Source organism: Vigna umbellata, chromosome 3 (genome assembly GCF_029865625.1).
Source record: "Vigna umbellata cultivar VRB3 chromosome 3, Vumbellata_1.0, whole genome shotgun sequence".
NCBI lineage: Eukaryota > Viridiplantae > Streptophyta > Magnoliopsida > Fabales > Fabaceae > Vigna > Vigna umbellata.
Genome location: NC_142167.1, coordinates 29,903,967 through 30,048,145, shown reverse-complemented (window position 1 = coordinate 30,048,145; position 144,179 = coordinate 29,903,967). Strand labels below are relative to the sequence as shown.

General features: G+C 36.4%; 9 protein-coding genes, 1 long non-coding RNA gene and 1 pseudogene across 16 annotated transcripts; 6 read left to right on the top strand and 5 right to left on the bottom strand.

The window, feature by feature from the left end:
- Positions 1–27,995: 27,995 nt before the first annotated feature.
- Positions 27,996–29,306, top strand: LOC148202223 (protein LURP-one-related 15-like). Its single transcript, XM_088110194.1, has 3 exons — positions 27,996–28,243; positions 28,421–28,654; positions 29,029–29,306. Exons 1-3 carry the CDS (start codon positions 28,043–28,045, stop codon positions 29,206–29,208), a joined length of 615 nt encoding a protein of 204 aa, XP_087966320.1. The 5' UTR covers positions 27,996–28,042; the 3' UTR covers positions 29,209–29,306.
- Positions 29,307–32,798: 3,492 nt separating this feature from the next.
- LOC148202222 (uncharacterized) lies at positions 32,799–46,003 on the bottom strand. Of its 3 annotated transcripts, XR_015785181.1 has the most exons (3): positions 45,862–46,003; positions 33,048–33,217; positions 32,800–32,936 (listed from the first exon to the last, which is right to left on the bottom strand). XR_015785181.1 is itself a non-coding variant. In XM_088110575.1 (2 exons), the coding sequence occupies exon 2, from the start codon at positions 37,257–37,259 to the stop codon at positions 34,740–34,742; it is 2,520 nt and encodes an 839-aa protein (XP_087966701.1). In that variant the 5' UTR covers positions 37,260–39,563; positions 45,862–45,987; the 3' UTR covers positions 34,732–34,739. The 3 variants fall into 3 exon arrangements, 1 of the variants encoding a protein (XP_087966701.1); XR_015785182.1 differs by lacking the exon at positions 33,048–33,217 and having other exon boundaries at positions 32,799–32,936; positions 45,862–46,002; XM_088110575.1 differs by lacking the exons at positions 32,800–32,936; positions 33,048–33,217 and adding an exon at positions 34,732–39,563 and having other exon boundaries at positions 45,862–45,987.
- Positions 46,004–55,220: 9,217 nt separating this feature from the next.
- On the top strand, positions 55,221–79,002 carry LOC148202220 (uncharacterized). Of its 2 annotated transcripts, none has more exons than XR_015784631.1 (4): positions 55,221–55,422; positions 56,371–56,463; positions 78,690–78,829; positions 78,909–79,002. It is a non-coding gene; the product is annotated as an uncharacterized LOC148202220 (long non-coding RNA). The 2 variants fall into 2 exon arrangements; XR_015784630.1 differs by having other exon boundaries at positions 78,587–78,829.
- Positions 60,743–62,054, top strand: LOC124845847 (protein LURP-one-related 15-like). Its single transcript, XM_047323033.2, has 3 exons — positions 60,743–60,991; positions 61,169–61,402; positions 61,777–62,054. The coding sequence occupies exons 1-3, from the start codon at positions 60,791–60,793 to the stop codon at positions 61,954–61,956; spliced, it is 615 nt and encodes a 204-aa protein (XP_047178989.1). The 5' UTR covers positions 60,743–60,790; the 3' UTR covers positions 61,957–62,054.
- On the top strand, positions 67,610–68,554 carry LOC148202221 (protein LURP-one-related 15-like). The gene is made up of 2 exons (XM_088110592.1): positions 67,610–67,864; positions 68,240–68,554. The coding sequence occupies exons 1-2, from the start codon at positions 67,625–67,627 to the stop codon at positions 68,417–68,419; spliced, it is 420 nt and encodes a 139-aa protein (XP_087966718.1). The 5' UTR covers positions 67,610–67,624; the 3' UTR covers positions 68,420–68,554.
- A 16,401-nt stretch (positions 79,003–95,403) lies between the features above and the next one.
- On the top strand, positions 95,404–97,821 carry LOC148202219 (uncharacterized). The gene is made up of 4 exons (XM_088110962.1): positions 95,404–96,386; positions 96,464–96,769; positions 96,865–96,952; positions 97,045–97,821. The coding sequence occupies exons 1-4, from the start codon at positions 95,419–95,421 to the stop codon at positions 97,777–97,779; spliced, it is 2,097 nt and encodes a 698-aa protein (XP_087967088.1). The 5' UTR covers positions 95,404–95,418; the 3' UTR covers positions 97,780–97,821.
- Positions 97,822–102,069: 4,248 nt separating this feature from the next.
- LOC148202218 (uncharacterized) lies at positions 102,070–102,807 on the top strand. The gene is made up of 3 exons (XM_088109561.1): positions 102,070–102,267; positions 102,350–102,458; positions 102,614–102,807. The coding sequence occupies exons 1-3, from the start codon at positions 102,070–102,072 to the stop codon at positions 102,805–102,807; spliced, it is 501 nt and encodes a 166-aa protein (XP_087965687.1).
- A 630-nt stretch (positions 102,808–103,437) lies between these two features.
- Positions 103,438–106,602, bottom strand: LOC148202217 (BAG family molecular chaperone regulator 1-like; annotated as a pseudogene).
- Positions 106,603–120,209: 13,607 nt separating this feature from the next.
- LOC148202216 (uncharacterized) lies at positions 120,210–122,139 on the bottom strand. The gene is made up of 5 exons (XM_088110015.1): positions 121,759–122,139; positions 121,560–121,686; positions 121,203–121,481; positions 121,007–121,111; positions 120,210–120,923 (listed from the first exon to the last, which is right to left on the bottom strand). The coding sequence occupies exons 3-5, from the start codon at positions 121,479–121,481 to the stop codon at positions 120,729–120,731; spliced, it is 579 nt and encodes a 192-aa protein (XP_087966141.1). The 5' UTR covers positions 121,560–121,686; positions 121,759–122,139; the 3' UTR covers positions 120,210–120,728.
- A 264-nt stretch (positions 122,140–122,403) lies between these two features.
- LOC148202215 (aspartic proteinase A1-like) lies at positions 122,404–126,608 on the bottom strand. 4 transcript variants are annotated; one of them, XM_088110017.1, is made up of 12 exons: positions 126,147–126,606; positions 125,781–126,056; positions 125,612–125,651; positions 125,324–125,388; positions 125,048–125,181; positions 124,855–124,927; positions 124,702–124,779; positions 124,214–124,267; positions 123,887–123,976; positions 123,268–123,335; positions 123,030–123,156; positions 122,404–122,799 (listed from the first exon to the last, which is right to left on the bottom strand). In XM_088110017.1, the coding sequence occupies exons 2-5, from the start codon at positions 125,961–125,963 to the stop codon at positions 125,050–125,052; spliced, it is 420 nt and encodes a 139-aa protein (XP_087966143.1). In that variant the 5' UTR covers positions 125,964–126,056; positions 126,147–126,606; the 3' UTR covers positions 122,404–122,799; positions 123,030–123,156; positions 123,268–123,335; positions 123,887–123,976; positions 124,214–124,267; positions 124,702–124,779; positions 124,855–124,927; positions 125,048–125,049. The 4 variants fall into 4 exon arrangements, with proteins under 4 accessions (XP_087966143.1, XP_087966142.1, XP_087966145.1 ...); XM_088110016.1 differs by having other exon boundaries at positions 125,781–126,605; XM_088110019.1 differs by lacking the exon at positions 124,214–124,267 and having other exon boundaries at positions 123,902–123,976; positions 125,781–126,608.
- A 15,645-nt stretch (positions 126,609–142,253) lies between these two features.
- LOC148202214 (protein FAR1-RELATED SEQUENCE 5-like) lies at positions 142,254–143,021 on the bottom strand. The gene has a single exon (XM_088109560.1). The coding sequence runs from the start codon at positions 143,019–143,021 to the stop codon at positions 142,254–142,256; it is 768 nt and encodes a 255-aa protein (XP_087965686.1).
- Between the last annotated feature and the right edge of the window lie 1,158 nt (positions 143,022–144,179).

Below are 144,179 nucleotides of genomic sequence, written 5' to 3'. Positions count from 1 at the left end.
CGATAGCGGTGGTGCTCTCCAATGGCAGCTGTGGCGCTCTCCAACGGCATCGATGGCGCTCTCCAACGGCAGCGGTGGCAGTATGGGAAGATGGTTGCACGAGAGTGAAAAATGGTGGCAGAGAAGGTGAGAAATGCTCTTGAAAGAAGAAATGACGATTTGTGAGAGATGAAAATGTAGTCTTCTTCGCGTAGTGAGAGAGGAAAAATGGGCGGGAGTTTTGCCGCTCTTTTTAGAATGGATTTTATTCGTCGGTAATTATCGAAGGCTTTACCGACGGATTTGGTCCTTCGGTAATTACCGAAGGTCAAAATCCATCGATAATCACTTTTTTTTACATTCGTCGATAAATTCCGTCGGTAATACATCCTTTACCGACGGAAATGATTTCGTCGTTAAAGTTTCATCGGTAACTCCATGTATTTTTGTAGTGGTTGTTGTGCCTCCTCTGCCAAAGATACAAAACCTAGGGCGTCTAGGTCCTTTAAATAGAATGGAATCAAAATAGAAACGAAGCTCAAGCCCATATCGCTGGCGCTCAGCGCCCCACTTAGGGCGCCCGGGTGTGCTGCGATACTAAAACTTGTGCTCAGCTTCACTTGGAGGGCAAGAAGGAGTGGTTCAAGAAAAGTGGCGCTCAGCGCCCCAGAAAGGGTGCCCAAGTGTGTTGCGATACTAAAACTGGCGCTCAACTTCACTTGGACGACAAGTAGGCGTGGTTCTTCAGGAAAAGTGGCCTTCAACGCCCTAGAAAGGGCGCCCAGGCGGTGTGCAATAGGCTTTGGCATTGTGGGCTCCAAAAAGGGCACTCAAGCTTCGAGCCTTCCTACTTTCTCGTGCTTTTTCAGCTCTTTCTAAGCTCCATCTCCTTGACAGGTCAGCTCTGCTTCCATATTATCTCAATTCTTGCCAAAACAAGGGAATTTAGTCATAAAATCATCAAGTTTAACCTTAACTCTCTTATTCACACAATTCAACAGAAAAACATGATTTCAAGCAAGTTTCTAAGTAGAAAAGAATTCATTTAGTATCAAAATTACGTCACAGATAACGATATTTTCAACCGTTATCATGTTTACCGGGGGGTCAGATACAACACCAACCGAATGTCTAGGCTAGGCGGCGAAGGACTGAAATGCCTATGCCATAGTGAAAAACTTTTTTATAGGCACAGGAAGAACGACATCTGGTACAACAACTTCATCCACCATGACCTTGACCTCATCTTTTGTTAGCTCTACACCATGCACTATAGTGGCTACCTCATAGACTGTGCCACGAGCCACTAGCATGGTCCCGGTAGGAGAGAGAATATATAGCTGACATGGACGAGCCCTAAACAAGTATCGTCCATGTTGTCCCCTAGTGCACCGGCAGTTGAGCAAATTCCTTTGCCGCTTCTACCTGTCAAATTGAATGTTAGGTTACACAAAAAGTAAAGCAATAAACAAAAATGATTATTAAGTTTACCTGTAGGGTGCACAACACCTTCCGCTATAGGAGATGGTGCGCAACCATTTCAGCAACTTCATCATACAACTCTGCTCGGACCTTCTTTGTGATGTCCTGCATCATCTCTTTTCTGATTTCTTCCTTAAGCTTTTGTTCATACCCTTTAGTTAATCCATATGAAAATGGACGCGAGAAAGACCCAAAGAACACGTTAAAAGCCTTTTTTTTTACTAGTGTATGAAATCGTCTTAGTTGAAGTAGAATTTTGAATCCTTAAAATAATTATTATATTTACACATTAAGATATTTTCCTAACAGTGTAAACTTAATTTATAGGTATTAATGATTTAAGTTACATTATATTGTATATTTTCCTTTTTAAAAATATATAATATAAAAAAAATATTTTTTAAAAATGTTTTTATTTGAAAAATAAAAACCCATATACTTTTTCAAATAATCGAAACAAGCTACAGTACTGCTACAGTGAATAGTAGTACAACTACAGTACTGCTACAGTAACCCCTAACTTCAACTGTAAAAAGGGGTGAGAAATGAAGTTTTAGGGGAGGAGAGTGAAATTGAGTAATACTTTTGTCAAAAATAAGGAGATATTAGGAATGGAATCTGAGTTGTAGAGAAGGTAGCGAGAGCTTCTGAAGAAGTGCTCTTCATTCAGAAAGGAGCGAGAATCAGGCAAGGGAAGCTACTCTTGAATCTTGAGTATACAATACTTTGCTTTTGTCTAATCCTAAATCTTGAATATGGAGTATTTTGTTTCTGGATGATCTTGAATTTTGAATGAGAACATGCTTCTGTGATGAGACCCAAGTTTGATGGTTGTAAAACGTGTATTGATTCTGTTATGCTAATTGTACGTTATTATTACTTAGAACATTTAGTTATTCCTTTTGCAATTTTGGAAGGATGAGAAGTTGTCTAACCGGCTCTGCCAGATTCAACTTCTTGTTTCCCTAGACTTTTTATTGTTTCTTATCCCTTTATATTGTATTTTTGGAAGGACGAGAAGTTGTCTAACCGACTCTGCCAGATTCAACTTCTTATTTCCCCAGACCTTTTATTTCTTATTTATTTATATTGTATTTTTAGAAGGATGAGAAGTTGTCTAACCGGTTCTGCCAGATTGAACTTCTTGTTTCCCCAGAAATTTTATTGTTTTATCAATATACTTTTTATTGCATCTTTCTGGAAGGATGAGAAGTTGTCTAACCGGCTCTACCAGATTCAACTTCTTGTTTTCCCTGAATTTTTATATTAAGATTATTTTGATGGTAGGGGAGCTAATCCTTTCTTACATATGATATTTATACATGTTATGATCATGAATATGAGTTATGAACATGTTAAAATTTTGGTAATGGTAGTTATCTATTCACTTGTGAAAATTTAGTTTTCTTGATTATATTTTTTATTTATTTTTGAGTTACTGTGGTAAAACATTCCTTTTAATTGTTTTTACCGTTGGATTTAGCTAAAATTTTAATCCTAAGACCTATTTCTTCACTTTGACCGTTCGGATCATTAATTAAGAGTCTGTACTTGGAGAAATAAGTTCTGCATGTTTGAGTAAATTAATTACCCCTGTTATTGTGTTACTGAGTCCTCTCGGTAAAATATAGATTCTGTTCTATTTGACCGTTAGATCAACCTGAAAATTTGATATATGATTCCTAAGATATATTACTATAATTTGACCGTTCGGATTTGTAATTAGAAGTCTATGTGTTAAGAAATAAATTTTGACATTTTGAAAAGTATGAAGAACACTATATTTTTGTTCTTAAGTTATCATGGTAAAAGCTTCATATATATTTCATTTACCGTTACATTGAGCCCAAACTTTAATATGTAGTTCCTAAGATATGTTGATGTATTTTGGCTGATATATGACCTTTGATTGGTGAAAATATGTTGAGTTATACTCGTTATGGGAAAAATGAGTTTGTAATATGAGGTATGATGTCTGGCAATATGTTTAATTGATTGACACCAAAACGGGTTATTGTCAATTTATGATTAAAGAATGAACATGATTGAGTTAGGTGGATAATAGGGTATGAATTGTTGATTTTATGAAATGTTGGAGTGGATATAAGACATCATTACTTATGAAATGATGTTTACTATTGGGAGTAGTATGTTCGGTTTATACCATGAGAGCTTGATATGAGCAAAGTAACACCCGAGGTTTATGAAAGCAGGCAGAAAGTGGTCTGACCATAAGGCTTTGACATAAGCATATGATTCGTAAGTTTTATGAAAGTAGGCAGAAAGTGGTCTGACCATAAGGCTTTGACATAAACATATGATTCATAAGTTTTATAGAAGCAGGCAGAGAGAGGTCTGACCATAAGGCTTCAGAAACTAAGACATAGTATACAGGTAAGGCTTAAGGAAGCAGGCAGAGAGAGGTCTGACTATAAGGCTTCAGAAAGTAAGACATAATATACAGGTAAGGCTTAAGGAAGCAGGCAGAGGGCGGTCTGACCATAAGGCTTCGTGAGTAAGCATGGTATACTTGTAAGGTTTATGAAAATGAGAAAGATGATTTTGAAGAAGTTAAGAAAAAAAAATATGAATTAATGACATCGGGATAATGGTATTTATAAATTGTAGAAATACATGATTGAAACATTTATATTATAAGTAAGTTTAATGAATGTATGATATGGTTGGCTTACCCTTTTTTGTTTGTGCTATGATCATATAACTCATGTTATATGTGAGCAGATAATGTTGCAGATGCGGTTGAAAAAGCTTAGAGATGATGAGAGAGATGCGGGGAAAAACTTTCAGGGATTTTTGTAAAAAGAATAAATTTGCATTGGAAAAATATGTTGTGTAAGACTTATAAGTTTAATTTCGAATTTATGTTAAGTGGTGAAGACTATATTGTTTAAAGTTTGTAAGTTTGGAATTGTACTTTGGAAGAATTGAAATAAAGTTTTATTGTTTATATCAGATATCAAATTAATTTAGTCTTTACTACCAGTAATACCCTTTAAATTATTTAGGGTGTTACATTGTGGTATCAGAGCAATGATTTTCGAAAATCTTTTGGGGCTGTGGGAAGTGAACTTGTTTTATTGTTTATGGTGAGAATGACTATTTTAAGAAGTTCATATCATATGCCAAATTTTTTTTTTATTATTTTTTTAAGAAATCACTTGAATCTTGACAAAAATGCAACAACAACAAGTTGATCAAGTTCCTCAAAATCATTCTAGCTTGAATGACTTCTTAAGGCATGATCCTACTAAGTTTAATGGGGAGGCTACTAAGCTAGGTACATTAATCTTACACACCTGTATGTTGTTAGGAGAATGTGTATATGTTTTGTTTGATTCTGGAGCCAGACACTCCTGATATCCCTAGCATGTTTAAAAAGACTCGGATTACCAATGCGTGATCTAGGGTGTGAATAGTAGTTTCTATACCAGCATCGGGACCAATTACGACCAGTTCAGTCTGTGTCGGATGCCCCATCCAAATTGCAGGACGCAAGTTCAAAGTGAACTTGATCTGCTTACCCTTTTAAAATCTAGACATTATTTTAGGAATGGATTGGTTGACTGCAAATCACGTTCTTATTGACTGCGGGAAACAAAAGATAGAGTTTCTAAATTTTAATGATTTAGAACTAAGCCCAACTCGAGTCGTTTCGAGGGATATCAAAGATGGAGCTACCTGTTATGTAATGTTAGCTTAGGAGAAAAGAGAGACTACTGAAGAACAAATCATCGGGATACCAGTAGTAGAAGAATTTGTTAATGTTTTTCCAGAAGAAGTACCAGGCTTACCACCTAGTCGAGAGATGGATTTCACAATAGATCTAATGCCAGGAGCTGGTCCAGTGTCTATGGCTCCATACAGAATGGCTCCTGCCGAACTAATGGAGTTGAAAAAGCAAATGTGGTGGCAGATGCATTGAGTAGGAGACAAGCTCAGATAACAACACTGATGGTGAAGGAATTAGAACTGTTAGAAAATTTACGTAATATGAACTTGGGGTTGCAGTTAACCCCAGATCATATATGGTGTGGTCATTTGGCAATCACTAGTGACTTCTTAGAACAAGTGAAGGTTGAGCAGTCAATGGATCAAGAGTTGTAGCAAAAGATCAGGTTGTTGGACACCAATCAAGCCAAGGAGTTCGTTCTAAGTAAAGATGGCATTCTTCGATTTAAGAACAGAGTGTGTATACCTGCAAAGACTAAATTGAAACATTTAATGAAGGTCATAAAAGTTGTCTTAGCATACATCCAGGTATGACTAAGATGTATAAAGATCTGAAGGAGTCATTTTGGTGGAATGGTATGAAGAGGGATGTGGCCGAGTTTGTAGCAGCCTGCTTGGTGTGTCAAAAGGCAAAAGTGGATCATAAAAAACCGGGAGGGATGTTACGACAGTTAGACATTCCCCAATGGAAGTGGGACAGTATCTCGATGGACTTTGTAACACATTTACCAGAATCATTAAAAGGTCACGATTCTATCTGGGTTATCGTTGATAGACTAACCAAGAGCGCTCACTTTTTGCCCATTAATCAACGTATGTCACGAGAAAAGCTGACGGAGTTATACATCGGGGAAGTGGTGAGGTTGCATGGCATACCAACAAGCATTGTGTCAGACAGAGATCAAAGGTTTTCTTCAAGGTTTTGGTAGACGCTATAGAAGGCTCTAGGAACACAGTTGATGGACGAACACCGAGGAGAGATCGATTGAAGATGCGTGAACACGAACCGGACCTCCTCGAAGCTCTCTCCGACGAGTGAAGACGCAGCGGAATGTTGAGGAACTCGAAATCGAAGAATGACTCTCAGGAGAACTACTAAACTATGAAGAGAATCAAGAAAACCCTAAGATCTAAGGTTCAAACGGTGGAGATGAAGGAAAATAGATAAGGTCGAGGAAACCCTAACGAAGGCCATAGATCGAAGAACTGTTCGGTGAAGATGAAGTTCTATGGCCGAAAAGGATGAAGACGAGGTAGAATGTGGCTTACAATCGGTTAAAATGGGGAAAACGGCAGATCTGAGGTTGGAGACAATGGACTCTCGAGAGCGAGAGTGAGACGCGAAGAAGTGGTGCGGTTCTGGGCGAGAGTGAAGGAACGAGAAAGAGAATGTGGATGTGCGTGTCTGAGGCGCGAGGGAAAAGAGGACGCGTGTGCTGACGCCAATGACGCGGATTGGAGCAATGGTGATGTTGCGTGATGAGAGAAGCACGGTGGCAGTGGAAAATGAAAGTGAGAGAGGTGCTTGAAAGGTGGCTAGAGGGAGTCTTTGGACTCTCTAGCCTGACTTTCAAGAGAGAATTGTTTCTATTTCAGAAAACTTAATTCTCATTAATCTCAAAAGTAACAATACAATAGAGGAGCTGGGTATTTATAGTAACCCATGCTCCTTAAGAGCTAAACTATAAAAAGTAAAAATACAAAAGGAGGACTACGTCAAGTACGATTCCATCATACCCTCCCTCTTAAAAAAAAGATTTGTCCTCAAATCTGGCAATCGCCTTATGAAGAAGCTCCACACAATCTTTGGGAGCATGGCCATCTTGGAGTGGCCTTATTCTTTTAGATCTAGTTTTCTTCCTCCTGGATCAAACACGAATCTGCAATACACATCAAATATATCTTCGATTAATATCAATCCAAGAAAGAATTTTTCTTTAAAAACAAGAGAATAAGAACTTCTAATACTTTGATTAGTAATCTTTGAAAATTTTAGAAGTTCAAATTCAGTTTTATCTTGAGTTAATTGTTTTCTTAAAGATAACAATAACTCAAGATTTGAATTGTCATATTTTGAAAATGTTTTCATGACAATTGGTTTGAAAGAAAAGTCAAAAATTGAAAAGTAATCAATTATTGGAAAAGAAGTAAAGATTTGGAAACCTTCCCTTTTAGGTTCCACCGTCTTTGAAAGAATAGGATTTGTCATCAGTAACAATTTCTCCTTTTCTTTCTTCTCTTTTTCTTGCCTTTCTTTCTTTTCTTCTTCTTTTCTCTCTTCTCTTCTTAATTCCTCTCTTCTTCTCTCTTCTCTTTTCTCTATTTCTTCTCTCTCTCTTCTCTTCTTCTTTCCTTTCTTCCTTTTCTTTTCTCTCAATCTCTCTTTCTCTTTTCTTATCCTTGATCTCCTTTAGTCTTGCCCCAAATTCTAATTCTCTACGAAGAAACCCATGATCCTTTAAACTCTCAAGAAATAGTTTTCCATCATCAATGCAATCCCTAATTAATTCTAGGTTTCTTTTAATGCTTGAAGGCACAAACTTTCTTCTCATGCAAGCTTTTAAATCATGCCAATCACGTATGGAAGACTTCCTACCTTTCCTAACATGATATTGTCTTTCATCCCACCACTCACTTGCATTTTCTTCTAACTTAGAGAGATATATGCGAAGGACATAATATTCACTCTCTTCATAAAACCAAGGATTTATTTTATCAATTTCTTTTTCCCAAGCTAGGTATGTTAATGCACCTATGTCTTTACCAAATGATGGAAGATTCCTAGCTTGTTTAAACATTTCATCAACTTTATCTAATCTAGAAGACCTATATGAACCATAAGAAGACATCTTTGTTTTTAAAAGTTTTCTTAATCTAAAGGGTTCAAAACTTTCACTTTAGACAAGTCCCAGGTAAGAGAGGTGAGCTAAAGAGCTGCTTAAGTACCAAGTCTTGCCTTGCCAGAAATGTCTTAGGCTACTAACTAATTACCCCTTAAACTAAAATCACCTTTAGAAACAAAGTACACAACTCAAACAATCACAAACAATTAAACACTAAAAGACTAGACTCTTCGGACTCTAGTGTGAAAAGGCTTAGAGTTTAATACCTTTTAGCCTAAGTCACCCCAAACCGTGAACACAAAATTAAACAAACACAACACTTAAGAATCCAGCGGACTCTAATGACCCCTACGAGAAACACAAATCAAATCACACATTCATTTGTCTAGCTATGCTAAAAATAAAAGCAAATAAAGTTGCCAAGAGTTTGAAAGAGCACCAAGGACTCTTCCTAAACACTTGGACTTTATAAAAGGCCTTTTACAAACAAAAAAAATGAAACTAAAAGAAAGCTAGCCTATCAACCTATTACACATCAAATGGAACAAAAGAAATACAAAACATGCCCCCTGCCACGGTCCTGTCCACTTCATGCAGCTTTGTTGTTCCACTTTGTGCTTCTGGAATCTTCTCTCTTGAATCTGATTCACCACTCCTGCAAAACAGTATATAACATGTGGATTAAGGAACCTGATGCAAACAAATTACAAGAAGAGATACACAACAATTTAAAATCTTCCCTTTAGTTCAGAAGACAGCTGCTAGCCTGCTCCAGCTACACTTTTGCTCAATTTTGTTGCTTCTTGACAGCTTCTGCAATCAATGCTTTGGAATCTCCTGGCCAGTATAATCCTACAATCACAATTCACAATTGGAATCAATGTACCTTATCTACACACAGATATCAAGAGGATTAACTTCACACAATATAAAAGATTCTTCCCTTTTCTCCTAGTCTCGTGCACTTGATGCAGCTATATAAATTTCTTTTTGCTCTCAAATGACAAACTGCAATCAAATATTCCCACTCAATTCAGCAAAGCAACCATCAATGCTATCACCAGCTAAGACAGAAACACTTAAGCAATCCAGAGGTAAGAAAGTTAAGCAACTCCCCTAATTAAATGGTTGGTCTATCCTGCTGTAAACTCTACTGAGATTCTGTTGCTGCTTAAAATTCTTGACATCAAATGTTTATCAACTCTGCACACAACTCTCCTAGTCTACACTTTATCCCTGCACTGATTTAGTTCAAATATGCACACTGAAATTACACCAATTCCAGAAAAATACACATAAACATGGATATTAAACCAGATGCAAATGGGTGTAATTCAAGGCTGAAACCAAACTGATTAAACAATAATTCCAAATTAATCAAACCTGATCAAACCAATGGACAAAGAGTGATATGATGTAATGCAGAAAATTCAGTTAACATTAAACAATGAATTTAAACAGAATGGAAATCTGCACCAATAAATCTCAGCTGTTTAAGCTCTCAAATCATTTCATTGAAATTCTGATATGCACACATAGGTCAATGTACTCAATTTTCATCAGATTCAGATATATGAAGTTCAAACCTTAGTCCAACTGATTAGACAACCACCACAAGCTAATCAAATCAATGGAGAAAGATTAACATGATGCAATACAAAAATTGGCAGTTAAAACAATGTTGATGCACTTCCAGAAACGCTCATAAAACAATTAGCACATTATTTGAAAATCCTATGCCTCTACCAAGTTCCCATAGGTATTATCAAATCAGAATCAACATTCAACATGCCCAATTAAACCATGAAATCACAATTCATTTTCAAAACAGTGAATACATCATGAATTCAGCAAGCAATGTTTTAACTAAAATGAATGCAATGACAATTTAAAGATTCACAAGCACAAATAACAGTTCCAGGAAATCAATAATCAATTAAAACAACAGTGATTGCAGTTCCAGTTGCAACAAATCACAGTTGCTCTAGTTTACTCACTAAACTCCTTTTCCCTGCACAATGAACAATTACAAACAGTTATATTAACAAGGAATTCTCTATTTCAAAGTGCCAAGGAATTAGGCCAAATTAGCCTCACGAAACTCACTACACTCAGGCTTCACTTTGAAAACTTAAAGCACTCAAAATGGAAAGGTTTGGAAGGGAGATTCTCCCTTGGCAGTACACAGCTAGAGAATCTTTCAGACCACCACCACCTAAGATACTACCAAGCACACAAACCTTCTTTCAAATTCCAGAAACCAAAGTATCACAGCTTCTCAAACAAGAATGGCTAGGCTAAGGCAAAAATCAGAAACCAGAACAGAACAGGACATCCACAAAACAATGACAGCATAGCAGGTCTATTGCTTAAGAAAACTCTAGATCAGATGAATAAAGCAATTAAAAGCTTCAAATTAAGATCAGTAGAATAGATTGAACATGTATGTGATAGACAAAACCAGAGTTATCAACCAAGACAAGCAAGAAACAAAGCTTTGAAGAAAGTGAGCACTCAAACTGAACCTAATAATAGCTCTAGAAAAGATTTTAAAAACAAATAAAAAAAACCCAAACAAGTTGCATTTGCACCAAATTCAAATTCAGTTCAGAATTGGTTGAAACTGTTCCATAAAATGCCTAAGAGAAAAGGCTTTTCTAATGCATCAGCTTTCATAAAAGTCAATTGCACTGGTCTGTCAGCTTTTTAGAACTATATAAATGTTTCTTTTGAATTGTTTCACATGTAAACAGAATGACCAAGCTTTTGCTGCAATGACAACTCAATTTCAAATGCACCAATTCCACAAATTTCAGAAAAGGCAAACAACTAGCAACTTGTGACTGAAAAATGCCAAAAGTTTTGTGGTTTAAAGAGTTAAAAGTCTTAGGGCAGCTATTAACTCATGGTTTCTTTACATTATCAGTTTCAAACAACCAAAACAAACTTGTTTATAAAGCAAATAGATGCAGAAACACACTATATCAAAATTTGATTTAGTCAGCCCCAAAATACTCAAATTAAGCAACTCTTCCACTCAAATTTTGACTTAATGAATCAAATGACCTTTGAACACTTAAATTGAACCAGAAACAGCAACTCAAACTTGAACAAGACACTAAATCAACAGTGAGAGATAAATGATCTATGTGCTAAACCAGATTTGAAACAAAAATAACTAGACTCAAGCAAAGCAATGCAGATCGGTCAACTGCAAATGAGACTCTACTGGAGTTTTCTCAGTGCAACCAAGCTTTGCCAAAGCAATTCATTGCTTATATAGTATGCACATGGTACTGGCTCAATCAATCAGATGCATCTCAATGCTAAATTCAAAACAGATTATACTTCAATCAGCCAGTCAGATCTGAGATTAATGTCACTTTTGCATGCACCCGAGCTCACAATGATGTATCATAGCTCATATGGTGTGCATCAACTGAACAATTAATTCAACATCTCAGATAAAAAAAAAAAATTAAACAGCAAATTCAACAAAGAATTAAACACAAAAGAAGCAACTGAACATGACTTTGACAGAAACAGAAATAGATTTCAAAACATAAAAGACTCAAACAAAAACTTGCACCGAATTAAAATGATAATAAGACTCAAAAATAATGACTCAAGCACAGGACACGCAACTTGGAAACCTAAACAGATATGAAGAGAATCAAAACACGAAACTCATAACAGTGAACATATCAACTTGAAAACCTAAACGCAAAAATTGAACAAACGCGAAATCAACACAAGACATTCAATGAAGATAATGAACAATGCGAAAAATTGAAGAACAAACTCAGAATCAAAATAGAATCAAGACATAACTAGAAACAAAGACAGAGACGCGAATCAAACGCAAGAACAGAAGAATTGAAACAACTCAAAAATGGAAGAAAACTCAGAACAGAGACGAACCGAGATACTTACCTTCGAAGCGTGTTCAACCTGGCTCTGATACCACTTGATGGATGAACACCGAGGAGAGATCGATTGAAGATGCGTGAACACGAACCGGACCTCGTCGAAGCTCTCTCCGACGAGTGAAGACGCAGCGGAATGTTGAGGAACTCGAAATCGAAGAATGACTCTCAGGAGAACTACTAAACTATGAAGAGAATCAAGAAAACCCTAAGATCTAAGGCTCAAACGGTGGAGATGAAGGAAAATAGATAAGGTCGAGGAAACCCTAACGAAGGCCATAGATCGAAGAACTGTTCGGTGAAGATGAAGTTCTATGGCCGAAAAGGATGAAGACGAGGTAGAATGTGGCTTACAATCGGTTAAAATGGGGAAAACGGCAGATCTGAGGTTGGAGACAATGGACTCTCGAGAGCGAGAGTGAGACGCGAAGAAGTGGTGCGGTTCTGGGCAAGAGTGAAGGAACGAGAAAGAGAATGTGGATGTGTGTGTCTGAGGCGCGAGGGAAAAGAGGACGCGTGTGCTGACGCCAATGACGCGGATTGGAGCAATGGTGATGTTGCGTGATGAGAGAAGCATGGTGACAGTGGAAAATGAAAGTGAGAGAGGTGCTTGGAAGGTGGCTAGAGGGAGTCTTTGGACTCTCTAGCCTGACTTTCAAGAGAGAATTGTTTCTATTTCAGAAAACTTAATTCTCATTAATCTCAAAAGTAACAATACAATAGAGGAGCTGGGTATTTATAGTAACCCATGCTCCTTAAGAGCTAAACTATAAAAAGTAAAAATACAAAAGGAGGACTACGTCAAGTACGATTCCATCAACAGTTGAGGATGAGTTCAGCTTATCACCCTCAGACTGATGGTCAAACAGAAAGAACTATTCAGTCTTTGGAGGATTTGCTAAGAACTTGTGTATTAGATCATCTCGGAAGTTGGAATGAGATACTACCATTAGTAGAATTTACTTACAACAACAGTTATCATTCCAGTATTGGTATGCCTCCATATGAAGCTTTATATGGAAGAAGATGTAGAACACCGTTATGTTGGTTTCAAGATGGGGAAGCACTGACAGTAGGACCTGAGCTATTACAGCGAACCACAGAAAAGATAAAATTAGTCCAAGATCAGATGAAAGCAACTCAAAGTAGACAAAAGTCATATGCCGACAAAAGGAGAAGACCGTTAGAATTTGAGGCAGGAGATCATGTATTCTTACGAGTAATACCTACTACAGGAGTCGGGAGAGCTATCAAGATGAGGAAATGACACCAAAATTTCTCAGACCATATCAAATTCTTAAAAAGATTGGGCCAGTGGCTTATAAGATAGCATTACCACCTCGATTGGCAAATTTGCATAACGTTTTTCATGTATCCCAACTGAGAAGGTATATTCTAGATCCAAAACATGTGTTGGAAGTTGATTAAATTCAGGTCAAAGAGAACTTAACAATGGAAGTTGGAGCAGTAAGAATACTAGATGTTCAAATGAAGAAGCTATGAGGAAAGGATATTCGCACAGTAAAGGTACTTTGGAATGAAGACACACAAGAAATGACTTGGGAATTAGAAGAATTTATGATAAAAGAATATCCATACCTCTTTTGTTAAAATAGCTAATTTTCGAGGGCGAAAATTTTTTGTTGATAGGGAGATTGTAAGACCTTGAAACTTGTTGTAATTAAGATACTAGATATTTTTGAAATAAAAAATAATTTTATGTATAAATGCAACAGTAAAATACGTATAGTGCTACAGTAAAATATGTACAGTGCTACAGTAAAAATACCTCGTGAATCATGTGTTGCTATAGTACTGCTACAGGAAAAATGTAGTACAAGCTACAGTACTGCTACAGTGAATAGTAGTACAGCTACAGTATTGCTACAGTAACCCCTAACTTCAACTATAAAAAGGGGTGAGAAATGAAGTTTTAGGGGAGGAGAGTGAAATTGAGTAAGACTTTTGTCAAAAATAAGGAGATATTAGGAATGGAATCTGAGTTGTAGAGAAGGTAGCGAGAGCTTCTGAAGAAGTGCTCTTCATTCAGAAAGGAGGGAGAATCAGGTAAGGGAAGCTACTCTTGAATCTTGAGTATACAATACTTTGCTTTTGTCTAATCCTAAATCTTGAATATGGAGTATTTTGTTTCTGGATGATCTTGAATTTTGAATGAGAACATGCTTTTGTGATGAGACCCAAGTTTGATGGTTGTAAAACGTGATATTGATTCTGTTATGCTAATTGTACGTTATTATTACTTAGAACATTTAGTTATTCCTTTTGCAATTTTGGAAGAATGAGAAGTTGTCTAACTGGCTCTGCCAGATTCAACTTCTTGTTTCCCCAGACCTTTTATTGTTTCTTATCTCTTTATATTGTATTTTTGGAAGGACGAGAAGTTGTCTAACTGGCTCTGCCAGATTCAACTTCTTGTTTCCCCTGAATTTTTATATTAAGATTATTTTGATGGTAGGGTAGTTAATCCTTTCTTACATGTTATGATCATGAATATGAGTTATAAACATGTTAAAATTTTGGTAATGGTAGTTATCTATTCACTTGTGAAAATTTAGTTTTCTTGATTATATTTTTTTTTATTTTCGACTTACTGTGGTAAAACATTCCTTTTAATTGTTTTTACCGTTGGATTTAGCTAAAATTTTAATCCTAAGACCTATTTCTTCACTTTGACCGTTCGGATCATTAATTAAGAGTCTGTACTTGGAGAAATAAGTTCTGCATGTTTGAGTAAATTAATTACCCCTGTTATTGTGTTACTGAGTCCTCTTGGTAAAATATAGATTATGTTCTATTTGACCGTTAGATCAACCTGAAAATTTGATATATGATTCCTAAGATATATTACTATAATTTGACAGTTCAGATTTGTAATTAGAAGTCTATGTGTTGAGAAATAAATTTCGAAATTTTGAAAAGTATGATGAACACTATATTTTTGTTCTTAACTTATCATGGTAAAAACTTCATATATATTTCATTTACCGTTACATTGAGCCCAAACTTTAATATGTAGTACCCAAGATATGTTGATGTATTTTGGCTGATCTATGACCTTTGATTAGTGAAAATATGTTGAGTTATACTCGTTATGGGAAAAATGAGTTTATAATATGAAGTATGATATCTGGCAATATGTTTAATTGATTGACACCAAAACGGGTTATTGTCAATTTATGATTAAAGAATGAACATGATTGAGTTAGGTGGATAAGAGGGTATGAATTGTTGATTTTATGAAATGTTGGAGTGGATATAAGAAATCATTACTTATGAAATGATGTTTACTACTGGGAGTACTATGTTCGGTTTATACCATGAGAGCTTGATATGAGCAAAGTAACACCCGAGGTTTATGAAAGCAGGCAGAAAGTGGTCTGCCATAAGGCTTTGACATAAACATATGATTCGTAAGTTTTATGAAAGCAGACAGAAAGTGGTCTGACCATAAGGCTTTGACATAAACATATGATTCGTAAGTTTTATAGAAGCACGCAGAGAGAGGTCTGACCATAAGGCTTCAGAAAGTAAGACATAGTGTACAGGTAAGGCTTAAGGAAGCAGGCAAAGAGAGGTCTGACTATAAGGCTTCAGAAAGTAAGGCATAGTATACAGGTAAGGCTTAAGGAAGCAGGGAGAGAGCGGTTTGACCATAAGGCTTCGTGAGTAAGCATGGTATACTTGTAAGGTTTATGAAAATGAGAAAGATGATTTTGAAGAAGTTAAGAAAAAAAAATGAATTAATGACATCGGGATAATGGTATTTATAAATTGCAGAAATACATGATTGAAACATTTATATTATAAGTAAGTTTAATGAATGTATGATATGGTTGGCTTACCCTTTTTTGTTTGTGCTATGATCATATAACTCATGTTATATGTGAGCAGATAATGTTGCAGATGTGGTTGAAAAAGCTTAGAGATGATGAGAGAGATGCGGGGAAAAACTTTCAGGGATTTTTGTAAAAAGAATAAATTTGCATTGGAAAAATATGTTGTGTAAGACTTATAAGTTTAATTTCAAATTTATGTTAAGTGGTGAAGACTATATTGTTTAAAGTTTGTAAGTTTGGAATTAACTTTGGAAGAATTAAAATAAAGTTTGATTGTTTATATTAGATATCAAATTAATTTAGTCTTTACTACCAGTAATACCCTTTAAATTATTTGGGGTGTTACATTCAACATCTAACAACCAAGCACATAAGTTAAAAATTATTGGTGGGAAAAAATTACTATTAGCAATATCATAAATAAAAGGGTTAAATATGCTTTTAGTCCCTCAAGTATGAGGCATTTTTGGATTTCGTCCCTCTCTCAAAGTTTGGTACACTTTGATCCTTTACCTTTAAGAAACTATAATTTTTAGTCCCTCAAAAGCAACGACATTAAATTTTGGCTGAGCTAGCTAACGGTGTGCCACTTCTCCTTTTTCTGAAACGTGTTGATACTTTCCCTTATTCATCTCCATCATCCTCCAAAACTCTCTTCATTATCGGGCCGCCCCCTCTCCCTCCGTCTTCGATCTGTGGCAAATCCCTCACCACTGACCAGACCGACGCCAACATCCTCAACTTCGCCACCGGAACACGCGTCAATCCCTCCCCATCCTCTGTCTCATCCTACTCCTCATCACTCCTACGTTCCTCACCCTCTCTTTCCCCGCCATGCGTAGTGCTGAGAAGGAGGATCTCATAGAGGAGCTCGACGTTGCCGGTCTCGAAGGCGGCGAGAAGTTTGGGGTTAGCGTTGGACTCAACGAGGGACTCGCGAACTTGCGCGACAACTATGAGGCGATTCTGCTCTACGCCGGAGATGTCGATGGTTTCGCCGATGATGGGAGGGGAGAAGCCTTCTCGGATGAGGGAAGATATGAGGGGCACGTACTGGTACTAGAGGTCGACGCGGTTGGCGAGGATGTCGAGGCGGTTGCCGAGGCGGAGGGCAATTTGTTTATGTATGCAGAGATTAGCACAATGGGGACTAATTCATAGTGTGCCAGAGATTCAAAATAAAAATGCTTGCCAAGTTTGTTATTTTGGGGGAGGGGGAAATTCTTTTTTATATAACTTGTAAGCTAACTTCTTTGGAACTATCTCCAATTCTCTTCATTTTTTCATTTTCGTAGAGACATGTATGTGTTAGGTGTGCTAACTCTGGGACTCTCGACCACCTTGCAAAGAAATTGGTTGCTCTCTTAAGCGAGACAAAAGGATAGAAACATGTTTTGTTGCAATATCTAACAGTTCCTTAGATTTAGTAGATTATGGCATCACCAGCGCGTGTGATTCCACAAGGGCCCTGTTTTGAGGCAAACATTTTGGAGATTATGCTGCATGGTTTGTTGTTCTCCAGTTTGATCTTTAAAATCCACATCAACAACTACCTGATTGTGGCAAAAAAATAACAAGTTAACAGATATAGATCTTTCATTATAAAACATTGGATAAAACCAAATCTGCAAATACATGAACCCTAAGAAAGCCTTCCAAGAAGGTGATTTATAAAAAACAAAAACAAATACAAAAGAAACAAGCAATGTAAATTAAAAAGATGTGTAACTTCTCATAAATTTAGATTCCACAAGTAAAAAGTGAAAAAAATAAAAAATAAAAAATTAATGATGTTAACTTCATCATAGTACCTTTAGTGCCCAGGAAAATGACCTCACGGTTTCATCCTGTAAAAGTGTGCAGCCACGAAATCGTACAACATAAGCTTCTGAGATTTGCTTGAATTTGGATTCAACATCTTTTCTATTGTTAGGGTTCTTATCAGGGTTCCACTTCATAGCAATCCTTCGATAAGCTTTCTCGAGATCTCATCGTTGACACTTCGATCTACGTGAAGAAGTTTGTAGTAGTTCACTCCCATTTTCCAATTTCCCTCAGCCGGAAGAACAACGTGTGCGTAGTTTAGAGTCACGGGTGGAAGAAAGAGACGAAGCAGGAACCAAAGATGACACATTTCAGAAAAGAGGAGAAGTGATGTGGCGTACCATTAGCCAGCTCAGGCAAAATTTAACGCCGTTACTTTTAGAGGACTAAAAATTATAGTTTCTTAAAAGTAAAGGATCAAAGTGTACCAAACTTTTGGAGAGGGACGAAATCCAAAATCGCCTCATAGTTGAAGGACTAAAAACATATTTAACCGTAAATAAACTTACACAATTGACATTTGTTGATTAGAGGTAATTGGTCAAAGGACAAACGTGTGTTAGTCAAAGAACATACATCTGTTGGTCAAAGAATAAACGTCTATCGGTATTCAAAGTCATAAAAAATTGAGGGTAAAAATATTTTAAAAGCGCGAGAAAGAGCACTTGGTTCACTATTTATGTGCCCACTTTCTTCATTGTAGGTCGAACACCTCTAGGGAAACTTTCGGTGACCACCAAAGGTAATGTTTCTTTCACTTAATACAAATGTCCATTGATTAATGACTTTATGTATGATTTTCTTTCATTTTAATCGATTGGTTTCGTGCATAAATACCATTTGGAACACTGTTGAGTTCTCTTTTGTCCCTTTCTGGTGGTTGTTGTCTTCTCCTCACCGTCACAACACCGATCTACTGTTAATATGTCGGCAAGTGTACTGAATCGTATCAAGTAATAATAAAATGGTAAGACCAAGTATCGTTTCCCAAACGACTCACAACACTAAACAATTATGTGATGACTCAACTAATTAAGACTTAAGAAGAACAATTTTTGGGTTTTTGAATGCAAAACAAGAAAGTAAATATGAATGCAAATTGATCAATTGAGGCTAAACACTACAATGAATGGATGAAGTTGAAAATATGAGATGAATATTGTTTTAGGGTTCAAATTTCACCAAGTTTCCTCTCATGCATGTATGAATTCATCTTCTTTATTAATGTTAATATCACTTTCTAATTTACTTAAAACCCGATGTCTCGGCGAAGAAAGCCTATCCTTAATTACTAGTTTACAATGTCTTGTCTCCCTAGCAATTAATTCTACATTACATACGCACATAAGCTTAAGATAACCAAAACTCATATCCCTATGTCTAGGCAATACTGCTTTTGGGAGCAATTCTCCAGATCTAGGTTTCCCCTATGTGTCCATATCATGAAAGCCAATAATCATGCCATGAATGAGTTAAACATAACAAGCATTGAGAAAAGAAGAATAGCCCTAATAATTAATGAAAGAAGCATAAATAAAGAAGAATCAATTCAAATACATGAGAGTTTAGAGGTTACATCTTCCCCAACAACAAATTGAATTTAGTTCCCCCTTGTGTTGATTCTGTTATTGCTGTAATTCACTGTGTTTTACATGAGATCTTATCTGTGAATGCATAACATATGTTTTAGAAAAGGAAAACCACATGCACTTTTTGTTGAACTTATAATATGTGGCAAAACAACAGTTAAGTCGACTTCATTATGAAGTAAGTCGATTAAAACTCGTGGCTTTGCACAAACATTTTCAAAGTGTGCTGTGTGTATTTTTGGAAAGAAAGTTTTTCAAAACTGCATTGAAGTGTTACAAAGTCGACTGTATGCGCAAGCTACTCGACTTAGTTAGTTATGTTTTGAAATTCTGTTAGTGCTTGTGATGTCTAACGACTACATTTTATATCTTTCACCAAGCATTGATTGTGAGTCAACTGTATTAAATGCGAAATCAATTAAGTTTGTTTGACTACTACTAACTGTTATAACTGTCTGAGTATAATTGACTCTATTAGTAGCATAGTCGACTTAGGAGCGTTAGTTTTGTAAAAAAAACTATATATAGACGCGAATTTGATTTCTACAGAGACTTTTGTGAATCTAACGTTTTGATTGAATTGTTTCATATTATTGATCTCTGGTAGAACATGTTAAAGCTCCAAGAATCCATCAAGAAAGACCGAGATGTTCATTCTTTGGTGATTGCTTGACGAGAAAGAATCTGTGTGCAGTGACTAATTGATCAATTTGCACTTGAGGTGTCTGATACGTGATCAACTTCTTCTCTCAATCTTGTTAAGATTGTGGTTGCCCTGTTATGGCTACAGGAAGAGAACGTGCGGCATTCTAGACTTTGAGGATTGTTCAAAGTGATTAAAGACTATAGGAGAGGGGACATCTTGCTGTTGTTCTTTGTTTGTATATGCCTATATTTTGGTTATAGGGTTACAGAAGTGTTTTATATTTTGACGTGGAGGTCGCTGTAAAAGCGTTGTTGTAAAAACCTTGATCATTATAGTGCATTTGCTTCCTGGGATTGGAAGGACACTGAATGTAGGCAGTTTCGCCGAACCAATATAAAAACCTACATTTGAATTCTCTATCCTTGCACTTTTAATTTTCTAAGTCAACTTTACTTTTCACGTAGTCAACTATTTTGGTTGCACTTAAAAAAATCTTATTTCAAGAAACTTTTGAAAGACCATCCTTTTGTGAAAAAGATTTTTAAAAGACTCTGATTTTTGTGTTTCACCAATTCATCGCCCTCTTGGTATTGAAACTAAGCCATTCTACTTCAACATCCTTGATACTTTTGCTCTTCTTCCAAATCATACCAATAACCTACAAAATCAAGGGAATTTAGTGATAAAATCATCAAGTATACCCTCCACTCACTTATTAACAAAACTATACTAAAAACATGAGTTCAAGCAATCTTCTAAGTCCAAAAAGGATTGATTTAATATCAAAATTATATCACATATAACGATATATTTAACCGTTATCACAACCCCAAACTTGAAACTTTGCTTGTCCTCAAGCAAAATATAACTTGGCTTAAACAAAATACTCATACTACAATGATCTAGCACAACAAAAAGCATTTTCTTTTTAGACAAGTAACTCACTTGTGAATGCTCATCATAGAAAGATTAGTCAAGATATAATGAGGCTTTAGCCAATCAAGCTTCAATTGTGGTGCTCACATAATCAAGACATATAACAGATGCAAACTCATGAAAGATCAATAGCCAAGCAAGAATGTTATTGTAAAGTACATGGAACAATTCCTCACCAAAGACAGTGTTTCACTCAAGCACTCAAAAATATTTCACTCAAGTACTTAAAAGTGTTTCACTCAAACTCAAAGGTGTATAGTGAGGTGCCACTCTTACACTCTACCATCACAATGTCACATGAATCAACTTTGCCTTTCATTTAACCACATATCAAACACACTCACAAGCAAGTTATCATCACAAGGACTTTTTGAGGTTTGTAACATGCCCAGGCTCAGAAGAAAATTAGTTTTTTTAGACAACAAAATCCTTGAGTTAAGAGAGTGCACAATTCATTTATTCACATTAACAATCACCTCTCTTTCTCCTTTTATGTGAGAAACCAATCTTGAACTTATTCCCAACTTTACATGCATTGAGCTTAACCTTTTCTTCTTTTCTCTTTTCCTCTCTTTTCTTTTTCTTTTGCTCTTTCTTTTGCCCAATGCTCTTTAATGAATTTCACAAAGTTCTTTATGGTTTCTCACCACCCCAAACTTGAACCATTCTCCATTACCACAAAAGCATACTCTACTTAACTCAAGGTCAGGATTTCAAAAAGGGCTTTTCCACTTTCAACTTTAAGCTCAAGGTTCAAAGGGTAAAGAGAAACATTGTTCTTTGTTGGATTCACCTATTAGCATTGGCTCTAAGGAAGAAGAAAACATGGCCTTGATCATATGTAACAAGCAAGCAAGTGGTTCAATCATAAAAATTTAGGCAAAATCAATCATGCTTCCAAAGTAATAGCATTCAATCAATCTAAAACTCTGCATTCCAATTTGATAAACATCCTGCTTAGCATATTAATCACAATTGAAATCGTGCATCTGTGTTTAACAATTATGAGCAACCAAAATCTATGCTTAAAAGCCTCACCAATCATTAACTCAACATGCATCATAGAACAATAGAGCAAACACAAGAATATTACTCATCACAAACAACAGTTTATCACATCATACCAAACCATTGCAGCACAATTCAATAAACCAAGTACATAAACAAGCTAACATAAAAACAAAATAAACAAAATTCAAATAAGCATAAAAATAAAATAAAAACATAAAAATCCTGATCCAGCAGCATCCATCAGTAGATGCTTTCATCTAAATCTTCCAGCATCCATCTGTAGATGCAAATCCTTCACATCAGCATCCATCAATAGATGCTCTCACTAACATCCATCAGTAGATGTCTAGTAGCATAACATCCATCAGTAGATGCTCTCAGTAACATCCCTCAATAGATGTCTAATCTTTCTAATCAGCATCCATCAGTAAATGTTGATCTTTCTCATCTTCATCGGCATCCATCAGTAGATGTCGTTAGTAGCATCCATCAGTAGATGCTTAATCACATAACATCCATCAGTAGATGCTTAATAACATAGCCTCCATCAGTAGACGCTATCATTCATCACCCTCATCATAACAGCATCCATCAGTAGATGTTGTCATCTGAGTCCTCCTAGCATCCCTCAGTAGATGTTGTCCAGCATCCAATAGTAGATGTTGTCATTACTGCAACACAAAATCAAATCCAAACTACACAAATAATCAATTAAAAAGAAAAAGTCAAAAACTAGGTTGCCTCCCAATAAGCAATTTTTTAACGTCACGAGCTTGACAAGCACAATCCGCATCTATGATGTTAGTGTTCCTTTTGCTTTCATCACACCAACTTATTTGCAGCATCTTCCTGTTCACCATCTTTCCCTCCTTTAATAAGGAGCCTCAATCTTAATAACTTCATTCTCTTTGATATCTTTAACCACTTCATGCATAGAGTCTCCTCAATCTTAATAGCTCTATTCTCTTTGATATCTTTAACCACTTCATGCACAGAGTCTTGGTGAACTAGTTTCTCTTCATTATCTGCCTTCTTCATCTACAATTGGTAGTTTTCTCTACTTTTAGACCTAAATACAAAAATTCTAATGGCACTTGAAGGCTGGCTCAGCGCCCTCATTAAGGCGCCTAAGCGGTGATGCGTGACATCTTGCAGTGAGGGCCCTTAAAGGGGCAGTCAGGCGCCCTGCGACCTTCTTCAACCTTCTTCTCTTGATGATCGTGTGCTCCTGGTACAGATTTTCGGATTTTATCCTGCAGACACTAAAGAACACTGCACTAGAACACCCAATTAGCACTAAAAGATAAAAAGATAAAAAGTTAAAAAAGATAAAAAGATAAAAGGATAAAAGGATAAAAAGATAAAAGGATAAAAGGATAAAAGGATAAAAAGATAAAAAGATAAAAAGATAAAAAGATAAAACGATAAAAAGATAAAAAGATAAAAAGATAAAAAGATAAAAAGATAAAAAGATAAAAAGATAAAAAGATAAAAAGATAAAAAGATAAAAAGATAAAAAGATAAAAAGATAAAAAGATAAAAAGATAAAAAGATAAAAAGATAAAAAGATAAAAAGATAAAAAGATAAAAAGATAAAAAGATAAAAAGATAAAAAGATAAAAAGATAAAAAGATAAAAAGATAAAAAGGTAAAAAGATAAAAAGTTAAAAAGATAAAAAGATAAAAGATAAAAAGATAAAAAGATAAAAAGATAAAAAGATAAAAAGATAAAAAGATAAAAAGATAAAAAGATAAAAAGATAAAAAGATAAAGTCTAATCGGTTAAGAATCACACAAAAGTATAGTTTAAACCACGAGTCCCCGGCAACGGCGCTAAAAACTTGTTAAGATGTCAGCAAGTGTACCAAATCGTATCAAGTAATAATAAAATGGTAAGACCAAATATCATTTCCCAAAGGACTCACGAACAATTTGTGGGTTTTTGAATGCAAAACAAGAAAGTAAATATGAATGCAAATTGATCAATTGAGGCTAAACACTAGAATGAATGGACGAAGTTGAAAATATGAGATGAATATGTTGTTGGGGTTCAGGTTTCACAAAGTATCCTGTCATGCATGTATGAATTCATCTTCTTCATTAATGTTAATATAACTTTCTAAATTACTTAAAACCCGATGTCTCGGCGAAGAAAGCCTATCCTTGATAACTAGTTTACAATGTCTTGTCTCCCTAACAATTAATTCTGCATTATATACGCAAAGAAGGTTAAGATAACCAAAACTGATATCCCTATGTGTAGGCAATACTTCTTTTGGGAGCAATTCTCTAGATCTAGGTTTTTCCATATGTGTCCATATCACGAAAACAATAATCATGCCATGAATGAGTTAAACATAACAAGCATTTAGCAAAGAAGAATAACCCTAACAATTAATGAAAGAAGCATAAATAAATACGAATCAATTCAAATACATGAGAGTTTAGAGGTTACATCTTCCCCAACAACAAATTGAATTTATTTCCCCCTTGTCATGGAAAAACTAGATGAACAATGAAATGAAAGAGATATAAAAACCCTAGAAAAGTCCATGTCATTGGCGCTTAGCACCCCACACTTAGGGCACCCAGGCGTTTTGCGGGAGAAAACTAGGGCGCTCAGGCGCCCTTCTGGGCGCTCAGGCGCCCTTCTGGGCGCTCAGGCACCCTTCTGGGCGCTCAGGCGCCCCATAGTACAAAGTTGGCGCTCAGGCACCCTTTTGGAGCGGCCAGGCGCCCTACACTACACAAACTGATGCTCAAGCCCCCAGAATGTGGCGTCCAAGCACCCTGCGTGACCTCTTGTGCTCCTTTTTTATGCTTTGACTGTCTCTCTTGAATTCTAACTCTTTTGTTCAAAATAGAATGACTTAATTTCTCACACCAAGAGGGGGGGGGGATTGGTGAAATGTAAAAACAACGTTTTCTTTACATCTTTTTTGCAAAGTGGATGCCTTTAAAAGCTTTTTTGAAACACAAGGAAAAAGATTTGTTTATGCAGCGGAAATTAAATCGATTTAGTACAGTATGAAGTCGACTGCAAAAGAGTGCAGGGATAGAAAGATCAAACACTCAGTTTTGATACTGGTTCGTCCAAGCCTACATTCAGTGTCCTTCCAACCATAGGAAGCCAATGCACTATAATGATCAAGATTTTTACAACAAGGTTCTTATAGCGACCTCACGTCAAAAATATAAAACACCTATCTAACCCTCTAATCAAAATATAGGCATATACAAACAAACTAGCAGCAAGAATCTCCTCTCCTGCAATCTAAACCCTTTGAGCCACCCTCAAAGTTAAGAATGCAACACGCTCTTCTTCCTGTAATCACAACAGGGAACCTCAATCCAATCTTCACAAGATTGTAGCCTCTAATCTCTTAGTTACACCCAATGTGCAGATATGATCAGCCTTTGTACGTGCAGTTAACTTGTTCTTCAAGAATCCACAAATAGATGATCACCATGGTCACTTCTTGTTTCTTGGAGCTCTTTCTCTCTTTCTGTAAAAATGCACTTTCTGCAAAAGATATCACAAACTGTTAGATTCACAAAATTTCTTACAGAAATCAAGTTCGCGTCAATTTATAGATTTTCACAATTCAAACGCATTTTAATCGACTTAGCTATGATGCAGTCGAATATAACAATTCTGTTATAGTAGTTAGCAGCAACCAATGCAATTAATTGAATGTACAATTAATGCAGTCGAATCTCATTTAATGTTTGGTCAACATATTTAAAAATATAGCCGTTGTAACATTTAATTCAAGCATTAACAGAATTTCAAAATTGTAACAAACTTAGTCGAATGCAGGTTGCATGTAATCCTATGTAACATAGTTAAACAAAGTTTTGAAAAACTATCGCTTTGAAAATCCTCACAGCACACTTTGAAAATGGTTTGTGCAAAGCCACGAGTTTTAATCGACTCACTTCATAATGAAGTCGACTTAAAATTGTTGTTTTGCCACACAATTAAAAGTTCAACATAAGTGTTTGTGGTTTTCCTTCTATAAAACATCAAACATGAATTCACCAATAAAATCAATTATATAGCATAGTGAAATGCAATGTATTAACACAATCATGTTCTCAATGCTTTAAACAGATGTACACATTGATTAAAACATATAGCATGTAAGCAATAAAACATGTAACACATAAACAGTACATGTTATTAATTATGTTGTCATCATAAAAAACCAGAAGCTTTGAGATTGTAGGTTCAGCTAAACCAGTGCTCCCCTATCAACAATCTCAACATCCTTGATACTTTTGTTCTTCTTCCAAATCATACCAATAACCTACAAAATAAAGGGAATTTAGTGATAAAATTATCAAGTATACCCTCTACTCATTTATTCATAAAACTATACTAAAAACATGAATTCAAGCAAGCTTCTAAGTCCAAAAAGAGTTGATTTAATATCAAAACTATCTCATAGATAACGGTATATTTAACTGTTATCATGTACTCCCTCACATTAGTTCATTTTTTATTTTATATATAAATATAGTGGTTGTTGTATTTTCATTGGTTGTTGCACTTTTTTTTGTTGATGGTTACTATTTCTAAAATTCTGAAAATTTTTGTAATGTATTCTTGTATGTATGGTATATTAATTCTCTATGGTTTCTAATATTGGCAAAAAAAAAGTTCATAAATTGACAAAGAGACATCTATTAACATTTTTCATTATGACGTTAGACATTTAACAAAAGTCTAAAATAACATAGGTTAAAAGTTATTTTTAAAAATGAATATAATTTTATAACCGACTTGTATGTGTTTGAACCTAGCACGGATTGTGGAAATATTCACCTCTCACATATCAATGGCACAAGCTGCTTTAATTTTTTATTATTATTAATTTTTTTAACCATCAACAACACTGATCAGATTGCGTTATCTATAGTTTTATTTTAAAAAAATAAAATAATTAATAGACTAGATCCACGCCCACATTATCTTTAATTTGTTTTAGAAAATTAAATAAGCTTTGGTAAAGCAGAGGAACTTTCATTTGTGTTTTTTAAAAATATAAATAAACGTGTGTTAGGTAAATGTTATTATTAATAATGTTTTTTAAAATATAAATAATAGTGTTCCGATGTTACTACTAAAAATATAAATTAGCAATGACATATCAATACTATGATTAATAAATAATTTTATTTATATTATTTGTGTTGGTTTTGCCTACGTTATTGTCAAAAAGCCATATTTTTATTCCTAGTGTGGATCAAGTGGATGATAAACTTGTATAGCTTCCAGGAATAGAGGGTGTACGTTTAGGCCGGCAGGGAACCCTAATTAATACCGTTGCTTGAATGTAGATACAAGTTACGTAGCAAATGACTTAATCAACCTAGGTTTAATGTAGTTGAATTCCTAATCACGGACAATTACATATATTTTTCTTTTGGATAAGCAGGACTTTATTAAGTGAAGAGACTGAAAATAGCAATAGTTAGAACAAAACTGTATTAAGGTTAAGTCTTCTTCGTTCTCCTCGGTTTTTTCCACTTACGTAACGAAAATTCACGTTACTTTAAAAATTTATTGAGTAATTATCGTTGATTTGATAAAATGCACATAATCAACTATTAATTTCGATTTAAACCATTTGTTTTGTTCTAACCAAATGCATACTTAACTATTGTCGCGTCTTATTTGTCACCACTTTTTATTTAGTAAAATCTTGAGTCATCGTGTGTATATCTGACAGTGTATAAATTTGATAGATACCATACACTTACAACTGGTAGATGAATTCTTGAATACATGAGAGTGGATAGGATGAATTGAAAATCCAACAATATAATCATTCCATAATTTACATCAATCACTTTTGCTTCTTTTGATCCAATTGATCAATACATGCATTCATATTTTTCACTTTCTTTTTTTACTCAAATTCATTCACTTTCTTCCATATTTACTCTCTTTCTCTTTCTTTTTCTTTCACTTTTCACCTCCAATTCTATCCAGACAAATTATTAATGTCTTATCTATAACCTCCCAATTAGTATCGTGGAGAGACTGAAAGTAGCAAAGTTGAAACAAGTTAATAACCTCTTAAGGTCAAGTCTTCTCCGCGTTCTGTTTTTTCCACTAAGTTGCTCTATAAATTGGCATATACAACACATAAATAAAGACACTTTTGTCCCATCAGATACCTTCCTCTCTCCAATGGCAGATCAAGTCTCAGTTATCAACCCTTTCTACTGTTCTCCTCACTCTATAACTCTACAGATTAATACTGAGACAGGAATCACTTACAATGAAAACGGTGATCGTCTCTTTTATATGGAGAATGCTTTTTGCACACTTCATAACCGTCGTGTCTTATTTGATGATAAACAAAAACCCATCGTCACTTTATACAAAAAGGTTTGCTTTCTCATGCATCTATCTATACTCATACTCAACTTAATTACTTTTAGGTAGTTCATATTCGTCCACCACACAGATAATCTATACTTTAATTTTGCATAAGGTGGGTCGGTATTATGTGTATCGCTACACTATCCATGTTATTCTTATTCTTATTTAATTTCCATTATGCAGGCCGTGACGATTCATGAGCGATGCAAAGTTTTCAAGGGTGAAAGCACCGATTCATCTAAATTGCTGTTTTCTGTGAGAAAACCCAATAAATCGATTCCACCTGGGATTGCTAAATTGAATGTGTTCCTCGCAAACAATCAAGACCAAAAAGAAAGCGACTTTAGAGTCATCATTTATGGAAGTAAAAATTCTTGCACAGTTTATGCCGGTGAATCTCCTACCATTGTAGCCAAAGTATGGGTTACTAATTTAGTATATCCTTTTACATATGTATTAGTAGTTCTTTGTTTTTTTTTTCAGAAGTAAACTTTAAATATGTTATTAATAAAATTAATCTTAACTCAATCTCTTTAGACAAGATTGTTAAAATGATATTTGTTCTTATTTGTATAAATTAATTTTATTTTTATATTAAAGTAAATATAAGTCTAATTAAACTTCACATACTTATATATACATACTTATAGTATATTTTGTTTATATAATCCGATATGAAATCTATACTATAATAACTTCGCGACTTAGATACCTATATACTGTTGATATTTATGATATCTCTAAGAATTATACAAATAACATTTACATGTTTCTGTCTTAAACTAATGTAGGTTGAGAATAATGGTGGCTTCAAAGTCTCGGTCTGTCCCAACGTGGACTACGCATTCATAGTAGCACTACTTATGATTGTTAAGGATATGAAATGCTCTAATGGGTCCACAGATAGTACACAAGACACTAGTACTGCCATGAAATTGATTAAAGCATCGTTGATCCTCGGAAACCAATAAATAAATGTATTGTATGTCTGCTCTATTATGTTGTCTGTGACAATTTCTATTATCTTTCATTATATCAAATATAGCAATGTTATTGAGACCTTATAATAGATCCGAAATGTGGGGGACAAGGTTGTTTTTTTAACATATATATCTTGTAATAACGAAACCAACGACACAATTTTGTAGGTAAGAAAAAAGAAAATTACTCACGGGTAGAAAACTTATCATAAAGTTAGTCATATCAACAAATAAAATGTTTATATCTGAACAACTTTACTCACGAATTATTCTTTAAATAACTTAGTTATAGGCAAGTTATTCTTTTATAACATGATCACGAACTTATTTATGCATAATTTATTTAAATTGGTTGATAACTTATTAATGGATAAATGTCTCACTAGTAAAAAAAGTGGCTTTTGACGCGTCATATACGCTTCGGTTACGCAAAACCCGAAGCGTATAAAGCTATATACCTCGGTTACACCTTGTCCTGAGACGGAATCGTGATATTGCCTCGGTTAGTAGAAGACCCGAGACCTATAACTCTATACATAGCACTGCAAATTAGACTTTTCTGTCTGACAACTTTTTGAAAAGCGTTATTGCCTCGGTTTGCTAGGCAACCGATGCCTATACACCTGCGCTCAAGGAACCGAGGTCGTTGAGTGGCACTTTATACCTCGGGTTCTGCTTTTAACCGGTGCCATATGGTTGTATTACCTCGGGTTTCGTTAGTAACCGAGGTAGTAGCTCCATTCATCTTCTGAAAATCCTACACAGGTTTCATTTCCGCCCAACAACTTCTTCCTCTCGTGCTCTCTCATTCCTCTGTGTAGCTTCTTCTTCCTCGTGCTCTCCCATTCTTCATTTGCGTCCACGACTGCCACTCCTTGGCTCGTCGCGCTGCCCCCTGTGCTGCTCGCCTGCGTCCTTGTTGCCCATGGTTCCACCACCACCGCACTTGTGTCACCCTTCCCCTCCTCCTCCACCACCACCACGACCACAACCACCTTCTTTCTCCTCCACCACCTCACCCCAGTACATCTAAAAATCGCATATCTCTCACCGCTTCTCGTTTGCCACGCTCGCTTCGTCTCGTCCAAAACTTCGAACACCCAACTCTCCACTATCATCCACCTCTGACGCGGATCTCGAGGCCAAGATGAGCCGGAACGAGCTGAATCGAGAAGCCAAGCGCGCTGTCAAGTGGGGGATGGACTTGGCTTCCTTCTCTGCTCCACAAATCAAACGCATCCTTAGGTTTTCGATCACTCTTTTCATTTCTCGTTATACCCTCTACCTTTTCCTTAATGCCCGCTTCGCAAAGTTCCCACCTTTGCCCAAAACCTGTGTGCTTTATGTTGGGTTGATGCAGGGTCGCTTCCTTGGACCAAGTTGTATGTCTCGAAGAGCACGTTCGAGAAGGTTCTCCTGTTGCAGGCGATGCAGGCGATTGAGGCTGCCATGAAGAGGTTCTTCTAACGGCAACCGAGTTGGGCTGAGTTAGGGATGGGGATGGGGATTTTGGGACTGTTATGGATGATTTGGGTTGAGTTTCGAAAAAGTTTGTTGTACAGGTTTATGTCTGAAACCTTTTGTCCCAAATAATTTCCTCTTCAACTGAGTGCTGAGTGGTTTAAATATGATGTAGAACTTTGCAAAGAGTTTACTAGATCTTGCGGACAATTTGGGAAGAGCTTCTTTAGTTGTAAAGGAAAGTTTTTCAAAAATTGATACACCTACTGACTCTGCTGAAGTGGTAAAACTTCTGAAAACACTCTATTGGCTGGCGGAGGAAGGGGAAATGAATTAGAATGGAGTGGTCGGGAGAGGGAAGATGCGGCGGGGAAAGGCTGGCGCAAAAGAAAAGAACACTCTATTGCCTCGGTTGAGGTCCAAACCGAGGCAGTAGACTCCATAATACTACCTCTGTCCACAACCGAGGCAAAAAGGGGTAGACTTTTTGTCTCGCCTGTATATGCCTCGCTTCAGGAATCGTTGTTTATGAGCTAAAATAACCGATGCCATTTCCCTTAACTGTACTAGTGTCTATTGAATTTCTTTTAGTTAAATTATGCATGTACCTTTTTACGAAATGGAATATATAGTCTGTTATGTCATGCCTATTTATACTTATCATTAGGTTAAAACAACATTTTTATACCAACGACATTTTATACCTGTATACAAGCAGGAGGTAGAAAAGAAATTCAACTTTTATATTGGATCCAAATTCGATATAAAAGTCAAAATTTTTATACCGGTCTCGTGTTAACGAGAGAAGAATAGTCAGGGGAGGGATATGCCCTTCAGACTTTTAAACCGGCACTAGTAAAAAAATTGTTTACGAACGTGCCCTATAGGCAGCGGTTTTACCAAAACCGAAACATATAAAAACACGGTAGCATTTTTGCAATTTCAGTGAATTTATAGACATCGGTTCAACATGAACCGAAGCATAACATCTGTATTACCTCGGTTCAAACGCCCAACCGATGCTGAATGGTCTGAAACTTCCTGCCTCTAATTGATATTTGGAATGATAGCTAATTTAAAATAAGCCTACTGCCTCGGTTGTTGAGATAACCGAGGTAGAATGCTCTATAACTTCTGACATGCAAAACAGGCTTTCTGAAATTAATATACTGCCTCAGTTCCACTGACAACCGAGGCAGAAAGCTTCCACGTGGACTGACTCTTGTGTTGTTAATAAAGTGAAATGACTAGTGAAGGTATTATGCTTCGGTTTCTCGGAGACCCGAGGCGTATATGTTCAGTTTAGGCATCGGTTGGTATGAATAACCGAGGTAGTACTTATGTTATTACCTTAAATTCTAATTCACAAATAAATTGTATATTTTTATTAATATTAGACACTGTTTTAAGTACTATTTTTAATTTATAACATAGTTTCTAATTTGACAAATATATTGACTAATTATTTTTTAATTTCTATATTAGTTGTTATTTAAAATTTTTCTTATAATAGAGGAATATATATTCATAAAACAATTAAAAATAATTTTACGTTTTTAACCCTATTTAAAATTTAACATTTTACTTTACATTAAAACTGACTAAATCAATTTTAATAACATTACTTTATGATGAATATTAATATTTGAAAGTTAATCCGATATATTTGAAAGAGAAAGATGATAATAAGATAAATTTCACACTGAAATTATATTGTCATGTATGTCTAATTCGCTAAAGAAGAATATCTTAAATCAGTACAGACTATATGTTAAGAAATAATTTTGTGTGATGTAATATGGATATAAAATTTAAAAATTGAAAGAAAAAGAGAGTATGTTGGAACCTACCATACTTTATTTATAGTTTAAATCTAAGCAATTTAACATAAAATAAAAAATTACATGACTAAAGTTACTGATTTGGTAACTTAAAAAACTAAAAACAGTAAAACCTAATTTCATACACTTTGGAAACACGCATTAACATGAAAATGGTCGAAAACCAAACCCAATGTGTTCTACATGAAAACTTGAATCAAGCCAATCTTTGTTTTCTTTCCACAATCCGAGTAAAATTAATAGGGAAGTCCTTTAGTTCATCATGATGCCCAATGCCACTGGCGTTATTGCCTTTGCAAAATTCCACGTTCCATCGTAAAAGAAGTTGATGTCTTTAACGATCATAAGTAGTGCCACTATGAATGCATAGTCCACGTTGCGATAGACAATGACATTGAAGTCACCATTATTCTGCATCTGCATTATAGTGACAGAAACACTGTATAATTAACCTCATACAACACTGTTTCTATGTTGTTTGAAGACGTAACAGAGTACATACCGAGGCAACAACTGTGGGAGATTCACCTGCATATACATGGCATGATCTTTTGCCACTCACAACATCTACCCTAAAGTCACACTCACTTTCTTTTTTGTTGTATGCAAGGAATCATTGCTTTCACTGAAAACAGCAATCTGGAGGAATCATTGCTTTCACCCATGAAAACTTGGCATCGCCGATGCATTGTCATGATCTACATAAGAACATTCGTTCATAATTCAGTAACTGAGATGGATTTGCTGGCGTATTGAATTTGTTAGAATATCATGCGTGAATATACTATAAGAGGGAATTGATGCATGAATACAGTATGACCGATTATCCAATCAATCCTTAGAGGAAATGGAAAAACTATAAAACCATGCCTAATACGGATAATAAGAAAACAACAACTTCCATGAAATACAAAAAGAAACTAACCTCATATATTTCAATAATACAATATTGACTTTTGTTCGGAATCTATTGTCATTTTCTTTTACATTGAATAAAAATAAAATAAAAAATATCATAATACATACAGAAAAAAATATTCATAAAGGTGGGTAATTGTAAGGACCACGTAGGAAAGTGGGGGGGGGGGGGGGGGGGGGGGGGGGGTGTAGCACTCATTATGTTTGGAGGCACCAGCCGCCCCAATATCAAAGGTGGGTTTATTTTTTTATTGCTAATGGAGAGCAGCACTCAGAGGTCCCTTTCTTTCTTTCTGCATCTCCCAGCATCACGGGCAAATCCAGCATCTCCCAGTTGTCGAGTCGTGCATCCGGGGAGCAGGCCCACACGCAACTGGAGCCTTCCGATCCATCTTCATCTCCCACAGCTGCTATGTGACCAGCGTTAACCCAACCAGCACTGCGAAAGCTCTCCTTGAGGTCACAGATACGAATTCTTCCCACTTTGGGCTCCCGTCTTTCCATCCGAGCCAGACTACGCTCCCTCCTTTCTTCTATCAACCTTCTCCTATCCTCCTTGGTGGGCTTGTATCCCAGGCCATACCTATTCTTGTTCTCGACGACCTCCAGAGGGAATGCTCGCCCCTGTCCATACCTACCCAAACCTTTCCCATGCATGTAACCTTCTTTTAACATGACTTTGGCCATCATGATAGAAGCACGCGACAGATGTGGGCTGATCTCGAATGGCTCCACGTAGGTGTTTCCCACGATCTCCAGAGATTGGAAAGTTGCCTCGAGAGCTTCCTCGGCTACTTCAATATAACGGGAGGATGATGGTCCGCTCACAAGGAGGTCCTCCTCTCCTGATACTATCACCAGCTTATCTCCCATAACATATTTCAGCTTTTGGTGTAGTGTGGAAGGCACAACTCCTGCAGAATGGATCCACGGGCGACCCAACAAACAGCAATAAGCCGGGAGGATGTCCATGACTTGGAATGTCACTTGAAAGACACAAGGACCGACTTGAACGGGCAATTCAATTTCTCCCATCACTACCCTTTTACTGCCGTCAAATGCCCTCACAATCATAGAGCTCGGCTTCATATGCATTCCATCACAAGGGAGCTTCTCCAATGTCGATTTTGGCATGACGTTCAGAGAGGAGCCGTTGTCCACCAAGACACGCGCTATAACGTGATCCAGGCATTTCACAGAGACATGAAGGGCTTTGTTATGACCTCTCCCCTCAACAGGTATCTCTTCATCAGTGAAGGTGAGGTAATTATTAGCAACGATGTTGCCAACAATGCCCTCGAACTAGTTCAGATAAATACCTTGTTCTACATGAGCCTCACTGAGTATCTTCATCAACAACTTTCGGTGCGAGGCAGAGTGCATGAGTAATTCTAGCAAGGAGATCCGGGCAGGCATGCGATTCAACTGTTCCACCACTTTGTACTCACTCTGTTGTATGAACTTTAGGAATTCACCAACTTCTTCTTCAGATATTTCCCTCTTCTCCTCTGTGTCGGGGGTCTCCTCGGCCTCCACGTTCTTCCCCCTCAAGAACTCCTTTGCTTTTGCAGCCATTGTTGCTTCCCTGTCATTGGTTCTTTTTCTCGCCAATTCTGGTGGTGTAAAGATTCGACCACTTCTGGTCATCCCACCAATGCCTGATATGTTTTCCACAGTCGGATTTGCATATTCTCCCTCATCTAATGCAGTTGCCCCATATCTCCATGGGACGGCTTTCTCGTTCTTATAAGGGAAAGGAGTTGGCACTCGGATGACCACAGACGGATTTCCTTCAGTTACCAGTGCAGGGGTGGTCCTAGTAAAATGGATCACCAAAGGTTCGGGTAGAGTCACATCAGATTCTCCACCAATTTGTGCAAATACTTCTTCCTCTCTGACCTTGCGGCACACTTGCATCAGATTTCTATCAAGTAAGTCTTGTAGAAAAATCTCAAATTCCATACATTCCTCAATAGAGTGCCCGGCCTCCGGATGGAGTGCGCACGCTATACCCAGATCATAATCGCCCTTCACTAGGCCCTTCTTCAACAAAGCTTCAAAGATAAACCTCCTAGAACTTCGGATTTCGCCCACATCCCTTATCAGATCATGGTTTCCAACCTCGACGGCGTTCGTCGAGGAACTCCCGTGCCCGGACAATGGATTAGTATTGACGTTGGGCTGGTCCTCTTGAAACTTTAACCAACCCGAATCTATCAAAGCCTGAACTTTGTATTTGAGAGCCATACATCCTTCGGTCGAGTGGCCAACGCCTCCTGCATGATAACTACACCTGGCATTCGCGTCATAACCCCTAGGATACGGCGGCTGTACAGGCTTCATCGGACAAATGGCGACCAGACCCTTTTTGACTAGGTTAGGTAACAATTCAGTGTAGGTCATAGGGATTGGGGTGAACCTAACAAATTGATTTCCCCTTGGGTTGTTGTTGTGACCCACATTCAGATTTGGGCCCATGTTTGCGACCGGTCTTGCAGCTTCGGTTGGGATACGCTGCGGTGGATAATACGCTTGTTGTTGTTGAGGCCTAGCTTGGTGAACAAACGTGGTGTTAGCAGCATAAGGAGGTGGGTTTAAGTATGGTCGATAATTAGGATTGGGAGCTCGTCCTCTCCACGCAGGCATTACCGACGCAGCATGTACCTCCCCCTCTTTTTTCTTCCCCTGATTGAAACTGGGCTTTTTGTAGTTTGTAGCTGTAGGTGGGCCATAGGCTATCTTCCCGTTTTTCAATCCAATTTCTATCCTCTCACCAATGATGATGGTGTCAGCAAAATTGACAGATACATTCCCAACCATATGCTCATAAAATGGCGGCTGAAGTGTGTTTACGAACATCGACACCATCTCCTTATCAAACAACGGCGGCTCAACTTGCGCAGCCAACTCTCTCCATCGCTGGGCGTACTCTTTGAAAGTTTCATTGTCCTTTTTTGTCATATTCTGCAGCTGCAGACGGTCCGGAGCAACATGAGTATTGTATACATATTGTTTTACGAAGGCGTCAGCTAGATCCGCCCAACAACGAATTCGGTATGGCTCTAGGTGGGTGTACCAGTTCAATGCCACCCCAGCCAAACTTTCCTGGAAAACGTGGATGAGTAGCTGCTCATCATGAGCATACGCAGCCATCTTTCTGCAGTACATGGTCACATGGCTTTTAGGGCAAGTGTTACCCCTATATTTTTCAAACTCCGGCGCCTTGAACTTAGGTGGGATTTTCAAGCCCGGAACCAAACTTAATCTGGCCGCATCTCCAAACCCGTAGTTCTCAACTCCCTCAACAGCTCTCAACCTCGCCTCCAGACTTTCCAACCTACCTGTAGCTCCAACGAGGCTTCCGAATCCCCCAACCATTGTGGCGTGCTGTGCAGCTTCGGCTGAAGAATCCTCCCTAGCAACCACACGCGGTATTGGGGTCACCCGAATTCCATCAGTTGTGTTGGTCTCATTCATTCCCGTGCCCACCATGGGAGCCGACACTAAGACAGGTCCCTGAGTGCCGGTGGTTGGTGGTATATTGACAGTCGCGGGGAACGAGAATGAAGCGTGCTCAACTTCTGAGTACTCTCCTACAGGAGGGGTGTAACCCGGAGGTAAACCATACAGTGGGAAAGGAACAGATTGGCTCGTAGCGTTGAACATTGGAGGATAAGGGTGAGCATTCCCCCCAACATGCGTAGATGAAGACTCTCCAGCAGTCTTCATGGATTCAAGCGTCGCCAAGATCTGGCCGATCTGGTCCTTCAACTGGCCAACATCCGTTTTGAGAGACTCCTGTGACTCCTCCCAGCTCGCCATGGCTTTTGAGTTTGCCCGGGTCCGGTAGGGATGTCGTGGAAATTTGGTCGTCGTTTTTTCTCACGCGTACTGCTTTATTATTTTAATTAATTAGATGGAAATGAAACATGCTGAACAAAAGAAAAGATGATGCATGCTAGTAATAAGGGGAAATCACAAGATTGTAATGACATCACTGATGGAAATTAACACAAGCGGATGCTAAACAACATCCCACACCTTTCATTTAAAGGGAAACAAGTTCATTACATTTCTTAAAGGAAACAAACCATAAAGATCCCTAAATACATCAATTCCTATCCCGAGTGATGAGGGATTTCATCTCGTCTATCAACTGTTTACAGTGATTAATAAAAAGCTCTATCTCTACTGGTGGGCTATAAAAGTGGGTACTCACTTCAGCTTCCGACACCATTCTGGGAATGTCTTCAATTGCCCCATTTGCCAAAGCAGCCAGCTGAGAGAAGCTTTCTTTCCAATGCTTTACAGTCGTTTCTTGCTCTGCGATGTGCTCTTTCAAGGCCTGATGCCTTTCTTCAAATTCCATCGACCTCCATCGCTCCTCCTGCTCCTCGATGTAATCCTCCATCTGCTTTAACATGGCTCGATATTCCCCTTCAGCCTCTGCCAGCTTCCAGCGCTCCTGATTCAACTCCGCTTCAAATGATGTAGCCATTTCCTTCATTTGATGCCCCGATTCTTGTACTTGGACTTGCGCTTCCCTTAGTCTTTTTAGGGCTTCCCTCTTATCCCTCTTGGCTTCTTCATAGAGTTGTTTCCACTTTCTGCCCTCTTCTAGAGCCACATTCTTCTCATTCACCCTCATGGATAACTCCTTACCTGCGGCCGCAAGATCCTGTTTTACTCGGAATGTATAATCTCTCTCTGCCTTCTGGCTTTTGACAATGTTTTCATAAGCCTGTGACTTTTCTTCGTTATCATTCCTCATATCCACAAAATCATTGCGAGCTTTCTGTAATTCATTTTCCAACCTAGCATTCCTCACCCTCAATTTCTCCACCTCGACCTTCAACTGTTTCACCTCTTCACTTTCTGGGGCTTGGGATGTTTCTTCACTTGCCGATTGATCATTGATGGGCTTAAAAGGCAACTTGACTTCTCTTACCCTCTCCAGAATCCAGGTATGGTAACTAACTCTACTATCAATCACTCCACTCCTCAGGTCCTTCTCTGCTCGCACCACATTTTCCCAGGCACTTCTGACTCTCCTCAACATTTCAGTACAATGTCCATCCTCATAGTAGATGAAGAAGGCTGTGAGATAATCTGGTGAAGGCGCTCCCTTCATAGGATATCCGAACTATCTTTGGACCAAAACAGGGTTGTAGTTAATACAATACCTAGCGCCTATGAGAGGTATGTTAGGGAAGTTGCCACAATGATGGATAGATGGTTTAGTCTCAAGCCAAGGAAGGCGCCATTTTACGTTTCCCTCTCTCAAACCGGCAAAGAAAAGAGCCCACCCATTACCTCCTTGATGCGACAGATTCTCAGGTGAACTTCTAACATCGACTACCCCCTTAAATACTCGTGCCGTCATCCACGCATATAACGCCGGCAAACAACAAAGAATCCTCTTCCCTTTTCTCTCCTGGCAAAAACTCATAGTCCCATACACATTTGCGAGGACTGCTGTTACGGGGTTTTCTGATCTCGTCTTTTTTGCCACGAAGACATCAATAGCAGTGTAATCTACAAAGTCTTCCAGCTTGGGGAACAGGACAATGCCAAACACAGTGAGGGCTAGTACATCCATGAAGGTCTCCCATTCTTCCCTATCGCCCAGGTCGTGCAAATATTGTTCAAGGTAACCTTGTGTCAGCCCCCGAATTTGATGTCTCGTTATCAACCGGTTTTCCAATTCATTGGGCTGTAATTTCATTATAACAGCAAGGGTAGAAACAGAGGCATGATGCTCCAAGTGCTGATATGGCTTGGTACCCTCTAATGGCAAGCCCAGAATATGCTCAAATTCTTCTACAGTTGGTGCCAGCTGGAAGTCCTGGAAGGTAAAACATCTCAGGAGAGAATCATAATACTGAGCTAGAGCTGTAATAGCGGGCAACTGTACTTTCACCTCCATTAAACTCAACAAATTCCCATATTTCCTCCCGAAGGCTTCTCTCTGTATGGTCTTGAGTCTTCGGCCTAAATTTATCAACCCGGTCAAATTTCCAACATGTGTCCTTAGGCTAGACTTCTTTCTTAAAATGGCGGAGTTGGTATGCAGTGTAGCATCAGATCTGGTGTCAACATCCATCTCGTGTGAAGTCAAGTGTATACCTGTGATTTCCCCTAAAACCAACATGTTACTAAATGATGCATGAATATGATGCATGATAATAAAACAACACGATGAATCAAATGCATGCATGGTATGAAAATGCAATAACATAATTTTCGAAAGAGAACGAACAGCGTGAGGATTACAAGAATACACGTTTCTCCCTTTGTGCCCTAATAAAGGTTCAATGGCTTGGATTCGAGGTCAAGTACATGCAATTTCACAAGGATGGTCTCCTGAACCTAGAGGTCAATGGTCACTAGAGCTATGGCCCCCTTCATAGCATCTCCACAACAGTCGAGTAATCAACTAGATGAGGGGACACAAGTGAAGAGAACAAACTCTAGCTGGAGTTCTCACGATAGCCAGACAGGAAGTACATCCCAGAATGACACCGCTACACAACTCCTCTAATTCTAAGTTGCGCTCAGACCCGGGTATAGGGCCCCACTCATGATATGCACAAAGTGTGTGTGTGAAGGGAGAATGCAATGCATACCCAAACCCTCACCTGCAAAACAACCAGAAAAATTCCCAGGCATATATAAACATGTTTTCTACCCTAGGGTTCCATATTCAACAATTCACATGCAGTTATTCCAACTATCAAACACAAATAAAGAAAAAAAATGGGGGAAGAAAAACACAAAGAAAAATCATGTCAAATTCGCGCATCTAATTAAATGGCCTGACTCTCGCCGTCCCCAGTGGAGTCGCCATCTGTCGCAACCGGAATCGCGACGGGACGACGATCCAAAAAAGGAAACGCGAGTTTTGAAAAGAGACTTTGGAGTCGCCACCATAGTTTATTATGGAAAACTACGGGAAAACCATAAAACGATAAAGCATGGTCCACGAAAACCAAAGATTGGGTTCGGGAGTCGGTTACGCGTGGGGAAGGTGTTAGCACCCCACAACGTCTGCCCTAAGGCAGTACCTTTAACTAAATGCACGAATATGATGTGATTTTCAAAATGTTTAACTATCCCCTAAAATAAAATTCTAAAATAAACAAAACATATTTTTTAGTTTTTTGGGCCCGACAAGGATTGACCTTGCTCCTACGTATTCTCATTCAAAAATGAGAAATCAGGGTTACGTAGTTCTTTTTGAAAAAGTTTGAGAGATTTGTTTGAGAAATTGATTGAAAGATTTGTTTGAGAAAATGATTGAAAGATTTGTTTGAGAAAATGATTACGGATAAATTTGGATTTTTGGGAAAGTGAACCTGACAAGGGCTAGCCTTGCTCCTACGTATCTCCACTTTCGATGGAGAATCAAGGGTTACGTAGTTCTGGGTAGCAAGACTATTTGTTGTTTAAAATTGTTGATGTTTTCGGGTTTTTTGAAGATTTTATACCTTTTTTTGTATTTTGTTTAAGAAAGAGAAAAGGTTGTTAGCACAAGGACGATGCGTGCGATCACACATGTGCATAAACCTTTAAAACATATTTTTTGGTTAATTTTACTTAAGGAAAAGAAAAGGTTTTTAGCACAAGGACGATGCGTGCGATCACACATGTGCCTAAACCTTTAAAACATATTTTTTGTAATTTTAATTAAGAAAGCGAAAAGGTTTTTAGCACAAGGACGATGCGTGCGATCACACATGTGCCTAAACCCTTAAAACACATTTTTTTGTAATTTCAATTAAGAAAGAGAAAAGGTTTTCAGCACAAGGACGATGCGTGCGATCACACATGTGCCTAAACCCTTAAAACGTATTTTTTGTAATTTTAATTAAGAAAGAGAAAAGGTTTTCAGCACAAGGATGATGCGTGCGATCACACATGTGCCTAAACCTTCAAAACATATTTTTGTAATTTTATTTAAGAAAGAGAAAAGGTTTTCAGCACAAGGACGATGCGTGCGATCACACATGTGCCTAAACCCTTAAAACATATTTTTATAAATTCCTTTATTTAAATTGTAAATATTGCATTATTAAATATATATTTTAGGATAAGTAAATATCTAGAATAAGTAGATAGAACAAAATAAAAATAATAAATAAAAATAAAAATAAAAATAAAAGAAATAAATAAGACAAATGAAATAAGATAGACAAAAATAAATGAAATAGAATAAAATAAAATAAGAAAAACAAACAAATAAAAATAACGAGCGTTGGGTGGATCATAAACGGACGTTGAGAATGAGGAGAAATAACGAGCGTTGGGGGAATTATGAACGGATGTTGGGAATGAAGTGAAATAACGAGCGTTGGGGGAAATATGAACGGACGTTGGGAATGAAGTGAAATAACGAGCGTTCGTTTCGGGGATTAACGAACGTTCGTTGAGAATGAGGAGGAGGAACGAGCGTTGGGGGGAATTAATGAACGTTCGTTGAAAGTGGGGGAGAAAGAACGAGCGTTCGTTGGGTGGATTAACGAACGTTCGTTGAGAATGAGGAGGAACGAGCGTTGGGGGGAATTTAACGGACGCTCGTTGAAAGTGGGGATAAAGAACGAGCGTTCGTTGGGTGGATTAACGAACGTTCGTTGAGAAAGAGGAGGAACGAGCGTTGGGGGGAATTTAACGGACGCTCGTTGAAAGTGGGGAGAAAGAACGAGCGTTCGTTGGGTGGATTAACGAACGTTCGTTGAGAATGAGGAGGAACGAGAGTTGGGGGGAATTTAACGGACACTCGTTGAAAGTGGGGAGAAAGAACGAGCGTTCGTTGGGTGGATTAACGAACGTTCGTTGAGAATGAGGAGGAACGAGCGTTGGGGGGAATCAGTATCACGAGTGCTCGTTGGGGAAAGTTGACGAACGTACGTTGAGAAACGAGGCTGAAGGACGAGCGCTCGTTGGGGGACGAGCGGACGCTGGGAAACGAGGCTGAAGGACGAGCGCTCGTTGTGGACGAGCGTTCGTTGGGGAGATGGTGAACGTACCCTGGGAAACGAGGCTGAAGGACGAGCGCTCGTTGTGGACGAGCGTTCGTTGGGAGATGGTGAACGTACGTTGAGAAACGAGGCTGAAGGACGAGCGCTCGTTGGGGGACGAGCGGACGCTGGGAAACGAGGCTGAAGGACGAGCGCTCGTTTGGGGACGAGCGTTCATTGGGGAATTGGTGAACGGACGCTGGGAAACGAGGCTGAAAGATGAGCGCTCGTAAAAAGGCCGAAAAACGTGCGTTCATTATGGGCTTGGCCCACCCGGGTGATTTCTAACCTAGAATTCCCCTAGGGGTTCTGCCTTCCCATTCTCATTCACTCACTCACGCCGTTTCTCTCAGATGAGACCAATGTCTCCTTCTCTCTGACCAAAAGGAGTTGCTCCTCCACGCATTGCAACGTCGACGCCGTTGCCTCCACCGAAGTTGGCCGCCGCAAGCCACGAGCCAGGGCGTCGCCGTCAAGGTCGTTGCCGGTGACCACCTCGATCTCTCCCTCTCTTTCCACAGTCACCACGGTCGGACCCACCACTACCGGTGGTTATGCCGAAAAAAGCTTGGGATTTTAGAAGTTCTGATCTGCTGTTGTGGTGTGCTTTATGGTGAGGAAGGAGATGAAGGCGGGGAGCTGGTGAGAAGAAAACGGTTTAAAGGCTCGACTTTATGCGGGTGTTTGGAGATGAAGATGAGTTATCAGTGAAGGCAACCATGGAAGCTTACCGAGACCGTGCTGTGGGGTTTGAGATTTTAATCTGATATTGTAATGTGCTTATGCTTTTGGTTTTTTTTTGTTTTCTGTATATGCCTATTCAAATCCTTTGCTTTGCTGGTGATTTGGCAATGAGCGGCTTTGCTGATAATTGCTTTTGGTTGTGGTTTGGTTAGAATGCTTGAGAGGATATGAAAGGGGATGACAATGCAAAGGTTCAGTGGTGGATTAGCGTTTTGCAGGTGAAAGAAATTGGGGATGGTGTTGAAATCACTGGGGAAGGCCGAGGGGTTTGGCTGGATATTGATTTGGTCTCTTTTGTTTGCTTATTTTTTTTAGTACAAGGAGGATCAGGAACAAGGCAATCAGGAGGATGAAACTGAAGATATTAGTGGCAAAGTCGTACATGGGAAGTCACATGGTGAATATGGGAGGGTGATTGTGCGTGGAAGGATGACGACGAACGGGAATATTCATACATCCAAACACACTTAAACAGAGCAACATCACAGTATAATGCAGTATGACTACGCAAGTGAACGGGGGAATAAGGCGTGCTTACCTCTAGGAGCTCCACTGGCCGCTGTTAGCTATGTGAATCCGGTGACTCCTCCTCTTCTTCCAAGCTGGCTTCCGCGTCTTTTTGCCGGTGCCAAAAGTGGTGAATGCCCTCTAGAAGCCCTCACCAATGATGATCGAAGATGAAGGTCTCAGAGACCGTGTCCAAAACCCCCCTCTTTTCTCTCCCAAAACCAGAATAATAATCCCCTCTTCACTGCTCTCTCTCTGTGTGTTCCTTTTGATCCTTTCTCTGTGCCCCCGTATCAAAATCCCCTTGTACCGATCCCGTACATCCCAAAACGTCTCTGCCATCCCAAAACGTGCCTTGTCCTTGCCTGCCCCAAAACCAGTTTGTCTCCCACAGCATGAAACCGTTTGCCTAACTCCTTTTTGCCAATTTGTCCCTTTTCTCATTTTTTTTTCATTTCATTTTGATGGAGACGGCAGTGCTGCAGCTTAGAATTGCTAGTTTGTATTTCGTGAAACTCGTTTTATTTGGAAGAACATTTTGTGTATCTTAAGTTTTAAATTCTCCATAATTTCCATGGAGAAATTCTAATACTCTAGTTGTCAATTCCGCGCTATTTTGAGGATGACTGTAATCCTTAATTACTCTTGACTGCTTTCCTATATTATGTATGATGACGTCTTTATTATATGCATGACGTATATAATTGGGATGTTATGATCCTCTTTTGATTATATATATATATATATTTATTGTTGTAAAATGTTGATAAAAAATAATAAAAATCATGAAAAAAGTGCTATGTTACTACTCTACTATATTTATTATATTATTTGTTGATAAAAAGAAAATTGTATATAATTATTAAAGCTGAATAAAAACACTACAATATTATATCAACATTCCAAGATTTTATCTTAACTTTATTCTTGTCCATAGGTCTTTGGTAATGAATTATGTAGTTTTGACCATACGTACTTTATTCTTAATAGTCATAATAATTTAACTACAAATAATAGTTTTCACCAACACATATAGGCGATGAAAGAGTCACTTATGTGTTTTGAATGTCTTTTATGCGGGTTTCCCATTATATATTTTAAGTTGATTTTGTTTTTCTTGTTGCGACATATAATTTTCAGATACTTCTCAAGATTAATAAAAGTTCACAATCCCGGTTAAAAGATCTAAACGAAATATATGGTATAAGATTGAACTAATATTTTGCTTGATAAATCAAATAAGTAAGGTTTGAAACTTATATGAATGGAATTATATGAAAAGCTTAACTGAATTGATGATAAATATAATTATTTAAACTAAAATGCATTTAATTTATGATACTATAAAGTATCGTATAAAAAAAAGAGGTTCATGAACATTTGGGTATAGTTAAGACGAAAATTCCCAAAAGCATTTTGTTTTTCTACTTGGTAGATGTTTCTACATATATGTATAAAATTCATGTTGATTAAACCATGAGAAGTAGGAAGTGTGATTTATGGTTAGATATAAGATTCCTTTTTATCTTCAACTCCTCTAAGCCCTTTCTTTACTGTCTTTAAATGCCCTATTCATTTTCATTTTCTGTCTTTAATGTCCTATATTTATTATCCGACCATTTGTCTTCTACACATAACCATTCTAATAAATGTAAAACTTTTCCCACCTCTAACCCAGTTTGTAGCTGACCTAACACCACACAAGCTGATAGTTGGAGATAGCTTACGGTGACAGTTACTATACAGTGGGACACCAGAAGGGATATACAACAATGGAAGAAGGGAGTAAACAAGCTTAATCAGCAAAGAAATGGATTGATTAAATTGTTATTCCAATAAGGGTCAATGTTATGGTTTCAAGAAAGAATCTACTTTGAATCACAACTTGAAGCCAAAATGTTGATAGAGTAAAATATATTTTCCAGCTCTCTTTCTGCCTAACTGTTTTCACTTGAACTCTGATTTATAACTAGCGAGAGTATTGTTATATAGTAGCTAGAAGATGAGTAAAACCAAAGGGGTAAGTTAGTACTAACAAGTGTTACTTCAAGAATTGTAAAACTATGAAGCCCTTTGTTGAGCAAAGCAAAAGATAATCATAAATAAACAAAAAGAAGAAACATCCTTAACAATAATATAGGTGAGAGTAGCCAAACCTTCCAATATAGAGTGAGGATGGGCTTTCCGCCAGCATCACACAAGACACAACGGTCGTGAAGGGTTAAACGGGGAGATTTGGTATAAAAAAGACGGACACCATTTCCGTCGTAAGTGGCACCTTTATCTGTTTTAATTTGAAGATTGATAGTGTGAGGAGCACAGTAGGAAAGGTCGATAACTGGGAATGGATGTTCCATTGGAGAGAGAGGGAGACGAAGAGTTCTAGGTTATGATTATGTTTTTGCAGTAACACGTATGGTATCCATAGATACACGCGTTATTACATGTTTTTCTTGTGATAAGGTGTGCAGAAATTTCAATCGAGACTATCATTTCCCTGTTATTACTTTGAATGGATCCATATATTTGGTAATTGAATAGACTAGAGAGGAGTGGAAGAAAAGTATACAATTAAGAAAATTATTTCTCATCCAACTATTTTCATGACTATTCTTTTCTTGCCTCAAATTAACACCATTTAGTGCCATTATGTATCCTGATATTTCTCTTGTGGAGTAGCTTTTAAGGATGGATGTTTATATATTATATCATAATTGTTGGATGTAATTTTTCTCAAGATATAAAATCGATATTGCACAATGTTAAGATCGAAAGGTTGAATGATTCACTAAACAAAGTGTACATGTCACACGTGGGTTTGGTATTGGAAATTTAACTATCCGTGTTTTCTTTTCTGGGGTTGTGCAGTATGCTCATATTTTCTGTAACTTTTTTTCTGTATCCATAGATACACGCGTTAATTTCAACAAACGACTTAGTCAAAGTTCACGGCTGAAGTATGCTAGTTACTGAATTACTGCTGCAAGTAGAAGAAGACTCTGGTTGACTTCACAGTTAAAACACTGAGAATTACAGTATAAAAGTTATGACATTCATGTTCAACCGTAGAGTTAGGAAAAAAAATAATTGAATATGTATGTGAACATAATTGATTTTGCAAGATACATTGACTATTATTCTGTGACTCCACTTGAAGTAATTAAATTTCAATAATTAGAGACTTCTTAAAATACCACTACAAAAAAAAAAACTGATGTGAACTCTTGCAATCATTCTGAACCAAAAAACAGTAAACAAAAAGGACCCAATCCACTTGCTAGGGATGAACCCTTTGTGCTACATAGAATTTGGTGGTCAATCCAATACTTCAATTTTTCAGCCTTTCCCAATTCACTCACTTCAAATGAAATTTCAACATCATGCAAAGGCCAAATTATTAACTTTTCATGTTAAAAGTGTACTAAAGTCTTAGGAAGTTAACCTTGCGACCTTTGATCCTAGTTTTCATATCAATACTAAAGTTCTTCGTAAAAAAAAACACTTTTGCACCCATGATTCTTATATTATATACATAATTTAAAACCTTTACTACATTAATATGTTGATAATATATAAATTCTAACAAGTAAAACTTACCTGTATTGCTGTGACATCATTAATTTGAAGCAAATTGTATCCTTTTAAGGCTTGGGGGCAAATTGACTGGTTTTTCTCGTAGGTTTTCAATTTCCTCTTTTGGCCACCGTACCAATTGTTTACCAGACTTATGCAGCGAAATAACCATTGGAATTGTCTGCAAAACACATGTGCATCATTCACCAAATTATTTGAAGTCAACTTCAATTTCTAAAGTTAAAAGAAAAAGAAAAATGCTGTGGAGCCCTGTATGAGTTGGCTCCTGTTATTTTAAATAATGTCGTTACATCTATACCACAAACCGTGTCAAAAAAAAATCTAATTATTTGAGTCTAGAGTCAACACTATTTGATCAAGTTGTCTTGAATTAATGTAACTTTATAATTATATTTTGTTTAACTTTCTAATTTAATTTAAAACTGAAACATTTATACATAAATTATTTAATTTAAAATTAGTTTTCTAAATTTAGTTAGACTCGATTAATTTTACAAATTCTAATTAAATCACACTAAATTTTCTTTACGAAAACTGAATCATATAAATTCGAGCAAACCAGATCTCTCATAAATGCGTGTTTGAAAATGGATCACATTTATGTTTTCTTTATCATAGAACCAAGCTTGTTTCACATATTAAAAGTACATTCAGGAAATGTTATGTTATCATGGAAAAGATCCTAAGGTCACTCACTAAGAACTTTGAGAATATTGTGTATGCAATTGAGGAATCTATGGACTTGACCATGTTCTCGATTGAAGAGCCACTACAAAAAAGAAGGGCATTACCGAAGGCCAGAAGCCCTCGGAAACAGCCCAAAACCGTCGGTAAAAGGTAATTACCGAAGGCTTATCGACGGTCAAAGAGCCCTCGGTAAATCCCTTGTCGCTAACATTTACCGAGGGCTTTCGCCCTTCGGTAATTACCGAGGGCCAAAAGCCTTCGGTAATTACCGAGGGCCAAAAGCCTTCGGTAATTACCGAGGGTCAAAAGCCTTCGGTAATTACCGAGGGCCAAAAGCCTTCGGTAATTACCGAGGGCCAAAAGCCTTCGGTAATTTCCGAAGGGCAAAAAAAAAAAAACAGGGCGCTGGGCTGCTGCAGAATGTGATGCTAGAGTGTTAAACATATGATTGTAAATTAAGAGATATTATACAATAAAATTAAGAGATATAAACCTCAATCTGGATTATGTATTTTACTACTGCAACTTGAAGAGAACTAAAACCAACATCAACATAGGTATATTACCTTCTTACATCATGAATTGGTGTAATGAAATTGGCTGTACTTAAATGTTAAAAGGTTGGGTTGTTATTATACCTTGTTTACATTCACGTGTTGCCTTCACTATGTCTACAGGAATGTTTGAACCAGAAGCAAAAACACCAATCATAACAAATAATTAAAATTCAACCTCAATAGTCAAGAATGATCAAGTTCAATAATGCAGAGCTAGAATGGTAGGAAATTCATTATGGATGACATGAATAAAAAAAACTCACAGATTGTATATTTTTGAACTAAAGTTAGCACTTACAGCTGCCATAACCTCTTCTATCTCCTTTCTTTTTTTATTCACACACCATTACTCTACAGTTTCACAACCACACACTCTTGTCTATTCTTCTTCTGTTTTCTTCACATCACCACCACACTGTGGCTCTTCTATTGAAACACATCACCCACACCTTACAGAAATAAAATAAGAAATCCTTCCACATGCATGCTCTTCCCACATGGTCAAATAGCCAAGGATTTTTATGCAGAATATACCATCAAAACAACCAGATTTTTATGCAGGTTATACAGCAAAATAGTAAGCTATTTTTGCATAATTTTACACCAAAACAGCAAAGATTTTATGCAGAATTTACAGCAATACAGCAATGCAGAATTTTATGCAGAATTTTACAGTAATACAACAATGCAGAATTTTACAGCAATACAGCAATACAGCAATGCAGCAATGCAGAATTTTATCATCATTTTAAAGATATTTAAACACTCAAATAGTTTGAAAACAGATTGTAATGTGAATTCACTGGTTCACTTCCATTTTAAAGCCAATTTTGATGGTTTAAGACATGATTCTACATATAGGCATAAAAATGATCATTTCAACGGTGCACACAACTTTAAAATGGCAAAATAAACTTGCTCAAACATTGTATATGCACAAACACAGCAAGATTCAACAAATCATAGTTACTATAGACAAATATGTATGAAAATGTCACCAAAACTGCATCAGAATTTTGTTGTGTCTTAGGCCATTTAAAATCTCCTAGCTAAGATTTTGTACCTAGATCTGGTGAATTAGGACTTCCTTTAGCTTTGTTTATGCTGTACAGTTTGATTCCAGTGTGTGTTTTCAATTCTAGTGCTAATTTTGGGTTTAAAATGCTGCATAATTGGCTATAGCAAGTGTGATTTGAAACATCTGGTTGTTTCTGTCCATTGTGAATGTTTGAACAAGTTTATTTTACCATTTCAAACCTGTGTGCACTGTTCATTTCGTCAAATTTGAGCCTACATGCAAAATCACTTCCTAAACCATCAATTTTGCTTAATTTTGGAAGTGAATTAGTGATTTTTGAGTGTAGTGTGATTCCTTGTTGTTTCAATGTTTAAACACCTTTAAATTGATAATATAAAGTTGTTTGAACCCCAAAAACCGAAAATCACAAAATCTGCACTTCTTTGGAGACTTTCATCAAACAGTTGCATTTTTATCAAACACCTTACTGCACTACTTTTGGCTCTTCGTTTTTTACTTTTCTTGCGTGCTTAATCTGATCTAGTGCCTCTCCTAGGTTCCTTTTGTGTCCCTCTATTGATTCAAGGCTTAAAATCATTTGAAATCCACTTGTTTGGCCTTCAAATTGTGCTACAAAGTCTGTTACTTGAAATTAAAATCTGGTGCAGTGCAGATTTTTGCTGTGACTGGTTTAGTGTGTGGTGGGGTGTTGTGACGTTTTGGTGAGGCGTCCAAGGTCCAAAATTCTTGCTCCAAGGGGGTAGCATACTAGGTAATGGAAGGGTTGCTGAATTGGACAAAGAAGTAGCTCTAAAAGTAGCAATTTGGCTTGATTTTCAACAGCATTTCACCAACTTGGAACCACTTTTTTAGGTTCTAACAACTCAAACTTTGAGTTTTACCTAATCCTTTGCTTTTGACTAGTTTCTTAGGTTCATTTCACTACTTTATACTTGTTAGGATGTTGACTATATTAGGTGAATTGACAATTTCTCACCTTATAAGTACACTTTTTATAATCTAAATACTCAAACTTTGAGTTTTAGGTTATTCTTTGCTTTTCACCAATTCAACAACTTTGTTTGGTGAATTGAAACTTGTTAGAACTCAAATTTAACTCAAAACCAAACTGCTACTCAAAATCACCTTTCTACTTCCCAAAATTGACTCAAAATTGGTGGTTTTGAAAGTGATTTTGTGCCTAAGCCATTCTAACACTTTGCTAATCATTTTAACAGTTTTAAGTCATCAAAATACACTTATTTGAACTCTAATTATGCATAAAACAGAAATGCAACTCAGATTCACTTTGCAAGTTCCAAAAATGGCTCAAATATGATGGTTTGACATACTAAATTGCATATAGGTCATTCTAACTTCATATCAATGGTTCTAACAGCTTTAATACATCAATTTGGACTTGTTTAAACTTTCAAATATCACAAAATCACAGCAGAACGAAATTTGACCTGTAATGACTCAATTAGGTACTTTTTACTACATTTTTTAAGGTTTTAAGTAGTGTCATTTTGAGTTTTAGGGAATTTTTTACTTATGACCACTTTCCTACCATCATTTCACTACTTTAGACTTGTTAGGATGTTAACATTACTTAAAATTACTCTACTTTTGGTGAATTGGCAATTTGTCACCTTTTAAGTGAACTTTTTAGGTTGAAACTACTCAAACTTTGAGTTTTAGATACTTGTTTGCTTTTGAGTAGTTTCCTATCTTCACTTGACTAATTTAGACTTATTAGGATATTAACATTAGTTAAAATTAGTCTACTTTAGGTGAATTGCAAATTTCTCACCTTTTTAGTAGACTTTTTTAGGTTCTAACTACTCAAAATTTCAGTTTTAGGTACTTGTTTGCTTTTGAGTAGTTTCCTAGTGTCATTTCATTACTTTAGACTTGTTAGAATATTAACATTAGTTATTCTTAGTTTACTTTAGGTGAATTGCCATTTTCTCACCTTTTAGTACACTTTTTTGGGTTCTAACTACTCAAACTTTGAGTTTTAGGTAGTTTATTGCTTTTGAGTATTTTCCTAGCTTCATTTCACAACTTTATACTTGTTAGGATGTGTAGAATACACATTCTTAGGTTACCATAGGTGAATTCCTAATTTCTCACCTTTTTAGTACACTTTTTTAGGTTTTAAGTACCCAAATTTTGATATTTAGCTACTTCATACAATTTGACATCTTTCTTAGCTTCATTTAAGTTCTTTAAACTTGTTAGACTAAGAACATTACACATTGTTAGGTTAGTTTAGGTCAATTTCGAAATTGTCACCTATTTACAACACTTTTTAGGTTTTAAGTACTTTAATTTTGAGATTTGTGTACTACTTTGAAATTGACATGTTTCTTAGTTTCATTTAAGTACTTTAAAGTTGTTAAGATATGAAGATTGTACATTCTTAGGTTACTTTAGGTGAATTCCCATTTTTTCACCTATTTAGTACACTTTTTAGGTTTTAAGTAGCCAAATTTTGATATTTAGCTACTTGATACAATTTGACATCTTTCTTAGCTTCATTTGACTACTTTACTCTTGTTAGGATAAGAACATTGCACATTCTTAGGTTACTTTAGTGCAATTTGCAACTTTTGACCTTTCTAGTGCATCTTTCCGATTTTCATAAGCAGATTTTGATTTCTTTCCTATTTTCATTAGTTACCATAGTTTTCAATAGTCTTGTACCATTTAAAACATGTTTAGATAGTTACATTACAACTTCATCTGTTAGTTTAGAGAATTTTTCATGATTTGAGATTTCTAGCATAGTTTTAGGTTCTCAATAGTCAATTTTTGAGTTTTTGTAGAGAGGTAGGTTTTAGGTTGTTTCTTAACTTGCTTTTAACATTTAAAACTTGTTTACAAAGCTGTAGTGCATTTTACTGCACTGCAATTAGTGTAGTCCTCATTTCTATACTAGTTTGAGTGTACTTTTAGGCTTTCTTTAGTGAGTTTTAGAATCTCTTAGAATTAGTGACTTTTGAAGTGCTCTTAGTTTTCTTTAGACATTTAAGACTTTATTAGGAAGTTTCTTTACAAGTTTGTTTCTGTTTTAGTTTAGTTCTTACTTTTACCTTGTTTAGCCTAGTTTTAGAGTGCTTTGGTAGGTTTTGAGTATTGAATTCTTGAAGATTTTAATTTTTAAGTTGATTTATAGCTTTCTTTAGTCATTCAAAATTTGTTTAAATGGATTTTACCTCTGTTTTTGAATGATTTTTATAGATTTATTTTTGAATTGATCTTAATAGCAATTAAGTATCTCAAAATAAACTTTCATTCTCTTATTAAATAGTCCAAACAAATTAACAAATAGCTTTAACCCCATTACCCAAATATGATACATTCATGCATTAGTATTTAACATTCCTACATATTAACTTAGTCCTCAAAATCACATGCTCATGACCATATTACAAAAACTTCTCTGCATCTTTATTTCCTAAATATCCCTTGCAACTACAACATTTGCACTACTTGGTTACATTTAATCTTATCAGCACAATAACTAAGAGTATAACTAAATTCAATAATCACCAGCCATCATACAATATTCTAAACTCAAAAGATACAAATTTGATTTTTAGTTTCGTCCAACTCAAACCAGATTTCATCCATTACGTTTAATCCAAACAAGAAATTAAGAGCTCTCCATACCTGGAAAATGTGTTTGCCCTCTCCGCAAAATGTTTCCTCCAAACTCCGTAACTTCACCCGTCTCGCACTCAACCCGAAATGCTTCCTAGCTTGCACTCGCACCTTTCTTTACTCTTTAGTTTCTACAATCACTTGCATTAGTCTATTTCTAACCCTCTCTTCATGATTGAACTCCAATAGAGCCTCCCAACCCACCACGTTGCGATATACAGCCCAAAACCACACTGGCAGCTGGGACAGGGATGACTGCAAATCACTCCTCCAAGGTTTCGTGCTTAGGATTGATGCAAAGGACAAGGGTTTTGTGGGCGAAGGGTTTCGAGCAAAGGGGGAAGGGGGTTTTCATGGCCAGCTTTGAGAGGAGACGAAGATTATTACTTTGGTGCGAAATGAATTTGAGAATGGGAATATCCTATTTTTGGCCCTAATTAATCGAACACATTACTGGCGGCTCACAAGCCTTCGGAAAACGTTATTTACCGACGGTCTAAAGGCCTTCGGTAATAAGCCTTCGGTAATTAACGCATTTCTTGTAGTGAGCTTGCTAGGTTTTTTAGGCATGCGAGCAACAAAGGAGAATGTTGTTTGAATGACTTGATCAGATACTTCAGTAAAACTTCACCTGAAGGGAGGTGCTTAGAACACTCAAGACCGAGGTGGTCTTGGAGGAAGAGGATGTGGACAAAGAAATATACAAACCTAGAAGAAAAATTGGAGAGCTGTGGAAAAGCAAGAGGCCGAATAGGTCGATCTGTTAATTCTGGAGTAGAATGCTATAAATGTGACAAGCATGGTTACTATGCCAATGATTGCAGGTCGGCCAAGTGTTATAATTGTGATAAGGCAGGTCATATAGCAAAATACTATAGAGTGGAAAAGAAAAAGGAAACAAATATCCTTGTTAAGGAGGCTGATGAAGAGATTGGGATCCTGATGACGTCAAGAACCCCAAAGACCAAGTTGTCGAGTTTGAATATGGATGACAACGGGTCGGGTCGGGCACGAATAGCGCCTACCCGCAACCCGACCCGACAAAAAACAATCCACCCGCTACCCGCATGGATACCCGCTTAAAAAATATCCGCTAGAGGTTTATTTGATTGAAAAACGCTAATAAATGTGACAAGAATGATTGAAAAACGCTAATAAAGAAAAAAAGTATTTTAAAATTGTTTATTTGATAAGATTCATTTTAGAGGTTGATTTGTCACGTTCAGTTTTAAAACTAAAAAATGGTAAAAGAACATAAGAAAGAAAACAAAATTGCATTAAATTGATGGTAGAGTTAGATATTTGAATTTCGAGATGAACTTAACCTTTGAAGTGATACAATAACTTTATTCCGTTGAAATAAAATTATTTTTCATTAAAAAATTATTTTTGTAGTGTATGGGATCTATACGATCGACCGGATACAATCACGAAAAGGGATGGCTAAATTGAATGGGTTGCCGTTAACACTGACAAGTACTATCCGTTCAATACTAGTTGACTGCACGACCATGGAAATGGGAAACAGAGAGGTCGGACGACCTCAATAATAAACTTCTAAACATCACTCCTAATCAAGATTACGGGTAAAAACTGTAACTTTCAATCGGATTAGTCATTATCTTAAATATTAAAGTACCTTTGACAGACACATTCATAAGATTTGAAACTGTAAACGGAGAAAGATTTTGGCTAAGAATGTTCAGGATTACCTAAGGTGATTCATAAGAAAGTGTGAATGAGTGTTTGTGGGGATCCTCAACCCTACACCAAAACCAATTTTAATATTTGAGAAAAAAAATAAGGGACTTGTTAATATTACTTACGCCATTATCCATAGGGCTGGGTATAGTTAATTAAAAAAACTTAAACTATAGTTTATCTGTACTGTTTTAAACTTAAAAAACTTAAACTAATTTTACTTAAAACTAATTATACTTATTAATAGTTTAGTTTAAAAATACTGAACTGTTTTTATTCTAGTACAGTTAATCAGTTAACTGTTTCAGTTTCCCAATTCTTTTTCTCAATCACATTTCCTCTCAAAATTAGGTTTTCCTTTCCCTTTCTCCATCACAGTTTTCGCTTGCCGCCATTGAAGTTCGTTGCCGACTTGCTGCTCGCCGTCCTCTCGTTACTTCCCGTTCGTCAAAGGTTCGCTCGTCACTTGCTGCACTCTGCCCTCGTCAAAGGTGAGTTTTCTTTTCCCTTTCTCCATCACAGTTTTCGCTTGCCGCCATTGAAGTTCGTTGCCGACTTGCTGCTCGCCATCCTCTCGTTACTAATGCTGCTTTGAGATTTTAACCCACGCATCTGATCTAATATGGTGAAGCTTGCTCCTGATTTTGGGGCAAAGGCTATGGGTACATTGGAAAATTTGGCCAGCTCTGCTTTCTGATTGTAGGGGGAGGTTTTTCTTGTGTTTTTCCACAAAATTATGAAGGTAGTTTGCTGTATAGAAAACTGGAGCTACTAAGTTCTCCAAGTTCCCAATATTTAGGGCTTGGCCAAATTTGAATTTAGTTGATAATCGCCATTCCCTTTTGTTAAGAAATTTCTTATCCTTGGATGAATGGCTTAAAAGTCTTGCAACGAGCCCAATGTCTTAAGTTGGAACCTCGTTGAGGCTCCTACTCCTATAAAAGGGGAGTCCCAAATTCACCAGGTTGTCAGGTGTTTGTTAAGGAATTTTGGATCCTTGTATGAATGGGTTAACTTTTTGTAACACCTTTCTGTGCTGTTTATATCTTTGAACATTCTTCTTGTGTTTTGATGTTTCACAATTCACATACAGGGGAACATCTAAATCTATGAAAAGTTTCCTAGTGTCTTGAGGCATCTGATATTTAGCTCACAGCAAACCTTTGTGGTGGTGTTAAGATAATTCATCTTGTATTTGTGTCATATTTATGGTACTTGGTAATTAAAATAGATCTTACGTTTGCATGCAATGACACTTTGAGGTCATCCTTTTTATTTATCAATTGGCTTTGTCTTGTGAGATCCTACACATTATTTCTTTTTTATCTAATTTGTACCTTAACAAATTTAGGTCACCATTGTATTCTATTTTTTTTCAAATAATCTGCTTTGATAATTGCTATATTTTCTACATATCTAATAGATTTTGTTATTGGCAGTCTTCAATGCTTCATTCACAACCTAACTCAACCGTGGGAACCCCAGCATATATTGCTCCAGAAGTATTGCTGAAGAAAGAGTATGATGGCAAGGTAGAACTACTTTTAGTTTCAGTCGTGCTCTTTTTCTGTGTTTATCTCATAATTTGATAGCAATAATTTGTGGGCCAGTGAGGTTTATTGATTTACCCTGGAATAAGGATCTAAATAATTTTTTAATAATCTATATGTCATAACTTCAGTGGTAAGTTTTGCTTGGTATCTAAACAAATATTTCTTCTCCTCTGGTTGTCATCTACACGCTTTGTTCATGTCTTCTTGGCACAAATTGAAGTTTTTAACTTTAATGTAGTTATTTAAATCTCTTCTTTTATTGATTATAAGAGAGCAGGAGATAATTGTCAGTCCTCTTGCATTTTTTTGTCTTTAAATGTTGCAAAGGTCCATAGCTTATTGAGATTTTAACCTACGCATATGTGTGCGTGCTGTTGTTGCTTACTTTATATTTTTCTGTAATTTTAGTTTGTTTAATTCTTCACTACAGGTTTTATAAAGTAAGCTTTCCCCTTTGTCGTTTGGATGATTCCAGTATTTCATGTTTTGACTCAGATTCTACATTTTCTAATGGTAATAATTACTGTCCTATCGCTTCTGCTGATAACCTGCACTGTTTACATTGCCGCTGATATCTGCATCGTGATAAGTTGCTACTGTCATCTGTGCCTAGGAGAGCTACTGCTATTGTTCTCACCATATAAGTTAAAGTTCTACTTGAATTATGGGTACAACCACCACATTTACTGAATCATATTTCTGGTTCAAATTTACTAGTTAGTGCTGTAGTTATTAGTGTTGTATAGTTAGTGCAGTTCTTGGTTAAAATTAGTATAATTCAGTTCAAAATTAGTATAGTTAGTAGTTCAGTTCAGTTTATAGTGTAGTTTAGTACAGTTAAGTATAGTTCAGTTCAGTACAGTTTAATAAAACAAAAACAGTTCAGTTTTTCTGAACTATTTTTTAGTGCAGTTTAGTTTTTCTGAACTGGTTTTTAGTTCAATACAGTTTTTAGTAGTGCAGTGCAGTTTAGTTTGATTTGCTCACCCCTAATTATCCATGCTTAGGGGTAGATGGCTATGACTTGTACTTGAAAATATAAAGAAATGAATATTACTAATGTTGCTTTGCATGAGTCATACGAGTTCATTCATTGTTTTCACCCTGTTGCTTATTCTAAAGAAAAGCAAAAACTTGAGACAGTCTGTCTTGATGTTTTTGGGCATTTTATATATCTTCCTTATCGGGGGACCTAGGCTTTAGCTTTATGATTAGTGAGTAAGAATGATTATAGCAACATGTGCTTCGAGGCATGCATAAACAACTTGGTTGTACTGATTAATCACATTTAATTACCTTCATGATGCACAAAAACGAGGATCATATATATTTTTCACAACATGGCTTTGTCATCAATGATAATCACATGCTAATCACCTCCATCGTCACCTTTTGCTTTACGTAACAGTTTTCCTGCCTTTCTACTTGTAGCCTACATACACGAATCTGTTAAAGAGATTCTTAATTAGCTGTGTGTATCTTTTTTCGGATTTTCCTCCATAATTGATCAGCAACCATTACAAAAGCAATTCGATGGAATTGAAATTTCTATTAACAGAAACCAGAAACAAATGCTAGGAAGTAGGAACTTGTTTGATTCATATGCTTACAAAGAATATAATTAAATTGTCTTTCTATCGTACCCAATAATCTCACATTTATTAAAAATCAGAAATAAGAAATAAAAAACAATTTAAAAAGACGTCTTTGACAGATTCCAAAACGAACAATACTTTATATATAATATGATTAATCTTAACAATCACTAGTAAAAAATCGGGTTTTTACAGCGCACATTATGCCACGGTTCAACGAAAACCGCAGCATAATGGTGCGCGGTGGCAGTTTTGTAAATAAAACGAACCTATATGCCGCGGTTCTAATGGGAACCGCGGCATATACCCCAGTCAACCATTGCCTTTGACGCCACGTATGAATAAAAAATTAAATAACAGAGTATATGCCGCGGTTCTCTGCACAACCGCGGCATATACCCTGCCAATTTATTGCAGGTGCTGACTGGGTCAGAGAATTCGAAAAGTTACAGGGGGTATATGCCGCGGTTCTCTGGGGAACCGCGGCATATACCCCTGTAACGTCTCAACTTCTCTGCCAGTCAGAGAATTTCAGAAGTTACAGGGGGTATATGCCGCGGTTCCCCAGAGAACCGCGGCATATACCCCCTGTAACTTTTCGAATTCTGTGAAAGGCAGTTGGGGAGACAGTTGTGTTGAACACGTTTCAGGGGTATATGCCGCGGTTCTCTAGGGAACCGCGGCATATTCTCCTATATGAAATTAATTTAATGTTTATTTGAAATATTTCGAGGTTTATGCCGCGGTTGCCCGCTGAACCGCGGCATATAGTTTGAAAATAATTTCAAAAATGCCATTTCTGATAATTTTTTAAATTAGTATATGCCGCGGTTGGGGGTTAACCCGCGGTAGATTCTCCCGTTCAGAGTTAAAAAACAAAACTTGGAACAGTGCATCGTCTTCCTCGCGCGTTCTCTCTGTTTTCGCGTTTCCTCTTCCTCCGAACCACCCTTCATCTCAGATTTTGCGTTTTTAACCGTTTAAACTCAAAATTGTTCGGTCATTATTCGTTTTTGACGATAAAAACGAGTTTTAGCCGTTCAAAATCGTGATTTCCTGGCGTTTTTCACCCTCTCCGCCGCCGTTGTGTTGCGTTTTTCACCCTCTCCGCCGCCGTTCCTCTTCCAGGTATTTATGTCCATTTGCATTTTTAACGTGATTTCTTCATTAATTTTTGCATAATGCTATAGTTTTGGTAATGTATGAAGTTTCTATAGTTTTGGTATAATTTTTGCTTTAATTTTGATAGTGCATGAAATTGTTATAGTTTTGGTAATGTATGATATGATTTTTGCTATAGTTTTGGTAATGTGTGTTGTAGTTCTTGTAGTTCTTAGATTTAGATTTAAACAATGCATTTGATTAGATAGAATTTTCTTAGACTCTCTACTTTATTTGATGTTGAAATACATTTGAACATGTGTTTGTTATGTTGAAATTGAATTTCTGTAAATGTTTTTATATGCAGGTCTGTTTTTGTGGTAGTGGATATCACAAAAACAGACCTGCAATTTTAAAAAACTGCAGGGGAATATGCCGCGGTTCTAACCACAACCGCGGCATATAGTGCATTTTTTAATTTTTTTTTTAATTTTTTTTTTTAAAAAAAATGAATTTAGGCAGCGGTTCCCTAGACAACCGCGGCATATTCCGCAGCCTATATACCGCGGTTCGAACCGCGACATAAAGTGTCTGACTTACTACCGCGGCTGAATATGCCGCGGTTCAAGAACCGCGACGTATAGTGAAAATCAACCGCGGTAAAAGCCCCTCGCTGCACTAGTGAATGTCTTTCTTTTTTAAATTTGATTGGCTAAGTCAGTTTAAAAACTCTTTTTCCCTTCTTTTTTTTTTTAAATGTTTTTAAGAATAAAACTGTGTATTAAGTAACAACGAATGTAGACATTTTATACTTAAGGATTTGGCCATCCATTGCTTTCATAATTTTTCTCAATTTCAAAGAGAAAACTGGGTCAAGGGGCATATGGTGTGCTAAATTACTAAGCAAAGTGTGGTAGAGTTCTATTAGGCATGTCATCAACTAGCTCTTATTAAAGAGGTTTATTGGTCAGATTTAAAAGCTAGGACACCTAATAATATCCTAAAAGGACAACTAGCTCTTTAAAGAACATTGCAATAACGTATGGTATCCATAGATACACGAGTTAACTTAAACAAACGATACGACTTAGTCAAAGTTCACGGCTGAAGTATGGTAGTTAATGAATTGCTGCTGCAAGTAGAAGAAGACTCTGGTTGACTTCACAGTTAAAACTCTGAGATTCCAGAAATTCGATACCATGTGCGAATCAGTCATGTAATTAATAGGTTTAACTAGTGGACTAACATGCACCGAGGTTTCTTTTTCCTTATTTATTGTCATTTTCTCGCATACCACATTAGTTTTGATTGGTTGTCTCTCACTATCTTTTGTCTATTTTACAGTATAAAAGGTATGGCGTTGTTCAGTTTATTTGTTAATAAATACAACTTTGTTAATAAGTAAATTACATCTATAAGTAAATTTTTTAGTAAATACAACTTATCAAGAGATATTTTATTGATAAATAAAAAAATATTTGTTGATAATATTATTTATTGACAAATACTATATTATTGCAAGTGGTATTAGTAACCGTTGCTCTATAAATTGGCATATACAACACATAAATAAAGACACTTTTGTCCCATCAGATACCTTCCTCTCTCCAATGGCAGATCAAGTCTCAGTTATCAACCCTTTCTACTGTTCTCCTCACTCTATAACTCTACAGATTAATACTGAGACAGGAATCACTTACAATGAAAACGGTGATCGTCTCTTTTATATGGAGAATGCTTTTTGCACACTTCATAACCGTCGTGTCTTATTTGATGATAAACAAAAACCCATCGTCACTTTATACAAAAAGGTTTGCTTTCTCATGCATCTATCTATACTCATACTCAACTTAATTACTTTTAGGTAGTTCATATTCGTCCACCACACAGATAATCTATACTTTAATTTTGCATAAGGTGGGTCGGTATTATGTGTATCGCTACACTATCCATGTTATTCTTATTCTTATTTAATTTCCATTATGCAGGCCGTGACGATTCATGAGCGATGCAAAGTTTTCAAGGGTGAAAGCACCGATTCATCTAAATTGCTGTTTTCTGTGAGAAAACCCAATAAATCGATTCCACCTGGGATTGCTAAATTGAATGTGTTCCTCGCAAACAATCAAGACCAAAAAGAAAGCGACTTTAGAGTCATCATTTATGGAAGTAAAAATTCTTGCACAGTTTATGCCGGTGAATCTCCTACCATTGTAGCCAAAGTATGGGTTACTAATTTAGTATATCCTTTTACATATGTATTAGTAGTTCTTTGTTTTTTTTTTCAGAAGTAAACTTTAAATATGTTATTAATAAAATTAATCTTAACTCAATCTCTTTAGACAAGATTGTTAAAATGATATTTGTTCTTATTTGTATAAATTAATTTTATTTTTATATTAAAGTAAATATAAGTCTAATTAAACTTTACATACTTATATATACATACTTATAGTATATTTTGTTTATATAATCCGATATGAAATCTATACTATAATAACTTCGTGACTTAGATACCTATATACTGTTGATATTTATGATATCTCTAAGAATTATACAAATAACATTTACATGTTTCTGTCTTAAACTAATGTAGGTTGAGAATAATGGTGGCTTCAAAGTCTCGGTCTGTCCCAACGTGGACTACGCATTCATAGTAGCACTACTTATGATTGTTAAGGATATGAAATGCTCTAATGGGTCCACAGATAGTACACAAGACACTAGTACTGCCATGAAATTGATTAAAGCATCGTTGATCCTCGGAAACCAATAAATAAATGTATTGTATGTCTGCTCTATTATGTTGTCTGTGACAATTTCTATTATCTTTCATTATATCAAATATAGCAATGTTATTGAGACCTTATAATAGATCCGAAATGTGGGGGACAAGGTTGTTTTTTTAACATATATATCTTGTAATAACGAAACCAACGACACAATTTTGTAGGTAAGAAAAAAGAAAATTACTCACGGGTAGAAAACTTATCATAAAGTTAGTCATATCAACAAATAAAATGTTTATATCTGAACAACTTTACTCACGAATTATTCTTTAAATAACTTAGTTATAGGCAAGTTATTCTTTTATAACATGATCACGAACTTATTTATGCATAATTTATTTAAATTGGTTGATAACTTATTAATGGATAAATGTCTCACTAGTAAAAAAAGTGGCTTTTGACGCGTCATATACGCTTCGGTTACGCAAAACCCGAAGCGTATAAAGCTATATACCTCGGTTACACCTTGTCCTGAGACGGAATAGTGATATTGCCTCGGTTAGTAGAAGACCCGAGACCTATAACTCTACACATAGCACTGCAAATTAGACTTTTCTGTCTGACAACTTTTTGAAAAGCGTTATTGCCTCGGTTTGCTAGGCAACCGATGCCTATACACCTGCGCTCAAGGAACCGAGGTCGTTGAGTGGCACTTTATACCTCGGGTTCTGCTTTTAACCGGTGCCATATGGTTGTATTACCTCGGGTTTCGTTAGTAACCGAGGTAGTAGCTCCATTCATCTTCTGAAAATCCTACACAGGTTTCATTTCCGCCCAACAACTTCTTCCTCTCGTGCTCTCTCATTCCTCTGTGTAGCTTCTTCTTCCTCGTGCTCTCCCATTCTTCATTTGCGTCCACGACTGCCACTCCTTGGCTCGCCGCGCTGCCCCCTGTGCTGCCAGTGGTCTCGCCTGCGTCCTTGTTGCCCATGGTTCCACCACCACCGCACTTGTGTCACCCTTCCCCTCCTCCTCCACCACCACCACGACCACAACCACCTTCTTTCTCCTCCACCACCTCACCCCAGTACATCTAAAAATCGCATATCTCTCACCGCTTCTCGTTTGCCACGCTCGCTTCGTCTCGTCCGAAACTTCGAACACCCAACTCTCCACTATCATCCACCTCTGACGCGAATCTCGAGGCCAAGATGAGCCGGAACGAGCTGAATCGAGAAGCCAAGCGCGCTGTCAAGTGGGGGATGGACTTGGCTTCCTTCTCTGCTCCACAAATCAAACGCATCCTTTGGTTTTCGATCACTCTTTTCATTTCCCGTTATACCCTCTACCTTTTCCTCAATGCCCGCTTCGCAAAGTTCCCACCTTTGCCCAAAACCTGTGTGCTTTATGGTGGGTTGATGCAAGGTCGCTTCCTTGGACCAAATTCATCAAGCAATTCAAGAAAAGCCTTTTGTACATCAAATTCACTAGTGTCAAGGCTAGAGCAACTTACTTGGTGGCTTGCAGTGTCATCAATTTTAACCGTCAAACACAAGTTGACTTCTTCAACAGAATCACTTGAACTAGAGGTGGTTGATGCATTATCCTCCCAAGCAATGTGAACCTTCTTCTTCTTGTGAATTTTCTTTTCTTATCTTTCTTTATTTCTTTTGTTGCTTGAACAATAAGCTTTCACATGGCCTCTTTCACCACATTCATAACATTTGAAGCTTGAAGAGGAACCTTGATAGTCCTTCTTTTCCTTCAAGATTTTGCTTTCAGATGATTTATCGTTGGCCATCAAGCATAGATTTTCTTGCTCATTAGAATAACTTGAGCTTGAGGAGTTTGATGTAGAGCATGAGTTCGAACAAGTCAACTTAGCCACATTCGATACTTCATCATGAGTGACTCTTAAAAATTTCCACATTTCCTGAGCACTTTTGTAAACAAATACTTTGAAAAAATCATCAATGGTTAGTGCAGATAAAATTATATTCCGAGCCTTAATATCAAATTGGGCTCTTCTATTTTCCTCAACAGTCAAGTCAAAATATGATTTTTCTACTTTCACACCATCAACTATATTTTTAGGAATATATAGACCATTTTGCACGGCTTCCCAGATGCCTCTGTCAATTGACTCTAAAAATATTTGCATTCTTATTTTCCAAAACGCATAATTTTCCCCCGTAAATAAAGGAGGTCTATCAAAAGAAGCACCCTCAGCATAAACTTGGTTATGACCGCCCATTTTCGAAAAATTTGAAAAACTATCAAAGCAAGCTCTGATACCAATTGTTGGAACAATCGGTACCGTTATAGAGTCGCACAGCGAAATAAATACTCGGAAAGCGTGTTACGGTCACAAATCAAGTAATGATGGTCCGTTTTAGAAAATCACTTTTCTTAGAGAAAATTTAACAAACAATTGATGTGCATAAAACAGTAACGAGTGTAAGGAATAGAAAAGTTGACACATTGGATTTTTATCCTGGTTCGAATCAAAATATTCTACGTCCAGTCGTTAATCACTATGAATAGTGATTAACCTTTTTTCACTAAAATATGGTTTGCAGATTACAATCAGATAATCAAAATAAGCAAAGAATAGAAAACACCTTCCTTCGACAAACGAACGGAAGAACCTACTCAGCCAACTTGAAGAGAACCGCTCCGACCTTTGACACACAAAACGCGAGCTTCTCTTATTGTTGAGACCTCGGCAAGTGTACTGGATCGTTCAAGTAATAAACCGGTAAGTTCGGAAATCGTTTTCCCAAGAGATTTGTTTTGATTCACAGATTGATTAAAGTTTACTAATTTAGCGAATAATAAATGTAATTTTGTAAAAACTTAAGATTTGCATACAGATGAAATTAAAGTGGTAAAAACAGTCGAATTAAAGTTCACTAGGGTTGAAATTCAAGTTCTTCACTCAGGTAATTTTCTACTAACACAATTCCTCAGAATTTAGCATCGACATCCTAGGCGCAAGAACAGAAGAATTGAAACAACTCAAAAATGGAAGAAAACTCAGAACAGAGACGAACCGAGATACTTACCTTCGAAGCGTGTTCAACCTGGCTCTGATACCACTTGATGGACGAACACCGAGGAGAGATCGATTGAAGATGCGTGAACACGAACCGGACCTCCTCGAAGCTCTCTCCGAGAGTGAAGACGCAGCGGAATGTTGAGGAACTCGAAATCGAAGAATGACTCTCAGGAGAACTACTAAACTATGAAGAGAATCAAGAAAACCCTAAGATCTAAGGTTCAAACGGTGGAGATGAAGGAAAATAGATAAGGTCGAGGAAACCCTAACGAAGGCCATAGATCGAAGAACTGTTCGGTGAAGATGAAGTTCTATGGCCGAAAAGGATGAAGACGAGGTAGAATGTGGCTTACAATCGGTTAAAATGGGGAAAACGACATATCTGAGGTTGGAGACAATGGACTCTCGAGAGCGAGAGTGAGACGCGAAGAAGTGGTGCGGTTCTGGGCGAGAGTGAAGGAACGAGAAAGAGAATGTGGATGTGCGTGTCTGAGGCGCGAGGGAAAAGAGGACGCGTGTGCTGACGCCAATGACGCGGATTGGAGCAATGGTGATGTTGCGTGATGAGAGAAGCACGGTGGCAGTGGAAAATGAAAGTGAGAGAGGTGCTTGGAAGGTGGCTAGAGGGAGTCTTTGGACTCTCTAGCCTGACTTTCAAGAGAGAATTGTTTCTATTTCAGAAAACTTAATTCTCATTAATCTCAAAAGTAACAATACAATAGAGGAGCTGGGTATTTATAGTAACCCATGCTCCTTAAGAGCTAAACTATAAAAAGTAAAAATACAAAAGGAGGACTACGTCAAGTACGATTCCATCATACCCTCCCTCTTAAAAAAAAGATTTGTCCTCAAATCTGGCAATCGCCTTATGAAGAAGCTCCACACAATCTTTGGGAGCATGGCCATCTCGGAGTGGCCTTATTCTTTTAGATCTAGTTTTCTTCCTCCTGGATCAAACACGAATCTGCAATACACATCAAATATATCTTCGATTAATATCAATCCAAGAAAGAATTTTTCTTTAAAAACAAGAGAATAAGAACTTCTAATACTTTGATTAGTAATCTTTGAAAATTTTAGAAGTTCAAATTCAGTTTTATCTTGAGTTAATTGTTTTCTTAAAGATAACAATAACTCAAGATTTGAATTGTCATATTTTGAAAATGTTTTCATGACAATTGGTTTGAAAGAAAAGTCAAAAATTGAAAAGTAATCAATTATTGGAAAAGAAGTAAAGATTTGGAAACCTTCCCTTTTAGGTTCCACCGTCTTTGAAAGAATAGGATTTGTCATCAGTAACAATTTCTCCTTTTCTTTCTTCTCTTTTTCTTGCCTTTCTTTCTTTTCTTCTTCTTTTCTCTCTTCTCTTCTTAATTCCTCTCTTCTTCTCTCTTCTCTTTTCTCTATTTCTTCTCTCTCTCTTCTCTTCTTCTTTCCTTTCTTCCTTTTCTTTTCTCTCAATCTCTCTCTCTGAGATTCCAGAAATTCGATACCATGTGCGAATCAGTCATGTAATTAATAGGTTTAACTAGTGGACTAACATGCACCGAGGTTTCTTTTTCCTTATTTATTGTCATTTTCTCGCATACCACATTAGTTTTGATTGGTTGTCTCTCACTATCTTTTGTCTATTTTACAGTATAAAAGGTATGGCGTTGTTCAGTTTATTTGTTAATAAATACAACTTTGTTAATAAGTAAATTACATCTATAAGTAAATTTGTTAGTAAATACCACTTATCAAGAGATATTTTATTGATAAATAAAAAAATATTTGTTGATAATATTATTTATTGACAAATACTATATTATTGCAAGTGGTATTAGTAACCGTTGCTCTATAAATTGGCATATACAACACATAAATAAAGACACTTTTGTCCCATCAGATACCTTCCTCTCTCCAATGGCAGATCAAGTCTCAGTTATCAACCCTTTCTACTATTCTCCTCACTCTATAACTCTACAGATTAATACTGAGACAGGAATCACTTACAATGAAAACGGTGATCGTCTCTTTCATATGGAGAATGCTTTTTGCACACTTCATAACCGTCGTGTCTTATTTGATGATAAACAAAAACCCATAGTCACTTTATACAGAAAGGTTTGCTTTCTCATGCATCTATCTATACTCATACTCAACTTAATTACTTTTAGGTAGTTCATATTCGCCCACTACACAGATAATCTATACTTTAATTTTTCATTTTAGCCACTAAACTAAACTAGGTGTTATAGTTATGATGGTCTATTTTGGTAAAACATTAAGTGTTTTGTATTTTTTTTTCTGTCTTATCAATCCAATCTATACTTAAATACCCTTTTAGAGTTACAATTTTTTTTCTAAAATTAATATATATGTCTCTACTCTTCTATCTCATATTATTGTTTATTTTTATATTAATAATTATTTGACCTTACTTATAATAGAATTGGTTATATTATTAAGTAGATTTCTTCCAGATTGTATATTTATTATGATTATTGTAATAAAATTTTCGAATATTTGCATGAGATGGATATATCTGATTTCTTTAATATTCATGTCTTATTATTTTTAATTAATCCTGTGTGAGAAAATTTGCATAAGGTGGGTCGGTATTATGTGTATCGCTACACTATCCATGTTATTCTTATTCTTAATTAATTTCCATTATGCACGCCGTGACGATTCATGAGCGATGCAAAGTTTTCAATGGTGAAAGCACCGATTCATCTAAATTGCTGTTTTCTGTGAGAAAAACCAATAAATCGATTCCACCTGGGATTGCTAAATTGAATGTGTTCCTCGCAAACAATCAAGACAAAAAAGAAAGCGACTTTAGAGTCATCATTTATGGAAGTACAAATTCTTGCACAGTTTATGCCGGTGAATCTCCTACCATTGTAGCCAAAGTATGGGTTACTAATTTAGTATATCCTTTTACATATGTATTAGTAGTTCTTTGTTTTTTTTTTTCAGAAGTAAACTTTAAATATGTTATTAATAAAATTAATCTTAACTCAATCTCTTTAGACAAGATTGTTAAAATGATATTTGTTCTTATTTGTATAAATTAATTTTATTTTTATATTAAAGTAAATATAAGTCTAATTAAACTTCACATACTTATATATACATACTTATAGTATATTTTGTTTATATAATCCGATATGAAATCTATACTATAATAACTTCGTGACTTAGATACCTATATACTGTTGATATTTATGATATCTCTAAGAATTATACAAATAACATTTACATGTTTCTGTCTTAAACTAATGTAGGTTGAGAATAATGGTGGCTTCAAAGTCTCGGTCTGTCCCAACGTGGACTACGCATTCATAGTAGCACTACTTATGATTGTTAAGGATATGAAATGCTCTAATGGGTCCACAGATAGTACACAAGACACTAGTACTGCCATGAAATTGATTAAAGCATCGTTGATCCTCGGAAACCAATAAATAAATGTATTGTATGTCTGCTCTATTATGTTGTCTGTGACAATTTCTATTATCTTTCATTATATCAAATATAGCAATGTTATTGAGACCTTATAATAGATCCGAAATGTGGGGGACAAGGTTGTTTTTTTAACATATATATCTTGTAATAACGAAACCAACGACACAATTTTGTAGGTAAGAAAAAAGAAAATTACTCACGGGTAGAAAACTTATCATAAAGTTAGTCATATCAACAAATAAAATGTTTATATCTGAACAACTTTACTCACGAATTATTCTTTAAATAACTTAGTTATAGGCAAGTTATTCTTTTATAACATGATCACGAACTTATTTATGTATAATTTATTTAAATTGGTTGATAACTTATTAATGGATAAATGTCTCACTAGTAAAAAAAGTGGCTTTTGACGCGTCATATACGCTTCGGTTACGCAAAACCCGAAGCGTATAAAGCTATATACCTCGGTTACACCTTGTCCTGAGACGGAATAGTGATATTGTCTCGGTTAGTAGAAGACCCGAGACCTATAACTCTACACATAGCACTGCAAATTAGACTTTTCTGTCTGACAACTTTTTGAAAAGCGTTATTGCCTCGGTTTGCTAGGCAACCGATGCCTATACACCTGCGCTCAAGGAACCGAGGTCGTTGAGTGGCACTTTATACCTCGGGTTCTGCTTTTAACCGGTGCCATATGGTTGTATTACCTCGGGTTTCGTTAGTAACCGAGGTAGTAGCTCCATTCATCTTCTGAAAATCCTACACAGGTTTCATTTCCGCCCAACAACTTCTTCCTCTCGTGCTCTCTCATTCCTCTGTGTAGCTTCTTCTTCCTCGTGCTCTCCCATTCTTCATTTGCGTCCACGACTGCCACTCCTTGGCTCGCCGCGCTGCCCCCTGTGCTGCCAGTGGTCTCGCCTGCGTCCTTGTTGCCCATGGTTCCACCACCACCGCACTTGTGTCACCCTTCCCCTCCTCCTCCACCACCACCACGACCACAACCACCTTCTTTCTCCTCCACCACCTCACCCCAGTACATCTAAAAATCGCATATCTCTCACCGCTTCTCGTTTGCCACGCTCGCTTCGTCTCGTCCGAAACTTCGAACACCCAACTCTCCACTATCATCCACCTCTGACGCGAATCTCGAGGCCAAGATGAGCCGGAACGAGCTGAATCGAGAAGCCAAGCGCGCTGTCAAGTGGGGGATGGACTTGGCTTCCTTCTCTGCTCCACAAATCAAACGCATCCTTTGGTTTTCGATCACTCTTTTCATTTCCCGTTATACCCTCTACCTTTTCCTCAATGCCCGCTTCGCAAAGTTCCCACCTTTGCCCAAAACCTGTGTGCTTTATGTTGGGTTGATGCAAGGTCGCTTCCTTGGACCAAATTCATCAAGCAATTCAAGAAAAGCCTTTTGTACATCAAATTCACTAGTGTCAAGGCTAGAGCAACTTACTTGGCTTGTAGTGTCATCAATTTTAACCGTCAAACACAAGTTGACTTCTTCAACAGAATCACTTGAACTAGAGGTGGTTGATGCATTATCCTCCCAAGCAATGTGAACCTTCTTCTTCTTGTGAATTTTCTTTTCTTTTCTTTCTTTATTTCTTTTGTTGCTTGAACAATAAGCTTTCACATGGCCTCTTTCACCACATCCATAACATTTGAAGCTTGAAGAGGAACCTTGATAGTCCTTCTTTTCCTTCAAGATTTTGCTTTCAGATGATTTATCGTTGGCCATCAAGCATAGATTTTCTTGCTCATTAGAATAACTTGAGCTTGAGGAGTTTGATGTAGAGCATGAGTTCGAACAAGTCAACTTAGCCACATTCGATACTTCATCATGAGTGACTCTTAAAAATTTCCACATTTCCTGAGCAGTTTTGTAAACAAATACTTTGAAAAAATCATCAATGGTTAGTGCAGATAAAATTATATTCCGAGCCTTAATGTCAAATTGGGCTCTTCTATTTTCCTCAACAGTCAAGTCAAAATATGATTTTTCTACTTTCACACCATCAACTATATTTTTAGGAATATATAGACCATTTTGCACGGCTTCCCAGATGCCTCTGTCAATTGACTCTAAAAATATTTGCATTCTTATTTTCCAAAACGCATAATTTTCCCCCGTAAATAAAGGAGGTCTATCAAAAGAAGCACCCTCAGCATAAACTTGGTTATGACCGCCCATTTTCGAAAAATTTGAAAAACTATCAAAGCAAGCTCTGATACCAATTGTTGGAACAATCGGTACCGTTATAGAGTCGCACAGCGGAATAAATACTCGGAAAGCGTGTTACGGTCACAAATCAAGTAATGATGGTCCGTTTTAGAAAATCACTTTTCTTAGAGAAAATTTAACAAACAATTGATGTGCATAAAACAGTAACGAGTGTAAGGAATAGAAAAGTTGACACATTGGATTTTTATCCTGGTTCGAATCAAAAGATTCTACGTCCAGTCGTTAATCACTATGAATAGTGATTAACCTTTTTTCACTAAAATATGGTTTGTAGATTACAATCAGATAATCAAAATAAGCAAAGAATAGAAAACACCTTCCTTCGACAAACGAACGGAAGAACCTACTCAGCCAACTTGAAGAGAACCGCTCCGACCTTTGACACACAAAACGCGAGCTTCTCTTATTGTTGAGACCTCGGCAAGTGTACTGGATCGTTCAAGTAATAAACCGGTAAGTCCGGAAATCGTTTTCCCAAGAGATTTGTTTTGATTCACAGATTGATTAAAGTTTACTAATTTAGCGAATAATAAATGTAATTTTGTAACAAACTTAAGATTTGCATACAGATGAAATTAAAGTGGTAAAAACAGTCGAATTAAAGTTCACTAGGGTTGAAATTCAAGTTCTTCACTCAGGTAATTTTCTACTAACACAATTCCTCAGAATTTAGCATCGACATCCTAGGCGCATGCAGCCACTGATCCCTCAGATGACAGTTCAGAATCAATAAAACTAAATTACTAATCCCTTAGCTAATTCAGTTATCAGATTTGCCTTAAACACAATGTCACAGATGACTAAAAATTCCATCCTATGTCTAGGACTTGAAATCCTTTAGTTGTTCTATCCTAGGTCCGCGGTCTCATACATTTCCCAATGATTTAACCGTTCAAATAGCTCAGATTCCCATCGTAGGCATGAATAATAAAGATAGAACACAAAATTCATACAAGATCATGCATTAATAGAGAAATTACAAAGAGTTTCAGAACTTTACTCTCAACCCTAGTGAAATGGAGTTTTAGTTACACATATACATCATAGAAGCGAGAAATGATGGATTGGATTGTGGAAATTGGTGGTTTTCCACCATGGAAGCACTTGGACAGCAGCTGCAGCGTCCTCTGGTCTCCTCTCCGTCAGAACTCCTGGTTTCTGCCTCTGGATCGCGTTTTTAAAGAGAAGGGCTGTAAGTGATTTTTCGCTGGGCGAGCAGCGTCTATTCGCTGAGCGAGCGTCTCGCTGGGCGAACGTCCACATCTCGCTGGACGAGCGTCCTCTGCCAACTGGACGAGCGTTCTCCGCCCTCTTGACGAGCGTCCACTTGCTGGACGAGCGTCCTCTACGCGCTGGTCGAGCCTCCTCTGTGCGCTGGACGAGCGTCCTCTCTGGGCGACAAGCGTTTGGACGAGCGTCCTCTGCCAGCTGGGCAAGCGTTCTCCGCTCTCTTGACGAGCATCCACTTGCTGGACGAGCGTCCTCTGCGCGCTGGTCGAGCCTCCTCTGCGCGGTGGACGAGCGTCCTGGCTTGTTGTTCGATGGGCGTTCGTTCTCTGGTCAACGAGCGTCCGTTCGCTATGTGACGAGCGTCCACTCGCTGGGCGACAAGCATCCAGCACCCTTTCTCTCACGCCCGGGCGCGAGCCTCTCTGTAAAATAGCGCCCGGCGCCCTTTCTCTCACGCCCGGGCGCGAGCCTCTCTGTAAAAATGCGCCCGGCGCCCTCTCTTTCGTGCCCCGGGCGTGAAACTCTCGGAAGAACAACGTCCTCTTCTCGATGTCGACAGCCAAATGACGTGCTCCAAGTCTTTGATAGTATCCAATCCTTATTCTACTTCGAAATAAACAAACAAAAGCATCAAAAAACATTTAAACAGTCAAAATTATACTTATATCAACAATTATATACTTTTCATGAGAATTAACACTAAAACTTACTCAAAAGCACAATAATTTAAGCAACAAAAACAAGTAAAGTTTACACCTATCACTTATTCACAAGACCAGGCAAGAGCACTCTATCACTTTGAAAACTTCCTTAGACAAACTGTATTCTCAAAATGGCATAGATCCTTTTCACTCACAGAGAGCTTCCATTAGGCACAAAGCTCTAATACTCTCAATTGAAAAGTTCTTTCTAAGAGTTGTGAAGACCTCTATTTATAAGCCTAGTTTCGTGTAGGGTCAAAAACTGAAAAGACATCTCCCAACTGCCACTGATAATCGATTATCAAAAGTGATAATCGATTATTTGTGTCCGTTATGGGGTTTTCAAAAAAGTGATAATCGATTATTTGTGTCCGTTATGGGGTTTTCAAAAAAGTGATAATCGATTATCCCGAGCAATAATCGATTATTCCAGAGACTTTGACAGAATTAAATGAAACAGTGATAATCGATTATTCTATGTAATAATCGATTATTTAAGCAACTCTCTTCTAAACTGGCTCGTGATAATCGATTATTCCTCTTGATAATCGATTATTTGTTCAATGACTCACTAAATACGAAAACTTCTAAGAGTTTTTACATTATTAAATTTTATCCTATACATTTGTTTCTACAAAATGCGTTTAACAAAGATGCATTTAGAGTCTTCAATTCTTCAGCTTTTATCATCATCAAAATTTCACAGTAGCTTCAAGATACCAATGCTCCTCATTGGTAACAATCTCCCCCTTTTTGATGATGATCAAAAATATCTTCTTGTTAAAAGCATTTCTAATTTCCTGCACAGATTTCATACTTACAAACATGTTAGTAATAACTGCACTACTTAAATTAGAAGTTTTCTCCCCCTTTTTTATCATAAGCAAAAAGTAAAAAGTGGAAAAACTCCCCCTCAACAAAAGAATTGATGCATTTCAAAATAGAAATAAAATTGAAATTTCATAACATGAAAGAACATAATACCTCATGGAATATAAGAACAACAAAAATTCAACTCTAATTAAGAAGTACAAACAATATTAATTAATCCATAATAGAGATAAAAACAAGATATCTAACAAGATATTCAACTCTAATTAGTTTGTGCAATATGATTTGTTATAGAAAATATTGTTCAAAGTTGTCATTTTGATTGCTAATGCGTTTTTTATAAATAGCCATTTTAAAACTAAAGCAAGCTAATATCACTTGATTATGAAAGCTGATAACAAATAGCCATTATCAACTTTCTTCAAATATAATTTTAATGTATCTTACATTTGAATTGCTACTGGTTTTGTATAATAGGTCTGCCGTGGCTATAGGGTTACTATTCTTTTGTCTTATTTTAATCACTTTTGAATATGAGTAGGCATTGAGAGCTTTACTTTATGGGCTAATAGTTACATATTTTGAATACAAATGTCGGTGTGCACACACTATGAGAGATATAGAGAGGTGAAAATGATAACAATGTGAGATACTAAAATAATATTATGTGATAGAAAGGTTACATAAGAAAAGATGATAATGTGATATTGATAACTTATTAAATGTGTCATAAAGAAAGATATAAAAGATAAACATGAAGTTATTATACTGTTAAAATGTGTACGTATCATTGTTGATATTTTAATATAGGTTGAATATATATATATATATATATATATATATATATATATATATATATATATATATATATATACACACACACACACATACCTGTAATCCGGTGGTGTCTTCACACTCTTTGTCATCAAGGCAATACTCATGCATTACCCAATCAGTTTTGATTCCTTGAGGAGCTCTGCCTCTATAGTACACCTTCCTATCTTTTCCAATGGACATCCAGTACCCTACACGAGTTGTTGTATTTGTTGTAAACTCATTCGGGTATTTCCTATCCCGAGGTCCAAAAAAGTAGCACTCTAGATCTCTACTAGGTAAAAATGATTTCTCTAACCATGCAAAATCAACAAAAAATGTTCCAAAATCAGTCTATCAGTTGTTATATTGTATAATTTCTTCCTTTGTGATGTCCAACATGGTATATAATTCAATTTCAAGTTTGTAACATGTGTAAAATAATGTTTGGAGAACAAGTTCCTAAAACAACAGTGGGAGTTCCTTATTTTAATATATGCTACTGATAAATTTCACTACTTACTGTTAACTTCAAATCTTACACAATAGTGGGAGTTCCTTATTTTAATGGAACAGTTCCTTTTCTCATATTTGGGTTGTTAGATGTCACTCTTTGGTGTATAATTGGCCATATCATTAAAGGTAAAGGGTTGGAACAGTCATAAATTTTCAGTAACAAACATTATCATACACTTAATTTAAGGCCAAAATTGGAGGCATATATATATATATATATATATATATATATATATATATATATATATATATATATATATATATACTGATTTAAATTCTAAAGGTGTTATATTCCTGTCAAGGTCAATGTATAGACCTATAGAAGGTAAGTCTGACCTACATGGACATTGATATCTCTGTCCTATACCTAATACCCATAACCTTATAAGTAAGTTGCACTCAATATAGTGCATTCAAACTTCATTTCACTCACAAGCTTATTTTTATTTTTAGTTAATTAAAATGTAGATCAATGAAAATAACGATGAAAGAGACAACCATATGATATTTGTAAGTTAAAATGGAATTAGAGATGTAGGAAGTAGGAAAATTGAGGTGGGTGGGTGCACCATTCTTGGGTCATGATAAAAAGAAATTCCTTAGAACATTTAGAAAAGTTGGTTTTCAGTTTTCAGCTATCAGAAACAGTTTGTTGGTGGATATAACTTCCTAAAACAGAAACACTTTCTTCCACATTTAGGTGACTACATCAAATCAGAACATCTGAACCAAGCAGGGAAAATGAAACTTAGTTTTAGTTCAACAAAATGTGTTTTTTTCCCTTCATCTTTTTTGTTTTCATTGATAATTAGAAAAGGGTAACTTCATTTTCTCTGTGATTCAAAACTAAGTATATTTTCTTGTAATATATATGAGATAGAATTTAACACATGTAATCTAGTTTCTTAGGCGATAAGGAAGTTGTGTTCTGGTTTGGTAGGTGATATCAATGTAAGGTTGATCCAAAATTGCAGTGCTGAATTATTCTCTCCTAAAAACGAAAGAATGAGTGTAGAGTTGTGAGTTGATGAACTGGCATGGATCTTTGAGAGCAAGCTTCACGATTTAAGCATCACAATCTACATTGACCTGATTTTGGGATTTCTTAATTAATTGGTTGGAATGAAAAGTTAATTTGTTATCCATTTGGTTGTTATGTTTGTTGATGAGTTATGTTCCTTGTTAGGAGAGAGTAATGACAGAAGAAATTGCTATAATGATATTCCTAAAATTAGCATGCAAGTACATCAGAATTGAAGTTCTGGTACTACCAAAACCAATTCCATGTAGCAGCAAAGTTGCCACAGTTTATAAGGAAAAAAATAGTAGGTAAAAACGGTGAACAGTCAATGATCTACTTTCTTCATGAAAGTTGAGACTATTTCATATACTCTATCATGCTGCCACGTCTATATCTATATATATATATATATATATATATATATATATATATATATATATACATACAGATGTGAATACATGACAACAATATCATACTTTTCACAATATAGTATAAGTTGATCAACCAAATTATATGAATGATTTATATGAATTATGAAGTTTTTATGAATAGAATGTAATGTTTTTGTGGAAGGAAGAGATATTAGGTTGAAGTGTGATGGTGCATTGTTCCTCATTGAAAATTTAGGCCATATACAGTGCATCAGATTGATAGCCCTTGCCTAATAAGACTATTCCTATATACGAAGAATGTTGGAGATCCTATTATGGATTAAATTAGTACAAACTTCATAAAAGTTATTTCATAAAAGATTACCAAATGCAGGAAGTTGAGCAATTAAGATTAGTCCAGAAAAATGTTTATACAGATTCTATGCACTCAAGTAGAGAACATAACATGCACAAGGGTAGTAAGAATTGCATGTCATTATAGCAAGAGGTTTTGTTCTATTAGTTAAGCAACCAATGGTGTTTTGGTTGGTTGAAAAGTTATGGAGGGATGACTTTGTTGGTTGATGCAGTGGCCGTGTAGATAAAGCTCAGCTAAATGATATCATGACTTTGGGGTTTAGCTTTATATTTATACAATATAAAGAATAACTTTTAATAACTTCACAAATTTTATTAGCCAGTAAAAAAAAGCTAATATAAATTAATATAGAGTTAGCAATTAAGCTATATATGGCAACTCTATAGGCTGAATATGATACTCTGAATTGAAAGCTTGAATTATATATATATATATATATATATATATATATATATATATATATATATATATATATATATATATATATATATTGAAAGGCAACTAGTCTACAGGACTTTGTTTTCTTATTTGGATTTAGTGAAACTAGACATATGTATTCATAAGTAAAAATCTATGCAACCATAGGAAGAGAAGTGATAACAACTTGTCTGGTTTCATTGCTTTGGCAAAGATTAATTGATGCTTTCTTCATTCTCAAAGAAAGAATGTGACAATCCTTAGTGAAGTGGAGAGTTGGAGCAGAGGAAGAAGAGCTTCAGTTAGTCTCCCTGCACCAAAAAAATCTGTTTCAACACATTCTTTGGCTAACTGATAATTGATTCTGATTTTTAATTCTAATTAATTATTTGAATTGTATGGTTGTAGAGCTTATGTTATTTTTAATTATTTAAAAGTGTTTATTAGAAATGAAGTTTGATATTGATTGAATGGTTTAAAAGTGTTGTTGAAGTTAACCCAACACCTCACTCTCTTGATACTTCTGACCTGTTAGTAGCACTCTTCAATCTTCCCATTTGAACTTTGTTCACACTTTAGAAAAGTTTAAAAAAGGAAGAAAGAATTAAAAATAAAGTCTTATGCACCTCATTGGGTCATAGTGTATTGATTTATATGAAGATTTTCTTTCTAAACCATCACTTTTTGAGTTAAAATGGAAGTGGAGTAGTGATTTTGAGCTGCTAGCTGTTTATAACTCATTTTAGAGTTTAAACACAAATAAAATCAACAAACAAAGTTTCTTGAACATTGAGCTGTGTGTTTAAATTTCTTCCATACGTGTTTTAGTATCAAACCACCAAACTAGGGACTTTGTCTAGTGCATAATTTTTGGATAAGCTACTGTTTGATTAATTTCTTTGGCCAAAAGTTGTCCAAATTCAAAGAATTTGGTTTGTTGAATTCTGGTGCAGTATGATAAATTTGTTTGGTGATGTTTTAGTTGGTTATTGTTATTCCTTTTTGGATACTATTAGGTAATGCTTAAACTGTTGCTATGGTTATTAAATTAATGGAACAAAGTGTAATGAATAACCTTAAATACACTTCTATTTGATGTATTAGGTGAGTTTTTAAAGGAATTGTGGCCAGAAGGGGAGGAAGAGAGTCTACAAAGAAGACTTGACACTACAAGAAAAATGGCAATTATATACAGATTATTATATACGGATTTTTATCTGTATATAATAGGGATGTTACATACGGATGTTATATACGGATCTGTGGAATAGCCTTACATACGGAAAAATCCGTATATAATGAGGTAAAATGTTATATACGGATTATCCGTATATAATATCAGTGGGTAAAATTGGCGCGTGTAAGCGGGACCTTTTCCAGGGATAGATCCGTATGTAATACCGTATGTAAGTTGACAAAATATTTACCCGCTGATGTTTTATACGGATATGGAGATAATTAATAATTAAAAAATAAAACTAAATAATATAGAAGTATCACTTTTCTCCCTCCCTCCCTCGAGCCAAGTTTCTCCCCTTCTCGAGCCCTAGCTATTCGTCCTTCTCCACTCGTACCTATGCCTCGTTGTCGTCATTAATCTTCCTCACTTACTGCAACCTTCTCCCTCGTTGAGGCTTATTCTCCCTCATGGAGCGTTCTTCTGTATGCTACTGCAACCTTCTCCCTCGTTGAACCTCTCTCAAAGGCTAACTTGAAGTCTCCTCTGTCGAACGCAGTGAAAGGCTCTTCTATCAAACACACTAAAGGGCTTGGAAGCGTTTTCCCTAAATGTGGTTGTGCGTCGTTGCCTGCCGAAACAATCTCGTTCAGCAAACACTGTAGGACGACCTCCGTGGTTAGTTGAAACCTTCATCTGGTAAGTAATCTAAATTTGCTTCATTTTCATAGTATATATAATGTTACATTGACCGATTATTGTTCTTGTTTCTTTGGAGGTTGGAAATCCCGAATTTTGAAACCCTAGGTTGGTTTGTTCCCGTTGGAAGAGATAAGGTGGAGCTCCAATTGCCTTCTGCACCTGCCAGGTATTAATTCATTAGACTTGGGTTTGTGTTTAATTGATATTATTGAAAATGGGTATTGTCTTCTCATGATAACCGTCTATTTTAGTACAATTGTTTGTTGTGTGTCTCGATTGTTAGTGGAAATGATGTGGTTTTCTGTTATATTGTGTTAGTACCACGTCTTGACCCAAGATCTTCCATCGACTTATATTGTGTGCGCTCTGATGAATCAGTCTTACCAGTAAGAACAGTAAGCTCTGATGAATCTGTCTGACCACGTTGTGTATCGATCGATCTCTAAGTACATATTATCCTTATTTGATGTCATGTTCCATCTTTGTAACAAAAACCAGATGGTCCTTCCTTCTGCCGAGCACATATTTTTATGTGTTTTGAGTTTAGGATATTTTAAATGTGCTCTGAAAACACAGAGCCACAGAGACAATATATTAACTTCTTCTATTGAATCATACATTTTGCAAATGACAAATCATGAAAACACGAATTACTCTGCTAAGTTTTAACAGTTTTTTAGTATAAATATTAAATATCTTTTATATCTTTGTTTTGTATTTTCATGAGTATTGAGATAATTGGTGTATACTTAACATATTATATTATATTGTTGTAGAAAAAGGAAATGGATAAAATGATATAATAAAAGATTTATAGGCGATTTTTATTGTTATGGAAACAGAGTGCAACAGAGTATCCAGAGAAAGAGTCTGAATTAGTTACTTTGAAACAATCAAACAAGTATGAGGGAATCTCAATTATTATTATCATAAGAGTGGAAGGTGAGAATACTAAAAACAAATAAAGAGTCAAACAAAGAATATATCAGAAACCATGCATTAACCAAGTAAAAGGCAGTTTTACTAACTGCTAAACTTAAAAGGACGTGTATATTTATATATATTAAAAAATTAACAATTAATTAAAAAGATATAAGAATAAAATTTATAATTGTGAAAGTAAGAGGGAATCTCAATTATGATTATCATAAGAGTGGAAGGTGAGAATACTAAAAACAAATAAAGAGTAAAACAAAGAATATATCAGAAACCATGCATTAACCAAGTAAAAGGCAGTTTTACTCACTGCTAAACTTAAAAGGACGTGTATATTTATATATATTAAAAAATTAACAATTAATTAAAAAGATATAAGAATAAAATTTATAACTGTGAAAGTAAGAGGGAATCTCAATTATCATTATCATAAGAGTGGAAGGTGAGGATACTAAAAACAAATAAAGAGTAAAACAAAGAATATATCAGAAACCATGCATTAACGAAGTAAAAGGCAGTTTTACTAACTGCTAAACTTAAAAGGACGTGTATATTTATATATATTATTAACAATTAATTAAAAAGATATAAGGATAAAATTTATAATTGTGAAAGTAAGAAACAAAATCGAATTTTGTTTTTGAAAAATTAAAAATACGTTAGCTGAATTGTGGCATTACGAAGAATGCGTGTTGAGAGGTGAGTTTGAGGAGGAAATGGTAAAGGGTTAAAACTGAATAGTGTAGAAGGAAGAATTGACTAGTTGGTGATTGGTGAATTGAGAAAAAGCATTTTAGATGAATAATGTAGAAAGGTAATTATTTAATTTATTATTTATCTTTAATGAATGTAAATTTTTAATCATTTAAATAAAAAAATTGATGTGAAAGGGGAAATAAATAATGCTGTGGCTGGTAGTCCAGAATGTCCTTAGTCAATGAAGGTGATTTAATGATACAGTTTGAGAGATGGGTTGGACCAATTTTCTTTACACATTCACTCCATCCTCAATAGCCTTTTCCCATGTTAGATTAAAGGGTGGAAAACACACTACAAGATAAGGAACTTCACAACCCACCAAATTAGTCAAATTCATCTGATACCCACTATGTATCATGCCCACACTGTTTTTCCTACAATTTCAATTTCAATTTATTAATTTCAATATCTCATTTTTTACTTTCCTTTTCTTCTTTCCTCACTCTAGCCCCTAGCTTCATTATTCATCTATCTGTCTTCGCCATTTCCTCTAAATACACTAGTAAAAAAAGAGGCTTAGAAATCGCCATATAGGCTTCGGTTGTACACCACCCGAAGCGTATCAACGTATATACTTCGGTTGAATCAAAATCGGTGCCTAAAGCACCCTACTGACTCGGTTATAGGCAAAACCGAAGCCCAAAAGTGTGGTCCACCCTGCCACGCCTGCCTGCTCCGCCTACCACGCCTGCCAGATGTGACTTTGCTGACAGTATAGGCTTCGGTTCTGATACGACCGGTGCCAAAAAGTCTGAAAAACGGATACTGCTTCGGTTGCGCGCAGAACCGAAGCAGAAAGGTCAAGTCTGGTCAAGAGGAACGACCTCGGGTAGGTTGCAACCGGTGTGAAATCCCTTTTAGGCTTCGGTTTTCCCAGGGACCGAGACATATAAGCTTCAATTTTTTACACTATATGCCTCGGTTACGTTAAAAAACGAGGTGGTAGTGTCTTATTGCTTCGGGTATTACTGCCAACCGAGGTAGTATAGCTTTTTTAAGTTCTGACCCTTTCTTTTCTTCTTCGCGCTGCACCGTTTCTTCTTCGCGCTGCACGGTTTCTTCTTCCCAGAGGCTTTTTCGTTTCATCTTCGTGCACGCTGCTTCATTTATTTTCTTCTTCATTTATTTCGCGCTGCACCGCCATTGTCTTCTTCCCAGAGGCCTTTGTTTTCCGCCTTTGCCGTCACGGACGTTATTGTCTCCAAGGGCTGGCTCCACCACCATGACCGCCGCTCAGCCGGGAGTCCTTGGTTTTGCTTGTGCCGTCATCGTCTTTCTCACCTTTGGTGCTTCCTTCGTCCCTGCCGTTGGTGCTGCACGGTAAGTTGTCCAAACCTTCTTTATTTTGTGTTTGATTTTTGAGTTGGAATAAATGTTGAGAATGATATATTGTTTGAGACTTGGTGCAATAAGAACATTGATATATATGAAGAGAAAATTATAAACTGATTTAATGTACTGATTTTGAGAGCCAGAATGCCCTGTGGCATAGTTGTCTAATACGAAGGTTGTTGGTGTTTGTTTAAAATGGAAATCCAGAGAGGAAGAGAAAGAGGAAGAGGCGAGAGCCTCTTCCAGGGCTGTCCTAAACTACTCCTAATTCCTACTAAAATCTACTCCCTTTTCTTCTCTGCCTGCTGGTCCTTTATAGCCAATCTTTCAGGACGTGAATTGCTGGCCTCCCAAACCCGTGAGAGAAATAAATTTGATGATATCCAGACATACATCACCACCTGCTTTGGAACGGGGAAGGAGATATATTTTCTCCCTTATATACATGGGTAAGTGAAGTTTGTTAACTTCAACACATTCATTTATTAATTTTGGTATATCATTCATAAGTTATTACCAATTTCAGGTGTCATTAGCAGCTACTTGTGATCTCCGTACCGGAGAACACGGCTGTTTGGTTTTGTTCATTGCATAAGTCTCCTCCCAGCCCTCTTAGACATGCAGTAGATTGGTAAGAATCTCAATGTCTGCTCATTTTTTTATATAAATGTATGCTAAAAGAATTTCTTTTGATAGTTCCCTTGCAGCACATATGATGTTATCTGGGAGATCTACTGCTACAGCTAAAAAGCTTGCATGGGTTTCTCTTAAGGTTTGGTATTTTAGTCCATATTTTGTTACATTTGCTTCCATTTGCTTCCATTCAAATGATGTTACTTAACATTTTATAATTATGATGATATATTGTAGTGTAATAGACAAATGGGGTCATATGAATGTGGTTACTATACGTTATGTTTTGGATGATGACCATCATTCGTGCACATTACACCACTGGATGGGAAACGGTAATATTTAGGTTTGAATTTTATGTTCTCTATATTTGGATTTCATATACACTAATTGAAATCCTTGTACTTTATGCAGAGATTTAATAGGACTACTTCAATTCCAGAGAAGTCAACCCAACTTGTGAGGAAAACACTTGCAAGATATTTAATTCATTTATATAATAGTATGTAGTAGTGATAACAGTTGAAAAACTGTTATTTTCATGCTTAAAAGTGATACTAAAAGCAACCTTTAGACTTAGAAACTAGCTTGAAATCATGCATTTTGTTTATATTTTCAGAAATAAGAGAGCTGGACAGGTTTATGCTTGATTTGAGTGTTTTTGTGCAGGTTTTGAGGTGAATTTGGTGAAAGAAGTGAAGAATGAGAGAGAGGACATTAGAAAAGACAAGAAAGAGTGCAAAAAGAGAAGTCGAAGGCACCGCTCAGCGGCAAACTACCGCTGAGCGGCACTCAAGAGGTGGCGTTGGAACCGCTGAGGGGCAAATGGCCGCTGAGGGGAAGAAAGAAGACGCGTAACCACCGCTGAGCGGTAAATGGCGCTGAGCGGCACTTTTCGGGCTTGGGCTTTTGTAATCTTTTGTAACTCTAGATTAGTATATAAGGGCTTGCACGTCCTTTAGTTAGGATCTTTGGCAGAAACGAGGCAAACACTCTCTCTTTCACCCCTTTGAAGGAGGATCTTGGATGCTCAGGCTACCTCTTCACCTTTATTGGGTTTATTCTTTCATACTTTCATTGTTATTCATCTAGGTTCACCATGAATATGGTGAACTAAACCTTGTATGTTTGTTGGGGAATCAATGTAATCTCTTGAAGCTCTCATATATGGATTTGTTGAATACATCTTTGAATTAAGACATATGCTTTCTTTTCATCATTAGTTAGGGTTTTTCCTCTTTGCTCAATGCTTGCATTGTTTAACTCATTCTAATGCATGATTATTGGTTTTGTTGATACGGACACGTACGGGGAAATCTAGATCCGGGGAATTTCTCCCAATATTTTACTGACAACATTATATTGGTTGCCTTAAGCTCCTGCACTCATGAACTAATCATTAGGAATGCTAGGAATTGTATGAACTATTTGATTAGGGAGAAGCCATCTAGAATGGTACATTAGAGAGTGGCATTAACAATGATGATTTGAAAGAGGAATTCCTAAAATATATGAGAGTGGATGAGATGAAATTGACCCCCAACAACATATTCATTCATTTAATCCATTGAAAGTGTTTATCTTATGTCTTTGCCATTGATCAATTCATGCATACATGTTTATTTTCGTCTTGCATATTAAAATTTCAATCATTGTTTTCTTAAGTCTTAGCTAATCAAGAAATCACATAACTAAACTAGGCCGTGAGTCCTTTGGGAAGAACGATACTTGGTCTTACCAAGTTTTATTACTTGAACGATTCGGTCATACTTGCCGATTGTGAAACAAGTTTGTGACATCATATTTTGGTGCTTACAAATTTGTCCATCAAGTTTTTGGCGCCGTTGCCGGGGACTCGTGGTTTAACTGGTTAATTTGTGTGATTATTGATTATCTTTGACTTATTTTTTTTTATTTTATTTTAAATTTCGAATTTTTATTTTATTTTATTTTATTTTTCTGTTTATATTTTTCAGTATGTATTTTATTTGATTTTATTTTATTTTTTTTCTGTTTTCTGTTTTTCTGTTTTCTGTTTTTATTTTCTGTTTTTTATTTTTCGGTTTTTTATTTGATTTTATTTTATCTTTTTAGATTAGATTTTATTTTATTTTATTAGATTTTATCTTTTTATCTTTTTAGGTTAGATTTTATTTTATTCTTATTCTATCTTTTAGGTTAGGTTAGATTTTATTTTATTGTATCTTTTAGATTAGATTTTATTTTTTTTAGATTAGGTTTTATTCTATTTTATTTGATTCTATCTTCTAAATCTTTTATCTTCTTATATTTTTTCAATCTTTATTTTCTTCTATATCTTTTTGTGCTAACAATTGTTTTTAGGGTTTTGTGCCTAATGTCTGCAGAATGCAATTTGGTCAAGAGTTTAACTATAGGGGCACTCAATTCTATCAAAGTAATCTCAACCAATGGTGGGAACCTCACTCAAGCATGGATCAAAGCCAATTTTGGCAAGCTGCTGGACAATTTGAGAACCAACCACAACAACAATGGCAGCAACAACCCTTTCTATCAGGAAGTTTGGATAGGTTGGAGGACACCCTTCAACGATTTTTGAAAAATTCCGACTCTACTCAGAAAAGCATTGAAGAATCATGTAAAAGAATGGAGATGCAACTTCGTCACATTAGTCAGATATTAAATGATGATGTTAATACTGATGTTAACCTTAAGGAGGAAGGGCAAGTCATTATCACTGAAAGTGACAAGATTCTTGATGAGGAAAAATTAGAGGGAGATGAGGAAAGGGTAGAGAGAAAAGAGAAAGAAGAGTTGAGTGAGAAAGATAAAGATGAAGAAAAAGAAAAAGAATTGGTTGAGAGAGAAGAGAGAAAGAAAATTTGTGTGAAGATAAAGAAGTTGAGGAGAAAAAGAGAAAGGAAGAAAAAAATAAAAGAAGAGAAAAAGAGAAAATTTAGGGAGAGAAAAAGGAAGAAAAAGAAGATGAGAGGAAAGAAGAAGAAATCACATGAAAAATCACATCCTCATCTAAAGAAGAATCATAGGAAGGAAAAGAAATTTAAGTGCTTCATGGAAATCTTCAAGAAATTGGAGATTAAAGTTCCTATGATTGAGACACTGCAACAGGTTCCTGGTTTGATCAAATTTCTGAAGAAGTTCAGTAGGAAGAAGAAGAAAAAGAAGAAGGAACTTGAGCTTTACTGGGTCAAGCTAATGACATTAAAAGAGCGCTTGCTGGGAGGCAACCCAGTGAATTTAAAAACTTTTGATATGGTTTTGTAATTTTTAATTTGTGAACATTAGTTTTGTAAATATTTTTGTTGGATCTAGCATCTACTGAAGGATGCTAGGTGATTAAGTATCTACTGAAGGATACTAAGTTTGTAACACCTACTGATGGGTGTTGGTGAGAAGATTTTGCACCTACTGATGGGTGCTGGTAAGTTTGAAACACCTACTGATGGGTGTTGGTGGATTTTGGGTCAGGCTCGTGACGTTAAACAAGCGCTACCTGGGAGGCAACCCAGTTGATTGATTGTTTTCTGTTTGTCTATTTTAGTTAGGGTTTGCATAAGCATTTTTAACATTGAATTGCAGGGAACCTATGAGGGGTATGCTAGGAAGGCACGTAGGTCAAGAAAAGAAGGAGAAGGGCACATCACGAAAGTGCCGCTGAGCGGCATTTACCGCTGAGCGGTACTAACGCAGATGGGCTTAAGTTCCCCTTAGCGGAACCCGAGCCCATTGGGGTATTTTTAAACCCTAAGCTGCGCGTTTTTACACTCTTTCAAGTTCTTCTCTGCATAAACACTTCCACACCTCTTCTCCTAGGTTTTCCACATCTTTCTACTCTTCCCTCTTTAGAAGATTTCTCTTCCACTCACTTTTATACTAGTGTGTCATCAAAGTTTGGGGTTGGAAGAGAGCATTCTAGTTTGGAAGCATTCTCATATCATCTAGCATCTCCACCCAAGTAAGTAAAATGCATTTTGTTCATTCTAGGGTTCTTGAATTTGAATGTGATTGTCAAAGCATGAATATTTAGGGGTTTTAGTTTCTATGCATGATTTGATGATATATTTGATGTTTGAACCGATTAAACTGCTTGATTATGAACTGGAAAACTGAAAATTGCATTTGGGTGGAGTTAGGACAGTTTAAAAACGAGATTTGCAAAAATCTGCAGATCACCGCTGAGCGGCATTTACCGCTGAGCGGCACTCTGCCAGATTTGCTTTTTCTGGTTTGTTGCGTGTTTGAATGTGGCACTGGTGGCGCTGAGGGGAAATTCTGGCCCTCAGCGATGGTTTAGCTTCAAAAGGAGTTTTGTTTTGTGTTTACTAATGATTAACATCATGTTCTGTGGTTTTGGATTTATGTTTGAATGCAGGAATGGCATCCTCTTCAGGAAAGAGATTGAAAACCATGGCAACCAAGAGAAAGGAAAAGGAACCAGAGCAGCCCCATAATGGCAGGTTCCTCTCTAGGAAACATGAGAAGCACTTTAGGGTGGTTCAGGACAGGAGACTTCTAATGGAGAGAAAGGTTGGAATGATACCTAACTTTGCTCCTCAATTTGGAGAGCAAGTGTTAGGGAATGATTGGGGGAAGCTAGCCACTTATCCATCACCTGCCAACATAGCTGTGGTGAAAGAATTCTACACCAATGCAAAGAAGATTGGTGATTATCCAGCTGAGAATTATTTGGGCTATGTTAGAGGCCATGCTATCAGGTATGATTCTGACTCCATCAATAACTTTCTGGATACTGTGTGGGCTGGTGAGCAATGCCAGTTTGCTCTTAGCATGGAGGAAGGTGCTGACTTTGAGGATGTGGAGAGAGTATTGTGTATACCTGGAGGACACTTCCAAAGGAATAGATCTGGCTCAGTGGTTAACATTAGGAGGACAGATTTGACTCCTCTTGCAAAGTATTGGATGGCGTTTTCTCATGCCAACATTCAGCCATGTTCACATGTGTCAGATATTACTCTCAGCAGGGCACTCTTCATCTACTGTGTTATCAGAAACTTGAATGTTAATATTGGGCAGGTGATAGCTGATGAGATTAGTGTGTGTGCTAACACCTCAAACAACAAAGCACCACTGGGACATCCTTCTTTGATCACTCACCTTTGCAAGCTAGCTGGGGTGGATACTTCTGTTCCACCATTTGAGAGGCCAAGAAAAGCTATAGATGAGGCCTATTACAGACAGTACTGTGGAGGTGAGGAGGCAGCCCAGCCAGTTCCACCACGCCAGGCTCGTAGAGAGAGAAGGCCAGCACAGAGCAGGACTTCTGCTGATACTCATGAGGCAGAACCATTCCAGATGAGGGACATGTATATGTCTCTTATAGGTGCTCAGTTGCAGTCCATCCACAGAGGGCAGGTGGCCACGGCTGAGATGATAATGGGGATGTATGATACCCCCCCAGCACACAGGTGGACTATGGATGAATTCCATAATGTGGTAGCTTGGCCAGAAGAACCATGGCATGGAGGAGCTGAAGCAGCTGAAGCTTCAGCCAGAGATATGGAGGAAGATGAAGCAGAGGAGGAGGATGCATTTGATGAAGATGATGATGAAGAGGAAGAGGAAGATACAGAGAGCTCGGACTGATGAGGAGCTGAGATAGCATTTACTGATGAATGCTATCATATGATTATGCTTTTGTGGTTTAAGTTTTCTAAACTTATTTGTTTTTGTTTTTAGATTAGGGTTTGATGTACTCTATGGAACACCTGGTTTCTTGTGATGGTTTGCTATTAACTGTGATTGTGTGATAAGTAATGCTTGATGATGCTTATTGATTGATTGATGTTGAGATGATGTGCACATTAAAATGCTTATACAGGTGATTCACAAGCTTTGTGAACAAATGCATAATATCATGATTGTGATTGTGAAATTAAGCAGGATGTGCATGTCAAATGTGAATGAGCTTATATGTGAGGTTTTGAGCTCCAGAGTTGTTATTGTTGAATGCTATTACTTTGAAAGCATGAATGACTTTGCCCAGGTTTTCTATGATTGAATCAATTGCTTGTTTTGCATCATATGATCAAAGGCCGTGTTTTTGAAACCCTTTTTATTGGCCAAATTCATAAAGTTAGCCTTCTAAAAGAGAACACGTTGTGTTCTATCCTTTGAACCCTTAGCCTTAAATATACACTGAACACCCTTGATTGAAAATCTTTACCTTGAGTTAAGTAGAAGATCTTGTGTGGTATTGTTAAATGTTCAAGTTTGGGGTTATTGGGGAAACATGAAAAAGGAAAAAGCATTGAGCTAACAGCTAAAAAGTAAGAATATGCAAAGAAAAGAAAAGAAAAAGAAGCAAAGCTCAATGCAAATGCAAAAGCAAAGGCAAAAGAGAGTTGGGAATGAATAAGAAGATTGTGTGTTATGATTCTCTTAACTCAAGGATTTTGTGATCCAGAAAAACCAATTTTCTTGTTAGCCCAGCCACATTATAAGCCATTGAAAAGTCCTTGTGATGATGCATGCTTGTGAATGTATTTGATTGTGGTTAAATGAAAGGCAAAGTTGATTCATGTGACATTGTGATAGTGGAGTGAATGAGTGAAACACTTTACCTCTTATACACTTGTGTGTTGAGTGAAACACTTTACCTAGTGAGGAAATATTCCATAAGCACATGAACATCCATGCTTAATTGATTGATCATTCATGAAAAATAGCATTTGTTGGAATTTAAATGACCTTGTGAACACTAAAGCATGTGCACATTTTGAATTAACTCTTGGTCATAAGTTTGAGTGAAGTTATTACTTATCTTGAAAATAGGATTTTGAATGAGTGAACCATCATATGAATTGGTTGAAGATGGAGTTACATTTTGTTTGCTTGAGGACAAGCAAAGTTCTAAGTTTGGGGTTGTGATAACAGTTGAAAAACTGTTATTTTCATGCTTAAAAGTGATACTAAAAGCAACCTTTAGACTTAGAAACTAGCTTGAAATCATGCATTTTGTTTATATTTTCAGAAATAAGAGAGCTGGACAGGTTTATGCTTGATTTGAGTGTTTTTGTGCAGGTTTTGAGGTGAATTTGGTGAAAGAAGTGAAGAATGAGAGAGAGGACATTAGAAAAGACAAGAAAGAGTGCAAAAAGAGAAGTCGAAGGCACCGCTCAGCGGCAAACTACCGCTGAGCGGCACTCAAGAGGTGGCGTTGGAACCGCTGAGGGGCAAATGGCCGCTGAGGGGAAGAAAGAAGACGCGTAACCACCGCTGAGCGGTAAATGGCGCTGAGCGGCACTTTTCGGGCTTGGGCTTTTGTAATCTTTTGTAACTCTAGATTAGTATATAAGGGCTTGCACGTCCTTTAGTTAGGATCTTTGGCAGAAACGAGGCAAACACTCTCTCTTTCACCCCTTTGAAGGAGGATCTTGGATGCTCAGGCTACCTCTTCACCTTTATTGGGTTTATTCTTTCATACTTTCATTGTTATTCATCTAGGTTCACCATGAATATGGTGAACTAAACCTTGTATGTTTGTTGGGGAATCAATGTAATCTCTTGAAGCTCTCATATATGGATTTGTTGAATACATCTTTGAATTAAGACATATGCTTTCTTTTCATCATTAGTTAGGGTTTTTCCTCTTTGCTCAATGCTTGCATTGTTTAACTCATTCTAATGCATGATTATTGGTTTTGTTGATACGGACACGTACGGGGAAATCTAGATCCGGGGAATTTCTCCCAATATTTTACTGACAACATTATATTGGTTGCCTTAAGCTCCTGCACTCATGAACTAATCATTAGGAATGCTAGGAATTGTATGAACTATTTGATTAGGGAGAAGCCATCTAGAATGGTACATTAGAGAGTGGCATTAACAATGATGATTTGAAAGAGGAATTCCTAAAATATATGAGAGTGGATGAGATGAAATTGACCCCCAACAACATATTCATTCATTTAATCCATTGAAAGTGTTTATCTTATGTCTTTGCCATTGATCAATTCATGCATACATGTTTATTTTCGTCTTGCATATTAAAATTTCAATCATTGTTTTCTTAAGTCTTAGCTAATCAAGAAATCACATAACTAAACTAGGCCGTGAGTCCTTTGGGAAGAACGATACTTGGTCTTACCAAGTTTTATTACTTGAACGATTCGGTCATACTTGCCGATTGTGAAACAAGTTTGTGACATCATATTTTGGTGCTTACAAATTTGTCCATCAAGTAGATATTAGGATATACTAAGTTTTAAGTTTATGTTTCTAAGTTGTTTTATGCTTTTCTACGTTACTATAAATTGAACATGTACATTGCATTGATTTATGCTTGAAACTTGATTTATGATTACATTTTGGATTGATTTATGCTTCTAAGAATTTGATTTATGATTCCATTCAATATATTTTATGTTTTAATATGAATTTCATTTAAAATATACGTTTCTGTAATATTCTGGACTGTTCTGGTTATAAAAAGATATGCAGGTCTGTTTCTGTGATTGGGAATGTTGCAGAAACAGACACCACTTTAAAAAAAAAGTACTTATATGCCTCGGTTCTGGTAAAAACCGAGGTCAAAAGCCTACTTACTGCCTCGGTTATGGTCAAACCCGAAGCAGAATGTGTAGCGGAGGAGAAAAAAAAAACAAAAAATGAATCTACTGCCTCGGTTGTAGCATGAACCGAGGCCGTAGAGTGCAACTTTATGCCTCGGTTACGAAGAACCGACGCCTAATGTGCTACAAAAAAAATAAATTAAAAAACGTTAAATGTTTATGCCTCGGTTAGAAATGAACCGAGGCAGTAGGGGGTGAGTTTATGCCTCGGTTCGCAACCGAGACCAAAAGTGTTAGACTTTTTACCTCGGCTGAATATGCCTCGGTTCAGAAACCGGTGCCTATACACAAAAATAACCGCTGTCGTTTTCCCTGACTGTACTAGTGATAATTGAGTTTCAGATTCACGTACCCTCGTTAATCACTGTTCGTTTCAAATGAGATTAAAAAACTAACTAAAGCAAAAGCATATCACTAATGGTGGCCCCAACATCAACCGCCCTGGCTTAATCAACGGTGTTGATTGGGTTTATCACAACGAATTCTCACACACCTGTTCCTTCCTAGCCATCACAAATTTATGAACATCATGCCATCACAGAGACACAATATAAAATCATTGATATATAATATCATACATAATCATTTCATAAACGTAACATTATGTAAAAAAAAATGTCTTTTTCTTTCACCTGTTGTTTTGAGATCTATTGAGTTTCGGGCTTGATTTTTTTTTCCCTCCATGGCCATCGATGTTATCTCATTAGTAGAAACTATTTTAGACCAATTTACTTCTTGTACAATACAACAAGAAGTCACATACTCAGACCTTCCTCTCTCTTTCTGTCTCTTTCCATTGCACCTTCCATTCTTCTTTTCTCTGTCATTTCTGAGATTCCTTTACTGGTTTTTTCTCTTGTACATATTTCTAGCTACAACACCCAGATATCAATTTCTGTAATTCTGTGTGTTTTGTGATGTTTATGTGAGTTTTTTTAAGGACAGTAAAACATAAACTCTTCTGGGTGTATTGGCTTCTGCTGCCTTTGTACATATTTTCTGTGTGTTCTGAGTTTTTCTACATATTTTCCCCTTTACTTGAGGAAAAGTTTGAGACTTGGGAAAGCAAGGGCCTTGCTATCACTGTGGAGTTACAAGTGAGTTCTTGTCTCTCCAATATGAAATCTTTTGTTTGCAGTTTTTCCTGAGAGTTATTGGTTTTTTGAAATTTGTCTCTTTGAATTTGAAGTTTGTCTTGGAACCGATGGCATGGATTGTGATTTTGATAAGAAATTGAGATGCGTGGAAGGGAAAAGTTCTGCCCAATTTAAACAAATGGGATAATTTAGTTTAATGTTCTTTATTTGGATGTATTAGAATTCAACCATATAAACATTCCTGTTGCCCAGAATATTTGGAAATGGAAGTTCTGGAAAATTCAATTATATTAACTTCCTCTATTGATGTGTTTTGTGTCTCATTCAGTGGGTCTTTGCGTTCCTTGACTATGTCTGAAGTGTCTGCAAATGTAATTCATGCAAATTTAATCTCGGAATGGATTGAATATTACAACGAACCTTTTTCTGTTTTAGGCACATTTTAGGCTCACACTTTAGGCTACCCAGACTAGCTAGAATTAGGAATTTTATTGTGCTTTAGTTTTTTGATATATTTTTTTTAATGTTAGATTGATGTTGGTATCATGTTTATACAGTTTGAAGTCATTTTACAGAATTTGACTGATTAAGTTATTTTCTTTGTTCACATGCATGTATAGAATTAGGCATTTCTTATTTATTACACATTCTATCCAATTCTGCATTTTAGCATCTAATTAGCATCATATTAAGCATTAAATAATCATAAAACCATCCAAATATAACCTTCAATATATCAGAATTAAACTTAGGAGAAAACCCATTTGATGTTAACACTAGTTTTGACTAGTTTGGTCTGAAATTTGGTATGACCACTGATTTTAAGTTTCTCTTATTCCAGTACTGTTTTGAGCATTTTATTATCTTTCTTTAATGATGTTTGAACCCCCAATTATCCAATTCCATGCATTTTACATGTTTTGACTCATTAAGCACATTTTAGCGTACCTAGAATTAAGAATTCTATTTTGTATCAATTTTTTTTATATATTCTTTGTTTTAGACTTTGATTAGGATCATGTATTTAGGCATTACTAAACTTTTAGACCCAAAATTCCAAACATATACATTACTACCTTGTTGTTCTTAATTTAAATTTCTAATCTGCACATTCAAATTTTGAATTGGTGTTTACTATACTTTTCTGAGCTTTCATTTTTCATATTTTAGTGTATTCAAACTTGTTCACAACATTCACAGTTCAAGAAATCCAGTTCTCAAGTTCATTCCTACTGGTAAATATATGTGAATAATAAGTTTTTATATGATATTTTATTATTTATGAATGATATTATATGAAATTGACTGCCCCTCTATTACTTTATTATAAATTGGTATGTGATGTTGTTTCTTTTGTAGTTGCACTCGGTACCTGCAATCCAGTATAGAACAAGCTTATTTTGACAATCAACCAAAGCTCCTAGTAAGACCCAAACCTTCAAATAATTATAGTTTTGCAAATGTATGCTTATGCAACTGTATGTAACATATTATGAGGGTTATTACATTCTTTAAATGTTGATTTTTTAATTAAAATTATTTAGCTAAACAATTAAACACATCAACCAATATCTACCCTAATTTCATTTTTCTTTAACTGTGCTTGGTTGTAGTGAAAGTTTTAGGTCAACTTTGTAGGTTGGCCAATATCCTTCTATATTGAAAGCTTAAAACAATATTTTACGTAGTGATTAATATAAAACAATAATATTGTACATAGTGATTTACATGTACAAAACAAGTAGTAAGATAGAGACATGTTGAAAAACATTCTAAGATAGCGAGAAGAGGACCTAAATTAATTTAGGTTTTTGTTTAGGAAGCCATTTGATAGGGCATGTGTCCTAATATGGAGACGTGTATTAACCATTGGGTAATTTTTTTGTAATCGATTTATGTACAGAACATGGATGATGGTCAACCAAATCGTTCATGGATGTACGATAGGTGTCATAGAGGTGCTTTGAAAGAGTCTTTTGTATTGGGTGTTGAAGAGTTTATAAGTAAAGCTTGTGAACAAGAACGTTATCGTAGAGACGGGGGTCTTCGATGTCCATGTTTAAAGTGCGATTGTACAAAGATTCTGCACGAAAGAGTTGTGAAGGTTCACCTTTACAAGAACGGTTTCAAGCCTAATTATTTCATTTGGGAGGATCATGGGGAAAGAATGCTAGAAGATGATGTACAGAATCATGAAAGTTGGATGGCTGTAGAGACGGAACGTCGTCAAATTAACCAATTTCAAACAATAGAAGACATGGTGCATGATGCTCTTAGGCAAAATGAGTCATGTCAAGCATCTACTTCTAATAACATTGAAGAGGCTCCGAATGAAGAAACACAAAGTTTTTTTAATTCTTTGTTGGATGCAAACCAACCGTTGTATGAAGGAGCATCAGACTCGAAATTATCAATGTGTGTCAGACTATTAGCTTGCAAGTCAAATTGGAATATTCCTAACCAATGCATAGATTTTATTGCAAAAATGGTTATGGATGCAACACCCATCAAATCAGGTTTGCCTAAAACATACTACGATGCAAAAAAGTGTGTATCAAAGTTGGGATTACAATCGCAGAGGATTGATTGTTGCGTGGATGGTTGCATGCTCTTCTATGATAATGAATATGGTAAGAATGATGGCGCGTTGCTTGAATGCAAATTTTGTTGAAAGCCAAGATATCAACCACGTAACATGGGAGCAACTACTACAAAGCAAGTTCCTATGAAATCAATGTTCTATTTGCCATTAATTCCTAGACTACAAAGAATATATGCCTCAACACAAACTGCAGGACAAATGACTTGGCACTATCAGAACATGTCGACGAATGGTGTATTGCGTCATCCATGCGATGGAGAGGCTTGGAAGCACTTTGATAGAGTATATCCTGACTTTGGTACCGAGCCACACAATGTACGACTCGGGTTATGCTCTGACGGTTTTAACCCATATGTACAGGCATCAAATATACCATATTCATGTTGGCCAGTTATTGTCACCCCTTATAATCTTCCTCCAGAAATGTGCATGTCTAAACCTTACATGTTCTTGACATGTCTTATTCCCGGGCCATTCAATCCAAAGGTTGGCATAGATGTGTACTTAGAGCCCTTGATAGACGAATTGAAGAAGCTGTGGACGGGTGTCATAACATATGATATTTCAAGGAAACAGAACTTTATTTTGAGGGCCATGCTGATGTGGACAATTAATGATTTTCCTGCTTATGGTATGTTGTCCGGCTGGAGCACTCATGGTAAACTGGCATGCCCACATTGTATGGAACATACAAAGGCTTTTAGATTATATCATGGGGCAAAAAATTCGTGGTTTGACTCCCATCGGAGGTTTTTACCGAATGACCATGCCTTTAGGAGGAATAGGAATGCTTTCAAGAAGGGGGAAGTGGAGATGGATGACGCACCACCATATCTTACGGGAGCAGAAGTTTGGAATAGAATCAATGGTTATCCTAAAATAACTGAAAATGGTGCACCGAGAATTGATGGATACGGTGAGTGGCATAATTGGACAAAAAAAAGCATCTTTTGGGATCTACCCTATTGGAAGGATAATTTGTTAAGGCATAATCTTGATTTCATGCACATTGAAAAAAATTTCTTTGACAACATCTTTAATACTGTGATGAATGTTGTGGGGAAGACAAAAGACAATGAGAAGGCCCGAATGGATATAGCTTTGTACTGTAGACGAAAAGATTTGGAGCTAAAAAGGCATACCAATGGAAACATGTATAAGCCAAAAGCAAATTATACACTTTCAGCAGATCAAACAAAAGAAGTCTGTCATTGGGTAAAAGCTCTTAGGATGCTTGATGGATATTCTTCTAACTTGTCAAGGTGTGTTGATGTGAATAGGGGAAAGCTCATTGGGATGAAAAGCCATGACTGCCATGTGTTTATGGAATGCTTACTTCCTATTGCGTTTAGTTCTTTACCGTCTCATGTTCTCAATCCCATTACAGAGATAAGTCATTTCTTTAGAGATTTGTGTTCTACTACATTGAACAAGGATGACCTAGCGAAGATGGAAGAAAACATTCCTCTCATTCTGTGCAAGATGGAGAGAATATTTCCTCCTTCATTCTTTGATTCTATGGAACATCTCCCTATCCATCTTCCATATGAGGCACGACTTGGTGGACCAGTCCACTATAGGTGGATGTACCCATTTGAAAGGTGACAATATGACATCTTATCGTTCAATTTACTAGGCATAATTCAAAAATCCTAACATATCAGTTTCAAATTTGTAGGTTCATGGGATATGCTAAACGTTCAGTAAAGAATAAAGCTAGGGTTGAAGGATCTATTTGTGCATCATACTTGCACAGAGAAACAACTCATTTTTGTTCCCACTATTTCAAACACTTCATGTTAACACCACAAAGCAGTAGAAATGAAGTAGACATTCAAATAGAAAGCCTAACGACAACATTATCAGTGTTTGACCAACCTAGCCGTCATTCTGGGAGGGAATCAACACATTGGCTAAGTGATGAAGAATTGAGATCAGCTCATGTTCATGTATTGATCAATTGCAATGAAGTTGAACCTTACCTTCAATAAGCCTCCAAAATCAATTATATTTCCCATCGGAGGTTTTTTCATTTGATTACATGCATTGTCTTTGATCTAATCTCGTCATACATGTCAACAGGTCATTCTTACATACCTATCAACTATCTGAGTCAAACAGTTCGACATACATACATGCTAATTTCCCATTGTGGTTCAGGCAAAAAGTACGACTTCCTATCATTCTAACACATTCATTTCTTCCTTAATTCTTTAATCATTACATTGTTGAATAGGTTGATATCCTGAATGGTTGTAGGTTCATAACGATCCTTTAAGTGTGAGGAACCAACATCTTAGAGATTTATCACTTGGTCCTTTAAGGTGTGTAAAGGAATGGCATACATTCTTTGCTAATGGATACAAATTTCATACCCATGCATGGAGTCAGGGCAAGAAGACAATAAATAGTGGGGTTCATGTTAAAGGGCTAACAGAAGGAGGTCAAGATGATTTGTATGGTGTCATTAAACACATTTATGAGTTGGAATACAATTCAACAACCACAGAAAAGAAAATTGTATTATTCTATTGTGATTGGTTTGATCCATCGAGAGTAGGTACAAGGGTGGATTCAAAGTATGGCATTGTGGATATTCGAATGGATAAAAGATATGTGTTGTTTGATCCTTTTATAATTGCACATAATGTACAACAAGTGTATTATGAACCATATCCTACATCACGCACGGACAAACGAGGTTGGTGTGTTGCGATAAAAACGAAGCCTAGAGGTCGCATTGATTCGAATGATGTAGAAGCCGATGTGCCATACCAAGTGGAGGAAATGTCACATGTTAATGACGTCATTGACGTTGAAGAAGTAGTCCGATTACAAGATGTAGACGCTGGTCTTGAAGAAGTGAACCCTAACAATATTTCATCATTTCAAGGGCAGATAGATGAAGATACAACGGAATCAGAAGAATACAATGCAGAGGAACAGGGTGAAGATGACAATGAAGATGAATTTCATAGTTCTAGCACTGAATAGAGTTAGGGTGTGTTCCTCCTTATTTTTGTTGCATTTATAATGTTGTCCACAATCTTAAGTTCTTATGAATGTAAGTCTTAACATTAAACATTTACTAATAGAGTTTTATTGCAAATACCTCAGTTATAAGGGCCAACTGCTGAACATAATCTTTACCATGAAATAAAGGCTCCCTTCTAATTATCTCCATTAAAATACAACCAACCGACCAAATGTTTGTAAATTGCAAATGGTTGTAAAAACAACTCTTTGGCCGTGAGACACTTATGTGTTGCAAGCAAGGTCAAAACAATTTGCATTCTTCTCCATTCCATAAACTTCCAACTTTTACCATATTTTTCCACTCTTTTTGTAAAAGCAATTGAAAACACATGGTCCACTCTTTTTGCAAAAGCAATTGAAAACCATTAAATGGAAGGCTATCAACGTGCAACTATTACTCCCATCTAGTCATGTACATTCCAAAAGAGTTAAAGAAATTCAATCAGAGGCCGTGGGCCACTCCTTCATTCACATTAGTCTTCATCCAAAATGAAAATGCTCCACAGCTTTTGTGTTCTTCTTCACATGAAAGAATTGGCCACAACTCCACCAAGCTTTGTTTTCTACCTAAACTTGCTGACTTGTTCCACTTAAATAATCCATTTGCTTCTCCAATTTAAATGAAAGATACTTCTCAATTGCTACTGGAAACTAACGTCCATTCCACATTGCCGGGCACTCATGCTTCTCTTCCAACCATTCACTCCTTTCTTCTATGTTCAACCACCATTCTATTCTTACCAAAACTATCTTCTCCTCTTCGTAAGAACTCCTTCTCCTCCTCTCTACTTGTGCTTACTTCCAACAAACAAAATCAAGGTGTATGGTGCCCCTTTCCATCCAGCAAAAATAAATCAACACTTCCAAGGTTTCACACACTTCTCCTCTTCTCTTTACCGTGAACTACTTTCTCCAACTAAACAACTTTCTTTCTTTTTTTTTGCGTTAGGTTACGGAAGTCTCTTAAAAGGGAGGGCTACTCTACTTCTAAAACAAAATAATTGAACTTGCCCTATGGTTCTTCACACACAAAACCGTGTACCTCTTTCCAACAAATTTCAGAATGCTAGAAAAGATTGTATAAATGTGCAGAAAACCAAATGAAATAGATGCAATCATGATTCAACAAGAGGAATAATCAACATCCAATTCATTCATCATCAGAAATATTGTACAGTTCTCTTGAATTAAAATACTCAAAGTTAAAGGAACAAACAAGTGGTAGCTGCTGCCTCTTGGCTGTGTGCTTCCTTCCCAAACATAACATCAGTTTGCTTCCTTCTTCCAGCTCTCTGAATGTGGTATTTTTCTACTTAGGATCATCTCTAAATTTTCTTCTGTCAAGCCTCTCCCCCCTGCACCATTTCTTCTTTCATTCTCCAGCCATGTTCTCTACACTCTTGCGTTTTTCTCTCATAGAAGAAGATGAAAAGATGGAACACTCAGAACTGTTGAGAGCCCAATAATTCCGAGAGGAGAGACTCTCTTCTTCTGGCCGTGTGTTGTCTCCTTATTGTCCTCTGCATCCTCTCCCAAGAAAAACATTCTCTCCTTCTCCCTAGAATCCATGGACTGAGAGATGTTCTTCAGCAAGCATGCAACCCCCCTTCCAATCAACAAATGGCAGCTGGACTTCCAAATTCTTCTTGGACCAAACCAATGCTTCTTGTGTTTGCTGCTGGCCGTGTGATGTTGTGCTTCTCCAAATTCTGAATTTGCTCTCTCTCTTCCTAAAACGTTCCAGCCAAGAGTAAGTGTGCCCCCTTTTTTTTTACCTTTTGTTGACTTGCCAATGTTGCAAACCGTATGGAATGTGGCCAGCTGGAAACTCCTTAATTTTGTTGAGCTTTGCCAAGTCATCCTTTCAACAAAAAACCGTGAGAAGCTCTTGTAATGGTGGCCCCCTTTTTCTACTTTGTTGTCTCCCATTAAGAGAAACAAGCCTCCCATTTTGTGTGAAATTGCCGTGAGTGTTGGTTGTTCACGTGGCCCCCTCTTTCATTTTTTCATTTCAATTCTATGTGCTTTGGTGTTTGCCAAGAAAACCGAGAGTTGCCTTCCAATGTGGTCCTAGGCCGTGTGGTGTATGTTGTCAAGCCAATTTTGCTTCTACAAATTCAAGAAAAAATATTTCATCACAGATCAACAAACAGATTAAATCACTGTAGTGCGGCTTCTTTCAAACACAGTGTGTGAATGTTTTTCCAAATGTCCCAATTTATATTTCCAAAATTTTCCGTGCAATTACTAATGCAAATAATTAGCTCAGATAATTAAAATTAATTAAAATAAGAATTTCCGATCGAATTAAACACAATTAGTAAATACGGAAAAATATCGGACAATTAAGCATAGTTCCCTGATTAATTTTAGAACAATAAGCTAAGTGAAGTGAACAAAATATTGACTCATCAATCCTAACATAATTTGTTTCAAGGAAAAAACATCAGAAGCTCTGATGCTGGTTACTGAATTATTCGAGGTTCTCGGACAACAATAGATGACATCGTAAACAGAAGTAGCACTAAATGACCAATTTAACAGTTCCATTTTCTAATTACCATTCTTGATCATTTTTCTATTAATAACAACTTTCTAATATCATGTTAGTAGTTAGAATTCTTTTTTATTTGTCTTAGATCCTTCACGTGGAGAAGTCAACTCAGTTTCCAACTAATCCAAAATAAAGCCAGTGGACTCACAAGCTATACTAGCACTTACTCTCTTTACAACACTTAGTCACCCGCAAAAGTTCATTTAAGAAAAACAATCTTGTTATCTTACCACTTGGATTAAGTTATATACTTCTCCATTTTCTTTGAGAAATAAATTTAACTATCATGGCAGCAAAAATAATCAATTGGGTAACCTCAAATGTAATAAAAACCCAAGACTTGAGTTTCAGTGTTTAGCATTTGAGTTAATCCAAAGTATTAGTTTCCTGTCAATTGCCAAAGATGTCTATTAGTTACTTGTCAATCTGAACTTAGAGATTCTAAGTTGAATTTGAATTTGGCTGGTTATTCGGATATGTCTCTTTTTGGTGGTTGAGAATATTAATCGTACATAAATAAATCTCACATAACTAATTCTAAATCTTGCTGAAAAATTCTTGGCAAATACTTTACCTGCGAAAACTACTGTGAAAAACTATTCACGTGATTCCATATGTTCTACCAAGTTCCACACATCACAATCACAATATTATATTATCTTGCTGAAAAATTCTTGGCAAATACCTTTATCACAATCACAATATTATATTATCTCACAAGTTGGTTACAGAATAGAGTTTTATTGCATTTATCTCTGATTGTACTATTTCTAAATTTTCTTTTCTTCTATTGTATAAAAATATATATTATGTTCAAGAATATGGCATCAGGTCCTTCTGGCCCTCCTATTCCACCTTCAGGAAATTCTGATAAGGGCAAGGGGAAGAAATCTTACGTAGTGAAGTTGATGACACGTTTCAATAATGAAATTGGTTCAACCAGTCAACCAACTACACCTACCTCTACCTCTACTGGTAGATCTGTTCCACCTCCATTAGTTGTTCCTGCCTTCACTCCCACTCCACATCAAGTTCCTACATCTTCACCTACCTCTATTGGTACATCTCTTCCACCTCCAATACAAGTGCCTGGCTTGACACCCACTCCATACCAAGTGCCTCCTTATCTTCAGGCTTCACTCTCTCCCAATGTTGGTTCTAACCCATCAACTCCCAGAAATATTGCAGCATCACCTGGTATAGAGGATGCAGATCCACATTCTAGTTCAGCCGCCAATAACATGGAAGAATGTTCCAATAGTCGTCCAATGATTACACCCGTTGGAGGAGGGTAAGAAAAAAAATAACTCAATTAATATATACACAATTCATTGTTGTATTATTGTAATGTTTGAGTTTAATTTTGTTTTAGGTTTTATCCTACAAAAACTGCATCCAAGGCAATCACAGCCACCATCAAGGAACAGTTTGATGAGCCATGGCTAACATGGGGTGCAATCCCTAAGTCAACCAGAGATGTCTTCTTCGAACGTTTTAAGGTAAACACTTTTCATTCCTAATCCTGTTACAAGTCAATAGTTGGTGTCGTGCATTTAATTTATACTTTGAACTTGTTTACTTATTCAAACCTATTATTTCTAATATAACAACAGAGAAGGGTTTCATGGAAGCCTGAAGATGAGGAAAAGGTAAAAAAAAATTATCACACCAAGGCATCTCATAGACTCTCAGAGATGTATAAAAAAGCTAGAACTCTAGGAAAAAGACCTGATTGGCTGGGGGACGATACTTGGAATGCTCTTTTGGAAAAGTGGAACATGCCACTTTATAGACAAAAGTGTGAAACGACAAAGAAGAATCGGACATCTGAAAAGGGTGGTTGTTTGCACACTGGAGGATCTATAAGCGTGCATGAGCATGCTATTCGTTTGGTATATAACTTGTACAATTTTTTTCTTATATTTGTAATCATAAACTTTACAAATATTTATTAACAACTCCTTTTGTTTGCAGTCACAAGAGCTTGGTCGGTCTGTGCATGCTGATGAAATATTTCAGCAGACACATATTCGTCAATCAACAGGAGAATTTGTGGACGAAAGGTCTAGGCGGACCCATGTAAGTTTGTACTAACTCTATCACATTATAAATTTTCGTTTTTTAAACCTCATGTGTAATGATAATATTTATTCATTTAACAGGAACAATTTGTTGCAAAATTTTCTCAAATTAGATCTGAGACTGCATCTGTTGGTGTCTAAACATCTTCTCCTCTAGACCCTACGGAGGAGGAAAGATTGAGAAACCGATGTTGGTTAGAGGCTGCTGGTGGAAAATACAAGGGACGCGTATATGGCATTGGAAATGTCACTTCCCAAGATGACTGTGTTGATAGTTACATCCAACAGACACAGGCATCTTCTACTGCTCAACCTCAAAATTCAGAAGAAATTCTTAACCTGAAATCGTAGTTACAACAATATGGTCAGCAGCTTGAAAAGTTTGAAGGCTTTATTAGCGTTCTCCTGCCATTCCTTCCGCCTTCAGCAGCCGCGTCTGATGGAACCCTCTCCTAGCATTAAGCACGCAAGAAGAAGCTTCGAAACAGATGCACAGCGGAATGAGATTTGGTGCAGTGAAATGGATGCACAGAAAAGTGTTTGATGAAAGTTTGGATGAAGATGTGGTGTGTGTATGATGCCTCCAAGCTCAAAAGGCCTTCCTACTAAGGAAGGAAGCTAGAGGGGAGTATCTGAATTCGAAATTCAGAGGTGACTAAGGGATATAAGAGGCTAAGCAAACAATTCTGCAGCATTTCATTACATCCAAAAGTGAGAAAATACAAAGAAAAGGCCCTCTTATTTATAGGTGAAGAGGAGCCTAATTTCTGATTTAATTCCCTCCTAAATTCAAAAATATTCAGATTTGGATCAAGCAAAGTCCATGCCTCATTCCAGCTCAGCCAGCAAGGTGTATGCTTCCTTCCAAATCAGCCAAAATTCACGTGGAAAATGCTGGTGCATGCCGTAAGCACCTCCTTTTTGGCTCCTTTGCTTTTTGGCTCCTTTGCTTGGTTCTATTGATTTAACTTCTTGGATGGCTCAATCATAGTCTTCAAGATTTATTAGTTCCTACAAAACAAAGTATAAGTATATTAAAGAAAATCCTACTAAGACTTAGAGAAGAAAAATCAAGAAAGAGTCTTTAACAATCCTTCTTCACTTCCCTTTCTTAGCCTTAGCTTAAGTTGATACTCCTTTGAATGGAATGCCCTAAATGGGTTTCCATCAGCGGCTGCACAAGAATTTTTAAACCTTCAAAATCCTCAAGTTCAAAATGACGTACCCAATATAGTCCAACCAGAACAGCAACCTCCAGAACAGCAACCACCACACCAGCAACCACCAGATGAACAACCACAAGATGGAAATGATGATTACATGCATTATTAGGCATTTTATAGAACTTATTTCCATTACTGTTGAACTTATTTAGAACCACTACTATAATCTGTTTATGAACTTACCAAATGTTGCAGTTATATTTACATTATACAATATTTATGTATTCATATACAATGTTTTCTTTGTGGATTAAGTGTATCTGAAAACCTTATTAAATTTATATGTCAATGTGCAATGTATAATGTCCAGGTTTGCTTGTAACAATGCTGAATGTTCACTATAATGTCCAGGTCTGCTTGTATATTGTGCATGGGGAACTGCTATATACAGAGAATTTATTTAGCTCTTGTGAAACCATTATATACGAAAATTATATACGGATTTATCCGTATATAACTTATATACGGACATTATATACGGATTTATCCATATATAACTTATATACGGAAATATCCGTATATAACTTATATACAGAAATTATATACGGATTTATCCGTATATAAGTTATATATGGAAATTTCCGTATATAATTTCCGTATATAATTTATATACGGATATTTTCATATATAAATTATATACGGATAAATCCGTATATAATTTCCGTATATAAGTTATATACGGATAAATCCGTATGTAAACTTAGCTACGATGGTATTATATACGGATTTTTGTCCGTATGTAATCCGTATATAAACATAGAATATATACGGATTTTGGGTCTTATATACGGATTTTTGCTGTATGTAATACACTTTTTTCTTGTAGTGTGATCAGGAAAGGATAACAAAGGCGAAGGTATGGTCACCTAAACTGAAATTGCATGATTATATGTGATATGTTATTTTCTATCTTGTTTCATGAATTTTATGTTGTTATAAAATGTTGTGAATGTCCAGTTTCAATGTTAAGATTTGTTGAATGGAGTTTATGATACTGTATACATTGAGTTTTATCAAACTTTGTTTTGAATTGTTTGAATTTGATTGTCAAATATGTCAAAGTTTATAGACTTAGAACCTAGAACCTAGCTAATTAGAAACTCAAACTACGAAAAGAACCTAGAACTCAAAAATTGACTATAGGAGTTGCCAATTTTGACATTTTTGGTTGCTGGACAGCCCCTTTGAATTCACTATAGATTAAAGAAGTCAGTAAAGAAAAAAGAGTTCTTTTTATGTTTACATACAACCAAAATTATTATCTAAAAATAAAAGAATCAACCTTGTTGACTTAACACAATTCATTCTGGTTAGGAAAACAAGATACTAAATTAAACATGTTGCTCACTATGAAACAATTCATTTTCTTGTAAGTTGAAAGTAATACTCACATGAACAAGATTCTTAGAATCTTTTAGCTGTGTCTGTTAATTTAAACTGGTACTTGTTTTAGTGCATTGATTTGGTCTGGAAAGTGATGCCTATCAGCAACAATTACACTTGTAGGTGATTTGCTCTTGCAGCCTTTTATGATTGAAATAAGTCTTTTGTTCTACATTCTGTTTTGCAAGAAAAAATGTCTTATTAAGTGAATGTATTTGTGTGGTGAGTAAGTAAAGATGCATTCAGCTTTGATTTCTCATGCTTGTAGACCATGGTTCACTTTAAATTAAGGTTTCATACATGTAACTGTCTTGTCACACTCCTAGGTAACTACTAGAAATAAAAAGCATGTTTAAATATATATAAAAAAAAGCTTTATGAATTAACCCCCATTTTTTGTTGTTGTTCCTAAAATGCTTAAGTTTGCTTTCAATTGTAGAACTTGTTGGTGCTAAAGTAGTGGACTGTGCTTGTGTGATTGGTCTCTCTGATCTCAAGGTAATGGCTAAATTGAATCAATGTTTTTGTAAGTTGTGTTTTAGTAGCTAGTCTTAGAAAATTCCATCTTCTTCTTGACATGCTAAAGTAAAGTTTCATTTCCAAATTCATTACCTTTTTTTCTCATACTTTGAGTGATCCCATAATGGTTAGAAAAAAGTGTTGGAAATGCCATATAAGAACAAATTATAGTGTATGAGTGTGAGTGAAGTCTCACATTACTGAACTTAGGATTGATTTACCGTTAATCTTACTACTTGATGTAGAAGGATAAAAGTATTGATGTAGAAGGATAAAAGTACCTTAAACTATTTATGGTACTACACACATTCTCAATGGTGCATTATGTCCATTGCTACCAAGCAAGGAATTCTTAATCTTCAGCTAATCCAGAGTTTCAACATACTTTTGAACTCTTCTTAACTTCAAAATTAATTTTTCACTAACATTAGAACTACAAGTGCTTAAACAAATGTAATTTGAGATATAGTGATAAACATAATTCAGTAAAATGCATCTCAGTATTTGGCATGACCTGAATTTTCCTCTTTAATTTCACATCCCCTTCAACCATTATACCATCTACTTTAAGCAATTGATTCAGCAATAACTCAATCACATTAAGCACATCTGTTTGTGCAAATCTTCCAACTTTGTTGATAATTCACTCAAATGTTGATACCTAACCAAATCCAATCACTGATCATTAGCAACCACAACACTATTTTTTCCCTACAAGCCTCTCTACTTCCAAGCTGATTTTTGAGATTGATTTTGCAGCTTTCTCCATCTTAGCATTCTTCCTTCTCTCTAACAACCTCTTCTCTTGACTAATAGGGTCTTCAACTAGCACTATCTTGGATTTATCCTTCACCCTAAACATGTGAAGAAAGGCCTTTGAATCCCTTTCCAGCTATTATTTTGTTTGCCCAAATTCAATTTTGGATTATTAAATTAATGGAATGAAATTTAATGAACAAACCTTACTACAAAAACAATTTAGAACTCAATATTTGGCTATCGGAGTTGCCAATTTCATCATTTTTCCTTGTTGGACAACCCCTTTGAACTGACAAATTGTGCTCCTTCTCCACTTCCTAAGATGCCACCTTAGTTGGAAAATGTTTCTAAAACTGGACTACACCTCATAGTCTTTAGAACACCACTATTTCACACATTAATTAGCACCAAAGCAGATCAAAAAGTGGACCAGAAATGTACAAGGACAGCACCAAATTCTGACTTCAATTGGTCAATTTAAAAATGCCTACAAGCTTAAAACTAATAGAAATAGGTGTACAATATAAGTAGGCACTCAAATGGATTCTAAGAAAGGTTCTTCAACAGATGAATTTTCTACGAAAAACTTAAACATGTTTTGCTCCAAGCAAAATGGAATTTTATACCAACTTCATCATAATAGCACTTAAATTTTGTCAACTCTACACCAAAAAATTGATCCAAGATTGGTGGTTCTAAAAGTGAATTCATGCATAAGTGATTCTGACTCTTTGATAATACTTTCAGCAACTTGAATTCATCAATTTAAACTTGTTTGAACTGTAATTGGGTTCAAAACGAAACTGTATAGCAGATTCACCCTTTTAGTTCCCAATTTCACTAAAAAATGAGGTTTGAATATGCAAATTGCACATACATGAATCTGGCTTCATTTTGAATGTTGTAACAAGTTTAATACAACAATTAGGACTTGTTTAAACTGCCAAATAGCACAAAATCCCTGCTACACAAAAATAGACACCCAATACAACTTTTTCTTCTTCAAAATGGACTACTAAAAATGCACTAGAATGGTTAGAATTTGCAAACTGCACTAAACTAGCCTACGAAACTTATAAAAAGTTGTCCTAACAAGTTTAGAATGGTAAAACGTAGCTAATTAGAAACTCACTACAAAAACAACATAAATCTCAAAATTTGGTTACTTAAACCTAAAATTAGACCTAATGTAACCTTATTTTAACTAATGTGATCATCGTAACATGTCTACGAGTAGTGAAATGGACGTAGTAAACTATTCATAAGCAAAGAATTCCATAAACCACAAATTATAGCATATATCCATGCTTTTATAGATATTTGATAGCCTAAATTATGTTGATGTCTATATGGTATGTTCATTTACATTGTCTTTCATTTATTAGGCTATAACTTGATTAAGTGAAGTAGTCATTTAAATACCTATGGTACTACACACATTCTCAAAGCAATGAGAATGGTAAAAATACACTAAATACTTATGACCTACAAAATATTTGGAAGTACTCCAGACAAGAGAACTTCAGTAGTAATAAGTTGTTTCCTCCAACTTTAATACATAGCCCCTTAGTATGTCTAAGGCATTTCAATACTGAGGACTTCTCTTTTCATGCCCTTATTGAATGCCTATGACAATAGTGTTCAAATTGCCTTCCATGTTCGACTTGAGTAGTAATAGGTTTATTACTTATGTCTCATGGAGTTTTGCTATTTTGGCTAAGTTTTTATTTGTTTGGTTTGTCACAGAACATGGCCCATTTTCCCAACCATCGTGGATGGATGTACGACCGTTGTTATAGTGGAAGGAGAGGTTTGAAGGAATCTTTTGTCATCGGAGTTGAAGTGTTCGTGGAGACGGCCCGACGATATCAATATTATGCCCTTGATGGAGGGATTCGATGTCCATGCATTAAGTGCGAATGTACAAGGATTTTGAAAGATGAAGTCGTCAAAGTTCACCTTTACCAAAAAGGGTTCATGCCTAATTACACGGTTTGGACATTTCATGGTGAAGAAATTCCTTCGACCTCCACTGCAACTGAAAAACGGCTTGCATCAGGTTCGAATACTATTGTAAATACATCTGAGATAGATCAATTTGCCTATATGCAGGAGATGGTCGACAATGCTCTTCGTCACCATGCTGAAGAAGCAGGCGATAGTCATGATGAAGAGCCTCCAAATGAAACGACGCAGAGGTTTTACAATTTACTTACAGAGGCAAATCTACCTGTATTTGAAGGTTCATCTGAGTCAAAATTGTCAGTGTGCATTAGACTCATGATTGGGAAATCTAATTGGAACGTTCCCATTCAAGCAGTGGACTTCTATACAAAATTGATGTTAGATTTGACACCACGAAACAATTTCATGCCGAAGAATTATTACCAAGCCAAAAAATGTGTTTCAAAGTTGGGATTGGATGTCAAGAAGATTGATTGTTGTGTTAATGGATGTATGTTATTCTATGACAATGACAGTGGCAAAAATGATGCATTGTTGGTTGAATGCAAGTTTTGTGGCTCACCTCGATATCATACAATGCATGCTGGATGGAGGCAAAAAAAACCAATTCCCTTAAAGTCCATGTTCTACTTGCCTATAATTCAAAAATTACAAAGATTGTTTACTTCAATGCAAACATCATAACACATGACATGGCATGATGGTAACAAAACTCCGGGATTTTTGCGTCATCCTTCTGATGGTGAAGCTTGGAAGCACTTCAATCGTAAACATCCATCCGTTGCTAGTGAACCACGTAACTTAGACTTGGTCTATGCTCTGATGGGTTTACCCCGTACATTCAGGCATCTGCATCACCATATTCATGCTGACCCGTGATAGTTACCCCATACAATCTACCACCTGAGATGTGTATGACAAAGCCTTACATGTTTTTATCATGTATAATACCAGGTCCATCTAATCCCAAATCATTGATTGATGTTTATTTGGAGCCTTTGATTGATGATTTGAAGAAATTATGGAATGGTGTTTGAACGTATGACGTTTCAAGGAAACAAAATTTCCTTATGAGGGCAGCCTTGATGTGGACTATTAATGACTTCCCAGCGTACGACATGTTATCTGGTTGGAGCACGCATGGTCGATTAGCTTGTCCACATTGCATGGAACATACAAAGTCATTCCAATTGAGTTATGGTCGGAAAAGTAGTTGAAACAAAAAGGCATTTCGCAAAGGGCAAGTTGAAACAGATATGCCCCCGCCGAAGTTGACTGGATCACACGTTTGGAGAAGAGTGCAAGACTATCCAAAAGTCACTGAATCTGGTCAGAATAGGATATAAGGGTTTGGAGAATGGCATAATTGGACTAAAGGAAGCATATTCTGGGAACTTCCCTATTGGAAAGACAACTTGCTAAGACACAACCTTGATGTCATGCACACCGAAAAAAATTTCTTTGACAATGTCTTCAACACAGTTATGAATGTTATAGGTAAGACAAAAGATAATGAGAAAGTAAGAAAAGATTTACCTTTGTATTGTGGACGAAAAGACTTAGAGTTGAAGGCGCAAGGTAACGACCGATTATTTAAACCAAAAGCCAATTACACCATGTCAAAAGATGAGGCAAGAATAGTGTGTGGATGGATCAAGGAGCTTAGAATGCCAGATGAATATGCTTCTAACTTGTCCAGATGTGCCAATGTTCAGAACGGTATTATTCAAGGGTTGAAGAGTCATGATTGTCATGTATTCATGGAGACTTTCATCCCTCTTGCGTTAAGTTGTTTGCCAATGCACGTGTTAAATGAAGAAGAAGAAGAAGAAGAAGAAGAAGAAGAAGAAGAAGAAGAAGATGATGATGATGATGATGATGATGATGATGATGACGACGAAGAAGAAGAACAAGAAGATGATGATGATAAAGACGATGATGAAGAAGAAGATGAAGATGAAGATGAAGATCATGATGACGATGATTGAATGTTGGACATCTATTGTAGCAAATTGAACTATCATTTGAATAGAGTTATCTAAAATACCATCTTAAAAGTTGTATGTAATTATTTATACCTTGACTTTAAAAACCATTGATCCTTCGTTATTCATTTCTATTTTTTCGCTTTATTTGTAACCATTTCAATGCAGTAATGACAGGACAAGGTTCAGAACGTCCTGATAAAGGAAAGAGGGTAGAAAGGCCTAGAAAGAGGCAACGGCAAGCACCAAAGTATGTACTTAGGGTGCCTGTTAGACTACCTACAACTTCTGCCGGTAGTATATGATCTGTGGGGCCTCCTCCTACCCCTACAATACAGCCTCCTACACCTGCAATAGACCCTGCTCCTACCTCTGCAATACACCCTTATTCTACCCCTGCAGTACACCCTTCTACTACCCCTGCAACAGACCCTCTTCCTCATCCTGTGATTATAACCCCCACTCCTCCCCCTGTGGTTATTACCCCCACTCCTGTCCCTGATCCTACTTCTATACCTTCCTCATCTGTTATACCGCCTTTTGAGACTGTCACACCATCTGTTGATCAAGATTCAAGTGGTGATGGTGAAGGTTTTGACCCGCCCCTCCATGATCGACCATGGATTGAGCCGTGTGGTAAAGGGAAAGTTTTTAATCTCTTAATATAATTTGATGTTTAAACCCTATTGTAATTCAAATGACTTTTATTATGCAGGTTTATTCCATCTAGGGTTGCTTACCAGACCATCACACGTTCAATTAAGCAATAGTTTTTAAGTCCATGGCCTATTTGGGGAGCAATACCTGATGACGACAAAAAGCCATTCTAGGAGCGCTTTCAGGTGAACAATCCATTAAACTTATTTTAAAGTCTTATTTTAGTATGTTCTGTAATCAATGTTTGTTCTCTTTAATGTTACAGATGAAGGTACAATGGAAACCTAAACATGAAAGTCAGATACATAGAAATTTCCACATGAAAGCATCTCATCGGCTGTCAGAGATGTTTAGGGATGCCCGCAATGCAGGACAGCGCCCTTACTAGCTGGGTGAACAAATTTGGAACTCTTTACTGGCTCATTGGAATACAGTAGAGTTTCGCAATAATAAGTGTGCCAAAGCCTAGAGGAACAGAGCATCTGAAAGGGGTGGCACCCTACATACTAGTGGGTCGATCACCATTCATGAGCATGCCATTCGTATGGTATAATGTCATTACATAACTTTTTCTTTCATATATAAGTTATGTATTTATTTCATACGTACACTTCTAATTCTAAATTATGTTACAGGCACAAGCTCTGGGATGGGCGGTCCATGTTGATGAGGTCTTTGCACAGACTCATGTAAGGAAGGGCACTAATCAATTCGTTGATGAAAGATCTCGGAAGACTCATGTAAGCAAATAACACTATTACTATTACTAATTTTTCATTTATGTTATTCTATCATTCCCTAACATTGCTTTTATTGTTTCAACAGGAAGAATTTTCTACGAGACTTTCACAGGTTAGATCTGAACATGAGTCAGCTCCTACACTGGATGATGCCAATAATGCAGAAGATGACATCCGCAGGACACACTGCTGGATCGACATCGTTGGTGGGAAGAAAAAGGAATGAGTGTACGATGCAGGACAACTTCCTACAAACTATATAGCATCGAGAGGAGGTACTCTGAAGCACCAACCTTCTTCTTCCACCACTACTCCTGACAAGGTCGTTCTCCGCCTCACGCAGGCATTGCAGCAACGTGACCAGGAAATCACTGATTTGAGAGCAGAGTTTACAAACTTTAAGGCCCTGGTCATGAGAGTGTTGTCCCTCCTCGTCACTCGTTGTCCCTCAGCAGCCCACAGTAGTCCAACCCTCATCAGTCCAACCCTCATTAGTCCAGTCCACAGCAGTCCAACCATCTATACCGGAGCAGGATGATGAAGATCATTCTGATGATAACTATGTACAGTATTGAATTCATTTTGTTATTAGTTGTTATAGAAAAAATTGGATATTACAACATTTGGAGTTTACATCATTTGGATGTTAGATCAGTTGGATGATTTGGATGTTAGAACATCATTATGTTACATTGTTATATGTTATTAATATAAATACATGTTCTATGCATTAATGGATGTTCTATGGATTAATGGATGTTGTATGGATATTGATCATATGATTGCATCTTTGAGATGCACATTATGCAGGTCTGTATGTGCTTTCAAACTGTTATGCAGGTTTGTTTATATTGTTGGTATCATAAGAAATACAATTGTCTTTTACATTTCCCTCCAACTTACCGAAGGCTTTTGCCCTTCGCTAAATACCCATGTTTGGTAATTACCGAAGGATTTTGCCCTTCGGAAATTACCGAAGGCCTTTGCCCCTCGGTATTTACCGAAGGCTTCCGCCCTTCGGAAATTACCGAAGGCGTTTGCCCTTCGGAAATTACCGAGGGCTTCTGGCCTTCGGTACTTTCCGAAGGGCAAAGGCCCTCGATAAATGTTAGCGACAAGGGATTTACCGAGGGCTTTGTGGCCGTCGATAAGCCGTCGATAAGCCGTCTGTAATTACCTATTACCGACGGTTTGGGGCTGTTTCCGAGGGCTTCTGGCCTTCGATAATGCCCTTCTTTTTTGTAGTGCTACTGTTTCGTGGTGGATATAGGAAGCTTGAGGAAAAACTAATGAAGCAGAAGTAAGATTGTAGACTTCCACTTTCTGAGGGTGGTGACCCTCCTCCTCCTCCTTCACCACCATCTCGGCACGAGAAGTGGAAGTTATCCCATATAAGACCATCGAGCTCCTACACTTCCGACTCTACGAGAGAAATATCTGAAAGAATTGTAAGATGTCATTTCTCATATTTTTACATTATTTTTGTTATATATATTACATAGATCTTTCAAACGATTTTGAAGCTTTGTTATGTGACAGGAATCCTTGGTTGAGCAGAGCTCCCAAGGTCAATTCACACAAGAAGGACGTAAGGATATTCTTGCCACAACTATTGGACGACTTGAGCACCTAGGACGGGTGTGTGCTGTTGGGACTGGCATAGGCATACGATAGTTCTTTGGGTTTTCCTCGCGTCCATATTCATACGAAAATATGAAGGAGGACTTAATAAAAGAGATGACGCAGGAGATCACAAAGAAGGTTCGGGGAAAGTTGTATGATGAAGTTGCTCAAATGGTTGCACGCCAGTTCTAGCAATGTTATGAGCATTATGGCAATCGTCTTCCGCCATCTCCTGTAGCGGAGCATGTTGTGCCCCCTACAGGTAAACTTAATAATGATTTTTGTCTATTTATTTACTTTTTGTATAACTTAACATTTAATTTGACAGGTAGAAGCGACAAACGAAGTTGCTCAACTGCTGATGCCTCAAGGGTAAACATGGACGACACTCGTACATGTCAGCTATATATTCTCTCTCCTACCGGGACCATGTTAGTGGCTCGTGGCATAGTCTATGAGACGACCATTATAGGTTATGGTGTACAGCTAAAAGAAGATCAGTTCAAGGTCACGGTGGATGAAATTGTCATACCAAATGCCCTTTTTCCTGTGCCTACAAAGGAGTTTTTCACTGTGGAAGAGGCATTTAAGTCCTTCGTCGCTTGACCTAGACATTTGGTTGGTGATGTATCTGACGCCTTAGTAAACACACCTACTATATACTTCCCAATTTTAATATTTACTTTTTATTGACGTCAGAACATAACCATGTTTTCATGTAATAGTAGATAGGTCAAGAGGAAAGTCCTACAGCGAAGAAGACTCATTTATCTGAGGATAACCCTCTTGGTGCGTTAGACGAGCTTGCTAACATCATTTCAGATGAGCTGATGATTGTACCATGGGATTGTACTACATTTGTTAAGAGATGATGAGATCCCATCTACTTGCATGCCCAAGATGTTAGGAAGCTTGTGTTGGGTAGAGAAGAAATTAATATTACACTCATTTAGCTGTGGTTAATGTAAGTTTATAAGAACTTTTTTATATAATTTTTTTATCAAGTTACTTATATCAGATCATTTCTCCATTTCAGGTATATGTTTGTTGTTAGTAACAATAGGGGGTTCAATGATGTATATGGGTTCATTGACCCCTATATGACTCATGAAAGAAACAAATTTGATGAAATCCAAACATACATCACCACCTGCTTTGGAATGGGGAAGGACATATATTTTCTCCCTTATATACTTGGGTAAGTGAAGTTTGTTAACTTTAAAGTTTCAGTTATGAATTTTGGTATATGATAATTAAGTTATCACCAATTTCAGGCGTCATTGGCAACTACTTGTGATCTTCATACCAGAGAACACTACTGTTCGGTTTTGTTCATTGCACAAGTCTCCTCCAAGCCCTCTTAGACATGTAGTAGATTGATAAGAACCTCAATGTTTCAACTTTATTTTTTATATAAATGTATGCTAAAGCCAATTTTTTTAATAGTTCGCTTGCAACACATGATGTTGTCTGGGAGATCTAGTGTTACAACTAGAAAGCTTCCATGGATCACCCTTAAGGTTTGGTATCTTAGTCCATACTTTGTTACATTTTGTACCATTCCAATGATGTTACATAACATTTTATAATTATGATGATATATTGTAGTGTAATAGAAAAAATAGGTCATATGAGTGTGGTTACTACGTCATGTATTGGATGATGACCACTATTCGTGCACGTTACACCAGTGGATGGGAAACAATAATATTTAGGTTTGAATTTTATTTTCACTATAGTTTAGATTTCATATACACTAATTGAAATCATTGTGTTTTATGTAGAGATTCAATATGACTACTCGAATTCCAGAAAAGTCACTTAAACTTGTCAAGAAAGCATTGGCTAAATACGTAATTCAACTATATAATAGTATGTAGTAGATATTAGGATATAGTAAGTGTTAACGGTTGAAAATACCGTTATCTGTGATGTAATTTTGATACTAAAACCACCATTTTCACTTAGAAACTTATTTGAAATCATGTTTTTTCATTAAGTTGTGTGAATAAGAGAGTTGAGGTTGAATTTGATGATTTTATGACTAATTTCCCTTGTTTTGATAGGTAATGAGAGAATGCGGAAAGCAAAGATGAAGTGCTAAGGAGTTAGAGCTCAGAAAGGCCTAGAAAAGTACCAAAAGGAAGAACCGCATGAAGCTTGGGCACCCTATTTGGAGGCTTGAGCCTCAAAAAATCGACGTCCACCACCCGGGCGCCCTCCCGAAGCCTGGGCGACCAATTGAAGGCTCAAGCCCTACACGAGGATCGTCCACCGCCCGGGCACCCTAAATGGGGTGCCCGAGCGTCGCAGATCCGGCCCAGTTTTTGCTCTGTTTCGACTCTTTTGGACCAGGTATTGTTTCTACTCTTTTCCAACTTTATTTAAAGGACCCAAGCGCTCTAGGTTTTGTATCTCTAGCTGGAGCAACACAACAACACACTCTTCTACTCTCTAAAGGCGGATTGAAGGCGAGAACTTCTTCTTCTAGTCTTAGGGTTTCATTGTCTCATGCTTTTCCATTATTTATCTAGTTTCTCCATGTCTATGGGGAAGTAAACTCTATTTGTTGTTGGGGGATAATGTAACCTTGTGAACTCTCATGTATTTCAATTGATTCTTAATTTATATGCTTTTTCATTAATTGTTAGGGAATTCATCTGTTTCAATGCTTACTCTATTTAACTCATTTAGTAGCATGATTTATGAATTGCATGAGTTTTGGGAGGTTCCTTACAATTCAGGTTCTTGTTGAATTCCCCCAAGGGTAATATTTCTCAGGGATGAGGGTGTGAGTAATTGGTAGTCTTAAGCTCTTGATCTTCAGACTTAATTTTCTAGGAATGCTAGGAATTGCACGAACTCGGAATTAAGGCAGGCTTATTGTGCCGAGGGATCGGGTTCTAAGTAATTTAGTGAGTGACGTTAACATTAATGTAAAAAGAAGAATTCTTATATACATGAGAGTAAACTTGGTGAAATCAAACCCCAACAACATATTCATCTCATATTAAACAGCATCCATTCATCCTTGTATTACTCTACTATCAATCAATTTGCATTCATATTTAATTTTATGTCTTTGCATTTGAAACCAACAATCTCGTTTTATTTAAGTCTTAATTAATTGAGTTATCACACAACTGTTTAGTGATGAGAGTCCTGTGGGATTCGATACTTGGTCTAACCATTTTATATTAATTACTTGTGCGATTTGGTACACTTGCCAATCCATCAACAAGTTTTTCGTGCCGTTGCCGGGGACTCACGGTTTAAACTATTCTATTTGTGTGATTCTTAATTAATTTTGGCTTTATTCTATTTTACTTTATTTTATTTTCTTTTATTATATTTTATTTTATTTTCGTATCTTTAATTTTTAGGTTTTGTTTTCGTGCTAAGAGTGTTTTCTAGGTTTTGTGTCTATTGCTTGCAGGATGCAATTCGGACAAGAAATTAATTATATGGGCACTCAATTACACCAAGGTAATTTCAACCACTGGTGGGAAGCTCACTCAAGCTTAAAGGAACCGAGACAGTAGAGGGCGACATAAAGTACTGCCTCGGTTCAAAAGGAACCGAGGCATAAAGTCCTTAAAAAAAACCCTACTGCTTCGGTTACCCAAGAACCGAGGTAAAATGCTACCCCTTTTTGCATCGTCCGAATATGTCTCGGTTCAGGAACCTCTACCTATGGGCAAAAATAACTATTGTCGTTTTCCCTAACTGCACTAGTGTTTATCCATAAAATTTGTGAGCAACAACTGGCTTCTGACATGAATTATGCTTTGGGGTTAGAAAGAGCAATTGTTCCTTGCTTCTTTCTTATCCAGCAGACAAGGTTTCCTTCTATGATGTGACAACCTCCACTCGTATTTTTTCTTTCAATCTTATCTCTAATGTAATCTGCATCATAATATCCCTGCAATATACATTTCTCTTTCTTTGAAGCAGAGACCAAGGTTAGATGTTCCAATGAGATAGCAAATGATGCGTTTAACAACAATTTAATGATTTTCTGTAGGGTCTGATTGAAATCTAACACACAAGAAAACATAAAAGATAATGTAAGGCCAAGATGCTATAAGATGTAGAAGTAAACCTATCATTTGTTTGTCGATAAATGGTATTTTCTAATTTTGTAGAGTTCTTCTCTAGCCCTAAGCTAGTTGTTGGATGCATTAAAGTCTTCATCTCCTTTAGTTCTTCTAACTTTAACTTTTTAAGCAGCTCTTTAACATACTTTGTTTGGTGAATGTAGATAATGTCTTTCTTCTTGTTTGATTTGAAATCCCAAGAAAAACTTTAGTTCACCCATCATGCTCATTTCAAACTCATCATGCATCAGCTTGGAAAAATATTGGCAAAGTTCTTCATTAGTAGCACAAAAAATTATGTCATCAACATATATTTGTAAAATAATGAAATAATTGTTGAGATGTTTACAGAACAACATAATGTCTACCTTTCCTCTTGTAAAATCATTTTGGACGAGGAAGGAGCTCAAACGTTTATACCAAGCTCTAGGAGCTTGTTTCCATCCATATAAAACATTGTTAAGTTTGAAAACATATTTAGGATTGGTTCAAAATTCAAAATTGGGAGGTTTTTCCACATACACTTCTTTGATTTCACCATTTAAGAATGCAATAGGAGCATAAATTTAATAAAGTTTAATTTTATTGAAAGCTTTAAAAGATAATAATGTTCTAATTGCTTCTAACCTTGCAATAGGAGCATAAATTTTGGTGTAATCAATACCTTCCTGCTGAGAGTAACCTTTTGCTACAAGTCTTCCCTTGTTTTGTATTACATCCCCAGTTACGTATAGATTGTAGCGAAAGACCCATTTTGCTCTAACGATGTTCTTGCCTAGAGGCAGCTCCACGAGATTCCTCACATCCTTTTTTTGAAACTGTTCTAGCTCCTCTTACATGACTTTGACCAATAAGTCCTCTTCCAAGGCTTCGTTCATGTTCGAAGATTCCACTTGGGAGATGAGAGCAATTTGACTTTGTTTGTAGAAGGACCTGGCCTTGAAATCAGTTTGTAATTCAAGCACAAAAAGTTCAGCTTTAACATCAACAGTACAATCAATTTCAGAATGACATTCAGTACTTTCATCATCATCATAATACACATTTTCACTCAATTGAGCACTAGCACTAGTAAAATCAGATATAGGGACAACATTAAAACTATTACAATCATGAATCACAACTAACTCCCTAAAACCATCAATTAGCTTTTCAAAATCAGCATCAGTGTAATTATGGTCATAAGGCTCACATACACATTAAGAAATATCAGCATATGCATTCATACAATCATCACTCATCAAAGAATTAGCATTAATAGAATTTAAATCAGAATGTGAATCAGTGAAAGAAGGATTGGAGTATACAAAGGTGGTTGGACGCTTAATCTCTCGAAACACTGGGCAGCAGCTACCATCAGTGGTGCTTCATTGGTTGCAGCCCCTTTCTTCTCTTCGACTCTCCCTATCAGCTTGTCGACAACAGCTACCAACTGAGCCACTTAAGTGGTCAGTCCTTGAAGTTCAGATGATGGCATGCCTCATGCAGCTGATCAAAAAATTGATCATGTCATCGCTGCACTGATTGAAATTCCTCTTGCTCTGATGCATCATATTGGGTCCAAGGTAGCTGCTTACGAATTGAATGAAAATAGGATGGGGGTTGCTATAAAGGATACTCAACAAAAGGCTCAGAGAACAGGTCAAAACCTTGGGGTTGAGCATTATATAGAAAAGAACAATTATCATAGACAAAAGAGTAATTCATGCTCACCAAATGCTCACCAATCTGAACACTAAGACCTTTAGCACAAAACTTAAACAAAAATCTATGAAAGAAAAGAAACCAATCTGAACACTAAGACCTTTAACTCTACAATCTAAACTTAAGTCACCAAAGTCCCTGGCAATGGCGCCATTTGTTGAAAGGGTTTTGGTCGCACAAAAGTCAACAAACCTAAATTCCCCACTAATGTAGTATAAGGGAAACCTAGGGAATCAATCTGTGGACTTGATACTTATTAAGTTTTAGAAATGTAGAATTATAACCTATTTACTTATTTACTAAAACTAAAACTAGGCGGGGAAAAGAAAAATGAATGAAATCTAAAAGAAAGACACTACAGGAAAAAAGCGTTTTTCGGGCGGATAATTACCCACGGCCTAGGAACCCTCGGTAATGTAGTGGTGAAATAAAATACCGACGGCTTAGGAACCCTCAGTAATATCTTCGAAGAATTTTTGCCAAAATCAAGTCATTTCTTCTCTGCAATTCATTTCCCACTACCAGCCCTTTTCTTCGTCGTCTCGTCCAAAACCCTTCACTACAAAAAAGTAGGGCATTACCGAAGGCCAGAAGCCCTCGGAAAATGCCAAAAGCCGTCGATAATGGATGTTTACCGAAGGCCTATCGACGGCCAAAAATCCTTCGGTAAATCCCTTGTCGCTAACCATTACCGAGGGCTTTCGCCCTTCGGTAATTACCGAGGGCCAGAAGCCTTCGGTAATTACCGAAGGATGAAAGCCCTCGGTAATTACCGAAGGGCGAAAGCCTTCGGTAATTACCGAAGGGCGAAAGCCCTCGGTAATTTTCGAAGGGCAGAAGCCCTCGGTAATGAGCATTCGAGGGTATTTACCGAAGGGCGGAAGCCTTCGGTAATGGCCAGACGAGGGCATTTACCGAAGGGCAAAAGCCTTCGGTAAAATGCAGAGCAGGTTTTAGAGAAATGGTTTTCCCTCTGCAACGCAGACCTGTATAACAAATTTAATTTACAAACAGACCTGCATAACAATTTTCAAACACATACAAACATGCATAATGTGCATCTCAAAGATCCAATCAATGATCAATATCCAAGGCACATCAAATAATCCACAGGACATCCATTAATGTATAAATAATGTATTTATAGTTCAAACATAAAACAATGTAACACAAGGATGTTGTAACATCCAAAGTCTGTAAGTACATCTAACATTGAAATGATATCAACTCAAAATGTTCTAATATCCAAATGTTTGTCTAACAAGTAATAAGAAAATGAAACCTAATAATGTACATAACTATCATCAGAATGATTTTCATCATCCTGCTCCTCTATTGATGGCTGGACTGGTGTGGGTTGGACTGATGAGGGTTGGACTGATGAGGGTTGGACTGAAGTGGGCTGCTGAGTGGCAGCAGGTGATGAGGACGGTCGTGATTGGGTGGGAGGGATATTTTGTACGTCCTGTGAGGTTTGAGGCAAGACAGTCATGACCAGGGCCTTAAAATTTGTAAACTCTGCTCTGAGATCAATGAGCTCCTGGTCACGTTGATGGAGTTCCTGCCTGAGTTGAAGAACCTCGTCAGGAGTACTGGTGGAAGAAGAAGGCTGGTGCTTCAGAGTACCTCCTCTGGATGTTGTATAGTTTGCAGCAAGCTGTCCCGCACCATACACTCGTCCCTTTTTCTTCCCACCAACGGTGTCGATCCAGCACTGCGTCCTACGGATGTCATCATCTGCATTACTGGCATCATCCGGTGTAGGAGCTGACTCATGTTCAGATCTAACCTGTGAAAGTCTCGTAGAAAAGTCTTCATGTTGAAACATTAAAAGCAATGTCAGAGAACGACAGTATAACAGAAATAAAAAATTAGTAATAGTGTTATTTGCTTACATGAGTCTTCCGAGATCTTTCATCAACAAATTCATTAGTTCCCTTCCGAACATGAGTCTGTGCAAAGACCTCATCAACATGGACCGCCCGTCCTAGAGCCTGTGCCTGTAACATAATTAAGAATTACAAGCGTACATATGAAATACAATATACATAACTTGTGTATGAAAGAAAAAGTTATGTAATGAGATTATACCATACGAATGGCATGCTCATGAATGGTGATCGACCCACCAGTATGCAGGGTGCCACCCCTTTCAGACGCTCTGTTCCGCTGGGCTTTGGCACACTTATTGCGGAACTCTACTGTATTCCAATGGGCCAGTAAAGAGTTCCAAATGTGCTCACCCAGCCAGTTAGGGCGCTGTGCTGCATTCCGGGCATCCCTAAACATCTCTGACAGCCGATGAGATGCTTTCATGTGGAAATTTCTGTGTATCTGAGTTTCATGTTCAGGTTTCCACTGCACCTTCATCTGTAACATTAAAGAGAACAAACATTGATTACAGAACATACTAAAATATTCCCAACATTAGTGTAATAGATTGCTCACCTGAAAGCGCTGCCAGAATGGCTTCCTGTCGTCCTTAGGTATTGCTCCCCAAGTAGGCCATGGAGTTAAAAACTGTTGCTTTATTGAACGTGTGATGGCCTGGGAAGCAACCCTAGATGGAATAAACCTGCATAACAAAACTCATTTCAATTACAATATGGTTTAAACATCAAATGATATCAACAGATTATAAACTTACCCTTTACCATAGGGCTCAATCCATGGTCGATCATGGAGGGGCGGGTCAAGATCTTCAGCATCACCACTTGAATCTGGATCACCAAGTGGTGTGACGGTCTCAAAAGGAGGTACAGAAGATGAGGAAGGTATAGAAGTAGGGTCAGAGAGAGGAGTGGGGGTAATAACAATAGGGGGAGGAGTGGGGGTGGCAATAATAGGAGGAGGAAGAGGGTCTCACTACAAGAAAAATTCAAATTACATACAGTCAAAATCCGTATATAATATCAAAAATCCGTATATAACATGATATTACATACGGATTATATACGGTCAAAAATCCGTATATAAAAAAGGTGTAGCTAAATTATATACGGATATATCCGTATATAATTTACATACGGAAAAATCCGTATATAATTTATATACGGAAAAATCCGTATATAAAATCCGTATATAATTATATACAGAAAAATCCGTATATAATTATATAAGAAAAATCTATATATAATTATATACGGAAAAATCCGTATGTAATTTTTTATTTTACAAAAAAAAAAACTGATTTCTCGTATGCACTCAATAATTAAAAGTTCTATATAGTTGATAAATATCAAATACAGTTGCCAAATTTTCAAATAGTAAGAATTATCTTTTATAAATAGAATTCAAAGAAACAAGTACAACTCTTTTTCTTTAACAAACTCTTGAACAATTACATTAATGAATCTATTATAATGTGTTACCTATTCAACAACCACAATTTTAATATATACTCATAATAAACAAACTTATCAATCTAAATCTAAGTTGGCACTATGTCAAAACCATTTACAATGATAAATACCATACTAGACAGTAGTAGATTTATTTAGTTCAGCTAAGACTACAAAAGTATCACTTGCTTCTATTTTTGCTTCTAGAGACTCCATGTACTATGAATATCTTGTCATGCTCATCTTTAGGTTTGTTTGCTTCATGAAAGAAAGAACCTTGATATTCTTCAAAAAAGACATTGTTCTTCATTCTGCTAAGCTGGTTGTATGTTGCTCATCCTCCAACCCTTATAGTGTATAACACCAACCAACATGTTTTCATCACAAAAATATTTAAGGTAACGATTTGCATCTATCATAATATAATGATGACAGTTCATTATGAACTTACAAGATAACTAACAAGCCTAAAACCAATCCAATATCATTTATGAATAATGATTATAGACGTGATCTCAAATTCCATTGACAAATAATTATTATAAACTAAAATCATTGCCTTTATAGTTCAACTTACCTTGGTATGTTGTAGAAGGAGGAAAATAGAAAGAGAAAGGAGGATATGATGATTCAGATGCAGAAAAGAATTACTGAAAGAAGTGCTTCTACGAAGACTGAAATTGAAACCAAGACTTCCTTGACTTCTGCAAAAAAACCAATAGATGATATAGATGAGATATAAACTTCTCCAAAGCCTCGGTGAGTCGATTCAGTGGTATAAGTTCTGAAAAGTTCTTTTAGTGAGTCTATCTCACCGTGTAAATATCACCACCACTAATAGGAGGCAACGAAGATGTCGAGGCTGATACATCAAACTGCCAATCTAAAAACAAAAAGTCATACAATCTGTAAGTTTTTTTAGTGAACGTAATAAAGTAAAATTTGAACATTTACTACTAATATATAAGAAAACGATTTGTAATATTATAGTATGATAATTATGTAGGTCTGCATAGACAAATCAACTATACGGACTTTCTTCACCATAATCAAAATCAAAACAACTTTGACTAAGTCCAAAGCTTTTGTCATAACTAAAATATTTTCTAATATTGCATCTTCACATTATTTATATTTTTAGAGCTAACAAATAATGTAATAACATTTGATCAATAATTAATCAATTATTTAATCACATTAATTTCTAATTTAGTATTCAAACATTAAAATTAATTTCTTTGGCAAATAGTATAATATGTATAACTTACTGGGTTTAAAATCAAACCAGTAACATAAATCAAATTAATAAATTAATTACAATATAAATGTGTAGATAATATTGATTGCAAAGCTGAGAAAAGCTTATATATAAAAAAGTATTAAGTGGAGGGTAAAATATTGGTACATATAAAATGTTAGAATGTAAAATATTACCAAAAAGAAATTTACTTGACTATTTGATGCATTCAAATTCTCCACCAGCTCTGCAATCTCAAACCGCTTCATCATTGTAGCATGAAGCACCTGCATTAATAGACAAATTATAAATACTATATAGTTAGAACAGTTAACAGAAAAATGATAAAGCCTTTTTTCTTTTTAATTGATTCTTATTCTTATAGAAATGATTGAACTGAAACACAATAAGTAAATTTCTTTATAAACACACTAAGTAATCTAAATAGGTTAAATGGTTAAATAGTAGAAACCAAGCCGCATCTAAAAACAAATAGAAGAAATCAAGGATATCTTTACTCATACCATTCATCATAAATCTAATCCTTCTCATCATAACCAAGGTCTCATCTTTAATTCCTACAAAAATATCAAATTAAATTAATTCCTAAAATGTAATTGAAAGCATTATTTCAAAATTTGTATTTTCTTTTGGTTTAAATCTTGAAAAACTTTAAAGTATCAAAGTATACTTGTATATGATATATTTTTAATTTATTTACAATTGACATTATAATTACATAGAAGTTATAATTAGATGACATTTTTAATTTATTTACAATCAATCCATATTTCAATTGTTTCTAAAAACGTGCCTCCAAACAATTAATCCATATTTCAATTAGCTTAAGCATTAAATTGCTTTTAAAAGAAATGCCTCCAATCAATTAAGTGCATACCATAGTTGGAATAAACCAGTGTATTTTCTCGTGCATAACATATTTTCTTTTACTAGTATAAACAAGAAACGTGGAACAAAGAAGACAACAGAGCTCATTCAGGTTTGAACATACCCTGACACCACCAATTTCCTGAACTGAAACAGAATCCACATATCCAAGATCATTTGCATTCGGTTGGTTGAGTTTCAACTATAGCAGGAAAATAAAATTGATTAGACGGAAAGCATAAAACATTTTCATAACCAAATAAGCAAAAACACAAACCATAGCAACAGAACCAGTTGTTCTGCAAAATCCTCATAGTTCAAACTTTGAGCTGATTTTCAGAACCATAAGCCTATATGCAATAATATTTAAGTTAGAAAACAATCTAGACTTGAATACTTATAATGTTCATATTAATTCAATAGCGAGAAACAACTAAAACCATCCATAAGGGATAAAAGACTTCACACACTCTTAACGGTCACAGAAATGCAAAGCCATCTCTCCAACTACTCCTCCATTGACAATCACTTTGGCACTAGAATCTGCTACTGCCTTCATGAGCTCCTCTATTTTAGCCTCTTCAATTTTTGAATAATTTTCCAGCTATATAAATAAAAAAGGAGAGAAAAATCATTTAGCAAAGCATCAAATAATATAGGAAAACAAAACATTAGAAAAATTAGGGTCTATAAAATCCCAAGGATAGCGGTGCAGCCTAAGGTATAATAACTATCGAAGCACATACGGTTGGACCAGCAAGCAAAGATGTTCCTGAATCCACAATAGCAGCACAACCACCCTCACAAACACCTAAAAGAACATTGATATGTTTCAGTCTCATTTCACAAACATTGATGTAAAGATATAGTTTTTTGACCCTGCATTTCTTGAAAATAAATTCAAGTATTAGGAAGTAAAAAATTCAGTCTAGATTCACTCCTTATACCATATTCCAAAGCATCTTAACCACTCAATGACTCCACTAGTAAATCCCAAAATAGAAGTTTTTATTGTCGAGGAACAATAAAATCACCTGTAGAAGCACCTCCAATGAAAAACTCTCCAATTTCAATCTGCAAAAGATAACTTTCATGCTCAAGAATTTTCTGGTGTGAATACATACATACAACATACATACATACATATATGTGTCTGTGTATTTAAAAGGAATTCCTAATCAAATAAATTGTGTTTTTGCTAACCTGCCAGTAACCTTTTTTAGTAACTGGAATATAAGTGTGGTCTCCTTTAAAGTGCTTTAGGTTAACACCACCGAAAACCATTTCACCACCTTTTTTCGCATTTGGATCCCCATTCAACAAAAAGGAAAACACCTTCTCACTGATAAGATTTTGCTCTACCATTTTGTACCTGTGATCTTGCATTTGCGACTCATTCAATAATATTCTCAATCACCAAACACATAAAACAAAACATACCTTAAAAGCCCTCTGAATCTTCCCTAAATGCAACACCCCCTAAACGCAACACCGGTAGCACAATGAAGATCTCCTAAAGATGCATCACAAGAATCCCATAAAGCTTAACAAAAAGTGGTGGACAGAAACCTTCTTCTTTGCATAAAAAAGTGGTCGCCGGACACATTAAACTTGACCAGAGTAGCTTCCTTGTCGAGGCGCAAGAAGCAGTTGCGGCGGCCGCGGACGAGGTTGATGATGGCGAGGCAGTTGTCACAAGCAACGTGAGGGCGCACTCACCGAACGGTTCAGGGCAAGGTCGTTGATAGCGGCGTGGCAGTGGAAGAAAAGCGTAGTAAGATGGACGAAGCCGTCCGCGTAAAAAATGGTGAGAGAGCCAGCGACGTTGGCGGAGATGAGGTTGCGGGGGAACGGAAGATTGGTAGGGGCGTAGAAGGAGAAGGCGGTGACAAAGGCAGAGTGTTGGTGGAGGGAACTGAGGGAGGAGGCGGTGGAGAGGTCGTAGAGATGGATGGTGTCGTCGTCACACTCCTCGCTCTTCTTCCTAAAACCCTAGGTTTTTTAACACTAAGACAAATGAAAGAAGCTTGGAGACAAATGAAAGAAGCATGGAGGAAAAACAGAAAAACGAAAACCTATCCTTTTAGTTTTACTTTTTATTAATTTGTAATAATTCATTTTAAAATTCCATAAGTAATATTAGAAGGTAATGTATATCAGATTACATGCCAATTTTAAATGGTTACACATGGATTATATCTTCAGGTAATCAATCTTTCCGTCTTACGCGTCAACATTACATATTTTATATACATAAAAAAAATCCGTATATAAAATCAGTATTTAACTTCTTTTTTGTGATCCGTATATAAAATCTGTATGTAATACTTATATTACATACGGATCAAAATCCGTATGTAAATATCAGTAGGTAATGCTCATTTTTCTTGTAGTGCTGTGGCAGGGGTTGTAGAAGGGTGTGCTGCAGGAGGAGGAGAAGGGTCTACTGCAGTGGTAGTAGAAGGGTGTACTGCAGGAGGAGGAGGAGTGGGGTCTACTGCTGGTGTAGGAGTCTGTATACTAGGGGTAGGAGGAGGCCCCACAGATGATGAACTACCAGGAGCAGGGGTAGGTAGTCTAGCAGGCACCCTAAGTACATACTTTGGTGTCTGCCGTTGCCTCTTTGTAGGCCTTGCTACCCCTTTTCCTTTATCAGGACGCTCTGAACCTTGTCCTGTCATTACTGCATTGAAATGGTTACAAACAAAGCGAATAAATATAAATAAATAAAGAAGGATGAATTGTTTTCAAAGCCAATGTACAAGTAATTGCATACTAAGTAATTACCGAAGGGCGAAAGCCCTCGGTAAATGATGAGAGGGTCGCACCTCTCACAAAAGTTGTGCATAAAAGAATGCAGTATAAGCTAGGAAGTAACTCCTAGGTCGTCTCTCAGGGACCAAATGTGGTCCAGTCTCTTGTCAACACGTAGTGGGGGGGTTTATGATGGTTTTGGTTGTGAATAAATTAAAATAAAATGTTTAAATAAAATTCAAAACGGTAAACCAAAATTAAGACAGTAAAAATGAAATTGGTAGATTAAAAAATTAACAAAATGAAAGACTATTCTAGCATCTTTTCCAACTAAAATTACCAAACTAACTTGAACTAACATTTCACTCACCTAACCATGAACACAACACGGGAGAAATTAAATAAGAAATGCTGAAACTGATAATTGGAATGCACCAAGTCTTTTTTTTTACGTTTTTGTTATGATGTGCAAAGGAAAAATCTGATTTTGAATGTATACTCCCCAATTGCTCCATTCGGCAAAGACCAAAGACATGAGGGCTCCACATTCCATTACACCATTTCTTCAATTGAAACCAAAATTATTTGTGTCATGGTGTTGGACGTTCCAACACTTACTCCATTATACATGCCCAATTCCAAATAACATAAGAAATGCATCAAAGGAAGGCCGTAGGCCACCTCTTCACATGAAAAGCCAAAGGGTTTAAGAATTCTGAAAAGTTGCCCTCTTATCCATTCACGCAAGATGCTCCAAAATTATGTAACTTTCGTAAGTTTTTGTCTTCTTCTTCAAAGCATTTCACACGGCTCCACTCATCTTGCTTTCTCATCTAAAGTCAATCACTTCTTCTCATAATAATAGCAATAACATTCCTATTCTAAGAAACCAAAACAAACAAATTGAAAAGGTGCAAGGGGGCTGCTGCATGGTTCCAATAGCGCGGCATTATCTCAAAAGCAAAGCAAAGATAACAAAGCATATTGATTGGAAGATGAAAACAAGTAGGACCGTGACACTTCCTTAAAGCAAAATGAAATGTGTATTTGCTGAATTCAGAACTTCATCACCGTGCACACAAGCTAAATGAAGTGAAAACATGATATATTACTACTACAATGACCAATTTTGCCGAGAAAGTCATGTGCTGGTGGACCAAGGCTGCACATCAAGCTACTATTTTAAAGAAAGAATTCACACAAATTCTGCTATGGTAACCGAGAACTCCTCCTCCATATTCATCCACTTCTTCACTTATTTTCTCCAAGCCAATTGTCTAATATTCTCACCCCTGCTGCTGCAACAATTCAACGTCCAAATTCAAGGTGCTGGCCATCTACTTTTGCTTCCAACCATATACTTCTTTTCTCCTTATTCCACAACGTTCTCTTCTCACCAAAATTCACTTCTCCTTTTCACAATCATACCAAGACCTTCTCTTCCTCTCTACTCTTTAGCAAGAAAATAAGCGTGTGTGGTTTACTCTTCCATCCAGAAATAAATCAGCATCTACAAGGTTTCACTTGCCTCTCCTCTCCTCTTTACCGTGAACTCCCTTCTCCAATTAAACAACTTTCTTTTTGTGGTTTTTTATTGAGTAGGTAACGGCAATCTCCTTGCTACTCTACTATGAAAGCAAAACAAATGAACTTGCTATTTGGTTCTTGATGCATCTAGGGGGATGTATTGAAGATGTGTCGTGAGATTGGAGGTGAATGGAGGCTTGGAAGGCAGCTAAAACCAAGGGAACAGTGGCGGCAGCAACTGCAGATTCTGGAGGAATTTCTGGATCAGATTGGCTGGGATCTTTGGAGGTGTGGCAGCGGATTGTTGGTGTTTATGGTGAGTGGAGATGGAGGCTAGCTTGGAGAGGTGATTCACAACTCAGAAGGCTTCCTAGAGTGGAAGAAAGTTGCAATGGAGATCAAGCTAAGAAGTGACTCTTGGAGAAGGAATTTGCTATACATTTCAGCAGAAATTCTTTACTACAATCCAAAAGTGAGCTACAAGCTTTGCCTATGAGATTTTATAGATCAATCTCAAGGCTTAAGCAAGCATATTACACGTTTCAGATCTGAAATGCTAATAACTACCCATGTGCTAAATGTGTGGCTTCTAGAAAGCTTTATGAAGCACGTGACAAATGAGTTTTACATGTGGAGGAAAAACAATTACTAATGTCGCCCCATAGAAGGATAAGCACACCCCTTCTTGTGTAGAAATGTCCACTTTACCCTTCTCCATGTTTTGGAAAATTTGTAACATCTTCTTGTTCTCCAATTTTCCATCCAAAAATAGCAAATAGTATTTGACCTTGGGGAGAATACTCATCTTGGAGCTTTTTGGCCATCCCTCTTGTGATGGGTCCTATGGTGCTAGGCCTTCTTTTATCATCCCCTCCCTCTTGAGAAGGATTTGCCCTCAAATCCAAAAGGTCTTCATCTTCACTATCAAATCCTGAAAAAGGTTTAAGATCAGATACATTGAAGGTAGCATGAACACCATATTCAGGAGGAAGATCAAGTTGATATGCATTGTTATTAATCCTCCTTATCACTCTAAAAGGTCCATCTCCTCTAGGATTGAGTTTGGATTTTCTTAGTTGAGGAAATCTTTCCTTTCTAAGATGAATCCAAACTAAATCTCCTTCATTGAAGATTAACTCTTTCTTGCCCTTATTATGTTGCTTGGCATATTTCTCATTTTGTTGTTGAATTTGAATTTTAACCCTTTGATGTAAATCTTTGATAAATTTAGACTTAGATACCCCATCTTGATGAATAAAATCAATAGAATTTGGAAGGGGTATTAAATCCATGGGTGTCAAAGGATTAAAACCATAAACAACTTCAAAAGGAGACAATTTAGTAGTTCCATGAACTACTCTATTGTAGGCAAACTCAACATGAGGTAGGTACTCATCCCAAGATTTGTAATTTCCTTTAAGAACTACCCCTAGTAAAGTGGAAAGAGATCTATTGACTACTTCAGTTTGACCATCTGTTTGAGGATGGCAAGTAGTAGAAAAAGATAACTTAGTCCCTAATCTAGACCATAAGGTCCGCCAAAAGTGACAAAGAAATTTTGTATCTCTATCCGAAACTATTACCTTAGGTAACCCATGAAGTTTAACCACATCTCTAAAGAATAACTTTGCAATGTTGCTTGCATCATCTACTTTGTGGCAAGGTATAAAATGAGTCATTTTGCTAAATCTATCTACCACCACAAAGATAGAATCAAAACCCCTAGAAGTTTTGGGAAGACCTAACCCAAAATCCATACTTATCTCTTCCCAAGGGGTGGAAGCAACATTCAAAGGAGTATAAAGTCCATGAGGCATTGATTTAGATTTAGCTTCTAAACAAGTTATACACTTAAAGCAATGCCTTTGAACATCCCTTCTCATGTGAGGCCAAAAGAATTTTTCTTTCAACATGCCAAGGGTCTTTTCTACCCCAAAATGCCCCATTAATCCTCCCTCATGTGTCTCTTTAACAAGGAGTTTTCTATGTGAACCTTGAGGAATGCAAATTTTTCCTTCTTTAAAAAGATACCCCTCTTTCACATAGAATCCTCCTTGAGGCTTATTGAGACATTCCTCATAGAGATGAGCAAAATCAAGATCTTGTGAATATAATTCAAGAATGTTATTAAATCCAAGAATTTGAGCTCCCAATGTGGCTAATAGATTAATTTTTCTTGACAAAGCATCAGCCACCACATTGGATTTTCCTTTCTTGTATTTAATAACATAAGTGAATTGTTCAATGAATTCCAACCACTTAGCATGCCTCTTTTGTAACTTGTGTTGACTCTTCAAATACTTAAGTGATTCATGATCACTATGAATGATAAACTCCTTGGCAACAAGATAATGTTCCCAAGTTTGAAGAGCCCTCACAAGTGCATAGAGTTCCTTGTCATAGGTGGGGTAATTACAAGAGGCACCATGAAGTTTTTCACTAAAGTATGCAATTGGGTGTCCTTCTTGTAATAATACTGCACCTATGCCAAATCCTGAAGCATCACATTCTAGCTCAAAAGTTTTGGAAAAATTTGGCAAAGCTAGAATGGGTGCTTGTGTGAGCTTCTCTTTGAGTAGCTCAAAAGTCTTTTGTTGTTTATCCCCCCAATGGAATGTAACATCTTTTTTCACCAACTCATTGAGGGGTGAAGCAATACTAGAGAAGTTAGGAACAAATCTTCTATAAAAGCTTGCCAACCCATGGAAGCTCCTTACTTCTCCTACATTCTTTGGAGGAGGCCAATCTTGGATGGCCTTTATTTTTTCTGGGTCCACATGAACCCCATTTTTGGTGACCACAAATCCAAGAAATATGACACTATCAACACAAAAGGTACACTTGTCAAAGTTTGCAAACAATTTGTGTTTTCTAAGAATTGTTAAAACAACTCTCAAATGATTTTCATGAGTTTGCAAATTTTGACTATATACCAAGATGTCATCAAAGTAGACAACTACAAACTTCCCAATGCAATCCCTAAGGACATGATTCATAAGTCTCATGAATGTGCTTGGAGCATTTGTAAGACCAAAAGGCATAACTAGCCATTCATATAATCCAAACTTGGTCTTAAAGGCAGTTTTCCATTCATCACCTTCTTTAATTCTTATTTGGTGATAGCCACTTTTTAAATCTACCTTTGAAAATATTTGTGCTCCATGCAATTCATCCAACATATCATCAAGCCTAGGAATGGGATGTCTATACTTGATTGTGATGTTGTTGATAGCCCTACAATCACAACACATGCGCCACTTCCTATCTTTTTTTGGTACAAGCAACACTGGTACAGCACAGGGACTTAGACTCTTTTGAACTAAGCCTTTATCTAGCAACTCTTGGACTTGTGTCTCAATCTCCTTAGTTTCTTGGGGGTTTGTCCTATAGGCTGGCCTATTAGGAAGAATTGCCCCTGGAATAAAATCAATTTGATGTTCTATTCCTCTTATGGGTGGAAGCCCTTTTGGAATTTCTTTTGAAATAGATCATCAAATTCTTTCAAAAGTTTTTGAATTGATGGAGAAAGAGTTGAAGTCTTTGGATTACTAGATATGCATGTAAGTGTCCCTTGACAAAGAAGAAGGTATGAAGGTTGCTCAACTTGAAGTGTATTGAGTAAAGTCTTTTTGTTTAAAAGAACTTCATGTTGAGTGACCTTAGGTGGTACGCTTATCTCTATACCCTCCTTTCTTTTTGACTTTTTCTTTTGATCATGTTCTTGCTTTCTTAAAAACTTCATTTGTGCTTGATCCTTAGCCACTTGGGTAGGAGTCAAAGGATGAAGCACAAACTTCTTGTCCTTTTGATGGATAGTGATGGTATTGGTTAGACCATGATGGATAGTTTGATGATCAAATTGCCATGGTCTCCCCAATAACACATGACATGCTTCCATGGGAACTATATCACATAAAACTTCATCTTTGAAGTTCCCAATGGAAAATGCCAACTTCACTTGATTCTTGACTATTATATCCCCATCTTCATTTAGCCAATGAAGTTTATAAGGTTTTGGATGGGGTATAATATCAAGCTTCAACTTCTCAACCAACCTTGTGCTACAACAATTGCAACAAGATCCACTATCAACAATGAGAGAACAATGATTTTCTTGAATTTTACATGTTGTGTGAAAGATGTTCTCTCTTTGTGATAGGTGTTCAAGACTTGGTTGGTTGCTAAGTATCCTTCTCACCATGAGAAGTTGTCCATCATCAGCATATATTTCCTCTTCCCTTTCTTCTTCCTCACTCTCACTTTTACTAGTTGGGGTGTCACTTTCACTACTATAAATGTCCTTGCCTTTCAAGATGATGTTTCTTTTTGTAGGACATTAAGTAGCTACATGACCCCTTCCTAGACATTTGAAGCATTTGATTTCACTTGTTCTGGTGTGTGAGGGTGTCGCTTTCTTGGGTCTCTCTTCTATTTTGGCTAGAGGTTTAAATGGCTCTTTTTCTTTAAAAATTTTCTTTTCAAAAGTAGGTTGAACTTGAATTCTTTTAGAAGAAGATTTTCTCAAGTTTTGTTGTTCTACCTTTATACACATTTGAGCAAGATCATTCAAATCTCTATAAGGTAGAAGTTCAACCCTATCTCTTATGTCAAAATTGAGCCCACTTAAAAATCTAGCTAAAGTAATTTCTGGACCTTCTACTATGCCTGCCCTCATCATATACAACTCCATCTTTTGTCTATATTCCTCAACTGTCATAGACCTTTGTTGTAACCTTTAGAGTTTATCCATGAGTTCTCTATTGTAGTAGGAGGGAATGTGTCTCCTCCTAAGGGCAGACTTGAGATCATTCCAATAGTGGATGGGAGGGGCTTGATGTCTAAGCCTCTCTTTGACCAAAGCAGTCCACCAATACATTGCATACCCTTGAAAGCTTAGGGTAGCTAGAGAGACCTTCCTCTCTTCACTCACTTGGTGGCATTCAAACAATTATTCTACCTTCATCTCCCAATCAAGATAAGCCTCTACATTGTCCTTCCCATGGAAGTAAGGCAACACAACATTGACTTCTTTAGGGGGTGGGGGTGCATGAGAATTTCTCCTATGCCTCCTAGAAGTAGAAGGCTGATGAGGGTAATAATCACCCATACTCAAAGACATCCCTCCCTCTTGAGAGTTTTCACTCTGACTTCCCCTAGACTTACTTTTCCTTATCAATCTCAACTCATCTTGAATAACAGCATTTTGAAGCTCTCTATTAGCTTTCTCTTCATTCATTTCTCTTCTTATTTCCTTGAATTCATTAACTAAAGTTTGAAGAGAAAAATGTTCTTTTTCACTATCACTAATCCTAGGAGAATGCCTTCTAGACATTATGATGGACTTAAATGTTATTCTTGAAGTAAAGACTAGCGATTTTCACTTGAAAGCAATATTCCAGGTAAGGGAGGTGATTCACTAGGAATGCTTAAGTACCAAGCCTTATCCTTGCCAAATATGCTTCTGGCTACTTACTAGAGTCCTTAGATCAAAATCACTCTTAAATCCACTTAAGTCTTAAAGACAACAAAGAAAACACAAAGCAAAGAAAGGACACAACCTAAACTCTAAATTCGGACCCCTAAGAGAGCTTCCTATTCGCACAAGATATATGCTATCTAGTCGAGAATTGGAAAAGCAATTAAAGTGAGGTCTCCTAGGTGAGGCTTAGACTTTGGATCTAAGACACACTCACCGACTACTCAATTTTAGGTTGTGAGACTTCTTTGAGTCTAGTTACAAATGAGGGAAGAGCACTTGTGAACTCTAGCACCTCACTTGCTTGGATTTGGAACTTACAACCAAAGAAACCAATGGAAATTACAAAAGAAATTTGGTAAATTGGAAAGGAAAAAGTTAAAATAGGCTAAGGGAACAATGTGTGCAGCTTTGGGTTGCTCTCAAAGAACTTGAATCTACTGGATTCCAAACAATTCTCTCAGCTGCAAAGTGCTTAAACAAGGAAATTGAGTTTCTGCAGAATGGAACTCTGCTGCAGGTTGTTGGTCGGACAATTCTGGACAGAATTGGTCACGGCTTTTCCTTCTTCAAGAGCCAACTTCAATTACTTTCCTCACCAATTGAACTTCCTTTGATGCTTCCACTTGTAATGAGCCATTTGAATTATAGTTCACCTATCCAACAAACCAGTTAATCACAGAAACTACCACCACAATTGCCACCAAAATCACATCCAAGTGACAGCAACACCAAGACTTTTGTCAAACAGATGGTGTGCAGAGTGTTCAAAATTCAGAAAGCAAGCAATTAAATGGCTATCAATCACGGTGGCACTTCAAGATGATCTTAGGAATGGCTCTAGAACAGATTTAAAACGCAATAAAAGACCAGAAACCAGAATCAAGCACGAAATAGCTATGCAATGAAAGTGGACCAAACTGTTTGTTGAAATGTCTCAATGAACTTGCATTAAATTTTGACAGCAATGTTCAAAGGTGCAACCAGAATTTCGAAATCAAGATGTATTGGTCCTATTCTGCCTTTTAATGTTTTAATCACTCTTTTTAACTTGAACTTTTGATATTTTATGGACCAATGGCTTTTGCTACATCCACTCTTATTGAATCAAACAAATGAACTTGCTATTTGGTTCTTGAATCAAACAACTTTCTTTTTGTGGTTTTTTATTGAGTAGGTAACGGCAATCTCCTTGCTACTCTACTATGAAAGCAAAACACATGAACTTGCTATTTGGTTCTTGATGCATCTAGGGGGATGTATTGAAGATGTGCCGTGAGATTGGAGGTGAATGGAGGCTTGGAAGGCAGCTGAAACCAAGGGAACAGTGGCGGCAGCAACTGCAGATTCTGGAGGAATTTCTGGATCAGATTGGCTGGGATCTTTGGAGGTGTGGCAGCGGATTGTTGGTGTTTATGGTGAGTGGAGATGGAGGCTAGCTTGGAGAGGTGATTCACAACTCAGAAGGCTTCCTAGAGTGGAAGAAAGTTGCAATGGAGATCAAGCTAAGAAGTGACTCTTGGAGAAGGAATTTGCTATACATTTCAGCAGAAATTCTTTACTACAATCCAAAAGTGAGCTACAAGCTTTGCCTATGAGATTTTATAGATCAATCTCAAGGCTTAAGCAAGCATATTACACGTTTCAGATCTGAAATGCTAATAACTACCCATGTGCTAAATGTGTGGCTTCTAGAAAGCTTTATGAAGCACGTGACAAATGAGTTTTACATGTGGAGGAAAAACAATTACTAATGCGGCCCCATAGAAGGATAAGCACACCCCTTCTTGTGTAGAAATGTCCACTTTACCCTTCTCCATGTTTTGGAAAATTTGTAACATCTTCTTGTTCTCCAATTTTCCATCCAAAAATAGCAAATAGTATTTGACCTTGGGGAGAATACTCATCTTGGAGCTTTTTGGCCATCCCTCTTGTGATGGGTCCTATGGTGCTAGGCCTTCTTGTATCAGTTCTACACAAAGGCATGAATCATCTTCCCAAAAGTTACAAGATACTAAGAGATTGTATAAAAATGCAGAAAACCAAATGGAAGATGCAATCACAATTCAAGAAAAGGAGTAAACATGAGCTATTCATTTATCATGAACATGTTTCCAGTTTTCTCAAGGAGAAACATTCAAAGTATAAAGAAGCAAAGAAAAATAAAGTAAAGGAAACAAACTAGCTGCCTCTTGGTCTTGTGCCTCTTCCAGAACGTGAATTTCCAGTGTTCTCAATATTCAAACATGCTTCCTCCTTCATTCTCCATCCATGCTAGTATATCTACTTGTTTATTCTCCACGGGAAAAGAAGAGAGGAGATAGATCCTAAAACTGCCGAGAGGAAGGAGTTAAGAGACTTTCAAAATCAGCATGTGTGTTGTCTCCTTCTGACCATAGACTCTCGGCTTGTCTCCTCCCTAGCATCTAGCTTCCTCATTTTTCTTCAATCAATCCCCTGTTTTCAGCTCCTTGCTCCCTGACGTGTTGTGTGTTGGGACGTTTTCAGCCAGCTGGATACTAGGATGTCTGCTGCCACATATGTTGTGCATGGATGTAGCACTTCAATTTAAGTTGACGTGGTTTTTCTTGTGCAGAATATTAGCATCCAAAATTTCAATTCATGCATCTCCCTTACAAATTTTTATTTGGAAATTAGTAATTGCTGGCTTCTTTCCTTGTGCAAAATAAAATTCATCTTGTTTCTCACTTAAGTTTAAAATGAAATGACTGAGAAATTTATCTTTCAGTCCTAAAATTATCCAATAATTTCCCTGCACTCAATAATGTAAATAATTAGTCTCAGACAATTCAAATTAATTAAAATAAGGATTTCTGATCGAATTAAGCACAATTCAGAAAAATGGGAAAATACTGGATATTTGAGCATACTTTCCCGATTAACTCTAGTACAATAAACTAAGTGCAGTGCAGAAAATAATGGCTCATCAGTAAATGTTAGCGACAAGGGATTTACCGAGGGCTCTTTGGCCGTCGATAAGCCTTCGGTAATTACCTTTTACCGACGGTTTTGGGCTGTTTCCGAGGGCTTCTGACCTTCGATAATGCCCTTCTTTTTTATAGTGAGAAACTAATTATTAACGTAATAATGTATGATACCTATACTAAATGCAGAAAATATAACCTAAACTAATAAACACTACTACTCATGCAATGCAATAACAAAACCTAAATCTATGAATCACTAAAATAAGCAAAAGAAATCAAAATTGAAATTTGAGAATGAATGCACACAGAATATAAATGCATGAAACACATGATCAATTAATGCACACTATCTATATACATGGTCTGGAAAGTAAAATCGTAATGTAAGGAATTTAAATCTTCATGTATCAGAAAGAAAATAAGAGAATTCAACATATAAACTAAATTAATATGATATCAACTCTACAGAAATACTAAAAGTCCAAATTAGAAACTAAGAACAATGGGTAAAAGTAGAATTCAAAGATAAATGTGCATTAAAGTGGACAAGAGAGTCTCAATTCACTAGTACAAAAACAACATATAACATCATGCGTTCAACGTCAAACCACTGGATAACTAACGTTTAAAATGAGCGGTGACATTTTTGTAAATAAATGCAATTATTAAACATCGTTTAGAATTGTAATTCGACGTAAAAGGATATAAAACGTCAAAAAACTTTTAAATTCGACCTCAAAAGGTTAGCGAATTCAATAAAAATTTGAGCGGGAGATTGAAAATTCATTTACTTTATCTTAGCGCGCGATACCCTCTTCTCTTCTCAAACTTTTCTCGAACGAAATTTGACGAGCATCACAGGTAATCTTTCTTTTTCATTTGATACAAATGCATGTTAATTAATTACTTTATGTATTTTAACTGATTATTTTCGTGCTCTTATCCTTCATAGGCGCATTCTGATTTCTCTCACTTGTGACGAAACCGTAGTCCGACGAACCCACCTTTTGAAGGTTAGTTTTCGTTTTCGTTTTGAAGAACTTCTTTATTGAACTTGTTTGTTATTTTTTTTGTTGAACTTGTTTGTTGTTGTTTAGTTGAACTTGTTTATTGTTGTTGTTTGATTGAACTTCTTTGTTGTTGGTTATTATTGTTTTCTTCCAAAACCTGAAATTTTTTTTTTTTTTGCTTTTCAGGTCTTGTAGAGTTGTAAAAAAGTATCACAATTAATTAAAAAAGAACAAAAAAAATTGATTAACGTCGAATATTAACAAAATTCGAAGTTAAGTTAACATCATATAATAACAAAATTTGACGTTAATTTAACGTCGAATTTTTTAAACTCGACGTAAATTTAACGTCTCCTGATATGACGTTGTTTGCGAATTCACCGTTAAAAGCCCAAAATATTCGACATTGTATAATATTTTTGTACTAGTGATTACTATTCAAAAAGACATTCCGAGGAAGTTAAACCCTCTTTGGAGTCTTTTTAGTCCATATTTTAGAACTTTAAAATGGTAATTCTCAAGCAATTCCCCAATTCAATGCAAATCTAAATCAGAATTCTAACTTCAACAATAGTATCATAAGAACCAAAATGAAACACTGAATCAACAGGAAACGTAAACTCAAACTCTGAAATTAAAAGAAGCATGTTTGGAGAAATGTAAATTGAATTAACAACTAAGCATGAAATAGAAATTTTATTTAACAACTAGAATTGAAATACAAGATACTAGACTCCACGAATACTCCAATGTTTGTCATCCAATGGAATGATTCAAGAACTCCAATGCAAGAATCAAAGTAGCTACTTCTAAGAAAGCAATAAAATCTAAAACTAAAGCATGGAACTGAAAATTGAATCGCAGTGCCACCCACCACTATCTACTCTAAGTCTAAGTGCACTGTCTGTCACCCAATGCACGTCTATTCTATATTACAATACCTCCCAAGGAAAGTTCAAAAACAGAAAAAGAAATAAAGGGGGAAAAATTGAAAAGAAACTTGGAAGCTTCTCGAGCATTCTTCAACTGACTTTGACTAGGTTCTTCTCGAGCATTTTTCAATGTTCCCAATACGCATCGTTTCACTAAACTCTTCAAAAGGGCTTCAACCCTTGCCAGCGGAGTAGCCCATCTCCAAAGCAATAGCCCAGCTTTGCTTCTGAATCCCATGTATAGCAACCAGATGTGGTTTGGCCCAATCTCAGCACCAGAGTTTCCTTAACGCACAGCATCAACACGTGTAGCCCAAATCACTACATTTCAACAACGGGTGTTTCTCCCTCCACCACCCCAACTTTCTCCCTCCACCTCCCCAATTTTCTTTAATTCCAGTTATATCCTCAGGTTAAAATTTTTTTACTTTTACTATATTAATTTATTTAAACCTAATTTTCGTATTTACTCCCTACACCTACCGTTGCATCTTCCATATTCGTTTAACAATCTCTCTTCCGTCTGCAACCCTCTTCTCCCCTCTTCCTCCATTTCTTTCATTCTTCATTTTCCTTGGAGGACCGTTTGGTGTTGCAGGACCGTTTGGTGTGGAGCAGCCGTTGGTGCGGAGGAGCCTTTCATCTGGCGTGGAAGAGCATGGATCTGCGGCGTCCAGGTTGGTTCTCCGTCCACCATTCTTCTCCGTGCCTTTTGTTTCTATGCTGCGTCTGAACAGTGTCCACGAAAGGCCAAACGGATGTGGGACATCCATTTGCCTTCGACGGATGTGGGACATCCTTTTGCCTTCGACGAATGTCCGACTTCCGTCGACGGATGTGGGATATCCGTTGAAGGCTGATTGGATATCCCAAATCCGTTTTGGCTCTCGGATGCCGCATTTTTTTTCTTTAATATTTTAATTGTTTTTATAATTATTATAACTGCAATATATATTTTATATATTTTTTTTAAATATAGTTATTTGATATATATATATATATATATATATATATATATATATATATATATATATATATATATATAATATATATATATACTTATTTTTAGATTTTCTTTAACTTAGATTATTATTTGAATATTTTATAAACTTTTTTATTTGTAGTTTCTAAGTTTGAATTAAATACGAAAACTTTTATATATTTAATTTATTTTTATTTTTTCAAATAAATATTATTAATTTAATTGTATTAATATTAGTAAATTTGTATTTGGATTTAATTTATAATAAATTTGTATTTGTAATAATAATTAATTTAATAATAATGAAATGGAAATGTATTTAAATATATTTTTTAATTAATTAGGTAATTGTTTCTTTTATTTAAGTTTTTTTGTAGTGAATAAATTAATTATTATTAGTTTAATTTATTTTGAATTGCATTTTTTATAGTTTATTAATGATATTTAACACAATAATTTTTTTAATTTTTGAAATTAAACAAACAAATTATTGTTAGAAATGGCAAGAACACATGGTACATCTTTTAGTTCTCGAGGTGAGAGTTCTCGAGGAGAGAGTTCGTCGCAGGATGAAGCTCGGAGAAGACCTACCGTTTCTGCTCGTAGAAGTCGTGCAGCTCCTATCCAAGATGACCCCATAGCTGAGGAGCGAGCCGTTGAGGAACAAACATATGAGACGTATGAGACTCATGGTGAGGAGAATGCATTTGAGGCCCCTAACGACAATGATGATGAGGAGGAGCATGCGGATGTTGATGACATACAAGAGGATGTCGATGGATTTCCTGGAGGTCCACGTGATCATTCATTGCTGACGCACTATGTTCAGCACGTAGCTTATGCTATTTCCAAAGGCCGGGTGAGTGCAAAAATAAAATTTATTATTATTTTTTTAATAGAAATTTTATTAAATATTGATGTGTAGGATCGAGGGGACACACTGAAGTTGATCTCCCACGGAAAAAAAAGTAAATAAGTTAGGACCATGCCACGAGGGAATTCAAGACATTGTGTTGAATTCCAGTTTGATGCCTCTTACGGGGATTTGTTATGATTACATTGATAAGGGGTTACTCCTCGGATTCATAGAGAGGTGGCATTTTGAGACCAGTAGTTTCCATCTCCCTGTAGGGGAGATGTAGATTACTCTTGATGACGTCTCGACATTACTTCACCTGCCCCTGATGGGACAACTGTGTGATTTGGAGGAGTTGTTGTTTGAGGAGGCTCGTACAACCCTTGTGCAACTGCTCGGCGTTGATGGTGGCACAACAGGTGCTGAGATGGAGGACGCACGTGGTCCGAAAGTCAAACTCAGCTAGCTTAGAGAGATATATGTTCAGAGGTGTGAGTCGCAGCATTGGGACTATGCTGCTAGAGCATATTTGTTGCATCTAGTAGGATGCACGATTTTTGCAAATAAGAGTGCCAGTTCCATACGCGTGTCTTACTTATTGTTATTTAGAGACGTACACGCGTGTGGCAAATATGCTTGGGGTGTTGCTGCACTCGCCTATTTGTACGAGCAACTCGGGGATGCGAGTCTTGCCTCCATGAAGCATATGGCTGGGTATCTGACTCTATTTCAGGTACAGTTATAAATTTGACATTTATTTCATGTATTTATTTTCATGTTCGAAGATGGATGTAATTTAATTGAATAATTATTTTTTTAGAGTTGGATATACGAACATTTCCCTAGCATGGGGAGGAGGCGATTGGTGACTTCTTACGATGATACCACACCACGATGATACCATAAATCACCCATACTATTGCCCAAAACTTTCTTCAGGCTCCAATGAGTAGATTCAGCCCTAAAACAAAAAAAAAAAACCTTCAACAAGTGCAAATAAATATTTATCTACAAAACAAATAAATAAAATAACATTACAATATACCTATTTGTGGTTATGTTCCCTAAATGCATTACTTTGTTCGTCCAAAACTTTACAAAGTATGTGTTGTACGGAATAATCCAAGTCTGATTGACATATTCAAAGAACAAAGGTCATGAACTGCTTGCGTATTGAAAACCATTCACATACTAAGCAAACAAGCTTTCATCAGCACAGTCCATCACATTTTCCCATGCATCCATCAACACTTCCCAAACCTCAGTAAAATGAACTAACATTTTGCATTTAGCTTTAACATTTTTAAGGATGTGGAACCGACATAACATCTGATATGACTCAGGGAATACATTTGCTATGGCATTCATCAAAGCCAAGTCTCGGTCAGTGACAATGACTTTAGGACCACCCTCAGATGTTAAAAATAAACCTTTTAGCTTTTCCAAAGCCCATGTGAAATTACTCTGCCTTTCAGTAGACAAGAAAGCAAATGCTGCTGAGAAGGTTAACCCTGTAGACGTAATACCCATAATCTCAAGCAACGGAAGTCTATATCTATTTGTTTTATATGTGGAATCCATCATAAATACAACATTAAATGAGTTCAACATTTTGACCGCATCAGGATGTGTCCAAAACAAGTCAGTAACAACCTCTGAATCATGAGCACACCTACTCCAGTGAATGTACTTATCCCGATCCAACAACATCATAAGTTGTTGTAGTTCAATTCTGGACCCTCTTAATGATCGTTTATACGCATGCATTGCGTTGTAGATTTGTTTAATCGTTGTGACATTTCGATCATTATTTTGTTTGAGTGTTAGTAAAATATTTGCAGGTGTAACTTTACTCTTTGTCATATCAACCAATAATGACTTCTCACTCGTATTTAACCTGCCAGCATAAGGGTGACCAACTAAAGTTTCAGCCAATCCATGGTTGTGATGTCCACACATCACCTTCAACACCCATCCGGCCCCATCTGAACATGGTTTACCCTTTAATCTAAACGGACATTCACATTTATGAGTGCCGTATACACTAGCCACTACATCAGCTTTGTATTTCCTATATTTCCCCCCTCTTTCACATCCAAGTATGACGAACGTTTTTCTTCCCTATACACCAGTAGCTATGTTAGATCTTATTATTACCACAACAAATCCTAAATTATAAGCCATCCCTCTTACCCATTGAATTAAGTGCTCCCGTGAACAAAATATTTCATTTGTTGTAAATTTATTTGTTAAATCCCTCTCTACAACTTTGCTAATTGATGAAGACAAATCAGATTTCAAACTACAACCAATTTCAGAATCCATATAAAGATATTCATCCATTTTAAATAATAATCACCTACAAAATTATAATGAGCCTTATTAACATAATTAATAATTAATCAAACAAATATAAAAATATTAATATAATTAAATTATATATTTGATATAAATCAAATAATAAGTAATTTTTATATCATTATAAAATTGTTAAATAATTAAAGATACAAAAATCATGTATAAAAAATATATATTTTACAAAATTATTACATTTAAAAACTAATTATATATAACATCCAAAATTAAAAATTTAAATATAAACTAATATAAATATACGTTATTAAAATACATTAAAAATATATTAAAAAATAATTAATTAAAATATTTAAATTAAATTATTAAAATATCTAATAAAATAATAAAACAAACCCAAAATAAAAACGAAACCTTTAACGGAGGACATCCTTCAACGGATGTCAACATCCGTTTAAGGTAAAACGGATCCGTTTTACCTTAAACGGATGTTGACATCCGTTGAAGGATGTCCTCCATTAAAGGTTTCGTTTTTAGTTTAGGGTTTTATACGAAGGGTTTATTATACGAAGGGTTTATTATACGAAGGGTTTATTGTACTACGCACCTGGAAGCACCACAAACTCACAGTACCACTTCACGTATTGCACCACTTCACGCACTATACTACGAGAGCAACACTATACCACTACAGAAGATTGCTTCCACCACCACCAACCTTTGCAACTTGTAGTATCTCTCACCAGAAAGAGAAATAAGTATTTTACTCATGCAAGGGACTAGATAGGTTATTAGTAAAATTAA

What these genes read in the sequence shown, in the direction of transcription:
- LOC148202223 (XM_088110194.1), top strand. Translation starts at nt 28,043, where the DNA reads ATGGCAGATCAAGTCTCAGTTATCAACCCTTTCTACTGTTCTCCTCAC. An exon ending in TCGTCACTTTATACAAAAAG is followed by an intron (nt 28,244 to 28,420) that starts GTTTGCTTTCTC and finishes TCCATTATGCAG; the next exon opens with GCCGTGACGATTCATGAGCG. An exon ending in CTCCTACCATTGTAGCCAAA is followed by an intron (nt 28,655 to 29,028) that starts GTATGGGTTACT and finishes AAACTAATGTAG; the next exon opens with GTTGAGAATAATGGTGGCTT.
- LOC148202222 (XM_088110575.1), bottom strand. Translation starts at nt 37,259, where the DNA reads ATGGCGAGCTGGGAGGAGTCACAGGAGTCTCTCAAAACGGATGTTGGC.
- LOC124845847 (XM_047323033.2), top strand. Translation starts at nt 60,791, where the DNA reads ATGGCAGATCAAGTCTCAGTTATCAACCCTTTCTACTGTTCTCCTCAC. An exon ending in TCGTCACTTTATACAAAAAG is followed by an intron (nt 60,992 to 61,168) that starts GTTTGCTTTCTC and finishes TCCATTATGCAG; the next exon opens with GCCGTGACGATTCATGAGCG. An exon ending in CTCCTACCATTGTAGCCAAA is followed by an intron (nt 61,403 to 61,776) that starts GTATGGGTTACT and finishes AAACTAATGTAG; the next exon opens with GTTGAGAATAATGGTGGCTT.
- LOC148202221 (XM_088110592.1), top strand. Translation starts at nt 67,625, where the DNA reads ATGCACGCCGTGACGATTCATGAGCGATGCAAAGTTTTCAATGGTGAA. An exon ending in CTCCTACCATTGTAGCCAAA is followed by an intron (nt 67,865 to 68,239) that starts GTATGGGTTACT and finishes AAACTAATGTAG; the next exon opens with GTTGAGAATAATGGTGGCTT.
- LOC148202219 (XM_088110962.1), top strand. Translation starts at nt 95,419, where the DNA reads ATGTTGTCCGGCTGGAGCACTCATGGTAAACTGGCATGCCCACATTGT. An exon ending in TGGATGTACCCATTTGAAAG is followed by an intron (nt 96,387 to 96,463) that starts GTGACAATATGA and finishes TCAAATTTGTAG; the next exon opens with GTTCATGGGATATGCTAAAC. An exon ending in AATGAAGTTGAACCTTACCT is followed by an intron (nt 96,770 to 96,864) that starts TCAATAAGCCTC and finishes CATACATGTCAA; the next exon opens with CAGGTCATTCTTACATACCT.
- LOC148202218 (XM_088109561.1), top strand. Translation starts at nt 102,070, where the DNA reads ATGTATAAAAAAGCTAGAACTCTAGGAAAAAGACCTGATTGGCTGGGG. An exon ending in ATGAGCATGCTATTCGTTTG is followed by an intron (nt 102,268 to 102,349) that starts GTATATAACTTG and finishes TTTTGTTTGCAG; the next exon opens with TCACAAGAGCTTGGTCGGTC. An exon ending in GTCTAGGCGGACCCATGTAA is followed by an intron (nt 102,459 to 102,613) that starts GTTTGTACTAAC and finishes CTTCTCCTCTAG; the next exon opens with ACCCTACGGAGGAGGAAAGA.
- LOC148202216 (XM_088110015.1), bottom strand. Translation starts at nt 121,481, where the DNA reads ATGAAGGTGCAGTGGAAACCTGAACATGAAACTCAGATACACAGAAAT. An exon ending in ATGAGCATGCCATTCGTATG is followed by an intron (nt 121,112 to 121,202) that starts GTATAATCTCAT and finishes ATTATGTTACAG; the next exon opens with GCACAGGCTCTAGGACGGGC. An exon ending in AAAGATCTCGGAAGACTCAT is followed by an intron (nt 120,924 to 121,006) that starts GTAAGCAAATAA and finishes TTCAACATGAAG; the next exon opens with ACTTTTCTACGAGACTTTCA.
- LOC148202215 (XM_088110017.1), bottom strand. Translation starts at nt 125,963, where the DNA reads ATGCAAGATCACAGGTACAAAATGGTAGAGCAAAATCTTATCAGTGAG. An exon ending in CTAAAAAAGGTTACTGGCAG is followed by an intron (nt 125,652 to 125,780) that starts GTTAGCAAAAAC and finishes TATCTTTTGCAG; the next exon opens with ATTGAAATTGGAGAGTTTTT. An exon ending in CTTTGCTTGCTGGTCCAACC is followed by an intron (nt 125,182 to 125,323) that starts GTATGTGCTTCG and finishes TTATTTATATAG; the next exon opens with CTGGAAAATTATTCAAAAAT.
- LOC148202214 (XM_088109560.1), bottom strand. Translation starts at nt 143,021, where the DNA reads ATGTGTGGACATCACAACCATGGATTGGCTGAAACTTTAGTTGGTCAC.